The 144179-nt window shown below is 39.2% G+C and overlaps 1 protein-coding gene across 3 annotated transcripts; it reads left to right on the top strand.

The window, feature by feature from the left end:
• Positions 1-36802: 36802 nt before the first annotated feature.
• UACA (uveal autoantigen with coiled-coil domains and ankyrin repeats) lies at positions 36803-141071 on the top strand. 3 transcript variants are annotated; one of them, XM_049905582.1, is made up of 19 exons: positions 36803-37058; positions 97554-97687; positions 101989-102077; positions 105319-105383; positions 106176-106233; positions 109806-109876; positions 109978-110084; positions 112326-112507; positions 114015-114052; positions 116904-116972; positions 118523-118630; positions 120314-120346; positions 121363-121461; positions 124902-124938; positions 126009-126061; positions 127815-130553; positions 133129-133281; positions 135998-136063; positions 139126-141071. In XM_049905582.1, the coding sequence occupies exons 1-19, from the start codon at positions 36978-36980 to the stop codon at positions 139195-139197; spliced, it is 4254 nt and encodes a 1417-aa protein (XP_049761539.1). In that variant the 5' UTR covers positions 36803-36977; the 3' UTR covers positions 139198-141071. The 3 variants fall into 3 exon arrangements, with proteins under 3 accessions (XP_049761539.1, XP_049761538.1, XP_049761540.1); XM_049905581.1 differs by lacking the exon at positions 36803-37058 and adding an exon at positions 94334-95379; XM_049905583.1 differs by lacking the exon at positions 36803-37058 and adding an exon at positions 95376-95466.
• The last annotated feature ends 3108 nt before the right edge of the window (positions 141072-144179 follow it).

The raw sequence follows: 144179 nt of genomic DNA, 5'->3' as shown, positions 1-144179 counted from the left end.
TCTAGGTATGGCTGGTGTCTGTCTCTCTCCCAACCCACAGCACCGTCCTACAGAATCCAAGTCTCTTTTCAAATTCGTAATCCCTGACAGGGGCAGATGACCCAATAAGCAAAGTAAGCAAGGGCTTACTTGTGCTTACTTACTAATCCAGAGTGAACAATTTCACATGTTTTCCAATGCCTCCTGAGTTATATAATAGTGTTTTCCAGCTACATAAATAATGTCTGGTTGAGTCCAATCAAGGAATTCTGCCTTCACCATCACTCTTCCTGGGAAATGTTACCTAACTCACTGGCAAATACATGGTATACATATTGTCACTATTCTTGTCCATGTTCTTTGCACATATCAACAGTAAATTGTAGCTTTTGCCCTCATTAATTTAGCCTTCAAATTCTTCTCAATATAGACACTACCAATTGATTATAGTTGGCAGATGAGATGTAACATATTCACCATTCCTGGCCTAATGGTTCCCTTCATTTTTTTTTTTAAAAAGAAGTGTTACTACATAACATACCAGTCTAAAAATCAGTGGCTTAAGACGACATTTTATTTGCTCATGATTCTATATGTCAGCAATTTGGGCTTGGCTCAGCTGGGCAGTTATTCTGCTGGCTTTGCCTGACTGCAGTCATCTGGTAGGTTGATGTGGATGCGAAAATGATGTCTTTCAAGTGACTGGTTGGAGCTGGCTGTGGACTGGGCTACGTAGCTCAGCAGTGTGTGGTGTGATGCACTGCTTTTATGTAGCCTTTCTTGCCAGGGTCTTATAACTCCCACCAAATGATTGGATGGGACTATGTAACTAAGGTACTTGCAGCCCACCAAAGGGATTGGATAGCTTGCTAATAATGCAAATAAGGTGCATGACACCCTTGTGGGGTGTGACCATGCAAAGAAGGTGTATGGAACCCTAATGAGGGGATTGGTCAGTTTAAAGTCCCGCTAGGCTTAAAATGAGCCATCTCAGAGGTAAAACGAGGGGACCTTACTACCACCAAGAAAGAAGAACCAGGAGCAGAGCACATTCTTTAGGCCCAGGTTCCCCATGCTGAGAAGCTCCTAGACCCAGGAGACAGAGAGCTGTAACAAGAGATGGTAAGAAGCTGCGGCAGAGAAACAGCAGCAGCAGAACCAGGAGACCAGTGCGAGACAGTACAGTGGGCTTCCCGGCCCACATAGCAAGATGGCTACAGTTGACATGCCAACCCACAGAGCAAGAGAGGGCAGCGCCTTCGGGCCAAGGCTTACCGGCAGAGTGGGGTGCCTCAGGCACTTATTGGCAGAGCTAAAGAGCTTTGTAACACTTACCCGAGCAAGGCAGAGGCCAGGCTGCAGGGCTGAGGGGCTGAGAGGCCAAGAACCAGAGAGAGGCCTGCCTGTGGGCACCGCTGAGAAGAGGCTGTCCTAATTGATGAACTGTATCCTGAATCATTCCTGATCCTGAATTGTAACCTGTTACTTCCCTAATAAGCCCCATAACTATGAGTTCTTTGTGACCATTGCAACAAATTATCAAACCTAGCAGGGAAGAAGGGAGAGTGCCCTGGGAGGGATGGCTGGTGTCAGAATTGATAAAAAGGTTGGAGAGAGAAGTTATGTTTGACCTCCACCTCATAGGAATCAGCTTTGGGCTAGTGATCTTAATTCTTCTGCCCCTCGTGAAGTCAGAAGAAGTCAGATACTGCCACACCATTTTTGCAGCAGGCTAGCCCAGGCTTCCTCACATGCTATGCATAATCCAACTCATAAGTACTTTTCAAGGCTCTGCTTGTATTACATCGGCTAAGGTCCCGTTGACCAAAGCAAGCCATGTGACCAAGCCCAGCATCTATGCATACGACACAAGGTATGGATTCAGAGGGGCATGATTCATTGGGAGCCATTATCGAAACAATCTACCATAGGGTCTCTATGAGTTGAAACCGACTGGACGGCACCTAACAGGAGGGTATTTCATTTACTGGAAACTTACTGAGTTTCTATCACGAGCCAAGCACCATGCTTAACACTGACTATAAAATGATGAAAGGATTGGGAAGAACTTTGAAGGCTGGAAAGACTCTGACTTGATGGAAAGTGGGAAGAAGAACAAAACGAGTAATAGAAGCTCTGAATCACAGAAAGCAAAATAATCTATGTCTGTCTGTCCGTGTGTGTGTGCTAGAAGGAAGAGGGGTGTTAGATTATTTAGATAATTTCTTTTCTTCCCCATTTCACATGGATTGGTACAGGCACGTTGAATGAGTATCCCTAATGCTCTCCATTGCGATAAGTGTCCCTTAAAAGCTTTTCTGCAGGCTGTAGAACATTCAAAACAATCACACAAGTGTATTCTTCGTGACCACAAAGAGCTACTTGAGATTTTTTTCCCCTAGAAACCTGGCCAACTCTTCGAGGAGGCCCATGCTTGCTAACTCTGATATTCCCTCCCTCCTTGCATTCCTGCCACCCACAGCTGCTCCAGTCCAGAGTGAAAGTTCAGAGGTCAAATACTTATGATCCAAATAGCCTCTCCAGTGATGATGGCAAAGAGACAGCTCCACTTAGTACAACAAACAATCATCTCTTGATCCTTCTTTTTAAAGCCTGTTCACGACCTTTCTCTAATCTGATCCTCCCCCAAATTTTGACGTGGACAGGGCATGTCAAAGATGGGGAAACTGAGGCCCAGAGGAAGGAAGTGACTTCCTCAGTGAGTTGCAAGGCTGAAAGCAGAACTCTGGTTTTCTGCTTCCAGGTCCTAGGCTTGCCCCATGGACTTCATTGCCGCACGCCCTTCCCAGTTCTAGGAAGCCTGCTTTTAAAACCCTTCTGGGGTTTTTTGCCCCACCTTTCCTTAAAACAAAAGGTGGGGCATGGACTTCATTGCCGCACGCCCTCCCCAGTTCTAGGAAGCCAGCTTTTAAAACCCTTCTGGGGTTTTCTGCCCCACCTTCCCTTATGGTTCCACTAATAGCCACTTGAAGCTTGCTTTACTTTGCATTCACATGGAAAGGTTAAGGAGAAAACATCAAATATTTCCCCGGTGCTGGCTTCTAAATCTTTTCTTTCCCAAAGAAGCTGTGTTCTCTTTGAAGTCCCAACTTCCACCCCATAAATGATCCAGCCAGGGTCCTCCTGTTAGAAAGCAGAGGCCTGAAGGCGATTTTACTGTGGGTACCCACCCTACCTCCTCAAGACAAGATGTGATGCTGGAGAAAAGCTAAAATTAGAGAGGAAAAGCCACCACCTTAGGGTAGAATGCCGTTTGAGGAAGTCCAGTGCACCAGGGATGGGGATGCCTTGCCTCCATGCTGGTGGAGGGATATGGGAGAGATGCAGGCCTGTTTGTAGGGCACTGGTCACCTCCTTCTCCCGAAACCCTCCTTCCCCGAGAGGGTTGATTTTCTGCATCATCCCCCTGGAGCATAGGAACCCATTAGAGAGCTAGAACTGGAGCAAACATCCCGATTCTCACAAACTAGGTAGAGAGAGTTAGCAAAAGTGGTGATGCCATCACCTCCCCACAGCCCTTGCTCTTGGAAGTCATGGCAGCCTTTCTGGTCTCAGAGCCCTTTCCAGTATAAATAATACCTGAGACAGCCACTGCCACCAGTTAGGCTGGCATGCTGGATGAAGTCTAACTATCAACTCTGTAGTCTCTGGGAACCCAAAGGCCTTGCAGAAAGGGAGTAGAAATGAGGAGTTCCCCAGGCCTGCATTGCAGGGGCAGGTTATCCAATAGGGAAGGTAAGCACATTGCTTACCTTGCTTACCAGATCACCTACAGTGAAAATTTCACATTTTTTCACCACATCAAAGACTCTGCTTCTAGGTATGGCTGGCATCTGTCTCTCTCCCAACCCGCAGCACCTTCCTACAGAAACCAAGTCTCTTTTCAAATTTGCAGTCTCTGGCAGGGATGGATGACCCAGGAAGCAAGGTTGTTCACTATAGATTAGTAAGCACAAGTAAGCCCGTGCTTACCTTGCTTAATGCGTCGTTCATCCCGTGTGCATGAGGTACACATTCCTATGTAGACAGGAAGCTCCCCATGTTCTAAACTTTCAAGACAAGGGTCACAGACATCTGTAAACAAGAGCTTGTCCCTGTAGCAAAGGTGCCTGGAGTGCTTTGACAGTAGCATCAGAAGGTCAAAGCTTGCCACGGTACTAACAATGGATCGGTTACTGACAACTCGTCTGTAAGAATCAGAAGACTCAAAAGACTGTCAAAAGTCACAAAGGAATGCTCTTAACTATGTTACTAGGCAAACTTATCAAATGAATGAGGAAAACAGTAGCGCAGCTGGAGCAGGAAGGAACTGTAAGAGTCTGTTTGGTCTGGTGTCCCTGTTTAACTGATGAAGAAACAGGACCAGAGTAGGAAAGCAGCATCCTCAGAGCCACACAGCACATCATCAGCAGAGCTGGAACCCAGTCTCCTCACTTTCAAGCCGATGCTCTTTCTAGTTCAACACACGCCTTCCCCTTTCTTCTGCACTCCCACTTGTATCCTTCCTCAAATCTGTTGGCCTCCCTGAGCACCCCTTCCTCACATAACCATCCTCCCTCTTTGGGGAAGAATTATTAGTTTACAGATTTTGCAGTAAGTGGCTCAATTTTAAACTCCATTGCAAAGAGGAGTGAGTGAAAGTCTAGACTTACTTTCAAATAAACAAGACAATTTGAGTTTCTGTTCTGAGGCATCTGGGTTGTTCTCCAAATACCCCCAGTGCAGAGATATCAAATGAGAAGCAGGCGCTGTGTGATAATGGGCCAGGAAATTCTTAAAGAACATCAAAAAACATTTTATCTCCATTAACCTGTGGCCAGCAGAAAAGAAAGAAGGCATAGATGTGCAAAAAACCTAGTTGCTGTCAAGTCGATTTCAATTCATGGCTACCCCAGGTTTGTCACAGGAGAGCTGTGCTCCATAAGGTTATGATGGCTGATTTTTGGAAGTAGATTGCCAGACCTTTCTTCTGAGGTGCCTCTGGGTGGACTTGAACGTCCAACCTTTAGATAAGCCACTTAGCACGTTAACCATTTGTACCACCGAGATCTTTCTCCCTCTCTCTATGTGCGTGTGTGTGTGTGTGTGTGTGTTTATGTCTGTGTTGTAGTTGATAGTTGCCCTTGAATAGATTCTGACTCATGGAGACCCCACGTGTGTAGGGTAGAACTGCTGCATGGGATTTTCCAGATTACGATCTTTCAGAAGTAGATCGCCAGTCCTGTTTTCTGAACCCCCTCTCTGTGGGTTTGAACTGCCAGCCTTTTGGCTAGTAGTCAAGCCCTTAACCGTTTGTGCCACCCCGGGACTGGCTCTCTCTCTCTCTGTGTATATATGCTTATATATTTAACTAGGAGGATATTCTAATTATCTAACACGCTGTTAATAGTGATTGTTCAAAGTAGATGGAGTTATGACATTTTAACATTTCTTCTTTTTACTTGTCTATTTTCTCTGATTTTTCAGTAATGTGCAGTGCTGCAAAAGCAATAGAACAAAATTTATTCTGAAAAAAGGAGGGTTAACTACAATCACTGAAGTTCAATCATGCTTAAGAATTCTGTAGGGAAAAATCCTCCCTCCAGTGCAGCGGTGGGGTGGGAAGAAAGCAGAAGACCACACGGGGTGAGAGTCAGGAAGGGGCCATCCCCGTTCCACTCCATAAATATCCTCTCCAGCCAGCTTGTGCTCTGTCCTGCACTTACTCATCACTAGCTCTCTGGCCCTATTTTAATTCACTCTTCAGACATCATTTGAAAGGAATTTCTGTTTAACCGCAAGGCCTACGTACGTGAAGAATCCTGCTAAAACTCCATTTGAACTAAGTTCCAGCAGACAGATGACTCGAATTAGCTACACTGGCCTTAGAGGAAGCCCCCAAATCCCCAACTACTGACACAGTTGTTCCTGGTGGGCCTAATCAACTGATGGATCACCTCTGCACCCGGCCCCTTACCCCCCGCCTTCTCCTCCATCCATCAAGCCCAGGCAGCGATCTGCTGCGTCCCCTCCTCTGCCTGAATTCCATGTATGGACTGGTCACTGGGGTTAGGTCCTGACGTGCCCCTGGCATCGTCTACTGAGGTGGCTGAAAGGAAACTACAGCAGAGATTCAGAAGCCTGGAGAGGTTGGCCTGACCCAAATCTGTGGTTGAAGTTTCTATTGTTTTGCTGTAGGGAACTCTAACATTCTCCCCACCCACCCTGGCTGTTTGGGGAGAGCCGCCAAGCTCTCATTCTCCCCTCTCAAGGCTACTCTTCCTTTCTGTTTATCTTTTCCCCCCAGGCCCACCCTCAGGGAGCTCTCCCACTCCACTCCGTCTGAATCTTTCGAGAGTCTTCCAGAACCCGTCCTCATGGGCTTCAACGTTAGTTCGCTTGGCTGCACCCTCCCTCCCATGTCTTAATCTGCTGTTATTTTTCCTTTTATGTTTGAAGTCCCCTGGGGCCCCTTTTACCTTCAGTGGGCTGGTTACACTTGGCTTAAGCCCGGACTTTACTGTGTGCTGCCAGAGGGAATGTAGCTGTTGCCATCACTGAGGCAATTCCGACTCATAGTGACACTGTAGGACAGAGTGGAACTGCCCCATAGGGTTTCCAAGGAGCGGTTGGTGGATTCAGACTGCCGACGTTTGGAGAGCAGCCAAGCTCTTAACCACTGCACCACCAGGGCTCTGTAGCAGGATAGAAGTGGTGGGAATCGAGGCAGGGGGGCTTTTCTACCTTTTTTAAAAGTAATATAATAACATCATGATTAAAACTAAGATGAAAATATGTTAAGGGAGCAAGACTGTGAGACAGATGGACGAAAGGGTCTCCTTCTTGACATGTTGGCTCCCACTACCCCACCAACCAATGGTGGGAGAGCTGCCCTCCCAACCCTGCCACTCAGAGAGCTCCTCTCTTCTTAGCTCCTGACTACCCACCCCTCTGCCTGTGACACCAAAGCTCTCCCTGTACTTACTTTCTTAAGAGCCCTGAGGCTTATTTCTAGGAGATTCGTTCCCTCTGCTCTCAGCACCCGCAGCTTTCTCGCATTCTGTCTGTTTAACCCTACGACAATGCAGAGGCTAGCCTCAGCCCCTTCACTGGCTCCCAGGCATCTCTGCACCATGAGTGGTGTGTCAGGGGCTCAGTATCTCCTAGGCCTAGTCTCCTGGTTGAGTGCTTGAGGATCTCACCCCCACAACACCCCGTTGCTGACTCTCCTTTTCTCTGTCACCCTACTCCCTGCCTCCACATCACTTCCCCCATTCTAAGATGAGGCAAAGCCCCCCCACCCCCCACTTTCTCTCGCACAGCAGGCTTGCCCATCCTCCGAAGCCTTGGTGCCTGCTCCTCCCAGGTCCCCATCAAGCACTTGGCACAGGCCTCTATTTTACGCTTATCACTTTGAGTCCTAAGTGGTTCTCTCTCCTTTGACTCAATAGTGAACTTGGTAAGGTCAAGGGCAGCCTCTTTTATGTCTGTGATGCATGCTCAGCTTATTGCCTAGTTCTTAAACATGGGTTTGAATGGATGTTGAATGAAGTTGTGCTGGGGAGAGTGAGAAGACAGCAGAAGGAGCTGAATGACACTAGAAATAAGATTGAGTAATGCCTGACCGCAGACTGGACAGTGACTTGATTTACCTTTCCTCTTTTGTAGATTTGTGCCTGCCTGCCAAGGGGAAAGCCAGAAAAATTCCTGCATGGGCAGAAGGGCATTCCTTCCTAGATAAGTGGGATTTGGTGTAGTAGGGATACTATGTGTCTTTTCACAAGGGGAGAAGGGTCTCTGTGAGCGAGACCCTCCCCAGGAGCCTGGTTGACGAGGACCACTCTAATCCAGTCCTTGTTCATTCAACACCATTTATCAAGCATCTACTAGATGCCAGGCCCATGCTCTAGCCAAATGCGGAAATGGAAACGCAGATGAAGCAGTTTGTCCAAGGTCCCCAGCTAGTTAGAAAAAGAGCCCCACTCTTAACCTTGACGCCAGATGTTTGAGATGAAGGGAAGAAGAACACTTAAGAGCTCTGGGATTTGCCCAGCTTGCCTGTGACATAGGCCTTTGAGATCTAGCTCCCCAGCAGCTGGGGTCTGCCAGCCTTTGCAGAAGCAGAGGGAAGTGTCAGAGGGTACCCCAAGTCATTTGTGGGGTCACCTGCTGAGTTTGCTTCTGGTACTGACCAACTCCTACTGATGGTGCATGGACTGGCCATTTATGGGAACAAGGGAGTCTTCACCTCCAGGCCTCGGGACAAATAACGTAGCAACGGCTGGCAGAGATGTTTGGAACTGATGTTTCCACTCAACAGCACAATCCAGATTTAGGTTCCTAAGACTTCCTAAGCAGCTGCTACTTGGGTCCTTGTCCTTCCTCCTCTGCCCTTCCTGCCACCTGTAGTCTAAATTTAGTGACAAGCACGGTAGAGCACCTCCCTCTTGGTACATTTTGACAGGCCCGCAAGCCACTGGGGAGCCTGTACATGCACCATTTCATCAGGGTCACCTTGGGGTAGGGAGTTAGGGTCACCTCACTAGATTTCTTCTTAGATTATATAAATAATAGTGCCCATTGCAGGAAAATTTGGGAAATGCAGAAAATAAATGACATTGCATTGTTAATATTTTCACCCAGGCTTCTTTCTTTATATTTGAATATTATTTTTTTAATTATGATAATAATGAAAGCTTATTGATGAAAAATTAAAATCATAGGAGCAAGAAAGAACCCCAGCATCCAGAAATACCGCTGTTAACATTTTGAGGTTTTTCCTTTCAGTATGTTTCTACTTCTTTTTTGTTTACATAGTTGAATTCACACTATACAGTCAACTTTGTATCACACTTTCTCTACTTACCATCTTATAAAATATGCAAATTTCAAATAAGCAAGTATTTCAAACTCTCTGTTAACACCAGTTGTAAAAACAATATCTCACCATTTCAGTATACTAGGACTTACTTAACCATTCCCCTATTCCCTGCATTAAAGTTGCTTCCAATTTTTTGAAATTATAAACATCTTTATGCCTAAATCTTAAACTACATTTTGAATTATTTCCTTAAGGTTGATTTCTAGAAGTGGAATTACATGATGAAAGGTTATGAATATTTTTAAATGTGATCCTTCATGCCAAAGGAGCTCAGTCAGTTTACAGGGTCTCCTCCCAGCAGTGTACGAGAATGAATGGCAGGGTTTTGAAGTGAGTGAAAGAGGTTCAAAGAAAGATGTCAGGTTCACTGATTAATTTTTGTCTAAAGTGAGAGGTCAGAAAGGGAGGGAGTCAAGTTTCACCTTTTGTGGACAGAAAAACTTTTATGAAACGTTATAGGAATGAGAGCCTTTTGGATCTTTTTCTAGATCAAATGGGGCAGCTATCTGCTTCTTTTCCTCTGCTTACCTCCGTGGGCGACGCCTTCTGTTCATTTCTAGGACACAGAGCAAGGAAGCGGCTCCAACCAGCACCCTGCAGCCAGACAGCTCTGCCCACCATAGTCACCATCTGAAAGGCAGAAACACATCAGTAGTAGAGACCTTAAAGAGGCTTCAGTCCGGGTGCTCGCCAGATGAAAGCCTGGAAAAAAAAAGGGACTTGCCCAAGAGGTGATTCGCAGCTAGTTTGTGGCAGATCTGGGACTAGTATGCATACTTCCATTCACATTTGATGACAAATAAGAACTGTTGAACTTTATTCAAAGGCACGATCCGTATATACAGGATCCTTGTCTACGGGTGTCATTGTATACACCTGTTCTTCATTAGATTCTGCAGGTGTGGCTGATGTTGCACAGTTGTCTACAGTCCTTAAAAGGCATTTCAAAAACTGATAAAATAGGTTTTGTGATTGGTTTTGTGATGCATTACTAGGCTGAATTGATTCTTACACCTTTGTTTTATTTTCTGGATGCACTTAAAGAAAGTTCAGTAACCCGAGGTCTCCGTTCACCTGTCCTCCAATCCATCTGTGACCCTGTTGCTCTTGGAGTATCATGACCTGTCAGAGAGGGAATTGTAACATGTAGGTAGGAGTATTGTGGCCTTTCTCTTTCACATACATTGGAGCACCTGAAATGTGGTGAACATCAGATGTGACTAACTATGCTTTTGAAGCAATGGCTGGGTAGTTCTTGAAAGACTTGCTGTTAAAAACCTAATCATCGTTCAAAGTTGAGTTCCACTCCCATATCTTCTAGGAAAGTAATCCATTGACCTGCCTAGGCTAAAGTGTTTGCTTTCTTTCCTAAATGCCTGCTGTCTATGCCAGTGGTCTGAACACCATTCAAGTACCATTTTTAACTTCAAAAAATGTTCACAGAGCTCACGTGTCAATACTAGTTCTTTGAGCACCTATTTTAAAAGTTCATGAAGACCAAAAGACAGCATGAAACCCTAGACTTTTAAGTGGTTTATACATTTTGCGGATCACAACATACATTGAAAAATAAGTATATGTAACTTCTGAACTATTTCAGTCGTCTTACAGATAGAAGGATTTGTGATGCTGAGTACAACCTAAAGATTACAAGACGTCCAGGGGAACCACTGGGCTGTTGCATTTATTTGTAATGAATCACAGGCCTAGGGATGAGCTTACATTGTCACTTAACCCTTCAGGTTGGAACATCTCCCTCAGTTGGATAGGATCCTTCCTAAGGCCGGAAACTTCTACCCGCACGCCTTTATACATTCACAATGCTAATAAACCCTTTGCCTTAGGGTCGATTCTGACTCATAGCAACCCTATAGGACAATGTAGAGCTGCCCCATAGGGTTTCCAAGGAGTGGCTGGTGGATTCGAACTGCCAACATTTTGGTTAGCAGCCTGAGCTCTTAACCGCTGCTCCACCGGAGCTAGACCAATCAGTAAAGGACAATTAATTAAGCACCTACCGTATGCAGGACATTATGGAAGATATAAAGTGTAAGACCCAGTTCCTGCCTCCAAGATATCACAGTTTAGTTACAGGCCTGTGGCAAATGCCCTTGAGTAACAATTTAATGGCCAAAGTCTACAGTGGAAGAGAAGTTACAGGATTAATTGTGAAATATATATAGACACTGAATGCTATGAATACAGAAAAGTAATTAAGAGTGTGCTGCTGAGCTGGAAGGCTTTGTAGAGGAGAGCTTTGAGCATGAATATCAAAGATGGTTAGGACTTGGCAGCTTCCTTCAGCCTTGGGAGGAGCTCAGGTAATAACTGAATGAATGAATGCGTGAGAAAAGCACTTTTGGTCGTTTTGCACATGTTGTTATTGTTAGGTGCCTTCAAGTTGATTTTCAACTCATAGCGACCCAATGTGACAGAATAGAACTGCCTTATAGAGTTTTCCAGGCTGTAATCTTTATGGGAGCAGGCCAGGTCTTTTCTCCCTCGGAGTGGCCGGGGGGTTCACACTACCAACCTTTTGGTTAGCAGCTGAGTGCTTAACCATTGCACAACCAGGGCCGTGGCATCACTGGGGAGGTGAGAGTATGTGGATCGCACCAGGTGACACTGTCAGAGGGGGTGACAGCAAAATGATTGTCTGTAGAACGTTTGTGCAGTATTTCTAGAGAAATTTATTGTATTTTTTATAAAAGTATCCCTGTAGTTGGTTATAACAACAAAAACATTTTTTGTAAGCCCAGCTTACATGTATCAATACACCTATAAGACTAAAACTTCATGCTAACTTATTTTTTGAACCTTCTAATCCCCTGGGGTCAGAGCTGTCATTACCCGATTACAATGATGATTCGAATCACGAGTTTCATCTGACCTTGCTACAAGCACAGGCTGTTGTTTTTGTTGCTGTTTTTACAGTAGCTGATTTTGTTAAATGGTGTTTTAGCTACAATATTGTGGTCATTAGTATTTGTGAGCCTATATCAATAACTTTGAGAATGAAGTAGTAATTAAAGGAAAAGGAGAAAAATCAAAAGTCTTCCTCTCAGTTACTAAGAATGTAATTAATACTGTTGTAATTCAGCGTAGAAAGAATTTACAAAACAATTTTGTTGTTAGTATTCATATAATCATTAAGCAATTTACAACTGTATTTGCTACTTACTATTCTATGATTAGAATTGGTAATAAACATTACTAAGGATTCTGTATGGTCCCATATGGGAAAAGGCCCCTGGGGGAGGGGTTGACACCATGGGTGACACCAGCCCTAGTGACGCCACTGCACCAGAACTCCCCTTTGCTCATACCAATCCAAACCAAACCCAATGTCGATTTCGAAGCATAGCGACCCTATAGGACAGAGTAGGATTGTCCTATAGGGTTTCCAAGGCCATAAATATTTACAGAAGCAGACTGCCACATCTTTCTCCCACAGAGAGGCTGGTGAGTTCAAACCACAGACCATTTGGTTAGCAGCCGAGCGCTTAACCACTGCACCATCAGGGCTCTCGTTTTGCTCATAAAGAGATACAAAGTGAAGCCTTCACTCTTTATAACACTTACTATGAAACACACAGGAGTCAATTTCTTGTGGGGAGCAGTGGATGAAGATGAGAGGTATTTTCTGACTTCCTTTAGGAGCCCCTGGGAGTGGAGGGGGAGAAGTCGTTTAGGTCGAGCTTCCTATTTCATAGATGAGAGTATTGAGGCTTCAAGAGTGAAGTGACTTGTCCAGAATCCTGCAACCAACTGGTCTCAGAGATGGGACTTAACCCCTGGGAGCTGAACTTCAAGGCTGGTGTTCTTTCCGCTCTATCTTGTGACCCCTGGTATGTTCCCCTCCCTTTTCTTATCAAAACAATTTGCTTAAAAATAGTTTGCCTGGGGCAAACCCATCCCACCACCTTCTTATTCTAATCAAAATGATAGACTGGCCTTTCCTTTGTTGCCATCTAAACACAGAGTCCCTGGGCGGAGCAAAAGATGAATGCTTGGTGGGATGCGGGGGTCTCCAGAGTGTGGATGAGAGATGGGGCTGGACTCCACTGCCGTTAGTTTTTAGCCTCTACAGATATCCTCTCAGATACCACAAACCAGTTAGGTTAAGCATGTTTCCAGAGAAGCTCCTTCCACCTCGTGAATATATGGGCAGCCTGGGAAATCTGAAAAGTTAGTGGGTCAGCACTGGGGTGCAGAGATGTGCCTTCTCGCCAAGGAAGCTTGTGGTTCAGGCGCCTGAAAGCCAAATAATCCCATAAAGCCCTGCGCAGTGTGTTCTCCCTTGCTGAAAGGAGTAATAAATCCCAACTTGTCTAACTACCGGTGACTTTGGCTTGAGGTTATTGACAACACTACCTTTGTCACTTCTCTGCAATTCTAAAATGATTCCAAAATAAAAAAGTATATTTTTTAAAAACCTTGAACAAAAAAAGAAAAATCTTAAAGATCTTTCCAAGCTAGAACTAGCCCACTAACCCACTCTCTTTCATAATTTCACTGTGGTCCACGTTATAGCTGGCCCATAATTTATTTAATCACACTTTCATTGACGGCGTACTAGGGCGTTTCCAGATTTTTCTGTTGCTGTTACAGACTTCCCTGAACATACCTTCTGTGCACGTGTGTCAACAGTTCTAGAGGACCGATTCATAGAGTGGAATATCTGGGCTCAGGGGTGTGTGCAGTTTACATTTTGATTATTTGTGTACTGTTTCTCCTCCTCCTTCTCTGTCTTTTTAATGTTTTAAGGGAAAGATCCACATTACATAAAGCTCTTTTAGTATTACTTGTCTATTGAACACTTCAAATGTCACTGACATTTAAAAAGACAGGAATTTAAAACAAGAACAGCTGGTATTTGGTGAGGCTGACCCAACAGGACTGTTTTCTATCAGGCAAGCAGTTTCTACACCAGTATATTAGAGTGCATGAACACAGTGCAGAATTGAATTCAACCTAGATATGATTAGATTCAGCCCAGCTTAAAAAATATCATTGAGCACTCATTATTAATGTATTACTTGTATCTACAGGGTAGCCACAGCGTCCCCGTGCGTGCTCATCCAGACCCGAGAGCTACTCTTCAGTCTTCAGCTGTTAAGTAGACTCTCACGTTTGGAGGGCATTATTAGCGTCTGCTTTACCGACTTTCGAACATCCGCATGGAGAAGTTCATGTTCAGAAGAACGTGGGAAAAAAGAAAATTTATGTAGATAAGGGAGGGGAGCAGGTAAAATTCTAATTTGTGTGTGTAGTTGATCCCTCAACCAGATGGATTGACACAGTGGCTGCAACAATGGGCTCAAGCATAACAACTGTTGTGAGGAAGGCGCAGGACCAGGCAGTGTTTTGTTCTGTTGTACTGTACGTAGGGTTGCTGTGAGTCAGTATCGACTGGACGGCACCTAACAACAGCAACAACAACAGGAATTTTATAGACAGCACTTACACTTTACCAAACAGGTTGCTAAAGATTTTTTTTTTTTTTAATTTACAGTGTTATAATACGTATAAATTCTTTTCCATTTTACCCATTTTTAAGTGTACAACTCAGTGACATTATATTCGCAATGTTGTACATTCATCAGCATTATCTATTTCCAAAACTTTTCATTACTCCAATCAGAAACTGTACTCAGCGAGAAATAACTCTCCATTTCCTCTCCCTCCAGTCCCTGGTAATCTCTGGTCTACTTTGAATTTGCCTATTCTAGATATTTTCTACTTTGAATTCTTCATATAAATGGAACCATACAATACTTGTTCTTTTGTGTCTGACATTTCATTTAGCATAATGTTATCAAGGTTCATCCATGTTGGAACATGTATTAGAACTTCATTCCTTTTTCTGGCTGAAGAATACGTAAGTATTCTTATTTAATTTCATGGTCTGGTGAGCTATGTGCTGTTGTTGTTAGGTGCCATCGAGTCTGTTCTGACTTGTATCGACCCTGAGTACAACAGAGCCAAACATTGCCGGGTTCTGCACCAACCTCACAATCCTTGCTATGTTTGAGCCCATTGTTGCAGTCGCTTTGTCAGTCTATCTCATTGAGGGATTTCCTCTTTTTCACTAACCTTTTTTTTTTTTTCCTACTTTAACAAGCATGATATCCTTCTCCAGGGACTGGCCCCATTTTGAAGATAAGGCAGCTGAGAGTCAGAGAGATTAATTGACTTGCCCAACACCACACAATGTGTGAGTGGCAGACAGGAACTGCAATTCAGATCTTCGAAACTTTGTTCAGAATCTTCCTCCATCCCTATGTCCTTCTAATCCCCTTATCCTTTCTCTACCTTCTCTTTCACCCTCTGTTTTCTGAATTTCTCTGCCTAACAAATGGGATAATCTGGACAGTCTAGATAAGGCTTTCATGGAAATTCCCAAATCTTGCCCATGCCCAAGTAGGTTGGAAAGGCAATGAGAGTGTTATGTGGGTTTGGAGATTAAATAAATTTGTTCCAGGAGACTGAGTCCACGCTGGAAAAACACTGACCGCAACACACCATAATTAACTAAACAACTGTACCTAGGACTGAGGTGGGTCTTAGCTTCCAGGTGGATGCATATAGGATAGCAAGACCTTCAATATCCTTCCTGATAACAGCAAATAACCTGGAGGAGAAATAAGAACTAGAGTGAAGGTAATCTCAAATCATATATTGTTAAGAACTAAATAAATGACAAAGAAAAGATGATAAAAGTTCATAGGATGGAAAAAGATCCATAGTGAACTGACCAAGGAAATATTTGTAATGGCAGCAGGATTTGAGAAGAACATTGAGCAACGAGCAGAAGAAAGTGAGAAGTGGATAGGCCAAGAATATAGGTGGCTGCAGAATGAGAAACAGAGCTAACTGGTCCCTTGACCCCAAATTTGCTAGCCTTAGGCTTAAATGAACCAGTCAGTTGCCAACAGATGTGGAGTAAAGGCAGGACAGATGCCAGGGAAAGCAGCATGCATGATTTCTAAGAGTCATTGGATCTCATAAGGCCTCGTATAAAGGAAACATCACATTAGGATCTTCTCCATCCCTTAGATAAACCCATAGCTCATGTTGGTAGGTAGCGAGCTTGCTAGTCTAGAAGAGTTGCTACTGTAATGTTCAACTTCCGCTTTGGATACTGTTTCATTGAAATATTGAAATACCAAGAGAGAAGATATGTATTTCCCACATAACCAAGTGTGCAAACACAGTCTTGCTGTGTGAGGTGCCTCCGGTTTGTTTGCTTTCTCATGAATGAAGATTGGGCAGAGGTGCGGCTCAGAAGATGGAATGTTTGGTGGAGCTGTGCTCTGTGCGGAAGGAAAGTGGTTGTTGACTTCTGTCAGTATTGCTTCCACTTAATAGTTACTGACATTTGGCCTCTTTGACCCTACAGTTTGCTGATTTTCCTCCTACCTGTCTTTGCTGCCCTGTGCTGCTCCACCCATCCCTAAAAGTTATCATTCCTCAAGGTTTGTCCTAGGCTTGTTTCACTCTGCATACTTTCTGGGCCCTTTTTATCCCTCCCCATGGCTCAGGTTATCATTTATATATGCTGACAACTTCCAAATTCTCATCTTCAGCTTCCAACCTGATTATCATCTTTGTTGCTGGATATTTCCATGTGTATAACTTGCAGGCAATGCTATCTCAGCATACCCAAAACTTAACCTTTCTTATCCCACAAACCTGTTCTTGCTCGTATGTGTCCTCTTAGTAAAAGGGAAGATTACCCATCCAGGCCCAACCTGGAGCTCTTTCTTTACCCCCTACCCTTTCACCCATCACATCCAAATCAGTCATCAAATCCTATTGATTATACTTCCAAAATCTCTTAAATCCATCCCCTGGCTTCCACCCCACTCGAGTCCAAAAGAGGCCCCGGATAAATAAGGCATTACTGAAAAAGAAGAACTAAGTGGGAGGCCTTACTTTACCTGACTTTAGAACCTATTATACCGCCACAGTAGTCAAAACAGCCTGGTACTGATACAACAACAGATACAGGGACCAATGGAACAGAATTGAGAATCCAGACATAAATCCCTGCACATATGAGCAGTTGATATTTGACAAAGGCCCCAAAACAGTTAAATGGGGAAAAGACAGTTGTTTTAACAAATGGTGCTGGCATAACTGGATATCCATCTGCAAAAAAATGAAACAAGACCCACTCGAGTCCACATGCCATGGCCTCTCACCTGGACTACTATGGCCTCTTAACTGGTTTTTAATCATGTAAATATTTCACTTATTTAAAAAGAATTCTGCCAGTCTTAGGTTGAGGGAGTGTTCTCTAGGTTAGTTTCAGTTTCCTTTTGACAGGGGTGTCAGTGGCTTGAGATCAATTTTTAACGTTAATTTCTTGGTTTTGAGGTACTTAGGCCATGCAAGTGGCATAGTTTCACGCCCCAATCCATGTGAGGCCAGGCATGGGGTTAAACATCCTTTCTGGAGACTTCCTTTTCCCCCACCCAAAGCCTGGGCTGACCCTGACACACTTCCTTACGTGTCTCTTTGCTGGTGAATGGATATCTCCGAGTGCATCCCTTCACAGAAGACCCACCTTTATGATGGCTTCGCAGTTCCAGCTCTCTATATTGTATGGTTGCAGGTGTTGAATCCTGTCCCCAGGTTCCTACTGGGGAGCTGTGGCTCCTGCTACATCAGCTCTGGGCTTGATCTCCCTCTTTGTTTTTGACCCCTGGGAATTGTGTTGACTTTCTTAGGAACTTCATTATGCATTGAAAATACTTATTCTTTTCAACATCTCTAGATGTTTCCTTGTGTTTAGCTTCCATTGAGTCGGCCTCTAACTCACGGCAATCTCACATACAACAGAGTGAAACGCTGCACTGTCCTGTGCCATCCCCATGACTGGTTGCGGATCAGACAGTTGTGATCCAGAGGGTTTTCTTTGGTCGATTTTCAGAAGTAGATCACCAAGCCCTTCTTCCTGTTCCAACTTGGTCTGGAAGCGCCGCTGAAACCCGTTCAGCATGATAGCAACATGCAAGCCTCCACTGACAGAGGAGTGGAGGCTGCGCTTGAGGTGCCTTGGCCAGGAATTGAACCCCTGTCTTCCGTGTGGAAGGTGAGAATTCTATCACTGAACCACCATTGGCCCTAGGTGTTTCCTAGAAGGACCTTACTGGGAGAAATAGAAAACTGAGAGAGGGTTTTCAGAAGAGATATGGTTATTTACCTTTTGAAAAAAAAAATTGTTTCCTGTTTTTTGTTAAAATATCACATTTACCTTGTAGGGATATATTCAACTGTTTGTTTGTTTTTTTTTCCTCAAAAATATTTGCTTAGTAGTATACTATGTACTGTCATAGAAAAGGCTAGCAAAATTAGCAAACTTGTAATTTTGCAAAATAAAGTCAATCTCAACTTTTGGTTGGATTTTGAAGCACTTTCATGGTCATGTCTCACCTCAAAGTAGAGTTGTCCCACAGTATCCATGAGGGGTTGGTTTTAGGGCCCCTGCAGATACCAAAATCCAAGAATGCTCAAGTCCCTTATATAAAATGGTATAGTATTTGCATATAGCCTATATACACCCTCCCATATACTTTAAATCATCTCTAGATTACTTATAATACATAATACAATGTAACAAAGAAAGAACAAAACAAACAAAAAAACCCATTGCCATCCAGTGGATTCCGACTCATAGCGACCCTATAGGATAGAGTCGAACTGCCCCATAGGGTTTCCAAGGAGTGGCCAATGGATTTGAACTGCCAGCCTTTTGTTTAGCAGCCCGAGTTTTAACAACCACCAGGGCTCCAATACAATGTAAATAGTTGTTACACTGTATTGTTTAGGAATAATGACGAGAAATAAAAAGTCTGTTCCCTCCCACCCCGAATATTTCAATCCAGAGTTGGTTGAATCCATGGATGAGGAACCTGCAGATACAGAGGGCCGACTGTATTGTCAAGTTTAAACATTTTGCTTTCATAAAATTAGCCACAATGATGATGTCTTGCAGCACAGAAATTGCAATATATGGCAGACCTTGAAATCAAACAAGAAGATGGGGTGCCCTGTCACCTTCTGCACTGTGGAGGGTCTACTCTTCCCTCAGGATTCACCCCTCTTGGTGCATGATATGGAGGTCAGATGAATGGAATGCAAGGGAGGCCACCAGGGTCAGCTCACATATCAGATATTTAAAAAACCCAAACCAAGCCTCTTGCCTTCAAGTTGATGCTGACTCATAGCGACCCTATAGGACAGGGTAGAACTGCCCCATAGTGTTTCCAAGGAGCTCCCGGTAGATTTGAACTGCTGACCTTTTGGTTAGTAGTTGAGGTTCTTAACCACTGTGCCACCAGGGCTCCATATTAGATATTAGTAAAACTTAATATCTTTCTTATTTTTAGAAAAAAAAAAGCAGAAATAGAAATTTAATATTTTTTTTCCATTCCTCTAAAAGGCTCTCATCCCACTTTGTAGACTACTATTCTATGGGAGGTGGATCCAGAGAATGGTCGAAGAACGTTCAGAGAATAGGAGGAGTACCAGTAGGGCAAGGTGACCCAGAAACCTGGCCAGCAGAGAGCTCTGGAAGGAGGGTGTGGTAAGGATTTCAAATGCATGTTGGGAAGCAGGAGGATGTGAGCAAAGGCACAGGAGCATACACGCTGACGGATGGGGCCTGAGAGAGGAAACACCATCTGCCTGAAGGTGCTCCTGGCAGTAAAGGAAGATGCACCTGGATGGGATGGGTTGGGTGGGGATGGGCTTTGAAGAACCTTTCCTTCTGCTCTCTTGGGTTTCCCTCTTTTGACACCCAAATTCCTTCTGCTCCCTTCTGGTTGTTGCAGCCTTCTCTAGCTTAATTTCCTTAAGGTTTTCTCGTGACACACATCTGGGCTTCCAGGACTCCATCTACACTACAGTTCTCTCCATCTCTTTTTCCACACACAGGGCCAGTTAGATTCTCTCTGCCTCAGATGCCTGACATTCTACCACACTCACATCATTGCTTTAAAAACCATACCAAACCCATTACTGTAGTGTCAATTCCGATTAATAGGCCCTAAATATAAAGGTTTATTAAGTTGTTGCGTCTCTATTTAATGGAATACTAAGTAACTGGTGGAAATATTGATATTGTAAAATAAAAAAGCGAGGTGTGTTTAGGATGCTCCTATATAAGAAAGAGTATATACGGTTGTATAGGCACAGAGCGTCCGTTAGCTTAGTCATGCCCCCCCCCCCAAAATCAACTAGTTCAAGATGCTCTGAGTGTATAGAGACCAAAGTATATTAGTGTTTACCAGGGATGGGCTGGAGTGAGAGGGAAGGAAGACACAATGCTTAGGGGACACTGAGTTTCTGTTAAGGGTAATGGCAAAATTTGGAACAGTTAAGGGTGATGGTTGAATGCCACCAGGAAGAATGCATAAGATTTGTGTTTCAAACATTCGTTTATCTATGTGTCAGTTAATGGGTGTGGTAGACTAAATAATGGCCACCAAATGTCCACATTGTAATCCCCAGAACCTGTGAATATGCTACTTTACAGGACAAAAGGGTCACTGCAGATGTGATTAAGTTAAGGGCCTTGAGACAGTGGTGTTATCCTTGATTATCTGGTGAGCCCAATCTAATCACATGGGTTCTTAAAATCAGAGAAACTTGCCCAGTTGAATTTAGAGTTAGAGGGAGATGTGACTATGGAAGAATGATCAGAGATATAATGGCATTGGCTTTGAAGACACAGGAAGGGGCCATGAACCAAGGAACATGGGCAACCTCTTGAAATTCGGAAAGGCAAGGAAACAAACACCCTGCCAGCACCTTGATTTTAGCCTTGTGAGACCTGTGTCAGGCTTCTAACTTACAGATCTGTTAGATAATAGATTTGTGTTGTTTTAAACCACTAAGTTTGTAGTGACTTGTTACAGTAGCAGTAGGAAGTTAATACACTGGGTTAGCCCTTGAGCATATAAAGTTGAAACACGGTCCCTGAGCTCAAGAAGCTCACAATGTATTGGGGGAGAGAGACTGTAAATAGTACAATAAAAGTGCTAAGACTAAGCTGTGCACGTGAACTTATCTATATAAAATTTATTTGGAGACAGACATGCTGTTAATTGCTCCCATCTTAGAAAAACTTCTCTTGATCTTATTTTCTCCACCAGGTACTACTCCATTTCCTCACTCCCCTTTGCAGCAAAACTACTTGAAGGAAATCATGTATTCTTGCAGCCTCCAATTCCTCTCCTTCCATTTTCTCTTAAAGCTTCTATAATCAGCCTTTGTACCTTTTACTCCATCTACACTACTTGCCTGTGGTCCAGGTCAGCAGTGACTTCCACGGTGCTAAATCCAATGGTAATTTTCAGTCTTCACATGCGCAACCATTTAGCAGCATTGTTATAGCTGACCACGCCCTCCTCCTTAATATACTTCTTTCACTTGGCTTCCAGGACTCCACACTCTTTTGGTTCTCCTCCTTCTTTACTATCTGCTACTTCTCCATCTCTTTTGCAGGTGCCTTATCTTCTCATGGTTAAATGCTCAGCTGCTCACCAAAAGGTCATCAGTTCGAACCCACCAGCCCCTCCACAGGAAAAGGATGTGGCAGTCTGCTCCTGTAAAGATTACAGCCTTGGAAACCCTATGGGACAGGTCTAATCTATTCTTTAGGGTGGCAATGAGTTGGAATCAACTCAATGGTAATTGGTTTGGTTTGGTTTTTGATATCTTCTCATAACGTATTAATACTGGAGTGGCCCAGAACTCAGTCCTTGGCCCTCTTTTCTGTATCTATATTTCCTCTTTTGGTGACCTTATGTAATCTCATATCAGCTATATGCTGATGACCCCCAAATTTATCTCTCCATCCCAGACCTCTCTCCTGGACTCCAGATTTATATATCCAACTTCCCACTAGTCATTTGCACTTGAATATGTAATAGACATTTCATGGTAAACATGTCCAGTACTGAACTCCTTATCTTTCCAGCCTGTCCCCCAAACCCTACTCCACCCACAGCCTTTCCCATCACAGTTGATGACAGCTCTGTCCTTCAAAGCACTTGGATTCATCATTGACTCTCTCTTATATTTCACATCCATCCATTCATATTGCCTCAACCATTGGGATATATCTAGAATCTGATCACTTCTCACCACTTCTGCTGCTACTGTCCTAGTCTAGTCTGGTCACCATTACCTTCCACTTAGATTCCTACAAAATCCTGTCATCTTTTCCATGTTCCTAGAGAAAAAGTCTGAGCCCTTACAATGGCATACTAAGCTCTATGTGATCTAGAAATTGCCCGTTCACCTCTTACGTCTCTCAGGTCATCTCCTTCTCTTGCCCTTTCTCATTGTGTTCCAGTCATACTGGCATTTATCACTTTCTGACATGCTATTTAATCTACTTAGTATGTCAGAAGGTGATAAGTGCTACGGGAAAAAAAAAAAAATTGAGGTTGGAGAGCTGTCCAGAAGTGTTAGAGATGAGAGAAGACAGAAGAGGCCAAAGTAGGCCTCACTGAAAAGGTGACATTTGTACAAAGACTTCAAGGAGGCGATGGCATTAATCATCTGGATATTTGGGTGAAGATCAGGGATCTTTGTTCTTTGGGAACAATGATGAGTTCTGAGGACTCAGAACAGTGCCTGTACTTTATAGGTAAAAAAACTTTATAGGTACTCAGTAAATATTTATTAAATGAATGAACAAATGAAGTTTCTCAGTCACAAACTCTCACGTTACTTAATTCTTCTTGTTTTTCATACTGCTATTTGCAAATCTGATTTTTTTTTTGGAGATATTTACCCATAACCTCAATTTTGGACAGCATTGACCAGAAAGAATACAGTCATGATCTAGGTTCCTACAATGCCAGGAACACTGACATAAAAAAAATTCTAGTGGACAGTTCTGAATGAAAACTTGATTCCTCCCTACAGTCTTGTTTCCACCCTACAGTCTAAACCACACCTGTTCTGACATGAGTCAGAAACGAAACCAGAAAGGCGTAATTCTGAAAGTTCACATAACAATCACCCTTAACTTTGTGAATGTACTATTTGGGAAGTATTCCTAGTCTTAAACCTGAAAAGAGGAGGTCAATGAATCCTTTGTTTAAGATGGCATTAAGCTAAATCTCTGTGTGTGAATTGTTTTCATACAGAAAACTCAGTCACTTACTTTATCCAACAAGTTAGTGACAATTTCTCAGGTGCCTGCTTGGGGAAGCGGAATAACTACTGCTTAAGAGCATAGACCTGGAATCACACAGACAAGTTAAAACACAGGAAATGACCACTCTGTGAATCTCTAGATCAAATGCTTATGTTTGCTGTAATATCTGATTATATCTTATCCACTTAATCTTTTCATATTTTGGAAATGAAAGAAAATACAAACAAAATGCAAGGATTAAAACAAGATTGTCTATGACACCTATTCTTAATATCAAAAATACATTACAATCAGTGTAATTCATGCCTGGAATTCCCTTTTCATTTTTGTCGCATGATCCGTAAAAACCCAAGCCCAGTGCCGTAGAGTCGATTCCGACTCATAGCGACCTTATAGGACAGAGCAGAACTGCCCCATAGGAGCACCTGGCAGATTTGAACTGCTGACCCTTTGGTTAGCGGCCATAGCACCTAACCACTACACCACCAGGGTTTCCAATGATCGTAGGAAGGGGGTATAATCTCAGACCAATGAAGTTCTGAGACTCAGAAGTTATCCTTTGCTAGACCTACCTATGGGGGCATGGAGTCAGGTAGTACCGGAAGGATCATGTTAATGTATTTCAATGGCGTGCTGAAGCTTACTCACAAGAGCCAATTGGTGTATTTTTCAAGAATTTTTACGACCTGGTTGATGTCATATCAATAGCTTGAAGTTAGCCATGGCGGAGTGTTTATATCATGATAATTGGTAACTATTACAAATCAGGGCTTTTCCTCTGGAAAAACCAGCTGTTAAAAACAATTACCAGTACACCACTAACTGAGTCTCCAACAAACTTTGTCATATCATGTCAACAGGGTTTTCTAAATTGCTGTTTTTCAACTGGGATTTTCTGTCTGAAGTATTTTAAATTTCTATAGTGAGTTATCTACAGGTGTAAGTCATTTTATTTAAGTTTTGGCTTTATGTTTTTTTTCTCTATGAGCAAACTATTTACAAGCATGAATCTCTTATTAGGTTTTCGTTTTATACATATTTACACAACCCTGCTCTTAGCTACTTGGCCTGATTAGTAATTGCTAACTCTGTCCTTCCTATCTCATGAACCACTGCGTGGTCTCTAATGTTGATAAAGTTTAGCCTTCTTAAGCATCTGCTTCATCATCTGTAAAGCTGGGATATAAATAGTAATAATATTTATTGTGAGCATGCCAAGTAAGTATACTTATTAGAGCATGTAACAATCATGAAGATGACACAGGACTGGGCAACATTTTATTCTGTTGTACGTGGGGTTACTATGAATCAGAACTGAGTTGATGGCACCTAACAATAACAACAACTTTTGAAAAACCATCCTATCTTGGTTGCTGTGTCATCACACTCTGGGGTTCTGCCTACTCTGTAGCCATCTTTCTCAGTTTCCTTTGCTGGCACCTTCTCCTCTGCTTGATTTCTAAATGTTGTGGTACCCAATTTTGGTCCTTGGCCACCTTCTTCTGCAGTAGATCTCATGTGGCCCCATGGCTTTGTTTGCCATGAGTCAGAATAGACTTGGTCGCAACCGATCTATCTGCTCATGACTTTCAAGCCCGTGTCTCTAGCCTCACCCCTCTGCTGAGTTTCACTCTTGATATTTAACCTCCCACTTAATATCCCCTCCACTTGGATGCTCAACGGGTATCTCAAACTAACATGACCAAAACAGTGCTCTGGGCTTTCTATTCAAAACATAGCTCCCTTAGTCTTTATCATTCAGTAAATGGCACTCCCATTGCTGTTGAGTCGATTCCTACTCATAGTGACCCTATAGGACAGAGTAGAACTGCTCCATAGGGTTTCCAGGGTTGTAATCTTTACTGAGGCAGATTACTACATCTATCTCCTATGGATAAGCTGGTGGGTTCAAACTCCCAACCTTTCAATTACCAGCGAAGCTCTTAACCACTGTGCCACCAGACCTCCTTAAATGGCATTACAATCTGCATTTTGGTTTAATCTCTTACTCCCCTAATCAAATTCACCAGCAAGTCAATTCCACCTCCAGAATATAAAACCAAACCAAATCAAACCCATTGCCATCGAGTCAATTCTGACGCATAGTGACCCTATAGGACAGAGTAGAACTGCCCCATAGAGTTTCCAAGGAGTGCCTGGTGGATTTGAACTGCCGACCTTTTGGTTAGCAGACATAGCACTTAACCACTACACCACCAGGGTTTCCCTCCAGAATATATCCCAATTCTATTGATGTCCTCCTTCTTTACCTCTTGGTCATTTCTCTCCACAGCATCAGAAAGATCTTTTTAGGATATAAATAAGATCACATCATTTCCTGCTTAATGACTTTAATTAGGTTCCTATTAGAAAACGCTCCAAAATCCTTACTCTCACCTATAAGGCTCTACTTGTACTGGCCCCAGCCTACCTATCCATTCTTATCTTGCTCATATTCTTCTCCCACTACACCCAGCCACACTGGTCTTCAATATGCTCCTCCAACATTCCAAGCTGGTCTCTGCCTTTGCCTTTGCTCTTTCTTCTTTCTGAAGTGTTCGGCCTCCACAGCTATGCTTGGCTGTCTCCTTCCTGCCATTCAGGTCTTGAATCAAATGTTACTTCTCCAGAAAGACCTTCCTTGACCACCCAATCTATAGTAGCCGCCCCTCATCCCCATTCTCTAACATTTTATTCTTTTCAGTTTTCTTTTATAGCACCACCTTAAATTACCTGGCTCACTTATTCGTCTATTTGTTTACTTTGTCCCCTCCCTGCCCCCCCCTTTTGCTAGAATTAAGCTCCTTGAGAGCAGACCCTCTGTCTATCTGGTTCCCTTTGGTTTCCCCAGCATTGTCTCACATATCATCTGTGATTAATCAACCACTGTTGTGTGAATGAATGAACACTTTGGACACCCAACAAAGATATTTCTAAATAGGACAAGAGTAAATCTAGTCAAGAAGGATGTCTACTGTATTGCTCACTGTCGTATATATAAAGCCACACCCACATGAAAAATTTAGTTTAGAATGCAGTGTCAACATAACTTTACCTCCAGGGAGAATTTACTGTGCCTGTACCTTCTCTAGTATTAAAACTGTCTCTGATGTGTTTCCATTTTTTTTTTGCCTTGTCTGTTAGGAAGTAAGGGACCCTGGCAGTAGTGGTTAAGAGCTTTGCTGCTAACCAAAAGGTTGACAGTTCCAATCCCTCAGCCACTCCTCAGAAACCCTGTGGGGCAGTTCTACTCTGTCCTATAGGGTTGCTATGATGGCCAACAAGTTTGGCTGGTTTTGGATTAGGAAGCTGAAAGCCAAATGCAAGGACTCAAGGACAGCAGTGACAGTTGACTTTAATAATGAACATAGATTATTGTCCCTTCCCCAGGTTTATTTCCTATATCTGTTATCAGAAGTATGGTGGTGACATTTGTTAAAAGTGACTCAATTTCTTTTTTGGAGAAAAGTGTAATTTAAATAAAAGTATTTAAAGTGTTAGTGCCTGATCTAAGCTGGATAACTACTTGCCAAGAATATTGACATGGAGTGATTGTGGAGCTCTCTGACTACGGGTTTACGCGGCAGTGTGAGCAACCTTTATTGTCAGGATTCCTTGTGATTCATATTTGGGAATTCCTCAAGGTTACTCTAATTAGAATTTGACTTTTTTTTAGTAGGACCCCAACCCTCTGGGTGTTAGGGTTTTTAGGCTGATTTGCATTTGTTGACTTGATGAGCGTCACTTGGTTACGAGCCAAAAAGTTGATGGGTCTTGAGAGTTTACTATGTCTGAGCGGTGGAACAAATACACCTTAGTTTAGCTTTGAAATGCTATGCCTTGATCTTAGGCAAATTCATGGGCCACACCCTTCTAAGGTTCAAAGGAACTGTTCTTAATTGCTGTTTAAGGAGCCCTAGTGGTGCAGTGGTTGTTGTTTGAGTCAAGGGATGGTTTTGAAGTTTCTGAAGCATAATATATATGTACTTCTCCCTAATCAAAAAAACACTGTTGCCATTGAGTTGATTCTGACTCATAGTAAGAAAAAATTAAAATGTAACTTGTTGGAAGTCCAGAATGTGTTGGTGTTTTATCGGTTAATTTATATATTTGCTTGTGGCAACTGCATTCATCAAACAATACAGGAAAAGTGTATACTGATCCATTATTATAAAACAGCTTTTGAAATTTGTACTAAATAGAAATGATGCAAAGAATATATACATGGTTAATACATGAGGACGTAAAAGTGGACAAATTTCTTTGAGTAATTAAGGTATGCTTTTATGGATGAATCTTGAAGGCATTACGCTCGGTAAAATTAGTCAGTTGCAAAATATTGTATGAGGCCACTATTATAAGAACTCAAGAAAAAGTTTAAAAGCAGAAGAGAACATTCTTTGATGGTTATGAGGGTGCGGAGGGAGGGAGAGGGGTATTCACTAACCAGATAGTAGACAAGGAGTATCTTAGGTGAAGGGAACAACACACAACACAGGAGAAGTCAGATAACTGGACTAAGCCAAAAGCTAAGAAGTTTCCTGAATACAACCAAACACTTCGAGGGACAGAGTAGCAGGGGTGGGGGTCTGGGGACCATGGTTTCAGGGAACATCTAGGTCAAATGGCATAACAAAGTTTATCAAGAAAATGTTCTGCATCCCACTTTGGTGAGTGGGGTCTGGGGTCTTAAAATCTAGTGAGCGGCCATTGAAGATGCATCAGTTGACCTCAACCCACCTGGAGCAAAGGGGAATGAAGAACACTAAACACACAAGGAAAATATGAGCCCAGGAGATAGAAACAGCCACATAAACCAGAGATTCCATCAGCCTGAGACTAGAAGAACTAGATGGTGCCTGACTACCACCAATGACTGCCCTGACAGGGAACAGAACAGAGAGCGCATCACGCAGCAGGAGAAAAGTGGGCTACGGAACTCAAATTATAGTAAAAAGACAGGAATAATGGTCTGACTGAGACTGGAGGGACCCCAGAAGTCATGGCCTTCGGACTCTCTTTTAGGCCAAAACTAAAACCATTCCCAAAGCCAACTCTTCAGACAAAGATTAGACTGGACTATAAGACATGGTACTGGTGAGGAGTGTGCTTCTCAGCCCAAGTAGACACATGAGACTAAGAGAGCAGCTCCTGTCCGGAGGTGAGATGAGAAGGCAGAGCGGGGACAGGAGCTAGTTGAATGGACATGGGAAATATAGGGTGGAGAGGAGGAGTGTGCTGTCACATTATAGGGAGAGCAACTAGGGTCACACAGCAATGTGTGTATAAGTTTTTGTATGAGAAACTGACCTGAATTTAAACTTTCACTTAAAGCAAAATAAAAAATAAGTAAATAAATAAAGTTTGTTTTTTAAAAAGCTCTGATGGTCTATGTGTGATGTGAAATAGTGCCATTCCATATAAGAATTTTACCTTATTTAAAATTTTTCTCTTAGATAAGCATTGTAGATAAATATTACTTAGCAACTGGACACATTACATTTTAATTTTTAATGATAATTTAAGCAGCGGTGCAAGCAGTTTTGAAGAAAGCATAGCATATGCAGAAACATTTTCACAAAACTATTTTCTTGCAGGAAGTAAAAATTTGAGATTTTTGGTAACTAACGTCAATAAAAAGAAAATAAATCCTGTATGGTATCATGCCAGTAACTGATTTTTGTTTAAAATTTATGTGATTACCTTCTAAAGCACACATATGTATCCACATTTATGTGGGCCCAATTTTTTATATAAAAATCAGGATTTACATAAAAATGCATTATTTTTAAAAGATGTTTTATAAAGAACTCTCAGGAGTTCTTTTAAACTCTTTGCAGTCAATTCGTAGTGCCCAATAGGACAGAGCAGAACTACCCCATCGGATTTCCAATGAGTGGCTGGTGGATTCGAACTGCTGACCTTTTGGTTAACGGTCATATCTCTTAACCGCTGAGCCACCGGGGTTCCGGAACTCTCTTAGCACATTTAAAAATGATACATACTAAAACTTGACTCCCCTAACAAGGTAATTGAAAACATCATCATAAAACTTTGGCCATTTTCCAAGTGCATTTGAACGTGAGATTTACCTTGATTTACTGTTAAAAATAATCGAAGCCAATGAAATTTGAAGATAAGGTTTATTCTGAGCAGTTATTCTATGTGCATATAGGGAGACCGTATTGATTCCAGAAAAAGCAAATGGCTGGAAGCAGCTAGGTACAAACCATCAAAAACCAAGCCCATTTCTGTGCCGTCCAACTCATAGCTACCGTCTAGGACAGAGTAGAACTGGTCCGTAGGGTTTCCAAAGACAGCCTGGTGGATTCGAGCTGCTGACCTTTTGGTTGGCAGCCAAACTCTTAACCACTGCACCACCAGGGTTTCCAGCTAGGTACAATGAGGCTAGAAGAGAAAGGAGAAATATAGACCACCAACAATTGACTAGTCTTTACTTGATTCATTGGGCACTGCTCTCCCCTTTTTACTGAGATCAACTGGCATCAGGTCACAAGATGGTCTCTGGTCCTCCACCCAGACATATCTTTTGAAATTCCAATTAGCAAGCCGCACTTCTAATAGGAAAGAAAAGATTTGCAACTTTGGGTGACAGAAAAATTGATGACAGGATTAATTTTGGTCAGAAATTTCTTTAGAAGGTCAGGTATTTCTTCAGAGCGAATATTTGGCTTCATGAGTAAGAAAACCTCAAAATCAAAGTAAGATATCTGCTATTAATCTCTCTTTGGCACTCAGTTTGCAGTGTTTTTTTCTTGTCAGGATGAGTAGCAAAGGCTGGCATGACTAACTGATGGCGTTGAACTAGCCACATAACTTATAATTTAATCATCCAATCAAGAGTGTTTACTGAACGCCTAGCCAGAATTTTAAAAGGTCCTTTCTTATGGATTGAATTGTGTCCCCCCAAATATATGTTGTAAATCCTAAGCCCTGGTGTCACAATGGTTAAGCACACAGCTGTTAACCAGAAGATCCGTGGTTCTAACCCACTAGCCGCTCCACTGGAGAAAAGACCTGGCAATCTGCTCCAGTAAAGATTACAGCCTAGGAAGCCCTATGGGACAATTCTACTCTGTCATACAGAGTCACTATGAGTCAGAATCAACATGATGGTACACAACAATATTCCTGTAGTTATAATCCCATTTAGGAATGAGTCTTCTTTGTTATGTTAATGAGACAGTATTTGTATAGGGTATATTTAAAATCGATCTCTTTTGAGACACAAGAGGGATTAAACAAGCAATTAAGAAGCACAGATGGGGAAAGATAGATGCCACACCACATAAAAATCACAAAGAAACAAAAAAACAAGGACCTTCCACCAGAGCCAACAGAGCGAGAAAGCCCTCCCCTAGAGCCTGCTCCCTGAATTTGAACTTCAAACCTCCTAAAATGTGAGAGAATAAATTATTGTGTGTTAAAGCCACCCATTAGTGGTATTTTTGCTATAGCAGCAATTGATAGTAGACAAAATACGACTGAGGAAGAGCTGCCTCCTCAAAGTAGAGTCAGTCTTAATGACGTGGAAGTCAAGCTTTCAAGATCTTCATTTTCTGATGTGGAACCACTCAAAATGAGAAGAAACAGCTGCAAATATCCATTAATCATCTGTCTTGGAAGTAGTACAGCCAGAATGCTCCTTAGAAGCAAGGACGGTAGGACTTCATCTCATGTACTTTGGACATATTATTAGGAGGGACCAGTCTCTGGAGAAGGAAATCATCCTTGGTAAAATAGAGGCTCAGCAAAAGAGAAGAAGACTCCCAAGGAGATGGATTGACAAAGTGGCTGCAACAATGGGCTCAAGCGTAGCAATGATTGTGAGGATGGTGCAGGACCAGGCAGTGTTTTGCTCTGTTGTATATAGGGTCACTATGCGTCAGAACCGTCTTGATGGCATCTAACAGCAACAAGCAGTACATAACTAAGACATCCTTGTACATCAGGAAGGGGAAAAGTATAAGCAGAAGATGTAAAACTATCATTTAAAATCAATGGAAATATAATTTATTTGCCATATTTTCAATTGAAAGAGCAAAAAACTTTTCTATGCAACTTATTGCACAGTGCTGAAGTCTTGGAAGTCTTTTTGCTCGTTGTTTGTGCATATCTTGGTGCCCCAGCTAAGATAAGAAAACTCCAAGGTTCAGAAAGTTTATGATGGAGTGAGGTACTTGCTGATCTCTGAACCCAATGCCTGGCATTTATCTGGGCTCCAGTCTGAGTAGACTGTTTTAAAAGAGACAATCAAGAGGTTCTGCCTTTGAACTATACACACTAGGGCCATTAGTCTCCTCATTAAAGTGAAACCAACAGTATTTCTGGAGCTTGCGTGCAGTCAAGACATGATAACAAAAGTTACTTTTTTTCAAATGAAACATGGTGGTTTTTTTTTTAACTTTAAACTTGAATTCAAGAAGTAACCGTGGGTATCTTGGCTGCTTTTAGGCTTAACATCAGTTATGCTGGCGAAGTCTAGTTTGTTCCTGGTCAAGATTCTCCCTGGTTTTTTCCTCCCTCTTTCAATATGGAAACTAATGGTACACGTGGTATGTCATAAGTGAATGGCAGTCTGGGAATGCCAAGGAAGAGAAAGAGAGGTAGAAATCCAGCCCTCTTTGCTAGATAACTGGTAAACTAAAGATTGCTATTGAAACAAAAAGCAAAGCAAAACAAACAAACAAAAAAAGTTGTTGTAGTGCCAATTCTAACTCGTGGCAACCCAGAGTAAAAGTGCTCCATAGGTTTTTCTTGGCTATAATCATTTTGAAAGGAGCCCTGGTGATTCAGTGGTTAAGTGCTCAGCTGCTAACTAAAAGGTCAGCAGTTTGAACCCACCAGCTGCTTGGCGGGAGAAAAGACCTGGTGATCTGCTCCCACAAAGATCATAGCCTTGGAAATCCTATAGGCCAGTTCTACTCTGTCCTGTAGGGTCACTAAGAGTTGAAGTTGTCTTGATGGCAGCAAGTTTCTGGTTTAATCTTTATGGAAGCAGATTGCCAGGCCTTTCTTCCAGTGTTGGTCAGTGGGTTCGAACCACCAAACTTTAGGTTAGTAGTTGATTGCAAACTGTTTGTGCTACCCAGGAACCTCAATATTGTTTTTGGGTGCTGTGGAGTCAATTCTGAATCATGACGACCCCATGTGACAGGGTGGAACTGCTGTAGGGTTTTCTAGGCTGTAATCTTTATTGGGGAGCGCTGATGGTACAGTGGTTAAAGAGCTTGGCTGGTAACCAAAAGATCAGCAGTTGGAATGCATCAGCCACTCCTTGGAAACCATAGGGGTTAGTTCTACTCTGTCCCCGACTGTGAGTTGGAATCGACTCCGTGGTAACAGGCTTGGTTTTGTAATCTTTACTAGAGCAAATCACCAGGTCTTTCACCAACCTTTTAATTAGCAGCCGAGTGCTTGACTGTTTCGCTACAGCAGAACACGAAGCAACTCTCAGCAGAAGAGATTAAAGAAGTGGTTTCTGTAAAAGAAGGGAATTGACATCTCTAGACGTTTTACTGCTGAATAACTAAGAAAACTCACAAGTGCCTGTGAATACGTGGAGCAGAGAATCTCACCTCTTCCCACTCCACTTTTCCAGGATGGAGTCACTGGAGAGCTTACTGAAAATGCAGATGGTTTTAAAATTAGTACCAAGGATGACCTATTTATTTCTTTTAAAGCTTTATTATGCAATATGTTTTAGTTTTGAATGTGGCAACAGAAGAGGGTGTGAGAACTGCCCCAGGCCTTTCATTCTTGGGGCTGCCGAATGATTTCTAGGGGGGGTGCCCCTCCTCAGGACCCTATGGCCACAGATGGCTGTGCCAGCTATCTACTTTGGCGTCTGTGATGGAGGGAATGGCTGATGTCCTGCCTTCTCTGTGAAATTATTGACCGGGGCTTGTGGGCTGGAAACACTGGTAGTGTAGTGGTTAAGAGCTACGGCTGCTAACCAAAAAATGGTCAGATGTTCAAACCCACCAGGCACTTCTTGGAAACGCTATGGGGGCAGTTCTATTCTGTCCTACAGGGTTGCTATGAGTCAGAATTGACTCGATGGCAATGGGTTTGGTTTGGTTTGTTGGCTCGGTTCCCTGGGACTACCATGAGCTGTAGGAAGCTCTGAAAATGGAGATAGAAGTCATTGGACATGGAATTTCTCTTTGGAAAGTAATCATTTTATCTGTCCATTTTTAATTTTTTGGTGTTAATTCTCATCCTCCGCCTTCTGAGGAGTCATCTATCATCGTTGTGGTCATTATCGTTACATGGTTATTGGTGAGCATTTGCTGCCTGCTCTCCGTCTCTCCCCACCCTGCAGGTCTCCTGGGTGTCATCTGCCTCCACTGGGTTCCTTCTCACCTCTGTGCATTAACTGATGCTCTGCCCAACCTTGGGTGCCTCCCTTCATGCCACCCTATCTCCTAATCTTTTCCTTCTGTGAATATCACCCACACCTGCAATTCTACTACACAATTTATTAAGTAGTCGTGCTCCAACTGAGCTATATAAGGTTGGCTTTATTTCCTAATCTAGATAACAAGTTCCTTGACAGCAGGGGTCAGGGGACAGTGGTAGTAAGGAGACTAAATTTTCTCTTTTGTATCATTTGAGATTTCTTTACCATGTGCATATAAAACCTATTAACACAATTTAAAAAATGCACAATCCTTCCTGGTTTCATATATTGCAAAAAAATAAGAAACACAACAAAAAATCTTTCATATAGGTTCAGTGTGATAACAAAAGTTCATCTAGGTTTGACAAGTGCCTCTTGCTCCTGAAGGAAAGATAAAAATAAATAGTGATAATAGTTAACAAAACAAGACCTGTCTGGCTGAATGCTAGTAACAGAGACTTGGCTTCATGTGGAAACCCTGGTGGCGTAGTGGTTAAGAGCTATGGCTGCTAACCAAAAAGTTAGCAGTTCGAGTCCACCAGGCACTCCTTGGAAACTGTGTGGAGTAGTTCTACCCTGTCTTATAGGGTTGCTATGAGTCAGGATCAGCTGGACGGTAATGGGTATACAACAGGTATTATTTCATGTAGGAATCTTCCAGATCAATATAAAAAAATCTACTGCTTATTTGAATCAATGCTATGTATTTAGCTGCTTTCAAGTGGGAATACACAGACATCAGCTATCCAGTTTCTATCCAGGAAAAACCCACAAAGGCCACTGGACACAGACACCATGGAGACATCATGCAGATAGTTCATAAAAATAACTTGCTCAACATTTTTGGAACCTGATGCAAGCCTTTGCTGCTTCCAGTTAACAAGTGAAAAGAGGCCAGTCACCAGGGCTTTGGTAACTTGGATGCTACAAAAAAAAAGGCTGCAATTAATCTCTCAGTAAGTAATTAACCAGGGGACACACTGCTACTGTAAGGCAGTTAATATTTAGGACTCAGCCAGGGGATTAGACGGTGAATGGGTGTTCACTTGAAATCCAGAACGAACAATTGATTTAGGTACCAGTGTTTGACAGCACCTCAGCCCTAGATCATTCCATGTTGGCTCAAAACAGAGGTGAAAGTCCTAATCCTGACAGGAAACCAACAACCATAGTTCACTGTGACAACCTAAAAGAATGCATTAGTTCATTCCGAAGTATTTATTGAGCACCTATTACATGGTGAGTATTTTAGGGAATTCAAATAGGGCTTGTTCAGAACATATGTGTTAGTATCATGAGAGAAGCACAATTTCCATAGGTATTTGGAGGGTGGGGAGATCAATTCTAGCTGAGTGATCAGGGAAGGCTCTATTGGAAAGGAGGGCACTTAGAACAGATGTAGGATTAAAAATACATAAATAAAATAAAAAAAACTTTTTATTAACTTATAACACACATATAACAGAGTATACATATAAGTACAAGTTCATTGGATTTTCACAAACTGAATGCACTAGTTACGTAACCATGTTCTAGGTTGACCAGGATGGTACTCCAGAACTTCCCTTGTGCCCTCTTTCAATTATTCTTAGGCAGAACAGAATTTTGTTAGCTGAATGTAGGTGGGGGAAAGTTATCGGAGGAGGGATTAGCGCACATAAAGATGTGGAAGTTGTGCCATATTTTTAAGGAATGGGGTAAAGAGCAGTTTGCTTGTAGTACCAGCTTGAGGGAAACCCTGGTAGCATAGTGGTTAAGTGCTACAGCTGCTAATGAAAAGGTCAGCAGTTCCAATCCACCAGGGGCTCCTTGGAAACTCTACGGGGTGGTTCTATCTACTCTGTCCTGTAGGGTTGCTATGAGTCAGAATCGACTCTACAGCAACAGGTTTATCAGCTTGAGAAACTATTTTAGTTCACGTGGTAGAGCCTTAAGTGCGAGTTAGATTTCATTCATTAGCTGCTGAAAGTTTGTGAACAAGGAAGGAATATTTTGTAAGATTTTTTTGATGATAGTTGGTAACTCATTGATGATTTGAGAGATGAGAGACTGGAGTTTGGGAGACTGGCTGGAAAGCTTCTATAATAGTCCAGGTGTGAGAATTTTATCTCTGCAATGGCAGAGCTAAAGAGCAAAAAAAAAAAAAAAGACTGGCTGTGGATGCTAAGGAAGAGGGAGGAGTAAAAGAAAACTTCTTCCATAGACCTAGCCAAGAGAAAATTTAGTGATTTTCTCAGGCAGTTAGTTATTGTTTACTTTTTGTTAAGAGTTAACACAGTCTTTAAATACTATCTCTCCAAGAAAGTTCTGGAAACTTTCTTACAGTATGAAACAGTAAGTTACTCTAAGGAAATGCTAAAGAAAGCAACTGACCTTTCAGACAAAAAGAGCACTTTGTTAGAGACTTGGACTGTTTGCTTTTTCAAATGGGCGCATGCTAGAACAAACATTTTGCTGGAAAAAATTGACTGCAAGGAAGACTTTTGACAGTGAGTGTCACATGAACAGAAAATTATTGGGTGTTGCTCATCTGCCTATTTCTTCATCCTTCCCTTATATAATTTTTATTAGTCCAGATTTCTGGGTAGGATAAATTAATTTCATTGTATACTTGTAACGTGTTTCTATAGGAATTTCTTTTTTTAAAGAAAAATCTGTTTTCTTTGACAAGTTCTTATTTCGCTTTGGCTATATGGGCCATTTTTCATCGATGGCATCACTTTTTTCCCCATGCCATTTATTTCTTTTCAAAGCAGCGGGTTCTTCACTCAACAAATAATTATTGGGCATCTAACAGGTGCTTTGATTTATTAAAATGTCTTTCAAAGTCTGTTCTTAACTGCATGTCCTTCTGTACTATTCCTGTTGTTTGTTTCAGGGGGTTTTGGTGCGTGGAGTTACTTCCAGTTACTGGGATTTGTGTAGTACAACAGCAGGAGAAGGAAGGGAAATTGTTCTTTCTAGCAGGTTCGTGTGCAGGTAAAAAGTAACCAGACGGAAGAGAACTTTATTTGGGAAAGCGCACGTGGGTGAAAAGATGAGAGTCCAGGGAGATTAGAGTTGGTGTAGGCTGGACGCCAGTGCTCTCTCTAGACCCTAAGCTCCACCATCCAAGTAGGTGGCCGCCCATAGTCGGGAGTCCAGCCCTCAGCGCCACTCCACGCCCCAGCCTGCCCACCAACCCCAGCAGCAGCCCCGAAACTTTTCCGCCAGCAGGGAGAGGAAGGGTGTTATTAAATTTTAAAGGGAAGTCCCTCCCCCTTCCCGGTTTCCGATTGGTCGGAGCCGGCCCCACCCCCGCCAGGGCCGCGGGCGTATTGGCTGCAGGAGAGGAGCCGCGCCGCAGGCCCCGAGCCCACGGCCGCCCGGGCCCCTAGGTGGCAGGTGGGGCCGGTACGTCTGTGCCGCCGCCACCTCCTCCTCGCGGCGCGCTTGCTGCCTGCAGACTTCAAGGTTCGCGCGTGGGGCAGGCGCGCCGGGCCCGCCGGAAGCGGGACTGCCACGAGTTGGCCATGAAGAGCCTCAAGTCGCGCCTGAGGAGGCAGGACGCGCCCGGCCCCGCGTCGTCCGGCTCCGCCGCCGCAGCCAGCGCGGTGAGTCCCGCGGTCCCTGCGCGCCCGGGCTTCTCGGCGCTCACTCCGGCAAGCCCCGGAGCTCTCCGTCCCGAAGCTCGCGCGTCGCCGTCGCCGTCTTTCCCTCAGGCGGTCGCGCTCTGTCGGCCCTGGGGTCTCCTGCGCTCCCGGCTCCTCCCTCAGGCCGGGGCTTCGCGTCACCCCGCAGATCATGGGGACCCTCCCCGCCTGTCTGTCGCCTCACCCGGGCCTCTACGGGTCCTTTCCCCGCCCCTCCCGAGTTTCCGAACTTATGGACGAAGCCCCTGTGCTTCAGGATTCAGTCTCCCCGTCCTCCTAAACTCGGGGCTGCTGGTTATCCCCCAGCCCCTCGCCTCTCCCGGACTTTGCCCCTGCGCCCCACATCTGTCCTGGCCGGGCCCCGTCGGTCCCCGGCCAGGGGTGCAGCCTCTGCTGGGGACGCCGGACCTCTGGGGCCCCTTGGTGGCGCTTCCTTGCCTCAGAGACGCCAGCCCTACCAGGCTGGCGGGACGTGGTGCGCTGGCCGCCGTCGGTGTGTCACCCAGTTAGGATTTTGATTTCCGAGTGAGGCAGTGATGGAATCAGGAGTCCTTGTAAAGACAAAACCCTAAATGGGTGGTGAGCCTGGGGATCGTGAAACTGGGGAGGTGGCTGTCCTGTTGCGCCGTGTAAATATCCCCGGTGGGGCAGATCCACGCGGGACCCGTCCCTTGGGTATACTGGTCTGCTGCTCGACCTCGGAGTGCAGGCTAAGAATAGCCAGGGCCTCTCGTAAAGTCGCGGGGGAACAGAGATCTTGATAAACAGCCTGCCTCCAGATGTTGGGACTGAGATAATTCGGAAAATTAGAAGAATGGCAATGCCTTCTAAATTCGTCATTATTCAAATAAAATGCTATGTAAAGTCATGAAAAGACAGAACCGTAAAAGATGTAATACTCAAACTGCACGGCGGCTCACTTGTAGTAATTAAAATAGACCTTTGTCATTTCCCACAGATTTTCTCAAAGATTATGTGCTTTTTCACGAGAATACTCATTCATCTGTCTTTGCTTTTCAGTTAATCCAGATTTGTACCTTTCTCTCCACCTGACTGTTTCTAGGATGATTGTGCTTAGACAAAGGAAATCGTGGGGGTAGGAGGCTTTTTTATTCCCAATCCAAGAAAAGAGAATAGATTCAGAAGCATGATATTTGAGTTGTTTAATAAAATGTAAGTGTTACAAGCTCCTAGAAAAAGATCACTTTGTTTCACATTATTTCTAACAATTTTAATAGAATAATTTTTAACAATAATTGCCAAAAATGACAATGGTATTTTCAGTTACATAGTAACTGTAGTACAGGCTGTGTTTTTGGCTTTATAATATATGTTTTGCATGTTTATTAGCTGTATTTTCCCGTTGGGTTTGGTTTGTGCCAAGGATTCACAGCGCCACTTGGACGTTTATAAGCCTTAAATGTGTTATGCTGTTTTCCCTTCTGGAACGGTATAGTATTTTGTGGTTATTGGTGTCATTGGCATGTCAGTTTGCATTGTATACACTTGGAACATGACATGCATCTCTCTGAGCTTAAATCTGTAGCGCTCAGGAAACCGAACATCATCTTATTTTTCTTAAAATGAAGGCATAAAAACAGATAATGCATGCTGTTAAAAGAACCTGTCTGCTTAGAAAAAGTGAACGTCTCATTTAAGTTAAATACTGGAATAAATTTTGCAAAATTTTTTTAAAAACTTGTGCTTTAGGTGAAGGTTTACAGAATAAATTAGTTTCCCACTCAATAGTTGATGAACAAATCGCTCCATGACATGGGTGGCAATCCCCACAATGTGTCTACACTCCCACCGTTAGCATCCTGAGTTCCTCATTTCCATTTGGCAGGCTTTCCTGCCCTCCCCTGCTTTCTCATCATTGCTTTTGGGCAGATGTTGCCCCTTTGGTCTCATATAGATGATTGTTCTAAGGAGCACTTTCTTCATGGGTGTTATTGTTTATTTTATAGGCCTGTTGATAATTTGGCTGAAAAGTGATCGCCAGGAATGAATTCAATTCCAAGTTAGAAGCGTGTCTAAGTAAATGCTTTACAATCTATAAAATCTCTGATGTCAAATTTGATCACATGTATAAGTATTTGATTGTTTCTTAAAAAAGTTTTTTTTGCCTTAAAAGTATTTAAAATTTTATTTATTTTTGAGTAGATAATGTAAAAATATATATATATATATTTTTTTACATGGTTTAAAATTTGAAAGAGACAAAAATAAGGCGAAAAGTCCCTCTCCCACCCTGTCCTTCAGCCACCCTGTGCCCCTGCTCAGAGGCCGTTGGTGTTATTGGTTGCTTTTGTGTCCCTCCAGAGAAAACTTAGCATGTACCGGCAAATATGAATGTAAACACCCACCCTCCTTTACAAGTGGTAGCATACTATACTCACTGTTCCATATGTTGGCCCTTTTTTAAGTGAGTATCTAGGTACATCAGAGCTTTTTGCTATCATATAAAATGCTGTGATGAATAACCTTGTATATATTTTAAGTGTGTGTGTGTGTGTGTACCTATAGGATCAGTTCCTAAACGTGGAATAGTTGAGTGAAAGAATATGCTCATTTGTGATTTTGGAGAATGTTGTCGATTTCCTTCCATATGTTATGTACCCAGTATATGAGAAATTATTTTTCCCATGCTTTTATTAATACTCTGCTCATATATTTTTTTAATCTTTGCTAGTCTGATTGGTATCCCAGGATAGTTTAAATTTTATCTCCTTTATTATGAATGAAGTTGAGCATCTTTTCATATTTTTAAGAGCCTTTTGAACTTTTTCCCCTTATTTTTCTATTGGACTGTTTTTTTTTTCCCTATTAATTTGGATGTACTTTACATAGGGAAATTGGCTTTTTTAATGTGAATAATATTTTTTTCTCAATTATTTGTCTTACAACTGCCATATAGGAAGTGGTTATTTTTATATAATTGAATTTGTCAACCTTTTATGACTTTTAGGTTTATGTTATACCCTGGCCTTTTCCACTGTGCAATATTAAACAACAAAAAATTCCCCTAATTTCTTCTTTTTTTTTTTAATTGACTTTTTTCACATAAGACCCTGCTCCATTTGGAATTTATTTTTATATAAGGTAATAGATCTTGCTTTCTTTATTCTCCTTTTTTCCATGTCTGCCTAATTTGAATCTTGAAGCAGTCATTTAATTATCATGGAAATGATCACAATTTGCTCTGCACAATTTTAATTTGAGAAAAAATTAAAAATTTATATTTCATAACTATTTTTCTTGTGTCTTTAAGCTTTCTAATCTGAAGGAGACGCATGAACAATGTACTGAAGTTAAATATTTTATGTATGGGGTTTTGTATGTGAAATATACACGATTAATGATAATTCAGATTACATGCACAAAAAGGTAATTTTTAAATATTCTGAATAGTACCATGGTTATAAATATGCTAATGATTTAGGGCTCAATAATCTCTTTTTTTTTTTTTAAAGAGAGATTATGTTTATAGACATATAAGTAGGTGTAGTTCACGATGAGGCAGTTGGTTAAGTGCTTTACCAATAGCCAAAAGGTTGGAGGTTCCAGTCCACCCAGAAGCACCTTAGAACACAGGCCTGGTGATCTGCTTCCGAAAGGTCACAGCCTTGAAAACCCTATGGACGTGTTCTGCTCTGTACACGTGGGGTCGCCATGAGTGGGAATCGACTTGACAGCAACTGGCAATAACAACAGTTCACAATTATAAATTGTAGTTAAAACACATCCGAGTTAGCTGTTTACTTGCCGGACCTGGAAAGAGATGCATCCTAGTAAAATCATAAACTCAGACTATTTTTGCTGTTCTATCTTTTCTTTTAACTTTAATTTTATTGTGGTAAAAGATATGTATAACAAGTTTGCTATTGGAACTGTTTTTAAGGGTACAATTCAGTGACATTAATTCCATTCAACAAGTTGTACTACCATCATTTGCTTTTATTTTTAATACCTCACTAAATTGGAGCTTCAGATTTGTGCTGAAAGGGATAATTAAATGACTGCAAATGCTTTTTCAGACCTAGTCAATGATATGTATAGTCAGTTATATTACAGTTATATGTACAGTGAGAATAGGCTTGTTTCAGCTAGCTTAGAGTTGGAAGTTTGAGCTCTTAAAGGAAGTTAAGGACCTGTAATTGCAGAACTGGTAAAAATAAATACAGTGTTGTCCAAAGATGCACTAGGTACACATTAGAGATAGTGCCAACAAAACATTATCTGCAGGTATTTAGGAGACGGATTCCACTGTAGCCTTAGCTCAGCATTTGTTGCTGAGTAAATTCTTTTTTTTTTCTTCTGCTGGTGGCTGAGTAAATTCGTGATTGTAACAATAATCTCTTAGAGAGTCTGCAAAATTTATTTTTGCTGCCCTTTTTCTAGGCTACTGTTAAAATGGGCAATGAATTTTATAAACCAGCAATTAACTGTGTCATAAAGCATCTTGCTAATGCCTCAGCACCTGGAAAAAAATACTGGTATTTCTAAAAGAATTTTAAGTTACAATTAATAGCAACTGATAAAAAGCTTCTTTTGGTTCCCACTAAGAAAGGAAGTTTGAGATGTTTAGAAAGCATAAATGAGGATGAAGTATGATTTTGTTTCAGCTGTGGTTTTGAAACAGAGGGCTTTGGATTTTCCACTCAGGAATATGGGTGTGTTTGAAAAGATGTCAATGTTATTATAATAATAGTGACTTTTGGGTAATGTGAATGATTAAGATCACGAGTTGTTATATATAGTTTAAACTCATGATACTTAATTGAGCACTGCTTACTCATTTTCATTAAAGAAGCCAACCTTTAATTAAAAATACTTACCTTAATTAAAGCTTTTTTCAACCAATTTCCTAAATTATCCCTGCATTGTATTCTCCGGATTCTTGAAGAACAACATAAAGAAGTCCTCTTTTTATGCTTTTACTTCAGCCTAACAGCAGTTTTGCCTAGTTCATCATGCTGATTTGAATTGCTGAATTTTATTCTAAGACCAAAGCAGAATGTGAAGTTGCTTTGGTTAAGTCTTTTGGTACATAATGAATCTAAGAACCTAAGTGATGAGTAGTTAAGGATTTTAATTATTTATCATGTATTATGCACATTTTTAAAATTCAAAATCATTAGTTTAGGAATTAGATCTTGCTCAGTAGTTGCCTTATTTAGTTTAGAAAACATTTATGGACCACTAAGTCTAGGCTTAAGAGTGAATTAATAATTAGGTTCTCTTTTGAAAAAATGGATAACTCCAAGTTGGGAGCTAGGACATGTACAAAATGAGCCTGGAATACCTTGTCATACCAGAAAGGCAGGAGGCTATCAAAGATTAGGATTCTGGAGCCAACTTGACAGAGGCTCCCACTTAGCCAAAGGTGGGACAGTTTGAATATCAGTAAGCGTAAAACTGCAGTGGACTGAAATCTTGGAATCCATGATGTCATCATAGTGATGATTAAAAAAAAAAAACCTAAAACTAAAAAACCTTGCTTTTAGGGGATGCTTGGGAACTGATGCATTCTTTTAAGATCTGGAAAATAAAGGGAAAGAATTGAACATTAATCATGCTTTTCCTGTGTGAAACCTCAGGGCAACCAAATAGTTGGTCATGGGAAATTTCTGTTTATATAGGTGTTTTATCTCAGCTAATAGAAGGGCATTAGTATATCACAATTTTACAGCTTCTAATAAATTAATGGATCTAGAGTGTACACATTGATCATCAATAGTTACTAAAGTCTCAAAAAGAAGGACAATTAGACATCTTTCATCTCTTGGTAGAAATATTCATTACTACGTATTAACAGTCTTGCCAAAAGAGTTAACCTGAATATAATCATGCCTCCAGATCTGACCACCAGTTTACAGAAAATATGGGGATATGGGGATGCAAATCAGCAAAATTCTGATCTTAGGAAACTGTATAGAACAAATGGCTTGGTTTCTTCAAAAATAAATTATAAGAAAAAGAAAAAGATGGAGTGGAGATCTAGAGATTAAGAGACATGAGAGAGATATTAATCAATCCCAGTGGTGGACTTCATTTAGCCCTTAATTGTAAAAAATAAAAGTTTGTAATACAAATGAGGAAATATAAGCACCAACTGGATACTTGATGATATTATGGAATTATTATTTTAAAAATATAAACGGTGATAGTAATGTTGTTATGTTTATAAAGAGTCTTTATCTTACAGAGATTCACTCAGAAGTATAGTATTACTGGGATAGATGGGAGAAGTGTGTTAGGATTAAAAAAATGAATTAATAGTTGTAACTGAGTGGTTCCTGATACTATTGTATTTACTTTTGTGTATATGTTAAAATTTCTGTAATAGTGATAGTCATGGTCTCTCTATTTTAAGAGAACTAGATAAAAACAAGAAACTGTAATATAAGAGTATAATACAATGTTAAAGAGCCGTAATTGCTATGGAAGCGCAGATGTGTGGGGCTGGAGCCAGGAAAAGGTAGAAAGGTGATGCAGGAACCTGGGCCAGAAAGACAATTTGAACCGCTTTCTAAGCAAAAGAACAGCAAGTGCAATGGTATGGAGCTGTGAAATTATATAGCCCACGGAGGGAGCATCGGGTTTGGAAACTAGCTTTGGTTTTATGGTAAGCAGTGGTGTAGATAATTTATAGACTAATCATCAAATAAGAATTTCAGTGAAAGTAAGGGGCTAAAGGGTGGCAACTAGGGGATATAGCTAAAGGAAGGTTTTTCTTTCTTTATTGTTTTTCCACCCTTTTTCTGTCAGTTTATCATACTGTGGTGGCTTGTGTGTTGCTGTGATGCTGGGAGCTATGCCAGTAGTATTTCAAATACCAGCAGGGTCACTGTCTTAGTCATCTAGTGCTGTTATAACAGAAATACCACAAGTGGATGGCTTTAACAGAGAGAAATTTATTTCCTCAAGTAGTCTAGTAGGCTAGAAGTCCACATTCAGGATGTCAGGTCCAGGGGGAAGGCTTTCTCTGTCTATTGGCTCTGGAGGAAGGTCTTTCTCATTAATCTTCCCTGGACTAGGAGCTTCTCCTGCAGGAACCCCAGTTCCAAAGAACACGATCTGCTCCCAGCGCTGTTTTCTTGGTGGTATGAAGTCTCCCACTTTCTGCTTGTTTCCCTTTCCTTTTATCTCTTGTAAGATAAAAGGTGGTGCAGGTCACACCCCAGGGAAACTTCCTTTGCACTGAATCAGGGATGTGACCTGAGTTACATCCCACCCCAGTCCTCTTCGACATAATCCAATCTTGTAGCATTAACCACAGGCAGAGATTTGAATTGCAATGTATAGGAAAATTACATCAATCTCAGAATGGAGGACAGCCACACAATACTGGGAATCATGGCCTAACCAAGTTGACACATATTTTTGCGGGACACAGTTCAATCCATGACAGTCACCCTTGGTGGACAGGTTTCAGTGGAGCTTCCAGATTAAGAAAGACTAGGAAGAAGGACCTGGCGATCTACTTCTAAAAAAAAAAATTGGTCAGTGAAAACCTTATGAATGGCAGCAGAGCATTGTCTGATATAGTGCTGGAAGATGAGCACCTAAGGCTGGAAGGCACTCAAAATATGACTAGGAAGAGCTGCTTCTTCAGAGTAGAGTTGACCTTAATGATGTGAATGGAATCGAGCTTTTGGGACCTTTATTTGCTGATATGACTCAAAATGAGAAAAAACAGCTGCAGACATCTATTAATAATTGGGATATGGAATTACAGAGTATGTATCTAGGAAAATTGAAAGTTGTCAAAAATGAAATGGAATGCATAGAGATAGAAATCCTAGGCATTAGTGAGTTGAAATGGACTGCTGTTGGCCATTTTGAATTGGATAGTCATATGGTCTACAATGCTGAGAATGGCAAATTGAAGAGGAATGGCGTCGTATTCATTGTCAAAAAGAGCATTTTAAAATCTATCCTGAAATACAGTGCTGTCAGTGATAGGATAATATCCATTTGCCTTCAAGGAAGACCAGTTAATCTATTATTCAAATTTACCTATCAACCACTAAGGCCAAAGATGAAGAAATTAAAGATTTTTACCAACTTCGGCAGTCTGAAATTGATCAAACATGCCATCAGGATGCATTGATAATTACTGGTGATTGGAATGCAAAAGTTGGAAACTAAGAAGGAGGATTGGTAGTTGGAAAGTATGGCGTTGGTGATAGAAATGACACCAGAGATAGCATGATAGAATTTTGCAAGACCAATGACTTCTTCGTTGCAAATACCTTTTTTTTCAACAACATAAACAGCAACTATACACATCAGCCTCGCTGGATGGAATACACAGGAATCAATTGACTACATCTGTGGAAAGATATGATGGAGAAGCTCAATATCATCACTCAGAACAAGGCCAGGAGCTAGCTGCGGAACAGACCATTAGTTGCTCCTATGCAAGTTCAAGTTGAAGCTAAGGAAAATTAAAACAAGTCCACCAGAGCCAAAGTATGACCTTGAATATATTCCACCTACATAAATCATCTCAAGAATAGATTCGATATACTGAACACTAATGACTGAAGACCAGATGAGTTGTGGGATGACATCAAGAACATCATACATGAAGAAAGCAAAAGGCCATTAAAAAGAGAGGAAAGAAAAAGAAGACCAAAATGAATGGCAGAAGAAACTCTGAAGGTTGCTCTTGAATGTAGAGCAGCTGAAGCAAAAGGAAGAAATGATGAAGTAGAAGAGCTGAACTGAAGCTTTGAAAGGGTGGTTCGAGAAGACAAAGTATTATAATGAAATATGCAAAGACCTGGAGTTAGAAGAGCAAAAGGAAAAAGACACTTGGCATTGAAGAAAAAATTTAAGACTCGAGCTGCAATTTTAAAGGATTCCATGGTGAAAGTATTAAATGACACAGAAAGCATCAAAAGAAGATGGAAGGAACGTACAGAGTCACTGTACCAAAAAGAATTGGTTGATGTTCAACCATCTCAAGAGGTAGCATATGATTAAGAGCCAAGAGTACTGAAGGAAGAAGTCCAAGCTACACTGGAGGCATTGACAAAAAACAAGTCTCCAGGAATTGACGGAATACCAGTTGAGATGTTTCAACAAATGGGTGCAACACTGGAAGTGCCCACTCCTCTTTGCCAAGAGATTTGTAAGACAGCTATCTGGCCAACTGACTGGAAGAGACCCAGATTTATGCCCATTCCAAAGAAAGGTGATCCAACAAAATGAAGAAATTATCGAACAATATCATTAATTTCACACACAAGTAAAGTTTTGCTGAAGATAATTAAAAAATGGTTGCAGCAGTACATCGACAGGGAACTGCCAGAAATTCAAACTGGCTTCAGAAAAGGACATGGAACAAGGGATATCATTGCTGATGTCAGATAAATCTTGACTGAAAGCAGAGAATACCAGAAAGATGTTTACCTGTGTTTTATTGACTATGCAAAGGCATTCGACTGTGTGAATCATAACAAATTATGGATAACATTGTGAAGAATGAGAGTGCCAAAACTCTTAATTATGCTCATATGGAACCTGTACGTAGACCAAGAAGCAGTTGTTTGAGTAGAACAAGAGGATACTGCATGGTTTAAAATCAGGAAAGGTGTGCATCAGGGTTGTATCTTTTCACCATACTTATTCAATTTATATGCTGAGCAAATAATCTGAGAAACTGGACTATATGAAGAAGAGTGTGGCATCAGGATCTGAGGAAGACTCAATAACAACCTGCTGTATGCAGATGACAGAACTTTGCTTGCTGAAAGCAAAGATGACTTGAAGCACTTACTGATGAAGATCAAAGACTACAGCCTTCAATATGGATTATACCTCAACGTAAAGAAACAAAAGTCCTCACAAGTGTACCAATAAGCAACATCGTGATAAAAGGAGAGAATATTGAAATTGTCAAGAATTTCATTTTACTTGGATCCACAGCCAGCGCCTATGAAAGAAACAGTCAAGAAATCAAAGGACATATTGCATTGGGCAAATCATCTGCAAAAGACCTCTTTCAAGTGTTAAAAAGCAAAAATGTCCCATAGCACTAAGGTGTGCCTGACCCAAGCTATGGTATTTTCAACTGCCTCATCTGCATGTGAAAGCTGAAAAATGAATGAGGAAGACCAAAGAAGAATAGATGTCTTTGAATTATGGCATTGGCAAAGAATATTGAATATACATACCATGGACTGCCAGAAGAAGGAACACATTTGTCTTGGAAAACAGCTAGAATGCTCCTTAGAAGCGAGGATGGTGAGACGTCATTTTTCTTATTTTGGACATGTTATCAGGAGGGCCCAGTTCTTGGAGAAGGACATTGTCTTAGTCTGGGTTCTCTGGAGAAGCAAAACTAGTAAAACGCATAAATATGTGTATAACCAAAAACAAAACCCAGTGCTGTCGAGTCGATTCCGACTCATAGCGACCCTATAGGACAGAGTAGAACTGCCATATAGAGTTTCCAAGGAGTGCCTGGCGGATTTGAACTGCTGACCCTTTGGTTAGCAGCCGTAGCAGTTAACCACTACGCCATCAGGGTTTCCAAATATGTGTATAGAGAGATTTATATCAAGGAAAATGGCTCATAGGTTTGTAGAGACTGAAATGTCCCAAGTCCATGGGTTAGGCTGGAGGCTTCTCCTGATGCATGAATCCGCAGGGGCAGGCAAACCCAAGATTGGCAGGTCAGAGAGCAGGACTGTTGCTCACAGGCTTCGAAGATTGATGAATCCCTAGATCGGCAGGCAAGACTGCAGGTAAACTGCTAGCTCAAGTTTCAAGAAGCGGAGGTCAGATGAACAGGAGCCAGCTGCAGGATCCAGAGTGAGCAAAAGCCCACGAGACTTGCTAGAATGTCCACTTATATTGGCTACTCACAGCAGATCTCATCATGGGGGGTGATCGCATTATATCAAATCTCAACCTGGAAGTGATCACAACATCATACAACTGCCAGAACACTGGGAATCATGGCCTAGACAAGTTTACACACAGTCTTAACCATCACAGACATCATGCTTAGTAAAATAGAGGGTCAATGAGAAAGAGGAAGACCCTCAACAGGATGGATTGACACAGTGGCTGCAACAATGGGCTCAAACATAACAATTTTAAGGATGGCACAGGACTGAGCAGTGTTTCTTTCTCCCCTACTAGGGGGTTGCTGTGAGTCGGAGCTGACTCAACAGCACCTAATCACAACTACAACGTTGTTTTTTAATTTGAATTAAAAAGTTGAATTCCTTGACGAGTTTAAACCGTTGAGAGGTCTCTGAGTGGAGTCAGTAAAGTTTCATCTTCAGAAATTCTCCTCTTAGTGAGTTAACAAGTTCACCTTTCTCTCTTCCCTTTCCCTCTAGAATTAACTCATTGCCAGGAAAATTTTGTTTGTAACATTCCCGTTTAGCTTACAGTTGTATCCTTTGTGTACAAATCTTGATCCAAATGTAATAGATTTAAACATTATAACTCGTGCACACTGTTTCTGCTTCATCTCTGTCATGTGGAAACCTTTACCATCCTGCTATAGGTTATGTGAACGCTTGCCTCTTAAACATGAGAACAAATTGTTGAAAATCTTCACTTGCTTGATGTTATTCATGTGAGAGAAGTCAGATTGATTTCTATAGGAAATTTGCCTAAAAACATGATTGAAGTGCATTTCCTGAAATTATAAACAGAATGATGGGATAGTACAAAAATATTGCATTACTTTCCTGTAAATTGTAGAACAGTTAAAGCTTTCTATCTTTTATATAGTTAGAAAAAGTACAGCAAAACCTGTGAAAGCCAGAACCTGTATAAGGCAGAAACCTATCGTAGAAAAAAAAACTCAAATATTTTCCACTAAAACGAGCAAGAGAAAAGTGGTAAGATTGCACCTGCCAAAGGTGGAAAACTTTCGAGATCCAGATAAACAAGGCAGTCCCGTCGAGTTCCGGCTCTCACAGGCTTCACTCTAATATCTTTTCCAGGTTTAAAAATATAGCACAAAAACCCAAGAGTGAATTGGCTTCGTTTGTATTCACAAAATATTTTTGTCTGGCCTTATATTCTCAGGAATCCTGAATATTGTTGACACTGACTAATTGATTTCCAAGTAGTATAATCTCCAAAGTGATGTGCAGAAGATGAACTGATACACTTGAGTCACCAGACCTCTGACAGAGGAAGGAGTATGATCAGTTGTAATTATATGATCAGATCAGATCTGGCTAGTGCCCTCAAGAGAAAAGTAGTTGCATAACTGAACCGTTTAGGACACATGGCTGTCTTGTTTTAAAAACCTTTTTTTTCCCCCCACAAAAGTAATATATGTTCATTGTAGAAAACAGAATGTGGTTGAAGATGAAGAATGAAGCAAGTTATGCATAATGCAGGTGTTCATGCCGTAGACCAGTGGTCATGCTCTTTTAAAGACTCCATATGCCTCTGTTAAATATGTTGACTCATATTTGATTCTAGTAAAATTTGTATTTAAACCTTATAAGTAATTTGAAATGATTGGAGGAGATGCAAATGTCTGATTAGTAGTAGTCAGTGAAAGCTAGTACATCAACTTAAAAACAGAACAAAACAAACCCTACTTATAAGAGATTCAGTGCCAGTGGCCAACATTTATGGAGCATGTATTTCTGAGGTGCTGTTTTAAATTCTTTACCTGGATTATCTCACTTAATCCTTGCAGCAACCCTAAGAAGTGGGTACTATCACCACCATTTTACAGGTGGAAGTTAAATAATTTACGTGGCCAAGGTTCTGTGGCTAGTAAGTAGAGAGAGCTAGGTAGCCTAGCTCAGGAACGCATGTCCTTAACCATTATGAGCAGATATTTCAAATGTAAAAGTAAGGGATTTGTATCTTAAGCCATATACTGCAAAATTTTCGTGGAGGGGTTTTTTGAGGCAAGGAAAGCCTTTTTTTTTTTTTTTTTTGTATGCAAAACCAATTTGTACCTCCTCCAACAGTGTATGAAATTATTGCATTCTCTACACCCTTGCAATGATGGGTACTTTTATTTAAACGTATTCGTCAACCTGATAGAAAAAAAATCGTTATTGCTTTAACTTATGTTTTTTGACTTCTAGGGTATATGAACACATTTCCATGCTTATTGGCCACTCTGATTTCCTGTTTTAGGATTTGTCTGTTACTTGATCATATTTTCTATTGATGCCTTTTTAATATTGATTTTAAGAGATTTATGTCTTTACTTTTGCTACTTGGGCTGTTGTAGCAATGGGAATAGTGTGTGTCTCACTATAGTTGTATTTCTGTCCCCTTTCCTTATATTTTAAACAGGTTTTGTTTTATATAGGGAGTCCGGTAACTCAGTAGTGAAGTGCTTGCCAGCTAAGCAAAAGGCCTACAGTTCGAAACCACCAGCTGCTTCGTGGGAGAAAGATGTTGCGGTCAGCCTTGGCAATCCTATGGGGCAGTCACTATAGGGTCACTATGAGTTGGAACTGACTCATGGCACCTGAGTTTTTTTGTTGTTTTATTATTTAATTTTGTAATAATTGATACTTGAAGGCTCTTGGCTACTTTGCACTCATTGTAAAGAATAAGTAGCGAAATAAAAGTCTATTTTATTGTAACGCTTGTCTTGAATTCTACATTGTTTGATAGTAATACTGACATAGTGTCCCTTCTGCCTTTTTGCTTTTGTGTGTATATGTTCACCCATTTCATACACCACTGGAGGGAGTACAGACTGGGTTTATGTACCAAAATAGGCTTTCCTTCCTGCCAAAAACCGCTCCACCAAAATTTGCAGTATGTGGCTTAAGATACAAATCCCATACTTTTACATTTGAAATGGTATCTGCTCATAATGATTAAGGACATGGGTTTCAGAGTCAGACTGCTTCGCTCTCTACTTGCCATAGAACCTTGGCCAGGTAACTTATTTAACTTTCTCCTGTAAAATGGTGGTGATAGTACTGCTTCTTAGGGTTGCTGTAAGGAGTCAGTGAGATAATCCAGGAAAAGAACAGTCCCTGGAAAATACATGCTCAGTAAATGTTAGCTATTGGCACTGGGAGGAGCCCTGGTGGCACAGTGGTTAAGCGCTCAGCTGATAACTGAAAGGCTGGAGGTTCGAACCTGCAGCTGCTCCATTGGAGAAAGATGTAGCAGCAGTCTGCTTCTGTAAAGATTACAGCCTTGAAAACCCAGTGGGACAGCTCTACTCTGTCTCATAGGGTCACTATGAGTCAGAATTGACTTGACGGCAGTGGATTTGGTTTGGGTTATTGGCACTGGATCTCTTATAGTTTTGTTTTTTTTTTTTAAAGCACTAGCTTTCATTGCATACTGCTAATTAGTTAATCGTACCTTCTCAAATCATTTCAAATTACTTGTAAGTTTTAAGTACAAAACTTACTAGAATCAAATATGAATAAAAAAATTACCTAGTATATATATGTTGTCCTATCATCCTTGGTTTTAGTTTTAGATATTTAAGAGGATGTATGGCTGAAGTAAGTTCTGAGAAGCCCGTATAAGTAAATATCGTTTGGCTTACTCTCTGGAGGAATGTGTGTGTGTGTGTGTGTGTGTGTCTGAAAGACTATCCACTTTTTGGAGGGATGACACATTTTTAATATTGACCTTATTATTTGTATGCCATCAAGGTTTGACATTACCTCTGTAGGTAAGGTTTTTGCTTTCAGATGCACAAATAATTTTTTTTTTTTTTATCTCAGTGACTTTTGGTTCATTTTTTTTTTTTTGGGGTGTGTACAGTAAAAATTTATTATTTTTATAAAAATATCCCTGTAGTTATCATAACAAAAACAATTTTCATGAGCACAGTTTACATGTATCAATATACCTACAAGCCTAAAACTCTGTGCTAATTTGCTTTTTGAATCTTTTAATGCGCTTCGGTCAGAGCTGCCACTGTTACCCAATTAGAGGGATGCTTCGAATCCCGTGGTTTCATCTGCAAGTGCTACGGTCATGTGCTGTTTTCTTTTGTTGCTGTTGGTGTTTTTATAGTAGCTGATTTTGTCAAGTTTTCTGGTGTTTTAGGTACAATATTGTGTTAATATTTGTGAACCTGTATCAGTAACTTTTTTGAGAATGAAATAGTAATTAAAGGAAAAAGAGGAGTGATATATAAGAATTACAATTTATGAATAACATTGGTACAAAAAAACATTACTGAGGATTCTGTATGGTCTGGTACAGGAGGAGGTCCATGGGAGGTTGACATACTGAGTTATAACACTGGATGATGCCAACCCTAGTTATGCCACTAAATCTGCTCACATCACTCCCTCCTTCTGTCTGGAATCTTACTGCTTTCTGAGGCTCTTCCTTTAAGAAATAAAATCCTTGGCAAAGCTCGCAAGTCCTACCCTCCAGCCTCATCTCGCCCTGCTATCTCCCAGGCTCTCAACACCTTCTTTCAGTACCTTCCTCATAGCTGTTTCCTCTCTGGAAGGCTCCTTCCTCCTCCATTGCCTCCTCCCCTGCTCTTCCTTCAGCTGTACATGTATGTCTCTGGAAGTCTTCCTTGACCTCCCCATCACAGGGCCTCAAAACACCAACTATCTGCCCTATATGGCGCATACCACAGTTGTAATTAAACGTTATTTATGTGATGTTTTTGATTTGTGTCTGCCTCCTTATTGGGCTATGATCTCCAAGAGCCCACCAACCATGTTTGTCCTTCTCTTCTGTATCTCCCAGTGCCTGGTAAAATGCCTGGCACATAACAGTTTCCTGTAAATACCTGAATAAATAAAAGAAAGCATTTACTCAGTTTTCTGCTGTAAAAACTGAAGGTAGTTAGATCCACCTCACAGGGTTTGTATGAGGATTTTTTTATGTGTATATGTGATTTAGGTGAAAGTTTACATAGCAAATTAGTTTCTCATGAAACAGTGATACACAAATTGTTTTGTGACATTGGTCTACAGCCCTGCAATGTGTCAACACTCTCCCCTTCTCCATCCCAGATTCCCTGTTTCCAATTTTACAGTTTTCCTATCCCTTCCTGTCTTGTCTTTGCTTTTGGGCTGGTGTGTCCATTAGCCTTGTATACACGATTGAACTATGAAGCACATCTCTCATGTGTGTTGTCGTTGGCCCTATAGAGCTGTCTAATCTTTGGCTGAAGGGTGAACCCCATGAGTGACTTTAGTACTGAGCTAAAAGGGTGTCTGGGGCCTAGAGTTTCTTCAGCCTTTGTCAGACCAGCAAGCCTAGTCTTTGTGTATGTGTGTGTGTGTGAATTTGAATTTTGTTCTACATTTTTCTCCTGCTCTGTCTGGGACCCTGTATTTGTGATTCCTGCCAGAGCAGTCAGTGGTGGTAACTGGGCACCATCTAGTTGTTCTGGGCTCAGTCTGGTAGATGTTGTGGTAGTTGTGGTCCATTAGTCCTTTGGACTAATCTTTCCCTTATGTCTTTGGTCTCCTTCATTCTTCTTTGCTCTACCTGGGATGGGACCAATGGCTGTATCTTAGATAGCCTCTCCCATGCTTTTAAGTCCCGAGTCTTACTACAGTCGGATGTAGAATATTTTCTTTATAAACTTTGTTATGCCAATTGAGCTAGATGTTCCCTGAGACCGTGGTCCCCAGGCCTCAGTCCAGCAGCTCCGTCTCTCTGAGCGTTTGCATGTGTCTGTGAAGCTTCTGTGACTTTGCCCTGGTCAAGTTGTGCTGACTTCCCCAGTATGGTGTACTGTCTTACCCTTCATCCAAGTTACTACTTATCTACTCTCTAGTTAGTAGATCTGTCTCCCCTTCCTTATAACCATCAAAGATTGTTTCTTTTTGTGTGTAAACCTTTTCATGTGTTTGTATAATAGTGGTTTCATACAGTATTTGTCCTTTTGTGATTGACTTATTTCACTCAACATAATTCCCTCCATATTCATCCCACGTTGTTACATGTTTTGCAGATTCATCATTGTTCTTTATCCTTCCATAGTATTCCATTGTATGCATGTACATAGTTTGTTTATGCATTCATCTGTTGATGGGCACCTAGGTTGCTTCCATCTTTTTACTATCGTGAATAAAGCTGCAGTGAACATAGATGTGCATATGTCTATTCATGTGATGGCTCTTATTTCTCTGGAATACATTCCTAGGAGTGGGATTGCTAGATTGTGTGGTATTTTCTAACTTTTTAAGGAAACACCATGTTGTTTTCCAAAATGATAATACCATTTTGCATTTCCACCAGCAGTGCACAAGAGTTGCAATCTCTCTGCAACCTCTCCAACATTTGTTATTTTCTGTTTTTTGATTTGTGCCACTAATGTTTTGATTTGCATTTCTCTAATGACTGGTGATCATGAGCGTTTCCTCATGTGTATGTTAGCTGCCTGAATGTCTTCTTTGGTGAAGTGTCTGTTTGTATCCTTTGCCCATTTTTTAAATAGATTATTTGTCTTTTTATTGTAGAGGTGTTGGATTTTCCTGTAAATTTTAGACATTAGAACTTTGTTGGATATGTCATAGCCTCCCAATTTTTCCCAGTCTGTAGGTTCTCTTTTTACTCTTTTGGTGAAGACTTGATGAACATAAGTGTTTAATTTTTAGGAGATCCCATTTATCTAGCTTATCTTCTGGTGTTTGTGTATTGTTAATTATGGTTTGTATTCTATTTTATGCTGTGTGTTAGGGCCCCTAGTGTTGACCGTATTTTTTCTTCCATAATATTTAGTTTTTGGTTTTATATTTAGGTCTTTCATCCATTTTGAATTAATTTTTGTGTATGGTGTGAGGTATGGGTCCTGTTTCATTTTTTTACAGATGGACATCCAGTTTTGCTAGCACTGTTTGTTTAAAAGACTGTCTTTTCCCCTTTTAATGGACTATGGGCATTTGTCAAAGATCAGGTGGCATTACTCTTGTTGTTGTTAGGTGCCGTCAAGTTGATTCTGACTCATAGTGACCCTAAGGAGAATATAATGAAACACTGCCTACTCCTGCAGCACCCTCACAGTTGTTGTTATGCTTGAGCCCATTGTTGTGGCCAGTGTATCAATCTATCTCCTTGAAGATCTTGTTCTTTTTCACTTACGCTCTAATTTACCAAGCATGATGTCTTTCTCCAGGCACTGATTCCTCCCAATACCTGGCAGTATACTTCTGAAAAAAATTAGCCGTTGAAAACCTTATGAATAGCTGCGGAACACTGTCAGATACAGTGTCGGAAGATGAGCCCCTCAGGTTGGAAGGCACTCAGAAGATGACTGGGAAAGAGCTGCCTTCTCAAAGTAGAGTCGACGTGGATGGAGTCAGGCTTTTGAGACTTTCATTTGCGGATGTGGCATGACTCAAAATGAGAAGAAACAGCTGCAAACATCCATTAATAATTGGATTGTGGAATGTATAAAGTACAAATCTAGGGAAATTGGAAATTGCCAATGAAATGGATATATAAACATATAAACATTGATACCCTAGGCATTAATGAGTTGAAATGAACTGCTATTGGCCATTTTGAATCAGACAATCGTATGGTTTACTGTGCAAGGAGTGACAAATTGAAGAGGAATGGCATTGCATTCATCGTCAAAAAGAACATTTCAAGATCTATCCTGAAGTACAACGCTGTCAGTGATAGGCTAATATCCATACACCTATGAGGAAGACCAGTTAAATACAATTTTATTCAGATTTATGGACCAATCAGTTGGCATTAGATAGATGGATTTACATCTGGGCTCTCGATTCTGTTCTGTTGATCAACGTGTCTGTCATTGTACCAGTACCAGGCTGATCTGACTACTATACCTGTGTGTAGTAGGTTCTGAGGTCAGGTAGTGCGAGGACTCCTACTTTGTTGTTTTTCTCCAGTAATGCTTTACTTATCCAGGGCCTCTTTCCTTTCCATATAAAGTCAATGATTAGTTTTTCCATCTTGTTAAAGGATGTTATTGGTATTTGGATAAGGATTGCATTGTATTTGTAGATTGCTTAAAATTTTTTTTTTTTTAGGTAGAGTTGACATTTTCACAATGTTGAGTCTACCTATCCATGAGCATGGTATGTTTTTCCATTTATATGGGTCTCTTTTGGTTTCTTCTTTGTTTTTTAGTTTTCTTTGTATAGATCTTTTACATCCCTGGTTAGATATATTCCTGAATATTTTACTTTTTTAGGTGCTATTATAAGTGGTATTGCTTTCCTGATTTCCTTTTTGTAGTTCTCTTGATTGGTGTGTAGGATTTTATATGTCTTTCTTATATCCTGCTGCTCTACTGAATCTTGCTGTTAGTTCCAGTAGTTTTCCATGGAGTCTTTAGGGTTCCCTGTGTATAGTGTCATATCACCCATGAATAAGGATAGTTTTACTTCTTCCTTACCAATTTGGATGCCTGTTATTTCTTTTTCTTGCCTAACTAGCACTTGCTCTAGCTAGGACTTCTAGCACAATGTTAAATAGGAGTAGTGATAAAGAACATCTTTGTCTTGTTCTCACTCTCAAGGGGAATGTTTTCAGCCTCTCTCTGTTGAGAATGATGTTGGCTGTTGGTTTTGTATTAAAAAAAAAAATACCCTTTATTATGCTGAGGAATTTCCCTTATGTCCCCTTTATCAGATGCCTTTTCTGTGTTGATTTAAATGATCATGTGATTCTTTTCCTTAGTTTTATTTAAGTGGTGGATTATGTTGATTGATTTTCTAATGTTAACCATCCTTGCGTACCTGGTATGAATCCCACTTGGTTGTGGTGTAGTGTTTTTTTTAATATGATGCTTAAGTCTATCGGTTAGAATTTTGTTGAGAATTTTTGCATCTATATTCATGAGAGATATTGGTCTGTAATTTTCTTTTTTGTGGTGTCTTTGCCTAGTTTTGATATCTAGGTTATGCTAGCTTCATAGAATGAATTCAGAAGTATCCCTTCCTTTTCTACGTTCTGAAATAGTTTGAGCAATCCTGGTGCAAGCTCTTCTCTGAATGTTTGCTAGAATTCTCCAGTGAAGCCATTTGGGCGAGGCATTTTTTGTTGGAATTTTTTAAAATTATTTTTTGATCTCTGCTTGTTATGGGTCTGTTCAGATATTCAGCCTCAATTTGTGTTTAAAATTTTTTTTTTTTAGGTAGGTAGTCTGTTTCTAGAAATTTGTCCATTTCTTCTAGGTTTTCAAATTTGTTGGAGTACAGTTTTTCATGGTAATCTGTTTTGATCCTTTTTATGTCAGTTGGGTCTGTTGTACTGCCTCCCATTTCATTTCTTATTTGGGTTATTTGCTGCTTCTTCTGTTTTTTTTTTTTTTTTTTGTCAGTTTGGCCAGTGGTTTGTTGATCCTTTCAAAGAACCAACTCTTGGTTTTGTTGATTCTATTGTCTTTCTCTTCTCTATGCCATTTATTTCTTCTCTGATCTTTATTATTTCCTTTCTTCTGGTGGTTGTGGGCTTCTTTTACTGTTCTCTTTCTATTTGTTCAAGTTGTAGGGCTAACATTTGTATTTTGTCCCTTCTTTTTCGGGGTGTGCATCTATAGCTATAAATTTATCTCTGAACACTGCCTTAGCTGTGTGCCATAGGTTTTGGTATCATGTGTTTTCATTCACATTTGATTCTAGAAATTTTTTGATTCCATCTTTGATTTCTTCTGTTACTCAGTGGTTTTTAAGTGAGGTGTTATTCAGTTTCCATGTATTTGATTTTTTTCTTTGCTTTTCCTGTTATTCACTTCTGCTTTTATGGTATTGTGATTAGAGAAAATGCTTTGTATTACCTTAATGTTTTTGATTTTGTTGAGGGTTGCTTTGTGGCCTAAGATGTGTTCTCTTCTGAAGAATGTTCCATGTGCGTTGGTAAAGAATTTATAATTTGCTGCTGTTGGGTGGAGTGTTCTATATATGTCTATGAGGTCAGGATGGTTGATTGTGGCTTTAAGATCTTGTGTATCTTCGCTGAGCTTCTCTCTAGGTGTTCTGTGCTTTACCAAGAGTGGTGTGTTGAAGTCTCCTACTATTATTGTGGAACTGTCGATTTCTCTTTTCAGTGCTGTTAGAGCTTGTTTTATGTATTTTGGAGTCCTGTCGTTGGGTGCATAGGTATTTATTATGGTTATATCTTCATGGCAGACTGTCCATTTAATCATTATATAATGTCCTTCCTTATCTTTTATGATGGATTTTGCCTTAAAGTCTGTGTTATCTTAGATTAGTATTACCACTCCTGTTCTTTCTTGGTTGCTGTTTGCTTGATATATTTTTTCCATCCTTTGATTTTTAATATATTTTTGTCCTTGTGTCTAAGGTGTGTCTCTTGTAGACAGTATATTGATGGTTCTTTTTTTTTTTTCAATCCATTCTGTCACTCTATGGGTACATTTAGGCCGTTTACATTCAGTGTGCTTATTGATAGGTGTGAGCTTATTGCTGTCATTTTGTAGTGCTTTTTTTGTAATGTTGATGTTTTCTTTCTTCCTCTTACTCTTCTGTGATGAGTTCCTTTTGTTTGTGCAATTTCTTTTCATTTCCTCCATTATTGTAGATAGTGTATTTACCGAGACTTTATGTTTTTCTTCTTTATTTTAATGAGTAGGTTTGTTAATTTTCTTTGTGGTTACCTTGAAATTTACCCTTATCTTCCTAAGATTGTGCCAGTCTTTTATTACTTGATATTGCCTTGACTTCACCTCCATTCGAAAGTTCTATATCTACATTGTGTACTCCCCCTTTTATTATTCTAACACTGTTGTCATTTACAGATTGACATCTCTAGTTCCCTGTTTTGAATCTTTTTAGTTTTGTTTTATCCTTGAGAGTTCATTACCTAGGTTGGTATTTGGTCATACTGACCTATGTCCTAGATTCAGGTTGTTATCTTCTCAGTGACTTCCAATCTAATAATTTATCCCTTCATTTAAGGGCCAGGGTTCTAGGATTGACATCTGTATCAGTTGTACTTGGGTTTTCAGGTCTTTGTTGCAGTGGGATGACTTAGTGCATCTGACTAGTCCGCCATCTTTGGTGAGGATTGGTTCATTTTTGTTATACCGGACTGTGACATTTTCCCATCATTCAAAAAAAGAAAGACTGCACATATACATCATGCTTTTTAAAGTAAAAAGGTGGACAATGAGTAAAGAAGACTGAAGAATTGACGACTTTGAACTATCGTGTTGGTGAAGATTGTTGAATATACCATGGACTGCCAGCAGAATGGACAAATCTGTCTTGGTAGAGATACAGCCGGAATGCTCCTTGGAAGCAAGAATGGCAAGACTTGGTCTATGTACTTTGGCCATGTTAGCAGAGGGATGAGTCCCTGGAGAAGGACATCATGGGGGAGCTTTATAAACAGATAATACAAAGTGGTAACTGCTGTGCTAGAGGAATTTACAAAGTACTGATCCAGTCTGGGGCTGTGGCATGAGAGTCCGTGAAGATTTTTGTAGGATGAGCTTCTTACTATGAGGCTTAAAAAAAGTGAATGGGAGTAAACCAGGAAGGATGAAATTCCTATCAAGGTAACAGCAAGGGCAAAGGCAGGGGGCTGTGGGGAATATCATGGAATTTGGGGAGGAGCAGTTGGATGTCAGCTCAGTGATGTGGAATCCTAAAATAATAGGTAAAGGAATTGCGTAGGAGATGGTCAGGAGAGGAGGTTTTGGAATGGCTTCACATATGCCACATTTAAGAGTATTGGACTTTGCCCTGTGGATCCGGAAGCAGGGAATCACATGGCCTGATTTGTTGAAGATGGATTACTGCGGCAGCTCTGTTCAGGATGCGTCTGAGGGAGTCGGGACTGAAGGCAGGTGCATCAGTTATGAGGCTGGTGCGATAATACAGGCAAGAATTAGTGAGGGCCTGAATCATTACAGTGCTGGCATGGATGGAGAAGAGGGCACAAGGTAGAGATACATGAAGCACTGAGACCCAGAGAGGTTGTGACTTGCCAAAGTCACACAGTCAGACCCCTGCCTGCTAGCCCCTCTGTGCTGAAAGTTAAGCTTTATTAATGAGAGCTTTTCCTGTATAAACACTGAAGAAACAACAGCAAGTTTCCTAATTGCTTAGATCTAATTGCATTCCTGCTGTTAAACTGTTTTAGTAGCATGGGAAAGGGTGGGTCACAAAAGAGGAAGGAACTACACTTAGGACTCATTATAAACACTTTTGGGCGTGGTGGTGTGTTTGTGTGTACTCTTGAGACAAATTAAGCTTCTCATTTAATTCAATGAGACGACCATATACTTTTTAATTTTTTTGTGGTTCCGACCTTTAAGAAACTTTCCTGTGGTTGCTCTTGGCTGTTTAGCATTGAAGACATTCCTTGAAGAGTGCCATAGAGGAGGAGGAACACTGTGGCATGATGCAGATGAAACCCTATTCAGTAGTCATTTTTGCATGAAACTTACTTATTAAAACTAACATTCCTAACCATATTGTAACCAAAAACCAAACCAAACCCAGTGCCGTCGAGTCGATTCCGACTCATAGCGACCCTGTGGGACAGAGTAGAACTGCCCGTTAGCATCTCCAGGGAGCACCTGGCGGATTTGAACTGCTGCCCCTTTGGTTAGCAGCCATAGCTCTTAACCACCATGCCACCAGAGTTTCCAAACCGTATAGTATACAGTTGTTTTTCAGTGTTCCTGGGGGACAACATTTACTCAGTTAAGTAATAATATTTGGGAAAAAAGATTGAAATAATAACATTTCCATTTAAAGTGTGAATACCCTTGCTTAAAAATTATAAACCACTTTAAACACAAGGCCAATTTTACAAAAGGACCGAGTTTTATAAACTTCCTGGAGTGCGCCTGTTCTCTACCTTCATAATTCAAAGCTTTAACTATCCTAATTGTGTGCTTGTAGGTGACCCTTTCTTTCTGCTGGGCTTAGTGGTTTTCAGTTCAGTACCATCACTCTAGCACATGTAGGTCTTGTGTTTCTTTGAAAGGGCACAGAGATATGATGGTGTTGAGTGCCAAGGCTTACTACAGGACAGACCTTGTGGGTGGGGAAACTGGGGTGCTCTGTTGCTTGCCTGCTGTTAAGTGTAATTCCTATTGGCTTGGAGCTGAGATTAGAACCGTAGGCTCTTGCCTCACATTTTGGCACATTGCGTGACCCTGAGATTGAGTCTCTCCTTAAATTTTGTGCTCTAAACACCTCACCCTGGACCCAGTCCTGCTCACTGGTACATCATTGGGTTAGTAAATTATTCCGTTTTCTTTTCTCTGAAGGAAAAACTGTTGTTTTTCGCCCAGAGACTTGAGAACGAGGATCTTTACATTGGTCTTTGTGTGTATGTCTTCACTTGGCCAATACCATAGAAGATTTGTGCATGAAAGTAAGTTAGAGAATATTTGGTTTACAAAGATGAACAACAGAATTTCTTATGCATTTAAAGTTGTTTGATTTATATACAGCGTTTTAGGGATATAAATATTGTGAAAATAGTTTAGATCAATAAATATTTCATGACTGGATTACTTATTACAGTCTCAGTTTTCCAGTGTTTTTTTTTTTTTTTAATTTCTGAGGAATATTCAGGTTTCTTGTGCTTACTCCTCCTCCTTCTCCTTCTGTTCCTTTTCCTCCTCCTCTTTTTTATTAATGTTTTACTCCTGTAATTCGTTACAGAGGCTTTCTGTGGTGTTTCACAGTTGTGAATGGTGTTAGAGCAAGAGGTGGAATTTGGAAATAGGTAACAGTATCATGAACTGGGAAAAGAGGAGGATTAGACATGAAATACAGTTTTGAGACAAGATTTTATATTCATAGGTTGGAGAGAAACAACTTTATTTATTTTGGTGTTTTTTTAGTAGACAGGTGTAGGGTTTATTTATATACCTCAGACCAAACTTTAGAGCCAATGTTAAACCTGGTGCTGTCGAGTCGATTCTGACTCATAGCGACCCTATAGGACAGAGTAGAACTGCCCCACAGAGTTTCCAAGGAGCGCCTGTCAGATTCGAACTGCCGACCCTTTGGTTAGCAGCTGTAGTACTTAACCACTACACCACCAGGGTTTCCAGTGTTAAGATAGTTTAACTTCTGACACCATTATTTTCTTTCATATTGACTTAAAAAATATGGTAGTATTTTTGGCTTAATTATATGAATTACTAGTGATCTAAGAATTATCAATAAAATTTTGAATTTTAGTATGTAGACTGTTGAGAATTTGGTATACATCTTACATAGTTATAAATACATTTTATATTTTAGAATCATTTGGATGGTCTTTCAGAACAAAATTAGTTTATATTGGTAGGAATAAGACCAAGTTGTCTTTATCTTAATTTGTCCCTTTACAGCAGCGGTTCTCAACCAGGGGTGGTTTTGCTCCCTATGAGACATTTGGAGATACTTTTGTTGTCACAACTGAGGGGGTACTAACTGGCATCTAGTGGGTAGAGGCCCAGTGATGCTGTTAGGCATCCAACAATGCACAGGACAGACCCCACAACAAAGAATTCTCTGACCCAAAATATCAATAGTGCCACAGTTGAGAAACCATGCCTTACAGGATTCATAAAAAACTATAGTTTCCATTATCCTTTGTATTTTTTTCACATCTTAAATGAATAGCATTTTAAAATAGTGCCCTAGTCATGGTATGTGGTAGATTGATTACAAAAGTGGCCCCAATCCTTCACCCTTGCCCAAATCCATACCCTCTGCAATGTGTCTTTATCTTTTTCCTTGTCTCTTGAATCTGAGCTGGACTTGTGACTTACGTTTGATAATAGACTGGGTCAAGAGTTGTGTTGAGCCTAAACTTCAGAAGATCTTACAGGTTTCTGTTCTCTCTTGTGAATAAACCCATGCTAGCCTTTTTTAGCCTGGCTAGCCTGTTGGTTACCAGTTGCCCCAGCTGAGAGCTAGCCGATCAGCAGATGTGGGAAAGAGATCATCCTGGACCAGCTAGCCCCCACCCAATTTGCCAGTGACTGTAGAAGCATACATAAAAGCTGAGTGTACTGAGTGTGGCCCAGCCTAGCGGAACTGCCCATTTGAACCGTAGACTGAAGAAGAGCATTCTAAAACTATTGTTATTGACATGACTGAGACTTCTGACCAAAGTCTAGACAAACCCCATTTTGCCTTAAAAAACTCCATTTTGGATTTTTAAATGCAGTTTCTGTCATACAATGCAGCTTGTCACTCTGTAAAATTTCCACTGTAACTTTAATCTAGAAACAAACAATTCTACAGAAAAATGTGGTTTTGTCTTCCCTATTTTTCTTGTCCAGAAAGTTCTAAGAAGATGAGCTTGTGATTAGAAATGACCAATGTAAAGAGAAGATTATTCAGTTAGTACAGGTGTTAAGCATGTGACTTTAGTGATTGGCCAGTTCTCAGAAAATGCTCCTTGACTCCCCCTTAAAAAAAAGTTTTTCTAACCTGTGTCTGGGTCCTTGCAGAGCCCTATACTTTTCCATAGCCTTGTTCTAATCCCCCGTCTAAGCTCTGTCAGCGTCAACCAATCACAAATGTTTTAGCTGTACGCTTCTGCTTGCCTTCATAAGTGTTTGTAAATGAACAGCTCCCTGGAGCACTTTGTCAAGAGCATCTTGACTCTGTGTTTCCCCATTTTGCAAAGTGCCCGTTTGGCGTAATAAGCTCTTTGTTTTTAATTTTAAACAGACTTGTAGTTTTTCACTGTGACAAGACTCATGAGCTATAATAAATGGTAGCTAGTTGGGCTTTCTATCCCAATTAATTAGTCCCAAGTATATAGCCATTTAACTTAGTTTCTATGCTATTATTCTGTACCGTCGAGTCTATTCTGGCTCATAGCAGCTCTGTAGGATAGAGTTTCCTAGGCTGTAATCTTTACAGGAGTAGATTGCCAGGTCTTTTCTCCCACAGCTCGGCTGGTGGGTTTGAATTGCTGACCTTTCGGTTAGCAGCTGAGCTCTTAACCATTGCGCCACCAAGGCTCAATTCCAGATAGGTGGAATGACATGTTAAAAGGTCTTGAATAGGATTGTATTTGTAGTTTCATATTTTTAAAAACAGGGAGAAGGCCACTAAGATTGGAATTAAGTGATCAAGGTGGAAGTGAGAGTGAAAGGAGATCAAATCAGTGAGTTCTTGGGTCTAGACCATGTAGGGCATTATGTATAGGGATTTTGGATTGTATTCAAATCCTAATCTAAAGAGTTCATGGCATTTTTGCAGGGTTTTTGTTGTTGTTTTTAGAACATCGTACAATGTGAGATTTAAGTTAAATATTTACTGCAAGAATACTAGCCTCTAGAGGGTTTTAGCAGGAGAAAGATGTGGCAGTCTGCTTCTGTAAAGATTGCAGCCTTCGAAACACTATGGGGCTGTTCTGCTCTGTCCTGTAGGGTTGCTATGAGTAGGAATCTACTCAACGGTACACAACAACAATAGAAGGTTTTAGGCAAAGAAGTGACATGCTCTAACTTGTGTTTTAAAAAATATTCTGGTTGTTATGTGGAGAATAAACTGTAGCAGGGGGCAAGGGTAGACACACGGAAACTGGTTAGTAAATTATTATAATAGTTCAGGATGCAGAAACCAGAAAAAAGAAAAACTACAATTATTTTTATTGATCAATTTAAATTAATTTTATTCTAAGCTATTTAAAAACACTTTCTTTTGTGTTTTCGATAGACTCTCATGTGAGAAATAATGAAATTAAAAAATTGGCCTTTTAAAGTAATATACTCATAGGTCTGTTTAAAAACTTATCTTTCTCCTGAAACTTTAATGAAAAGTTCAGCAGAGGTGTGGGAAGGTAATAAAAAAAATCACAAAGTATGTAAGGCTGCTTATCTCTATATTATTGGAAAAGTCTAATATGCAAATTAGTTATTTATAAGGAATGTGCTTCAAAATGTGTTTTGGTTTCTGTTTAAGTACTGTGGCTGACATTCCACTTGTTGTATGCTCTCCTTTTTTGGAAAAAATCCTTTCATTTTAGCTCTAAGGCTGTGATTGAGGTATAAAAGATATTCCTTTAGGGGGAGATAATCCAAACCTCTTCAACAAAATAATTATATTGCATAAGTACACAAAAACAAAGACCAACAAGTCTTTTTAAATATAAAAAAATACTATGTAAATTAAAAACCGAATAAAACTTACTACAAAGACCATCACATAAAATCTTACACCATAATTATTCAATCTGTATGCTGAGCAAATAATCCAAAAAGCTGGACTATATGAAGAATGTAGCATCAGGATTGGAGGAAGACTCATTAACAACCTGCTGTATGCAGATGACACAGTCTTGCTTGCTGAAAGCAAAGAGGATTTGAAGCACTTACTGATGAAGATCAAACATACAGCCTTCAGCCTGGATTACACCACAACATAAAGAAAACAAAAGTCCTCACAACTGGACCAATCAGCAACATCATGATAAACAGAAAAGATTGAAGTAGTTAAGGATTTCATTTTACTTGAATCCACAAGCAACTCCCATGGAAGCAGCAGTCAAGAAATCAAATGATGTTTTGCATTGGGCAAATCTGCTGCAAAAGACCTTATTAATGTATTGAAAAGCAAAGATGTCACTTTGAGGACTAAGAAGTGCCCAACGCAAGCCATGGTATTTTCAATTGCCTCATGTGCATGCGAAAGCTGGACAATGAATAAGAAAGACCAAAGAAAAATTGATGCCTTTGAATTATGGTGTTGGTGAAGAATATTGAATATACCATGGACTGCCAGAAGAATGAACAAATCTGTTTTGAAAGAAGTACAGCCAGAATGCACCTTAGAAGCAAGGATGGCGAGACTTTGTCTCATGTACTTTGGGCATATTATTGGGAGGGACCAGTCCCTGGAGAAGGACATTATATTTGGTAAAGTAGAGGGTCTGCAAAAAAGCGGAAGACCCTCAATGAGATGGATTGACACAGTGACTGCAACAGTGGACTCAAACATAGCAACAATTGTGAAGATGGCGCAGGACTGGGTAGCGTTTCATTCTGTTGTACAAGGGTTGCTAAGAGCTGGAACCGATTCGATGGCACCCAACAGCAACAACAACAACGTAAAATCTAAGATTTTGACCTCAAGAAAAACAGCGTAGGTTTTTCTTTTTATTATTTCGTTTTACATGTTTATACTACTCTGGATGAAATATCCCACTCTTCTTATTCTGTCCAGATATATTAGTGGTTCCCAAACAGGGTACTGCTACAGTCAAAGGAACAAATCTACCCAAAACTCTCTGAACCCCTAACAGCCTCTTATTCAAATGAGTCTACCAGCTGGGAACAGTACCAGAGGTGTGCATCACAGGCTGACTCACTAGTAAGCAATTTTCAACATCATTGGCATTCTAAATAATAAGATGATGTATATGAGACACTTGCACACCTCTCATGATAAACCTAGGAGGATTACTAGTATCTCAGACACTTGAGAACCAGTGAGCTGAACTCTTGTTACACACAGCGCCCAGCCCTGCCATTAACAAAGGTCAGGAGCTGAAGGTCCTGTCACCGTCAGCCAAGAGATTGTAAGCATAAGCATTTATTTATTATGATTAAGATAATCACCTCAATATAAATAACTGTAATCTTACTCTTCAGACGATCATAAAGATGTCAAACTTCAGCCAAGCTTTATCATTTCTCAAGTGCAGAAAATCCTGTTTGAAAACATGTTGAATACTGCAGCAGCATTTAAAATCAAACAAAATATTTTACTCCAATTGTATAGTAAAATACATTTTTTAGAATAAACCCAGAAAACCAAACCCATTGCCATTGAGTCAATTCCGACTCACAACCCAAAAAGCCTAATAAACAGTCTCACTATGAAGACAAAATACTTAAAGCATACTGGTTAATATGGAAACTACTTAACTACTTTATATCAGATTTATGTCAGATTTAAATTATTCACATATAGACGATGTGAAATATGCAACATTCAAAATTGCTTTCATATATTATCAAACATTTCTAATACACTAAAACTAATTCAAGCTGCCCTGGCGGCACAGTGGTTAAGTGCTCGGCTGCTAACCAAAAGATTGGCAGTTTGAGCCTACGCAGTCTCTCCGAGGGAGAAAGACCGGACGATCTGCTCCTGTAAAGACTGCAGCCTAGAAAACCCTGTAGGGTTGACTTAGTGGTACCTAACAACAACAAAACTAGCCAATTTGGAAATCTGGCAATTAACATCTAAGCCCCAGACCAGCAGTTGTTTGCCGTGGTGTCGATTTTCATTCGTAGCGACCCTATAGGATAGAGTAGAACTGTCCCATAGAGTTCCTAGGTTGTAATCTTTACAGGAGCAGATCGTCTGGTCTTTGCTGCTGCTCAAAGGCTGGTGGGTTCGAAAGATGTTTCCCGTAAAGATACTGACCTGTACAATATTCTCACTCCCAACAGAAAAAGAAAACACAATTTCGTGTAATCCCATAGCTAACCAGTGGTGGTCAACCAGTGGTGGTTAACACTTTAGTTATTTCCTTTGATTATTTTTCTGTGTGTTTATTTTTCAAAACTGTTATCGTACAACCGTGATTAATATTTGCACACCTTTTGAATATGCTGAGGCTAGTGATCTTATTTCTAGTTAAGGAGAAATTAAAACCAAGTGAAATGAGGGTAATTGGAGAAACTAATGAATATATATTTTTAAAACCTGAATTTTGGAGAGATTTAGTTTCATTATGAAAAGAACAACAACGAATATGCTTCTAAGCTAGTGAGAAAATCAGTGCCATTTATAGTTTTTACAGTTTCCTCTGTGCTGCTCAGATAGTATGTAGTATCTGTAAAAGTCTGAATTGAAACTTTTGTTAGAGAGACCCAATTTCCTGTTGTCAGGGGAAGGCCTTTTGGCACCTTGATAAACTCATCTTATGCTTGTAGAAGCAGAAATTCAATCTTGATTGGATTTGTGGATGCTAAGTTACCCTGAAAGTTCACTGTTGTATTAAATGTCTCATTCATGTATAATGAGAACTAAATAGCAGGCTAGCGGGCTGAATACTTACATCTTGTCTCTCCCTATAGGGAAGCAAGTTTATTAGAAGCTTGCTTAGTAAAAGTAGAATCAAAACTATAGGAATGAATGATAAGGTTCAAATGTTTAATGACGTGGTGTCTCCGTCATCTTTCTGGGACTGTTCATGCATTGCCAGCGCCAGAATTTTCTTCTGCGCTCCGTTCCGTTCCTGAAAAACCTTCCTTTTAAATGTTTATGTCTCCACTCTGGGTTCCTATTCTTGGTTAAATGATAACGTAGGAGATATATTATTGAGCCAGACCACAGCCCATCCACCTCTGTGTCTTGAGGTCTATGACAGGAGAATTAAGAGATCTGCCGCAGGAGGCTAAAAGACATTGTGAAAGTTGTAAGATTTCATTTTCTAACAGAAGGAGGGAGAGGGGTTTACTTGAAGCTCTTGACTACCTCTTTTCACAACCATTAGCAAACGTTCCCCATGACAATTAAAATGACTATGGTTTTCCTGGAAACCCTGGTGGTATAGTGGTTAAGTGCTATGGCTACTAACCAAAGGGTCGGCAGTTCAAATCCACCAGGCGCTCCTTGGAAACTCTATGGGGCATTTCTACTCTGTCCTATAGGATCGCTATGAGTCGGAATCGACTCGATGGCACTGGGTTATGGTTTTCCTGCATTGTTGACTACATCCTTATCCTCAGGGACCAGGGAGGTCTGTGGACCTTTTTGGTCAAAAGGAAAGAATGCTGATTGATTTATCCATGTTCACTGTGGAAGTGGCGACATATAATTACAAGTGTTTACCATTCCCAGACTAGGTGATCCCCGATGGATTGATTTTATTATAAATATGAGCTATTTAAAAAAATTAAGAAAAAATTTTTATTGTGCTTTAAGTGAAGGTTTACAAATCAGGTCAGTCTCTCGTATAAAAATTTATGTATACCTTGCTATAAACTCCTAGTTGCTCTCCCCCTAATGAGACAGCATACTCCTTCTCTCCACGCTGTATTCCCATGTCCATTCAGCCAGCTTCTGACCCCCTCTGTCCTTTCATTTCCCCACCAGACAGGAGCTGCCCACATAGTCTCATGTGTCTACTTGATCCAAGAAGCTCACTCCTCACCAGTATCATTTTCTGTCTTACCATCCAGTCCAGTCCCTGTCTGAAGAGTTGGCTTTGGGAATGGTTCCTGTCTTGGACTATCAGAAGGTCTGGGGAGCATGACCTTGGGGGCCTTTTAGTCTCAGTCAGACCATTTAGTCTGGTCTTTTCATGAGAATTTGGGGTCTGCATCCCCCTGCTCTCCTGCTCCCTCAGGAGTTCTGTTTTGTTCCCTGTCAGGGCAGTCACTGGTTGTAGCTGGGCACCATCTAGTTCTTCTGGTCTCAGGCTAATATAGTCTCTGGTTTATGTGGCCCTTTCCATGTCTTGGGCTCATAATTACCTTGTGTCTTTAGTGTTCTTTATTCTCCTTTGGTCCAGGTGGGTTGAGACCAGTTGATGCATCTTAGATGCCCACTTGCTAGTGTTTAAGACCCCAGATGCCACTCTCTAAAGTGGGATGCAGAATATTTTCTTAATAGATTTTATTATGCCAATTGACTTAGATGTCCCCTGAAACCATGGTCCCCAAACCCCTGCCCCTGCTATGCTGGCCTTCAAGGTGTTCAGTTTATTCAGGAAACTTCTTAGCTTTTGGTTTTGTCTAGTTGTGCTGACCTCTCCTGTATTGTGTGTTGTCTTCCCTTCACCTAAAGTAGTTCTTGTCTACTGTCTGTCTAATTAGTGAATACCTCCCCACTCTCCAAACCATCGAAGAATATTTCCTTCTCTGTTTAAACTATTTCTTGACTTCTTATAATAGTGGTCTCATACAATATTTTTCCTTTTGCACCTAACTAATTTCACTCAGCATAATGCCTTCCAGATTCCTCCATGTTATGAAATGTTTCACAGATTCGTCATTGTTCTTTATGGATGCATAATATTCCACTGTGTGAATATACCATAATTTATTTATCCATTCCTCTGTTGACAGGCATAAAAAATTGTTTTTCCTTAACAGGACAAGAGAAGAAATTAATTTTTAGATTTTCTATATGTCATAGCAGAGTCCTGGTGGAGCAGTGGTTAAGAGCTTGGTTACTAACCAGAAAGTCGGCAGTTTAAATCCACCAGCTGCTCCTTAAAAACGCTGTGGGACAGTTCTACTCTGTCCTGTAGAGTCAGTATGAGTTGGAATTGACTCGTCAACAGCAGGTTACAGGTATATATCATAGTGCACTGGTTAAAGTGCTCCACTGCTGACCAAAAGGTAGGCAGTTCAGACCACCAGCGGCCCCACAGGAGAAAGCTATGGCAGTCTGCTTCTGTAGAGATTATAGCCTTAAGAAGCCCTGTGGGGAGGTTCTGCTCTGCCCTGTAGGGTTGCTATGAGTGGGAATTGACTTGACGGCAGTGGGTTTGGTTTTTAGTGCTGTTTTGGGGGGAGTAAACAATGATTGCTAATTTGGAGTCATACAGCTTGCTAAAAATGTGTCTTAACAAATAAAGATTTTGATTTAATAGATGTGTTACAAACTTTGTAACTTTTTGGTTGGGACTTTCTAGAGCTCCTTTTTTTTCTGGCTTGGTGTAAATGAATAGAGGAGAAAGCCGTTTGAGACCAAAATTTACTGTATGCTTGGGAATCCATACTATGTATAAAATCAAAACCAAACCCGCTGCCATCCAGTCAGTTCTGACTTACAGTTACCACATAGGGTTTCCAAGGCTGTAAATCTCTACCGAAGCGGACTGCCACATCTTTTTCCCACACAGCTGCTGGTGGTTCTGAACTGTTGACCTTTTGGTTGGCAGTCTATTGCTTTAACCACTGCACCACCAGAAAGTTTAATCTACAAAAAGATCACATACTCTTTTAGACAATTATAGGTATGCCTTGGTTTAATACAGCGCAGTATACATACCTCTCCAAAAAACCACAAAGCGCACCTTTCAGCTGGTGCTGAATTCATTTACCACAGATTTCCTTGCAAAGTAAAACTAGTACCGTTATAAAACACCCAGTTTTTAGAGAAATTTTCGATTTATTACAGAAAGCAAACCGCACACACACAATTTAAAAAGAAATATAAATCTGAGATGTTATACACCGTCGTTATATATTTAAGTTTGTGCTCTTAAAGATTCTTCTCTTTGAAGAGCACAACTTTTTCTATGAATGATGTGTTGAATATATTTCTCTGTGAGTACTATTTCCTATTAAGCTTTTATGAATATTAGTCTGAGAAGCAATACAAAGCAAAATATTTGGAAAGTTATTTTACATTTGTTTGACCACCTTTCATCTGAAGCAGTCAGATTTAGAAAGAATTCTTTAATTTCTGTATTCGTTAAATTTCAATTTATTCAGTCACTCAGATATTTAAACACCTATTATATGCAGACAAGGAACCTCGGTGGCACAATGGTTAAGAGCTTCGCTGCTAACCAAAAAGGTCAACAGTTTGAATCCACCAGCCGCTCCTTGGAAACCCTGTTGGACAATTCTACTCTGTCCTATAGTGTTGCTATGAGTCAGAATCGACTCTGTGGTGATGGGTTGATAATGGAGACAAGTGGTTTGGTTCTGGGGATATGGTGGGAAGCAAAAAAAACATGTACACCCAGCTTTCAAAGAACTTGTAGACAGACAAGTGAGGGAGACAGTATTACATGCTTGCAAATTTAAATATATAGTTGCAGTTCTGTGTAATAAGCTCTATGAAGGAGAAAGATACGAGAATGTATAATAGGGAAGGTTGGACTTAGTCTGGAAAGTCTGAGAAAGTTTCTGAAAAAGTACCCATTGAGCTGAGATCTAAAAAATGAGTTGAGGTTAAATAGCATAGAGGAGGGAACGCTGTCCCCAGGTTCCCAGTGAGGGAACTTGGTGCTTTTGAAGAACTTCACTGTGAATGGAGATTGGAGGGCCAGAGGGAGAGAATCACACTTCAAGATTACACTTACAAGGTTAGTAGGGGCCAGACTATGCAGAATCTTGTAAGTTATGTTAAGGAATTTGGTCTTGAAAGCATAGGAAACTTAAAAGAGAATAAGTCAAGCAAATTTTCGTTTTAAAATGATAATCTATTTGAATTTGATAGCTGTATATTAATTCTCTTCAGTAGTTACATTATTTAACCAAAACTCCACATCTTCCTGGCGGTGGTGGTGATGGTAACAGTCCTACTTACCTGCCATTTATGTAGCATTTATTCTGTGTCACTACTTTGGCATATTCCCAAAGTACAAATACATTAACTCCAATTCTTAAGACTAACGAGGTGATTGGTATTAGCTTCATTTTACAGATGAGAAAACTGAAGCTCAGAGGGATAAAGTAATTTGGCCAAAGTGGCCGGCGCAAACAATTTGTGCTTAACCGCTAACCTAAAGGAAACCCTGGTGGCTTAGTGGTTAAGTGTTCAGCTGCTAGCTAAAAAGGCTGGGAGTTTGAATCCACCAGCCGCTCCTTGGAAACCCTATGGGGCAATTCTACTCTGCCCTGTAGGGTTGCTATGAGTCCAGAATTGACTTGACAGCAGTGGGTTTGGTTTTTTTTGATAACCTAAAGGTTGGTGGTTCAAACCTACCCAGTGGCATTGTGGAAGAAAAGCCCTGATGATCTGTTTCTATTAAGATTACAGCCGAAAAAAACCCTGTGAAGCAGTTCTACTCTGTAACACATCGGGTTACCATGACTCAGAATCGACTTGACAACTAACAACAATCCAAAAAAAAAAAACCCAAACCTGTTGCTGTTGAGTTGATTCCGACTCATAGCAACCCTATAGGACTGAGTAGAACTACCCCATAGGGTTTCCAAGGGGCGGCTGGTAGATTTGAACGGCCAACCTTTTGTTGGTAGCCGGGCTCTTAACCACTGTGCCACCAGGGCTCCAAGTGGTCAAACTGGGAGCTCAGTCCAGGTCTTTCAATGCTGAATCCCATGCCGTTTGTATTGTACTGTGTTGGCTAATAGAAATTCATTAAAAAATTGCCCATTGTATACTTTATAGTCCAACTATGTATTTAGACAGGTTCTTTAAGATTTTTTTAATGATGATAAATTCGTGCTTCTCTGTGAGTTGAGCCAACTTAGATTTTTCAAACCAAATTAAAGAAAAATAAAAATAGCTCCTCTTGGTTGCCACCAGAGGGAGCCAGAAAGATTGATAATGCATTTTGGAACAGTCTTGGAAACCCTTTGGGGTTGCTGTGAGTTGGAATACACTCCGTGACAGTGGGTTTTGGAACTTTTCGAGTCAGGAATACACATTTATAAGCAATTCTATTAGTGAACTTGTATTACGAATAATACTTTAAGTGAAATATGTGTATAATATGTTCATTTTGATTTAAAAGTTAAATTTATGTCCAGGTAGTGAACAGACCCGGAAAGACATATAACAGATTGTAAAGTTATTGTTATCCCTTGATGGTGACTTTGCTAGGTTGTCTTTCCTGTTTTCACTCCTGCCTCCCGTTCCTTGTTTTTTGGCTTTTTTTTTGAATACCTGTTAGTATTTTCTATCATGAATATGTATTACATAATAAAAATAACACTTACTTGTAGTTTATCTGAAGAATATGAGGGTCATTCAGTGGTTTGTAGAGTATTTGAAATGTTTTTCATTTTAGTCTAAACTGCTTCAGCCTTCCTTTGTAATGCGTTGTTAATTTGCTGGGAAATCTTTTGTGTTGAGAAGGCCACTTAGGCTCTCACTTGTCTGAATCTTCACGGTTCTGAATTACTGTTGTCTGAATTTAAGGAGATTTATTCAGTACAAATACATTATTTTAGATTTTCTTGGTTGTTAGATTAGTAAGAATATTTTAGGCTATAAAAGAAAAAATTCATTATGAATAATATATTAAATAGGGTTCAGACTGAGAACTGAGATCATGGCATCAGCTTTCTCTTGCATGCATTCTATAGAACTAGGAAGCGGTATAAAATCAAATGACCACTGTTATGGGAATGATTACTAAATAATGGAAATTTTTTGATTTTTTTGATAGCATGGTATGAAAAAAAAATTGAACTTTAGAATGAGATCGTCTTCGGGTTGGATTTTAACTCTGTCATTTGGTAGCTGTGTAATGTTGGCAAGTTCCTGAACCTCTCTAAGTGTCTTTCTCTTTATGTGTGAAGTAACATATTTAATTGTCTGTCTGAAATGGGGGCTCAATGAATGTTCATTTGCCAGAGTTACAGTCTTAGTTTTATTTTTGCTGTGACTTCACGACCAACAACCAAATTAAACTGCTTTATTCTATATAGAAACTATATTTACCCATATCTGTAGTGTTCTGGGTACCCATTGTAAGGACTCCTGGTAGCGCAGTGGTTAAGCACTTAGTGGCTAACTGAAAAGTCAGCGGTTGGAACCCATCAGCGACTTTGTGGGAGAAAAGAACTGGCTATCTGTTCCTTTAAAGGTTGCAGCCTAGAAAACCCTATCAGGCAGTTCCACTCATAGTACGACATAGCCACAGTAGAAATGTAGATCCTTAACTAATTGTACTCATAACCATAGACATCTCAGAGTACATTCACCTACCAGAATAATACCTATTCACATAATTCCTCCTCTACCTACCTTTTGTTTCCTTTGATGTCTGTATTAGCTTTGCTGCAGAAATAACCCCCAACTCCTTTTTTTCCTAGGATTATGGATTTTTTAAAAATAATTTTAATTTTTATTGTGCTTTAAGTCAAAGTATACAAATCAAGTCTGTCTCATACAAAAATTTATATGCACCTTGCTATATACTCCTAGTTGCTCTCCCCCTAATGAGACAGCACACTCCTTCTCTCCACCCTGTATTCCTGTGTCCATTCAGCCAGCTTCTGTCCCCCTCTGCCTTCTCATCTCCCCTCCAGACAGTAGCTGCCCACATAGTCTCATGTGTCTACTTGAGCCAAGAAGCTCACTCCTCACCAGTATCATTATCTATCTTATAGTCCAGTCCAATCCCTGTCTGAAGAGTTGGCTCTGGGACTGGTTCCAGTCTTAGGCTAACAGAAGGTCTGGGAACTGTGATGTCCGGGGTCCTTCTAGTCTCAGTCAGACCATTAAGTCTGGTCTTTTTACAAGAATTTGAGGTCTACATCCCATTGCTCTCCTGCTCCCTCAGGGGTTCTCCGTTGTGTTCCCTGTCAGGGCAGTCATCAGTTGTAGCTGGGCACCATCTAGTTCCTCTGGTCTCAGGCTGTTGTAGCTTCTGAATTATGTGGCCCTTTTTGTCTCTTGGGCTCACAAATGCCTGTGTCTTTTGTGTTCTTCATTCTCCTTTGCTCCTGATAGGTTGAGACCAATTGATGCATCTTAGGTGGTTGAGACCAATTGATGCATCTTAGATGGTTGCTTAGTGTTTAAGACCCCAGACGCTGCTCTCCAAAGTGGGATGCAGAATGTTTTCTTAATAGATTTTATTACGCCGGTCAACTTAGATGTCCCCTGAAACCATGGTCCCCAAAGCCCTGTCCCTGCTACCCGGGCCTTTGAAGCATTCAGTTTATTCAGGAAACTTCTTTGCTTTTGATTTAGTCCAGTTGTGCTGACCTCTCCTGTATTGTGTGTTTTCTTTCCCTTCACCTAAAATAGTTCTTGTCTACTATCTAATTAGTGACTAACCGTCTCCCTCCCTCCCTCCCTCCCTCCCTCCCTCCCTCTCTTGTAACCATCAAAGAATATTTTTTTCTCTGTTCAAACTATTTCCTGACTTCTCATAGTAGTAGTCTCATACAATATTTGTCCTTTTACAGCTGACTGATTTCACTTAGCATAATGCCTTCCAGATGGCTATCCAGTTATGAAATATTTCACGGATTCATCATTGTTCTTTATTGATGCGTAGCATTCCATTGTGTGAATATACCATAATTTATCCATTCATCCGTTGATGGGCACCTTGGTTGCTTCCATCTTTTTGCTGTTGTAAACAGTGCTGCAGTGAACATGGGTGTCCATATATCTGTTTGTGTAAAGGTTTTTATTTCTCTAGGATGTATTCCAAGGAATGGGATTGCTGGATCGTGTGGTAGTTCTATTTCTAGCTTTTTAAGGAAGCATCAAATCTATTTCCAAAGTGGTTGTACCGCTTTAAATTCCCACCAGCAGTGTATAAGTGTTCCAGTCTCTCCACAACCTCTCCAACATTATTATTTTGTGTTTTTTGGATTAATGCTAGCCGTGTTGGAGTGAGATGGAATCTCATTGTAGTTTTGATTTGCATTTCTCTAATAGCTAATGATCGTGAGCATTTCCTCATGTATCTGTTAGCTGCCTGAGTGTCTTCTGTAGTGAAGTGCCTGTTCATATTCTTTGCCCATTTTTTAATTGCATTATTTGTCTTTTTGTTGTTAAGTTTTTGCAGTATCATGTAGATTTTGGAGATCAGATGCTGATCAGAAATGTCATAGCTAAAAACGTTTTCCCACTCTGTAGGCAATCTTTTTACTCTTTTGGTGAAGTCTTTGGATGAGCAGAGGTGTTTGATTTTTAGGAGCTCCCAGGTATATAGTTTCTCTTCTAGTGTTTGTGCATCATTAGTAATGTTTTGTATACTGTTTATGTCATGTATTAGGGCTCCTAACATTGTCCCTATTTTTCCTTCCGTGATCTTTATCGTTTTAGATTTTATATTTAGGTCTTTGATCCATTTGGTTAGTTTTTATGCATGATGTGAGATACGGGTCTCGTTTCATTTTTTTGCAGATGGCTATCCAGTTATACCAGCACCAGTTTGAACCCATTCGTCACTCCACGGAGAAAAGACTTGTTGATCTGCTTCTGCAAAAATTCCAAACCAAACCATACCCATTGCTGTCGAGTAAATTCTGCTCATAGTGATCCTATAGAACAGGGTAGAACTGCCCCATAGGGTTACCAAGGAATGACTGGTGGAGTCAAACCACTGACTTTTCTGTTAGCAGCTGAGCACTTAACCATTGTGCCACCAGGGCTCCTCTGTAAAGATTAAAGCCTAGGAAACCCTATGGGGGCAGTTCTACTCCCTCCTATAGGGTTGCTGTGAGTCGGAATCGACTCAACAGCACGCAGTAACAGCAACAAGAATCAGAATTCAGAGGCTAGCTGAAACTTGTGATGGCTGCTTAAAGCTTCTCTCCAGGTGTGGCTTGCCTCAGGTCTGTTCACATTCCATGCCAGATGGCTAGGCTTAATGTCAGAAGGCATAGACAAGTTACAAATCAATGGGCACGGGTATATAAACCTCTTCTAAAGATGGAGTGGGAAGTAATTTGTAAACAATAATATAATCTACCACAATCTGTCTTCTTGGTCACAAATATTTACTTTCTAACCTTCTGCATTATTTATGTATTTGGATTTTATTGATCCAGAGATCAGTGAACTTAAAGGCCTGCTGTCTTCTGCCCTCCTCCTTCCCAAAATACAGTTGTGGAACAGGGATAGGATACTCCAGTAAATACTCCCATTAAGAAAGGATAAGAATGAGGCACACAACAATCACTAGTCCCTATTGTTGTTGTCATTAGGTGCTGTTGAGTTGGTTCTCACTCAAAGTGACCCTGTGTACAACAGAACAAAACACTGCCCAGTCCCTCACCATCCTCACAGTTGTTATGCTTGAGCCCTAGCAATGCTGTAAATCTCATTGGATAAATGTAATGAGGGCTTCTTTTTTTGTGGCAGTAGGGAGTATTCCTTGATTAGGCCTTGGTTTTGGTCCAGGCAGTAGCTCCTCAGTCCACCATTATCCATGGCCCTTGGCTGTGCCCATGTGAGGCCTTTTCTTTAATGTATCACCCACACCCGCATTTGAACAGGGTATTGGAGGGTATGTTCTCCTTGGCTGAGGAGCAGGGTAAGGGTTGAGCAGTTTTCTCGGACTGCTTTTTGCCTACAGAAATATGGGAACCCACAGGTGACCTAGAAGAGTCACAGCCTCTTAACTCAGGCTAGTGTCGTTTTGGTGGTTATCTTTTTATCTGTTTGATTTCTGTTTGATTCACGTACTAATAGCCATATCCTCAGTTCTTTGAAATGTGCATCTCTCTCTAAAGTACAGGTATCCTGAGCTTATTGGGTGTCTGTGGGCTATATCCTTGGTTGTTTCCTGTGATGGTGGTGGTGTGACAGCTTCCACTGAAAGGGTTTACTGGAGGCAACATTCATTCAGAGTTTTTAACAAGCGGTGTGATGGCCACACCTTTGTTTTGGTCCTTTTCCTGAGTTTGTCTGAATTGGCTTTTGAAAACATGTCTACTGTTGGAGATGAGAAATTGTTGCAACTTTTTACCTTACAAACCGAGAAATTTTGGGATTCTGTCTTTTCCTTTATATCCTTGCTTGCAAATAGACTCTTTTTTCTGAGCTCTTATGGCACCTTATTAAATACAGTAGCACGACAGCCAAGGCACAGCTTTTATTTTGCAATCTTTTCACCAGGTTATCCAAATTTTTACATGTGACAGTTTTACTAAATATTTTACTGCTGCATTATGTAATTTGCCATTTTTTCAATCTCCAATAACAGTTTCCTTGTTGTCTGACACCCAGGTCCAAAGCGTACATCATATACTTTTGTTATTTTTGGTAGTAGCAGGTATCACCCTGCTTCTGGTACCAATTTCTACAGTGTTCAGCTTGGTTTTAGTAATAACTTCCAAATTTCAGTAGCTTCTTTCAGTAACAAACGCATTTCTTACTAATGTTGCATTGTAGACTGTAGTTCCCCATAGTTCTGTTCCACCCTGAGGCCCCATTCCCAGTGTTTTCTTATTCTGGAACCAAGGCTGAAGGAAGAGTTCTTATATGAGATACAGCAATCTCTTAGCAAAATGCAGAAACAAGGAGCTTGACCCAAACTTGGGCTGTTGCTTAAAGCTTTTGCTTAGATGTGTTTTATATCACATCTGCTCATATTCCGTTGGCCAAAGCATGTCACAAGGATGATTCTCAAATCAGTGAGTTAGGGACGTATATTCCTTCCATATGTAACATGAGACATGCATAAATCACAGTCTACATACAGAGACGTGTAATCATCTCCGAAGGAAGCAGGGGAGTGAGTAATTTCAAATAATACAGTCTACCATAATTTTCTCATTATTTTGGATGATGTACAAAAATCAGTGTCTATCTTTTTTTTGTTTAAGGACATTTTACCTTAATATACAATGCACTATTCTTCAGATTTTAGTAGACGATAAACACAGAGAGTGTTAATAGATCTTGTGCTAAGGCAGCAAACAGATTAGCTTAATCAGAGCTAATAAACTAGGTGTATTTTGGCTAAAGATCATTAAGCACTTAAAACAGGGGTTGACAGAGTATGGCCAACTGCCTGTTTTTGAAAATAAAGTTTTATTGAAACACAGCCACACTTGTTATATATTGTCTGTGGCTGCTTCTGTGCCACAAAGGCATAGTTGAGTAGTTGCAACAGAGACCATATGGCCCACAAAGCATAAAATATTTACTATGGCCTTTTACAGAAGAAGTTTGCCAACCCCTAAGGGATATATAGAAAATGAGCTAGTATTTCTTGCCTAGTTCGATGCTTTCATTCAAGTATGAAGACATACTCATTAGACATAACAGTAGCAATGTTTCATTGTATGAAACTATAAGTTTTATTAGATTAATAAAATGATTACTTTTATAATTTCTTAATTTTTTTCCATACAGCCACACGTTTCTTCTAGATCACATGCTAAGCTCAGCTTTCATGAATAAATTACAGATTAACATTGTTGGGTTTTAAATGAATACCTGGGTATCTTTGGGTAAGGGAAAGTGCTTTTTCTATAAAATTTTGTCAGCTGAGTAGTATTACAATTACAAGTAGTCTGCAACTTATGATGTATTCAAGTTCTGATGAACCACACTTAAACGACCATCGGTGGGTTTTTTTGTGTGTGTATCTTATCGTTAGTCATATGTACTACATACAGTGTTGTAGCATATAATTTGCAACCCTCAAAGACAAATAAAGACAGGATTTATAAAGATACTGGTAATAAAAGGCAATAATAATGAAAACTAAAAAAAAAAAGAGGTATTTGACTTATGTCACCACCAACTTACGACGGAGTAATTGGAACGGAACCCCATTGTAAGTCAGTGACAACCTATACTGATTTCTGTGTATGAATCTATTTTCCTTTTTAAAAAGGTATATATCTGTGCCCAATTAATCTCTTCTTAGATAGTAGATAAATAAAAAATGTGAAGTTATTTCTCTTTATTTGGTCACTGTTAAATAATACTTACAAAGTTAAATTAGACTACTGGATGTTTTTGTTTCCAAACCAAAGACTGCGTTATAGTTTTAGTCAGTGAAGACAGTCTAGGCTCTGGATCCAGATAATCCTGGGTTTATATTTAGTGGCTTAAAACAACCATTTTATTTGCTTGTGATTCTGTGTCTCAGCAGTTTGGACAGAGCTCTGCTGCATGGTTGTTATGCTGGTCTTGTCTGGGGTCACTCATGCTGATGCAGTCATCCGGCAGCTTGACTAGGGCTGGGTGGTCTAAGATGGCCTCACTGATATGTCTGGTAGTTGGTATTATCTGGCATGGCAGGGTGACTGAGCTCTTTCTTTCTCATGAGCTCTCATCTCTAGATTGTTCACATTGTGGTAGTAGCATTCCAAGAGGGTGAGAAGCTGCAAGGTCTTTTGAGGGTTAGATTCAGAAGTTACTCAAGGTTACTTCTGCCACATTCTTTTTGTCAAAATAGGTCATAAGCCTGGCCAGATCAAAGGGTGAGGAATTAAACTCCATCTCTTGAAGGGAAGACTGGCAAAATGATGGCCTTCCAAGAGCAAAAGGAGTTACAGTGGCTGCATCATCCACCATCAGTAGATTACTTAGCTTCTTTATGCCCCATTTGGAAAGTAGAAATAATTTGGAAGATTACTGTTAAGTTTTAACAATAATGTACATAAAGCACTTAGAAGTATTAAACAGTTTCAAAGCTGAATTCTTACTTTAAATGCTGTGTTTTATTATAGACATAAATATTCGAAGCGTTCTTTCTCATTTAATTAGACTGTGTTTTTAATCATAAAAATTTTAATAATAATGAGCCCTGGTTCTGCAGTGGTTAAGCACTCAACTGTTAACCAAAAGTTTGGTGGTTCAAACCTACCCTTGACTCTGTGGGAGAATAAAAGATTTGGCAATCTGCTCCCTAAAGGAACTCTATGGGGCAATTCCACTCTGTCACATGGGATCACTGTGAGATGAAATCAACTCAACAGCACACAACAACAATATTTTTAACATAGGAGACAGTGGAAGGAAATCCTGTGTAAAATAGTTGTGTGGGAAAAGTTATGCATTTGTGTAGAAGTGTTACTCATTGAATGAAAAGAAAAGCAATTCATTTATAATATGTTTACAAAAATGTACACTTTCCTATTCTTTGTTTTTATATACATCTCTTTATGTTTCTCATTTTAAAAATTGGCTAGTAGTGTAAATTTGGTTATACCTTTTATTTCCTGAGTGGTCTCTGAGTTCTACTAAGCATGTTTTTGTTTAGTTAATGTTTCTTTGCAGAGCCAAGAAAAAATAGCCAAAGGAACAAAAATATCTTTTGTTGTTATTCATTGTGGTCAAACTTCATCATAGGCTCTTTTTGTAAGCATGCACCGTTTTGCTTTTTACTTTGCTGGAGAATAAACATAGAATGCTTCCTAAAGCTCCCTGTTTTGAGAAATGTCTCAGGGACTGGCAAAAATAGTTGTTAAAATTCGCCAAAGGTATTACTCTGTTCATTGGTGTGTGCACAGAAAAGTGGCGGGGGGGGGGTGTTAAACTCTCTTCTCTCCCTTATATTTTAGTTTCACTCTTAACATTTAGGCTTTTGGAGAACTCTGATTTGAATTCATTTTTTTGTGAAATTTCCCAGAACACAAATTTGTGTTTTTTTTTTTTTTTACAAATAACCCATTGTTTCATGTTTTGAAAGCAATATTAAACAAAATCATACTTACTAAGCCTGAGAGTTCTACTCTTGTATGATATGCATTATACCTTGTTGTGTGCAGTATCTGTGTGTTTTTTTACCTTCGAACTTAGTGCCTCTTCTTTTGAGAAAGGGTGAAAGTATAATATTACAAAACAAATGACCCTTATTAAAGGTGGAAAGGCAATTTTTTGTCTATATTTTAAATAAATTCTTTTGCGTGCCCATTGTTGTTAGGTGCTGTTGAGTTGGTTCCAACTCATAGCGACCCTATGTACAACATTACAAAACATAGCCAAGTCTTGCACCATCCTCACAGTCTTTGCTATGTTTGAGCTCATTGTTACTATTTAGAAATGTCTAGACCCTCCATCTTGTTGAGGGTCTAGACATTTCTAAATAGCAACAAATACCTCCATTAGGGAGGAGTAGACAGACTGGTAGTTACCCAACAGACTAGAATAGAATCAAACTAGGTGGTTAGGAAATCTTGGCAAAGCAGTGATTTCTGAGTTTTTTTTTGACTCGTTATTTGAGTTTTTTTTCATAGTCATCTCAAGTCCTGAGGAGGTTAGATTTATGTTTTAAATCATTATCCTCTTCCTCATCATCATTGCCAATATTCCGATCATTACTGTCTTTTTGTACTTGACTTTTTTTTTTTAAATAATTTCTATTGTGCTTTAAGTGAAAGTTTACAAATCAAGTCAGTCTGTTGCATATAAACTTATATACACCTTACTACATACTCACATTTACTCTCCCCCTAATGAGTCAGCCCGCTCCCTCCTTCCAGTCTCTCCTTTCATGACTGTTTTGCCAGTTTCTAACCCTCTCTACCCTCCCATCTCCCCTCCAGATAGGAGATGCCAACACAGTCTCAAGTGTCCACCTGATACAAGTAGCTCACACTTCGTCAGCATCTCTCTCCAACCCATTGTCCAGTCCCTTCCATGTCTGATGAGTTGTCTTCAGGAATGGTTCCTGTGTATTTGACTTTTTTATGTAGGGAAATCCAGTAAAGCAGGATTAAGCCTGTTATTGCCTTGGTCAGAAAAATAATTGATATAATTTTCCCTTTCCTCTTTTGTTCCATTGAGACCTAACTACATACATCCGTATCATACAGTGGAAGGCCTGACAGGATGAGAGAAGTAGATGGGGCATAATTAAATAAGGATAAGGAAAAATTATAAAGGGAAGAGAGTAAGAGGTCAGAGAGAAAGAAGCTGGATGTACAGCTTTTGTTTTCATGCTTTATTTTTTTAATTCTTTTTATTTTCTATGATATAAGCTCTAATTTACTGTTATATAAGAGGGAGAAATAACCTTTGGATGTAAATGGAGTGGGGGAAATGTTTTTATCATCGATCCAGTGAACTGTGGAGCAGTTCTTTATTTTGCAGACTAATCTTCAAGGAATGTTTCTGCTTTGTGAGCTTTGCTTTCAACTGTTGGCTAAATTTTGAATTGTGGTGGAGCTTGTCTGGGATTTAGTAATGGGGAATGTTGGTAATTGTAGGGTACGATAGAAGCTTGCTGTACTGTGTTTCAATTAAATATTTTGGGGAATTTTCCTGAACCTACGTGTTGCTTAGTCTTTATTTTGGAAAATTTTTTCCCCTTGGGGAAAACTTTATATAGTTGCCTCGATGTTCTTTTCTTGAAGAACATTATCTTGAGGATGTGATTGTTTTCAAAATTCTGTTTTTGTGATGCCATTTTTCTTTTATGGTGGATTTTCAGTATAGTTCATTGCAAAACTGTTTAGGTTTCTAGGTCTGAGGTTGATGAGGTATATTGTGGTCTTATGTTAAGGGATTCAATTAATCTTCCAAACGTTTCAAGACAAGTTAAGATTCAGCTGGTTATTGCTTGATACAAATTCTTGGAAGGGGGAAAAAAAAATTGTGTCAGAATGAATTACTTTTTAGACTCAATTCTAAAATGGCCCAAAGAACCTAATGAAAAGGCAGTTGTCTTAGTCTCTGAAGAAGTTCATTTTGAAGAATGTTTATGATAAAACTGGGGAATTCCACATTTTAGATCTGGTGGTGCCTGCTTTCCCCTCTACCCTCGTTTCATTCTGCACTAGCACTTATTCAGTACGCCTCTACTACACTGGCCTTGTTTCAGACATGCCAAGCTCTTTTCACTAGTTGTTCCCTCTGCCTGGATGTAAATTCTCACGGTGCTGGCTCTTCCTTGTCATTCAGATAGTGTCATCAATATCACTTTCTCGGAATGACCTTTGCTGATTACCCCCAGCATTCCTGTCACATTCTGTCTTAATATTTTTGTGTTTTACTTAGTTGTTTATGTTCTGTCTTTCCCCATTAGAACATTAGGTTCCATTAGAAGAGAGACTTTGGCTGTATTACTCACTGCCATGCCTTACATATATAGTAGGTGATTCATGAAAGTTTGCATATGCCAGTGTGGAAGTGTTTATCTTTTTTTTTTGTTTTTTGCTATAAAGGATATTTGAGTTTACGATGTTCCAGTAATTTTTAAAATATATTTTCATTTTTATATCTGAGATCATTTTTTCAAATGACTAGAGAAATAGAAATAGCTTAATTAGAAGAAAGAACACTGGGCCTTAAATCAGAACAACAGGATTCCCCAATTGTTCAGCAGCTAACTGCATTTGACTTATTCTGGACAAAATCCCTTAATCTATTAGAGATTCAATTTATTCACATATAAAATGAAGAGTGAATTAACATTTCATGTGATGAGGTTGGGGAAGTCAGTAAAGGCAACACATTGCAGGGCTTTGTAGGCTCTGTAAGGGAATTTTGACTTTATCATAAAAGCAATGGAAAACTACTGAAGAATTTTGTCTGATATTAGTGTTACGTATCCAACTCTCTTTTGGACTGTGTGCATGAAATATGTTTTTCTATTTTTTTACTTTCAACCTGTTTGTGTCTTTGAATCTAAACAGAGTCTTTTGTAGGCAGCATATAGTTTGATTATATGTGAGTTTATTCATTCTGCCAATCTCTGTCTTCTAATTGGACAATTTAATCCATTTACATTTAATGTAGTTACTGATAAGGACTTACTTGTAACATTTGCTATTTGTTTTCTATATGTCTTTTTTGTTATCAGTTTCTCCATTACCACCTTCGTTTGTGCAAAACAGATATTTTCTAGAGTACCAATTTAATTTCCTTGTCATTTCTCTTGCAGTGTGTGTGTGTGTGTGTATATATATATATTTTAGTTGTTTTCTGAGTGGTTGCTTTGGGGATTACAATTTAACATCTTAATTTATAACAATCTAAGTTCAGAACAATACCACCTTAATTTCAATAGTATATAAACACCTTGCTCATATGTAGCTCTGTTCCCTACCACTACATTTATGCTGTTCTTGTCACAAATTATATCTTTATACATTGTGTGTCTATCTACCTAGGTTTATAATTATTACTTTATGCAATTGTCTTTTAAATCAGGTAGAAAAAATGTTACAAAAAATACATTTATACTGTTTTTTGTATTTACCTGTGTAGTTACTTTCCTGATACTCTTCATTTCTTCATGTGCAGTTGAGTTACTGTCTAGTGTCCTTGTATTTCAGCCTGAAAGCCTGAAGGACTCCCTTTACCATATGTTGTATGGCAAGTCAGCTAACGACAAACTCTCTGTTTTTGTTTGTCTGGAATGAGTAATTCCTTCATCATATTTGAAGACTGTTTTTGCTAGATATGGAATTTGTGGTTGACAGTTTTTTCCTTTCAGCACTTTGAGTGTGTAATCACAATGCCTTGTGGATCTGTGGTTTCTGATGATAAATCAGCTTCTAATCTTACTGAGGAGCCCTGGAAGGTCTCTAGTACGTGATATGTTGCTTTTCTTTTGCTGCTTTTAGGGTTCTCTCTTTGTCTTTTGCTTTCGACAGCTTGATTATAATGGCTTGGTGTGGCTCTCTTTCATGTCTCTAATCAAACTTGGGAAAATTTCAGCCATTATTTCTTCAACTATTCTTAATTTTCCAAAGATTAGCTAATCTGCATTGATTTTGTGGTCAAGTTCACTGACTCCTTACTCTGCTTGCAGAAATCTGCTGTTGGGCTCCTCTAGTGAAATTTTCAGCTCAGCTACTGTACTTTTGAGTTACAAAATTTCTATTTAGTTCCTTTTTACTATGAGTCAGAATCAACTCGACGGCAGTGGGTTTTTTGGTTTATTCCTTTATTGATATTCTGTATTTGGCGAAACATTGTTTTCACATTTTCGTTCAGTTCTTCAAACATGGTTTCCTTTAGTTTGTTAAGCATATTTAACATAGCTGATTTAAAGTCTTTGTCTAGAAAGTCCCACACATGGGCTTCCTCAGGCACAGTTTTATTTATTTTCTTGTGTGGATGGGCTATACTTTCTTGTTTCTTTGCCAGGCTTGTAATTATGCCATAGAAAACCAGACATTTTGAACACTACAATGTGGCAATTCTAGAGATATGATCTTCCCTTCTGATGATTTGTTCGAGAGCTGAGGGCTCATTTTGAACATACAGTCGCTAAAGTGAAGAGAAGAAATGATGACATAAAAAAACCTGAACAGAAGATTTCAAAGATCAGCTCGAGAAGACAAAGGTAAGATATTGAACAACGCAGGAAGCATCAAGGGATGATGGAAGGAATGCACAGAGTTACTGTACCAGAAAGAATTGGTCAACGTTCAGCCATTTCAGGAGGTAGCATATGATCAAGAACCAGTGGTATTCAAGGAAGAAGTCCAAGCTACACTGAAGGCATCGGTGAAAAACAAGGCTCCAGGGATTGATAGCACACCAGCTGAGATGTTTCAACAAATGGATGCAACTCTGGAAGTACTCACTCATTTATGGCAAGAGATTTAAAAGATAGCTACCTGGCCAACTGACTGGAAGAGATCCATATTTGTGCCCATTCCAAAGAAAGGTGATACAACAGAATGTGGAAATTATTGAACAATATCATTAATATCATATGCAAGTAAAGTTTTGCTGAAGATATTCAAAAGCAGTTGCAGCAGTACATCGACAAGGAACTGCCAGAAATTCAAGCCAGATTCAGAAGAGGATGTGGAATGAGGGATGTCATTGCTGATGTCAGATAGATCTTGGCTGAAAGCAGAGAATATCAGAAGGATGTTTACTTGTGTTTTATTGACTATGCAAACACATTCGACTGTGTGAATCATAACAAATTATGAATAGCATTGCAAAGAATGGGAATTCTAAAACAATTTTGCTCATGTGGAACCTATACATAGATCAAGAGGCAGTTGTTCAAACACAGCAAGGGAATATTGTGTGGTTTAAAGTCAGGAAAGATGTGTGTCAGGGATGTATTCTTTCACCATATTTATTCAGTCTGTATGCTGAGCAGATAAGCTGAGAAACTGGACTATGTGAAGAAGAATGAGGAACCTGCGATACGCAGATGACACAAATTTGCTTGCTGAAAGCAAAGAGAACTTGAAGCACTTACTGATGAAGATCAGGGACTACAGCCTTCAGTATGGATTATGTCTCGGCATAAACAAAACTAAAATCCTCACAACTGGACGAATGAGCAACGTCATGATAAATGGAGAAAAGATTGAAGTTGTCAAAGATTTCATTTTACTTGATCTACAGTGTCCGTGGAACCAGCAGTCAAGAAATCAAGCGATGTATTGCATGGGCAAATCTGCTCTTTAAAGTGTTAAAAAACAAAGATGTCACTTTGAGGACTAAGGAGCACCTGACCCAAGTCATGGTATTTTCAGTCACCTCATATGCATGCAAAAGGTGGACAATGAATAAGGAAGACCAACAGGAGCTGACGCCTTTGAATTATGGTGCTGGTGAGGAATATTGAATGTACCATGAACTGCCATAGGAATGAACAAATCTGTCTTGGGAGAAAGAAGTACAGCCAGAATGCTCCTTAGAAGTGAGGATGGTGAGACTTTGTCTCACGTACTTCGGACATGTTATCAGGAGGGACCGTCCCTGGAGAAGGACATCATGCTTGGCAAAGTAGAGGGTCAGCGAAAAAGTGGAAGACTCTCGATAAGATGGATTATCAAAGTGGCTACAACAGTGGGCTCAAACATAGCAAAGATTATGAGGATGTCATAGGACTGAGCAGTGTTTGGTTCTGCTGTATATAGGGCCGCTCTGAGTCGGAAGCCACTCAGTTGCACCTAACATAACAACGAAGATTTGTTGTTGCTGCTTATTGTAGTTGTTTAGTGACTTTTCTGAACTATTTCTGTAGAATCTGTAATAATACAGACTTCTGTTAGTTTACTGGTTAGCTAGTGATTAGACAGAGATTTCCTAGCCTAGAACCAAAAAAAACTTCCAGTTTTTGTCAAGGGGTTCTGTGTATGTGTTGGGGGCATGCTTTCAGCACTCAGTCAGACAGTTTACAACTTCGCCTTATCCTTCACTTCTTTTTAGTCCAGAGCATGAAGGCCAGCCAGAGGCAAGAGTTTAGGGCCTTCCCAAGGCTTTCCTGAGGATGAGGACAGTCCTGAGCATATGTGTGACCTTGTAGTTTCCTCCGAATTTGACGAAGTTTAAGGGCATGAGTTGGAATTGACTTTTTTTTTTTTAAGGGCATGTCATTCCCCAGCCTTTTCTTCCAAGGTTTTTGGTTAGTTTATTGCTTGCTTGTTATCTATTGCCTCAGGTCATAGCAACTAAGACTTTAGCTTGTGAATGTTTTAAAAAATACCCCCTCCCCCGCCGAAGTGACTTTAGTACTGGGGCAATTCAGAGTTTGGTGAAATAAAGACAAGAGGGTTTTTGAGCTGATCTTCCAGAGAGCCACCAGCTAGGTCAGAACAAATAATTACAATTCTTTGCAGGTGAGGTCTCTTCTGCTCCCTCTGGTATGGTACGGGGAATGTGAGCTGTTGTTTTCACAGCTATCTTTCATAGCTATCTCTGAGCACGGGAGTGGGGAATGGGACCAGGGTAAATTAAAACATTACAAAGTCACTATTCTTACTGAAAATCAGCTGTTTTTCTTGAATAGGTATTCCCTGAGTTGTTGCCTTTGGTTAATTTTCAGAGTTCCAAAAAAATTGATTGTGATATTTTCTTTGTCCATTTCTTCATTGCTTTCACGAAAGGGTGGAATTTGAAGTACCTTAATCTGTTATTTTTGCTGATGTCATTTGAGGACTAGAGTATTCTAAGTGAGATGGGACAGGGTATGTGAAAGGAGTGGTGGAGGTGGTATGACTAGGCTTACATTTTGGAAATACCACTCTCGCTAGCTACAGTGTGAAGAACACAAGGGAAGAGGCTGGAGTGAAGGTGGACAGACCACTTAGGAGATTAATGTGGTCGTCCTGGTGAGGGATGGTGGTTTATGGTGAAGGAACCTAACGGTGATGGATGTAGACATGAGTGGTTGCAGTTGAGCAATATTGAGGAGGTGAAATCAACAGGATTTGGTAATGAGGGACCAAGGAGACGAAGGTGTCAAGACTGACTTCTAGGATTCTGTCTTGCCAACTATCATGTGCTGTGTTGGTGAAACTTAAAATACAATCATGTTTTAGGAGGAAAAGGATGTTTTTCATTTGAGACATTGAGGTAAGACACTCATGAAGAATTACTGAGAAGGTTTTTTGGATACATGGGCCTGGAGCTTAGAGAAGTTTGCAGATGTGTTTGTGAGCCATCCATGTATAGATTTTAATTGCTATTTCAAGGATAGAAGTGCTTTGTAATCCAGAAATGCTACAAGTTTTTGTGTTTGTAGTTTCCTATTTTGTGATATTGTTTCAAACCTGATTATTTTCTACTCATCTTCTAGTGGATGACTTAGGTATCTTCTCTCTGAAACTTTTCCCACTTGTTCCCCCTTTTTTGAACTACCTCTACCTTACAGGTAGAACTGTGGCATTATTACAATGTGTTTTGATTATGTACATGTTTCTATATGTATCTGTCTCCCTTATTATAGTGTGAGATAAGTTGAAGAAAATGACTGGGTTTTATCCCTTTGAACTGCCCAAGGCCAGGAATCATGTCTGTTTGTTCCCCACGTGGGGCCTGATGCATACTGTATGGCCATACAGATGTGGATGCTGAGTGAGTAAATGTTTATATCCCTTGCACATAGATGCTCAATAAGTTTTTTATTAAATAAATAAGTTAATGTCCAATTTTCTGGCAGTTCTTCAGGACTTATTCTAGAAACATTATGTAAAAGACAAAACTGTTTTGCTGTCTATTTACAAAACCCCAAAATAAATGAATAAATAATGTTTCTTTCTAACCACCAAATATAAAAGCATGTAATGTAGTTTAAAAATTAATACATCACCCAGATTTATGGGACCATGTATCAACAGAGCATGACATATACAGAAGTTAAGAGAATTGTTTAGCATAATGAACGCTGATGTGCTATAACTCAGCTTTAATAATTATCAACTTATGGCCTTTCCTGTTCCATCTGAACTTGTGCAAATACCAGACATTATATCACTTCCTCTAAAATATTCCAGTGCACATCTGTAAAGACAGGGATCATTTCAAAAATATAAAGTGTCATTCCAAAAAAAAAAAAATGCCCGTTGCTGTCAAGTTGTTTCTGACTCATAGCAACTGTATAGGATGGGATAGAACTGCCCTATAGGGTTTTCAAGGAGAAACTGGTAGATTCGAACTGCTGATCTTTGAAAAGTAAGTTCTTAATATCATCAAATATCCAGTCAATATTCACATTTCCCCCAACTGTTTTATTAAAAATTTTTTTTTGTTTAATCAGGGTCTTAAAAGTTTCCATACAGTGTGATTGGTTAATATATTTCTGAAATCACTTTTAATCTATGATCACTGTCCATCTTATTTTGTTGCCATTTTTTTGTTGAAGAAACCCATAGAGTTTCCTCTATGCTGGATTTTGCTACTTGCATACTTGTGAAATGCCCTGCATTTCTCATAAAGAGGCTTGGTTAGATTTTTAGTTTTACATTTTCGCCGAGGCTACTTGATAGGTGGTAGTGTCTATGACCATCAGGAGGTGCATAACATTTGACTGTCTTTTGTGATGTTAGTGGTCACTGATGATCATCACTTAGGTCCATTACTTGTTGTTGGATGCCGATGAGTTGATTTAGACTCATAGGGACCCCATGTGACAATGTAGAACTGCTCCATAGGGTTTCCTAGGCTATAATCTTTAAAGAAGGTGCCCTGGTAGCACAGTAGGTAGGCACTCGGCTGCTAGCTGAAGGTCAGCAGTTTGAATCCACTCCATGACTCCGTGGGAGAAAAGACCTGGAGATTTGCTCCTGTGAATATTACAATCTCGAAAACCATATGGGGCAGTTCTGCTATGTCCTATAAGGTTGCCATGAGTCAAGGAGACTCGACGACACATGACAACAACAACAATTTTTACAGAAGCAGATCTCCAGGTCTTTCTCCCATGGAGCTGTTGGGTGGATTCGAACTGCTAGCCTTTTGGTTAGCAGCCAAGCTCTTAACCATTTGTGCCACCAGTCCTCCTGTTAAACAAAACCCATTGCCACTGAGTCGATTCCGACTCTTAGCAACCCTATAGGACAGGGTAGAACTGCCCCATAGAGTTTCCAAGAAGAGCCTGGTGGATTCAAACTGCTGACCTTGTGATTAGCAGCCGTAGCTCTTAACCACTACACCAGCAGAGTTCCCGGCCTCCTGTTAATCCAAAAGCAAACACACTGCCATTGAGTCGATTTCAACTCATGGCGAGCCTATAGGACAGAGTAGAACTGCCCGGTAGAGTTTCCAAGGAGCGCCTAGTGGATTCGAACTGCTGACCTTTTGGTTAGCAGCCGTAGCATTTAACCACTACGCCGCCAGAGTTTCCAGCCTCCTGTTAGGAAATTTTGCAAGATGGCAAAATTCTACCACTCTTTCTTTATTAGCTAGACTATAAAGAGCTACTTTCTCTCATTACCTAATTGGTTACCCTAACCCAAACCCGTTGGCGTCGAGTGGATTTTGACTCATAGGGTTAATACAGGAAAGGCAGGATAAATGCTTGTTTTTTTTCCCTTCTTTATTTTTCCGAAAATTTCCTTCTGATTAGTATCTCTGACCAGGAGCACTTGTGACTGCCACCATGCCTACCATTTTGGACACTTAATGCCTGTCAGGCACAGTACTGAAACCTTCATGTGCATTAGCTATTTGATTCTGCATAAGCAGGTTCTCTGTTATTATCCTTGCTTTATGGATGAGGGTACCGAGGCTTAGAAAGTATTAGTAAATTCTCCCACTAGTACACAGTGGGCAGGTGGCAAAGGTGGAATTAGAACCCAGGTTTGCCTGATTGCAAAACCCATTTTCTTTCACAGCTATTTACAATACTTTCTGAGACTCCCAGGGGATTTGTCGAGCGGCGAAGGAAGACTTTGGGGTGTGCATGTACAGGAGTTAAATGTCAAGAAGGATTTTTTATTATGGTTGCATAACATGATTAAAGTAATTAGTGTTACTGAATTGTACATATAAAAAAATGTTGAAATGGCAAATTTTTGTTAAATATAAAAAAACATCCAGTGCCTTCAAGTCGATTCCAACTCATAGCGACACTATCGGACAGAGTAGAACTGCCCCCATAGAGTTTCCAAGGAGCTTCTGGTGGATTTGAACTGCCAACCCTTTGGCTAGCAGCTGTTAAAATATAAGCACCACTAAAAAAAAATCTATATGTTTTAAAAAGATATTCTTTTTATTCACTGTAAGGAGTGAGTTCTGTTTATCAGTTGCACTCAAATGCCTCCCTCCCTTCCTGCCACTCATGGGCTCCCTAAGCACCTGGGATCAATAGATACTTGTTGTCGAATGGGGGTAGCTAACAGGGAAGCAGTGTTGCCTGTAAATGTATGTTCCAGATATGAGCTAGTTAACAATCTCATCTAAGAGAACAGTATTCTAAAAGCTGATTTGGATTATAGCCCTTAACATTTATAAAAATCCACTCATTACCAAATTGTGTATTTAAAAATCAGTTTTACAGTTTCATAGAAGAGACCTTAGATATCTGGTCAAACTCAAAAAAATGAGTGCTGAGGAGACAGACAGTAAGCTAATAAACAGGCAAACATATGCTATCATGGCAGATACTGATAAGCGCTGTGAAGAAAAATAAACAGGATATGGGCATTAAGACTGAGGGGAATAGAGTGGAGTCGGGGCTGTTCAGATACAGTGGTCTGAGGAGCCCTCTCTGAGGAAGTGACATTTGAGGTGAGGGAAGAACATGGGAGGCACAGGAAATGACAAAGGTGGGAATTTGGGGCTTTTGGGAGACAGGCCTGAGACTAGAAGCAAGAGATTAAGTCACCCAGGGCATCCATAGTGTGCTAAGACAAGCAAACCCCACACCTGAGCCTTCCCGTGGACAGCTGCTTCCGTGGCTTTTTATTACTTGTTCCCCCGCCTTTTCATTTATTCTACTTTGCTGTCCTGTTTCTAGAAAGAATGTGTTTGCATTGTTAACGAAAGGATAGAGCCTGAGTTCTATCCCAGATGTCGTCTGAAGAATGGTGAAACAGACTGGGCGGACTCACTGGGTCCTGCCAAATCAATCCATTGTGATACCCAGTGTGGTTTGGGGGAAAAATCATTGTTTCAGAAACAATACATTGTAGCATATGCCTTTATATATATATATATATTATATGGACCTGATATTTTAAATTTGAATAGTAGGAAATGGATTTCATGTTGAGGTTTATAACAATTTTTAACTGGTAGCATGATCTGTAGTATAGCAGCCACCTTCTTCCTATTAAACCTTCGTGTTGTAATGGTTCGCATTCCTATGAGACAGTTTTCCCAAACCTGTCTTTTTGGAGGAAGTGTAAGTTGCTTTCAGAGCAGGACTGCCCCATAGGGTTTCCAAAGCTGTAATCTTTATGCAAGCAGACTGCCACTGCTGGTGGTTTTCAGCTGCCAACCTTTGGGTTAGCAGGAGAGCGCTTAACCACTGTGCTACTAGCTCTCCTGGGTAACCAGAACACGACAAAAAAGATACCCTGGAGCTTGTGGATGTTTGTTACCATCCTTGATAATGATGTAAGGAATGTTGGTACAAGTATGTTGTCTATCAGTGTGGAGAAGTTGTCTTGCTTTGTCCCTAAACAGAGTTTTATTTACTGTATAGCTCAGTGTTTAATACCTATTTTCCTCCTTTAGTATTTAGTCAGCTTATTTGTTTTTTTATCCACTGAATTCAGATAATTTGACTTTCCACTGATAAAATATTTACTTGTCATATCAGGCAGGACGATAAACTTAGAAATTAAGAGTACTGAGTTAAATTTAAAATTTGTTGAAATGTATTCATCATGATGTAGTCTATTTAATGTCTTGGCAGTGCCTCTGGCTCTTCTCATTTAACATTTTAGGAGACAGACTGGCAGCAGTTGTAAGCTGAAACCTGGTTGTATGCAGGACCAGACTGATAAGAGGATGAGAGAAAGTGGAGAAAATTCGAAAGTGTAACTATGTATGTGTGTTTCCTTAAATGAAAGTGTGACACATTTGCTTAAAATAGAATTTTATGTTGTTTGTCAAGGTTATTATAACTTCATGGTAGCTGATACTAAGACTGAAACTGGCTTTAAATATGTTTCATGGAATAACCAAATTTTTTTCTTAAAATATTGTTGTTATACAGGTGAAGTGTTTTGATATAATAAGCATGTTTTACAACACGATCGAGTCGTTTGTCCCCAGTAGACCTGAAATTGATTACTCAGAGGGAAAGCACGCATTTACAATATATTCTTAGCTTCGCCTTTCTATCACTCAGCTGTCAAGCCCTATGGAATCTAAACTAGACCTGACCAATGGGAGGCCGGCTGCACACCGTTTACAGGATGAGCAGGACAGAGGCAGCTTTGTCACGCACAGCAGCGTCTGTGCTGCAGTGTTGAGGCTGTGGGATGCAGAGTGCCGTGGAGTCCCTGAAAGGGACAGCCTTGAAGGACAGCTTCTGAAGAATAAGACATAGGAGTTACCATATCTGACTCGGGGCTGCTTTTAATCAAGTGCTGTGCAGCAAGGAAGAGAATTTCCGAGCGTTATGAAGGTGGAGAAGGATCCCGAAGATGAAGACGGTGTCGTTAGAGATCCAAGCTAAGTGTAGCACAGCACGAGGGCTGTAGAACAGGGGAAGTTGTAGTGAGAGGGACCCAGTCACTTGTTCGGAGTTTGTCTGAGGGCCAGCTTTGTAAACGGCAGAGATTTGTAACTTAATGCCAAGCGGTTTGCTGTTAGCAACCAGAAACTCAGTCCTGTCTATGATGAAGTGTTGGTTTTCTTGTGCTTCTAAAAACAGAGTAGGTATCCCTTGTAGTCTAGAGTAACAAGCGATTCTCAGCTAGGCTTTTTCAACTGTGTTCTTTTAAAATGGACTACTTTTTTTGGTAAATTTTGGTTTCTTTGTTTTATTATTTTCTTTCTGATTTACGTGATCAGTAGACTGTGGTGATAGAAAAAAAATTTCATGTTTCTTTTTCTGGGCTTAAAAAGCGCATAACAGAATCTTAATAATTGGACAGTATTGTTGTTAACTGACGTCGCATCAGAACGGAAACCAGCGCTTGGTGGAGTAGAACTGAAAGTCCTGTGATAATGTGACACTTTTTTTTTTTAATCATGTTTAATTATCTTTTAAAAAGCCTTAATTTTGGATTTTACAGCTTTTTAGTGCATTAAATTATACCTTTCTCTACCAGCAAGTTTGCTTGGTAATAAGGTTAAAAAAAAAAAAAAAAAGGTTAAGACTGTTTTAATTGCAGGGATAAACAAATCAGTTTAGGGCAAGTATTTGTGTGCTACACATTACTTAATCCCTTAGGCATCTGCAAACACAATGCCTCTTCAGCCTGCATCCACTCCCCCTCCCCAGAATAGAGCCACTAAACTGTTTGTTTTGTTTTAAAGCTGAAGGATATAAAAAAAAAAGAAAAAAAAAATTTATATAGTCATGTCTAAAATGTAATTTGAACTTTGAGCCAGTAAGTAGGTCTACTCTCTACTCACAGTTGCAGTTTAAGTTTTTAAGTTAAGAGGAAGTGGGTTCGTCCCCAAATTTGACAACTTTAGAGACAACAAGTCTGAAGTCTATGTACTTGAAATAAAAAAAAAATATTTTTTTTTCGACTCCATTAAAATAGTAAATTTCAGGAGTGAGTTAAATTTTTAACATATTATCTTTTTCATAGTCATTTTTCACTTCAAGTATTTAATGAATGCATTGCTTATTTGCCAAGAAAATTGGTGGTGATAACTTCTTTTGTTTGGAGAGGATAGTAAATAGAAAATAATCACGTATCAAGCAGTTACAGGATATGCTAATTTTCTTTTTTTCCCAGAGATTTGTTATGGTATCTGTGGACATAGGATTTGCTTTGTAAGCTAAGTGAAAAATAATGTAGATATTTTTTTGTTCTAGAAATAATACTAGATTTAGCCCAGAATTTAATGAGTTGGTATAATATTTTAAAACTTTACCTGTTAAAATAGCATGTATTTTAGTTCTCTGTTCTGCCATTTCTGCTTAATAAGACAAGATCAGAATTATTGTCTTGTGAACGTCTTGAATATATTTTCTCCAATCAAAGCTAAAGAGCGTTTGGTATATTCTCCTATTTAAAAAAAAACAAAAAACCAGCTTTTGATCTTCCTTTTAAATACATGTGCACTGAGTGTTAAAAATTAAAATTTTTTTTTTTACAAAAGCAATACATGTCAAATGTAGAAAAATGGAAGAAAATAAGGCACCGGTAACCTTATTATCTTAGTTAAGTCTTTTTAGATTTTCCTATGTAGCTGTCTTCTTTTTATCCTACTATATAAGCATAATATATGTAAGTATAATGAATTGCTTTCTCTATCGAGCTTATATGTAGAGACAAAAATAAAATTAATTTGCCTCCATAAGTATATTTCCATCAATACCTTTCAAATAAAAAAGGGAGACATTCTTAAAATGTATACAGAGTTCCATTGCATATAAGCATCTGGGGAGATGTAGTCAGAGCCACGTCCAAGAACGTGGGTTAGGGAAGATGCAAAACACAGTGATTTGGAAATTGGAGAAGTGATGGTTGGGCTTGGCCACTTAAGACATTTAATGTCCATAGACCCTTGATTTTTGTCATCTGTTAAATGGGGATGATAATTTTCATTTTCTAGGGTGGTTTGAATAAGTCATGCTTTCCCCGAGGTAGATGTTCAACAATTATTAGTTTCCTTTCTTTGCCCTGAAATCTATTGAATGTGTGTAAATGAATTATTTGTAATTCTCAGTCTGTGTAGGCAGAGAACATGAGAAAAATGATTTTTCTCAAAAGTAGGATTAAAAATGTTTCTTGTAATATACGTGTTTTAGAAAGGTTTTATGGCTCTGCCCTTCTAGTAAAGTTGGCACAACCGGGAGAAGGAAATTCCTGCTTTTCAAGTCTTACTAATGTAGTATGCCATGTTTCCTTTTTTTTCCTTTTTGCAGCATGTTGCAGATTGGAATAAATATGATGACCGACTGATGAAAGCAGCAGAAAGAGGGGATGTGGAAAAAGTGTCCTCAATCCTTGCTAAGAAGGGAGTCAATCCAGGCAAACTGGATGTGGAAGGTAGATCTGTGTAAGTATGACTGTTGATAAAGCGTATCTGAAGGGACTTTGGGTAAACCCTTGGGATATATGTGAAATTTGTCAATTGTGGTGATCGACTCTTTTATTAAAAAAGTCTTTCCAAAGCCAGTATTATAAAAATCTTTCAGTAATCTGCTTTAGCCATCACAGACTAATAATTGTTGTCAGTTTGAAAGATTTCCAATCTAGAGAAAGAATACTAGAGCACTACCCAGGCTAGTTGTTAAAGACTTTGGCAAACAACAGCCTTTGGTGCATTTATAAAGCTTTTTCGTATTCCTTATGATGTTTGATTCTCGCAGCAGCCCATAAAAGAAGTAGGAAAAAGGTTAGAGAGGTTAAATAATTTGATCTAATCTCATAAAAAGTCACGGAGCTGGGATGCGAAGCCAAGCTTCCTGTCTTTGAGGTGTATAAATTACACTCTCTTTGCTTTGCCACCCACTCCATTTTTATACTTGGGTAAAAATGGAGTTTAAATGAGAACAGAAGGGGAGCCAGAGTACCTAGCGTGGCTTTGGGAGATTCCATCATTTGTTTTTCAGTTACTTAGGAAGGCTCCTGACTTGTATATATACCTGTGAACCATGTGTCTTCTCTCCCACCCCTCTCATTTCTTCATCACTTCCATTCCTGTTGAGGATGGAGAACGGGTTAAAGGGTAGGCCCTTTATAACTATACCCATTAAAAATCTGATCTGGGAAACTTTCCAAAGCTAGGTAGAGGTGGAAAGTCTCATTTCCTAAAATTCCTCTCAGTTTTACACTTACATGAGTTTATAGAAAATATTATAACTGGAAACCAGATTACTAAATATAGAAAGGAGCATTAGGAAATGAACATGTTCGATGTGGGTCACTACTTTGGAATGCTGGAAAGATAGCAAAGCATGACCATAAATTAAGTAGCTTTGGGGGAGCAATAAAGTTGGAAATGTTTCAAGTTTCTAGTGTTACAATTTTATCAAGTAGGCAATTTAATAGCTACCAAAACAGTGGTTGTTTTGATTCCTGTCTCCTCTTTTTACTAAATTTTAAACTCTTTGTAGGGCTCAGAGTGTAAATAGTGAAAATTGAATATCTATCAGTGACTTCTCTTTAATTTTTTTTCCCCCCAAATTGCCAGGATGTTAAAAGGTGAGGAATGCTCTTCATTCCTCATCTTCTAACATCTTCAGTGAAACCTTATTTTTTCAGTTTTGCTGATCCCTAGCTTTGGGAGTTTGGATGTTTTGAATGAATGGGTGTGCAGATTTTTTGACCTAACATTCAATTTTGAGTGAGATTATTTATATTAATGTTCAGAGTTTATAAAATTTCATGTAATTTTATGAACTTTGAACTTTAGTTTGGGAAAAATATTTCAGTAGTGTTAGTTTTTGAGATTTTCTTTTGTAGGAAGTAAAATTATTTCCTAGGATTCATTTCCTCCCCCCCCTTTTTTTTACCCCCCCAAACACAAACTATATCCTTTGTTAGTTAAAGCATTTTGTACAAAGGGCATGCCACAATATAATTTCTATACTATGTGTAATTACAAAAATAATTTTATTCAGAATTTTTTGGAAGGGGAGTTAATTTTGAAACTTTAGGCAGAGATAGCTTATACCTCTTGACCTCAGTGCAGTTTCAAGAGTTGAAATATCTGAAGCCTTTGCTGTAGTGACTACAAGAGCCTGTTTTCTTCCTGTTCACCTCTCTCCTAGGGTGCAGCCCTTTAGGGTCCCAACCCAAAATGGGGTAAGTTCACCAAGGTTCCCCACTGCCACTTGGAGAGCCCTGGACCCTGATTCCTGTCTCTCCACCCCTCAAGGCTGTCAGAAGTGCTGTTCAGCCTCCCAGCTGCTCTTGTAGGAAGTCAATCAATGCTGAGTCCCAGAGCAAAATGGCCTCCAATACCAGGCTTCCCTCCCTGGGCCTCTGAGCTTCACTGCATCCTGGCCTAGGAATTCTGTACTATTTGGTTAGCTCGTTGGGACTTCAAGCAGATGTTGAGATTTTGTGCAGCTTGTCTAGTTGTCCTCAGAAGTGAGGTTTGTCCAAATCACCTGGACCTCCCACTATGGAAGCAGAGCTGCAGGTCTTGCTTTAACAGGGGGTAGGGTGAGGGGTGGGGAGAAGCACAGTATTTTTGAACTCTTAAAATTGGCTATATTAAGCTGATTTTTTAATTGCAAAAGTTTCCTACAAAGCACTTTTCAAGTATCCTTTACCATTCTCCTCATAAATTTTAATGGTTGATATATCTTCTTTCTGAAGCAGAGGTACTATTTATTTATAGCACACCAGCATTAATAATGCATCGTAGATTTGTCGTGATTTCTGCCCTTAATACATCATCACTGTAATGTGGATTTATGTTTTGAAGAAAGAGATCTTCCAAATTTCGTGAACTAAGAAATAAAAACAGAAACAAGCAAATAAACAAACAAAAAAGGCATCTCCTGAATTGAGAAGACTGAGTGACTTTGCCTGAAGGAAATTAGCATTCCTTGAAAGATTCTAATGGTGTTTTGCACAGTGTAATTCCCTACTTCACTGTTGCAGAGAGATTAAATGATACCCCAGCCATGTAACAATTTAATTATTCTGCTACAGTGAGAATTGCCTGACACTTAAGAACACTATACTCCTTTTACTAGAAACATTTCTGTTTCTCTAAATCAAACCGAACACAAACCTCCGCTATGTAATAGTACGTGGTCTCTAGTTTGCGTTCTGTCTGTTGTAATACTAACAGAGTGTTAACAGACCTGCATGACAGGATGTTGTGCCATCTAGAAATGAATTTGCAAGCCATCTTCAGATTCTGTCTCCAAGCATTCATTTGTTCAAATATTTGGGGCCCCATCACCTATCTGGCACTGTAATTGGTACTGGGGATTGGATAAGAAACAAAACAGACAAAAATTCCTGCTTTCGCTGAGTTTGTAGTATAGTGGAAAGAGATTGATAGACTGTAAAGAAAATAAAGAATAAAACTATATATTATATTTGAAAATGCTAAGTTTCAGATAGAATAGTAAAGGCAGGGATGGGGAGCTGGGGGGTACTAAAATTTCAGGGAGTAGGGATGATATATAATTTTTAAATGGCGTGGCTAGGGAAGCCCCCCACTGAGAGTGTATGATGCAGAGTGTTTCTAAATCCAGGCACCTTGTGGGGCACTTTCATATCCTTTAGCTCCTGGCACCTTCAGAGTGGTTAGTGTACTTTTTTAGGGGCATGGTTCAGTCCGAACTCCAGCTTAACATCCTTTGCCAAGAAATCCTCCTGAATTTACCAGCCTGGATTTGGTGGAGTACTAGCCAGTGTCAGTTCTTACTGCACACAATATATGTCTGTAAATGTTGATTAATAAAGCGATGGATGATCAAAGAAATAGTGGAATGTTTTGTCTTGCATCTCAAACGCTTGATGGCTTACAGTTAGTTTCTTAGGTAGGCTTGACCTGCCTAATTAGGAAACTTGTTCAGTTTTGCCCATTTACATGAAATTTCAGTTATACAGGTCTGTAAGCAAAAGGAAGAATACCAGGCAATTGGTACTGTCTGGGAAAAAGAAGATGCCAATTCTTTTATGGCTTTCAAGTATAGCTTAGCTTGCTTGTTTTGAAGACTTTTCCTTGTCAGTTTTAGCTTGATAGTTCTAAAGAGAAGGGAAAAGTGTTTTGATCCTTCATTGGCTTCAGCATTCTGCTGTAACTTCATTTGTTTTGGCAATTTGAGTATATTTGAAATTAAGCAAAATAGTCTGATAGACATTCTTCAGAGCATTTTTAAAGGCCCAAACAACCAGTGTTTTTGTTACTCAAATAGTTAACAATATTATAGTATAAACTTTCTATTATTTTTAAAGCTATTGAATATTAGCATATTTCCTTGGTTCTAAGGAGGTATTTCTAGAAAGTACTGTCCCTTTTATAAATTTGGATTAAAATGAGTTTTAAGTAATATGGAGTAGGTTTATTTTTGCCGGTATTAAGTATAGATGTTCTAATGTAGCTTTTAGGGAACCCTGGTGGCATAGTGGTTAAGTGCTACAGCTGCTAACCAAAAGATCAGCAGTTCGAATCCACCAGGTGCTCCTTGGAAACTCTGTGGGGCAGTTCCACTCTGTCCTACAGGGTCACTATGAGTCGGAAGCGACTTAACGGCAACGGGTAATATAGCTTTTAAAACATGTGCACGTGCATGTGTGTGTATGTTGTTTAAAGGTTAACATTAATATAGCATTTAAGTTGATCTTTGATAGTTTCCATGACATCACACACATTTTCTTTTTATTTAGCTTCCATGTTGTGGCCTCAAAGGGGAATCTTGAGTGTTTGAATGCCATCCTTCTACATGGAGTTGATATTACAACCAGTGACACAGCAGGTATGTTTTCTTTCATAGTCAATTACAGAATGCAGAGATACAGATTTTGTTTGGTATTAATGTTCTTCATCAGACCTAAATGTGATTTAAAAAGATAAATACTTAACTTTCTGTTTTTAAATAGTTGAAAACAGGTTTGTTTCTGGGGTATCATTGTGAGGAGAGGTCAAGTTGTAGGGAATTGAGGAGAAGGGGTTACTAGATTGACCAGCAGATGGAGCCCTGAAGTCTAATGCTGGTCTTGGTACTGTTCCAGAATCCTAAAAGTTCCGATTTTGAAGAAACATTAGGAGCCATTTAGTTTAAATTTACATACTGCTCAGTGTATGAATTCTTACTGTCATGAAGGCATTGGTTGTATGTTTTTTATGATGGCGAACTAACTGCCTCATAACAACAGCAGCAATGACGATAATAACAAAAGTAGCTGACAGTTATCTAACACATTTATATAAGTACTTTGTCAGCTTTTTACACGTATTAACCCATTTTGTTCTCACATAAACCCAACGAGGCTTTGAGGTACTGAAAGTCACTAAGTAACTTTGCCCAAGGCCCTTTATTAAATAAGTGGCAGTCGGAGCCTGTTCGTAACCATTATGCCTCACAAGGAACCAAATCTATATTTGTTTAAATTTATTAAAAAAAATTATTCTTGGAAACAACTGAAATCTGTATTTTAGCTGGTCTCTGCCTACACTTAGTCCTGCCCTGTCTGTCTCTTAAAACCTTACTGTATGAGCTTGTTTGCATATCACAAGGTAGATCTTTACGTATTTAAATACCTCTGTTGCTTCCCTTCAATGTATGTGTTAAATTTTCTGTTCATCAGAAATGGGCATTCTCAGGTCTCTGGCACTTTTGACAACTTATTTTTCTACCATTCTATTTTGTTGTTTAATGAAATATAGGATTGACCTATAAAACAGAATTTCCCTTTCCTGTTTTATCCTGTGACTCCATGTTTCAACAAATAAATAATACATACGTTAACCAGCATTGTGTTTAGAAATGAGAAAAAATAGAGATTGATTGAGGTCATAGTTGAGTTAGTGAGGAAAATCTTTACCTAAAGATACATCAGATTCTAAATCAAAGACTAAACTCAATCTTTCTGCCTCCTTTGAAGGAAGAGAGAAATGTGTTTGTGCTTTCTATTGGTATAGGGGAATATTTATTTTTAGAAATTTTGGACTGATCATACCTCTTCAGAACTGTTCATTGCACACAGTATATTTCTGTAAATGTTTATTGCTTAGTAAAGTATTGGCTGATCAGAGAAATAATGGGATATTTTGTCTTGCATCTCAAATGCTTGATGGTTTAAAGTTTGTTTCTTAAGTAGACTTGACTTGCCTTCTTAGGAAGCTTGTTCAATTATGCCTGTTTGCATGAAATTTTAATCAGTTATACGGGTCTAGAAGCAAAAGGAAGAATCAGGTGGCAGTTGTTGGTACTGTTTGGTGGTGTAATCAGCACGATAAATAAATAAGGCCTTATTTATTTATCGTGCTGATTCAGATTTAAACAAGTATCTTTCTGCTCTGGACCTTTGTGCCTAGTGGCTAATCTAGTGGCTTTTGCCATCCCTTCTTCAGGTCAGATCAAGCTCAAACACATCAAAATGTCAGGTCAGAACTAAGGAAATACTAAACCAGCCATCTGATATCAGCAGATATCATTTGGGCACAAGATATCACAAGGGCAAGGACCATGTCTCATTTGCTGTAATGTCTGTTACAATCCAGATGTGGATATTTGATCAAACAACTCTTTATTTTATCCCACCTCCTTTACTTACAAGTATATATATATATTTTTATATTTAAAGTACCAGATTTCAAGTTGGGGCAGTTTTGGAGTATTTTGTGACCAAGGCCTTACCGGGTATCCATCCACCTTTGGTGTCATTCATATTAGGATGCTTTAGATCTGATGTTTCGTTGATTTCTTGCTGCCATATGTCAGATGGCTGGTTTAGCATTTCCTTAGTCCTCGCCTGACATTTTGATGTGACCAAGTTGCTGGGGGCATTTTGTTGAACAGGGACAGTTGCCACTGTGTCTAACCTCATTATCCCCATTCCATGCTTTTTCTTCCCATGTAAATGCCAGTTATTCTAGTCACCTTTCACAGCATGAAATGTTTCTAGGAAACCTGTTCATGAACAGATTGAAACTGGAATTTGAAATGATCACTTCTGACTTGTTTGTAATTTTTGGGTGTGGTTGAATATGTTGTTATCTGTACCGGTTCAAAAATCTGGGCTTCCTGCTTTTTGTTCCAGAACCTATTTAGTTAGCTACACAGAAACAATCAGACCCAGGAAGACTGATCTAGCCACTAAACTAAACTCATGTAAGACATAGTGAGAGTTGAAAGTCAATTTATTTATCTACCCAGGGTGAATAGGACATAAATTGCTTCTTTTCTAGCAGAATTATGTTTACGAAGTTTGTGAGATTAGACGGAAATTAAGAACATTAAATGACTGGAAGCTGGAATAGTCTGGTGACTCCCTTTCATCCCTCACGATCCAAGAGTGCTGTATGTGCAAAGGAATACAATTAGGAGAAATAATGTTTGGAAGTGGAATGTTCTCTGCAGGTTGACCTTTTCTAGTACCCAAGTTAGCCCTTCAGATTATCTGGTAGCCTCTTATTTAAAATCGCACGTTTGTAATGCACGTTGTATTCGAATAGGTCATCCGGTTTTCAGAGGCACAAATCTAATGAACTGTGAATTTTAGATGAAGCATAAATAAACATTTTTTAGAAAATACCCTTTCTTTGAACTATAACTGTTAACTTTCACCGTTTTCAGTGTCCACACTGCCAATTTGGAAATTGTTATTGTTAAATGAAATTTAGGTATTTTTTCCTCTCCCTTCTTTTTTCCCTCCTTCCCACCTTCTTTTTTTCTTTTACTCTCCCTCTCTCTTGCCTTTCTATGCCAATATTTAATTACCTGCTTTGTCTGTGTACTGGAGAGATAGTAGTGAATAAGGTAAAACTCCTGTTCTTTATGGATTTGTATGTTTAATTTTTCTCCCCGCTTTGTTTTGGTGTGTACATAATCTATTATTAAAAAATCAAACTAGGTAAAGCATCTTAGAAACTGAAACCATGCTTACAAATAAGTATCATGTCAACCTAATTTTGGGAAAAGAATCACATTTCTATGGAAAATTCATGAGGAAAATAATACTTCACGTGTTTTAAATGATTTATTACTTTTTAAGGAAGAAATGCTCTTCATCTGGCTGCAAAATATGGACATGCATTGTGCCTACAAAAACTTCTACAGGTAGTAAAGGGGTTAATACTGTGGATTTATTATTTTGATTGCAAGTAATAGATGTATTTTTAATGTGTTTTCAGAATTTGATATCAAAGAATATGGTAGACTAACTTTGACCATTAGCTTACATAATATTTTTTCCATTATTTATGAAGGAATGTGAACAGTAAAGAGCAAAAATTCCAGGGGAAGTGAATTGCATAACTTAGAGTATTAAAAATAAATAACAAAGACTTGACCTTCCTGTTGACATTAGCTGGAGACTAGAATTTTCTGTTGCCTGATATATGATACAAGACAAAGTGTTACAACATAAGATTTATATTTTCTATGTAAATATAGATAACAGACTGCATGGTATTAAAATCATTACTTAAATTTTTAATGAGATAACCACAAAATTCTGTGAACTAGTTGGCTGAATGAATTTTCCAGTCAAAGACTCCAGTCAGACATGTCCATAAACATTTTTACCATTAAGTTTCACAGCAGAATTCATGTTTTTCTGATTCAGTAGTGCAAGTTTTAAGTCTTGAAAACGAACAATAACATATTTTCTATATCCTATGCTATTGTAATGTAGCATATGGTTTCCTGTTTGGTAGAACACTATCAAATTTACAGTATAATGTTATTATATCTGTTTCATGTCAAAATATTTAGTGGATTGTCTTGTAGTCTTTTGTTTCTTTGATAAATGGAATATTTTAAGATTAAAGAGCAGCTGTTTGTTTGAGTGTAGATAATTAATTGTAAAATAAGGCTCTTCTACATTACTAAGTTTCTGTGTTTTCGTAGTACAATTGTCCCACTGAACACGTTGACCTGCAGGGAAGAACTGCGCTTCATGATGCAGGTAAGCAGAAGTTTCATTTGTATACACACACGCATTTGTTAAAATGGCTAGGAATTTAACTTAATTTCAAAGTTTTAACATATGTGTATATTTTTGTAATTCATGAAGAAACAGTAGTAAGCAATTTTTATCTATCGTATTTTTACACAAATAATGTGCAGCCTGTATGTTTGCCAACTCTGCCTTTCCCCGCAAGGTATTTTCATAAGTTCCATTATGCCAATTTTTTTTACATATTTTAAAGTGTAAAAAAAAAATTTACATTTTTTTCACCTGAAGGTATGAACTTACTGCTGTCATTTTGTTATGCTTTGTTTGGTGATATTGATGATTTCTGTGTCTGTTTAAATTTCTGTGCTGAGTTCTTTTTGTTTGTGGATTTTCTTTTTATTTCCTTCATTGTCACTGATCTTGTGTTTACTGAGTCTTTATGATTTCTTTTTTATCTTGATGAGTGGGTTTATTAGTTTTCTTTGTGGTTACTCTGAAATTTACCTTAATCTTTCTAAGTTTAAAGCAGTCCACGTTGATATCACCTTAACTTCTTCTCCATATGAAAGTTCTGTAACTACACCATTTAGTTTCCTTTTTTTGTTTTGAAGTTGTCGTTTACAAATTGACATCTTTGGTTCCCTGTTTTCAGTTTTGTAGCTTTATTTTACTTTTGAGATTTCTTTTTCTGATTGGTATCTGGGTGATGCTGTCGTGTGGCTTAATCTCCAGCTGTTGTTTGATGCTGTTGGTTCTCTGTCCAAAGGACTCCCTTTAATATGTCTTTTAAGGTTGGCCTGCTTTTTACAAATTTCCTTAATTTCTGTTTATCTGAGAATGTCCTAGTTTTGCCATTGTATTTGAGAGACAGTTTTGCTAGTTATATGATTATTGGTTGGCAGTTCTTTTCTTTCAGGGTTTTATATATATCATCCCATTGCCTTCTTGCCTGTGTGGCTTCTGCCAAGAAATCAGAGCTTAGTCTTATTGGTGCCTCTTTGTAGGTGATATTTCATTTTTCCCAAGCTGCTCTCAGAATTCATTCTTTGTTTTTGCTTTTGGAAGGTTTATTATGAAATGTCTCGGTGACCTTCTTTTTGGGGTCTATTTTGTATGAGGTTTGTTGAGCTTCTTAGATGGCAACTTTATCTTTCATGATATCAGGGAAGTTTTCTGCCAGCAAATCTTCAGAAATTCTCTCTGTGCTTGTTTTTTTGTGTGTGTGTCTTCTCCGGTTCTGCAATTTCGATCATCCATAAATTATTCATCTTGATAGTGTCCCACATAAGTCTTAGGCTTACTTCATTTTTCTTCATTCTTTTTTCTGATTGGTCCTCAAACAAATTATTATCAATGGATTTATCCTCTATTTCACTGATTCTATCTTCCATTGATTCAATTTGACTTCTTTGTCCATCCATTGAGCTATCGATTTCTGCTATTTTATTGTTAATCTTCTGGATTTCTAGTTGCTGTTTTTGTATGGTTTTAATTATTTATTTTATCATTTTGTTCTTCCTGCTTTATTTCTTAGCTGTATTTCTACTTTCATGATTCTCTACCTCATTTTAATCCCTGCTGCTTCCTGGCTGTCAGAAATAGTAATCTTGGATGGGAATGGAACATCCTCAAGCTGATCTTCACTCCAGGACTGGACCTCCCCCTGCCCCTTTCTTTTTCCTTATTGGGTGGTCTTTGACAAAGGTGTGAGCAACAAGAGTTTTATCTCCTGCTGTTTGGTTTAGAGAAACAATTGGCTTTCCTATACCTGTGAGACCCCAAGTTTCTAGGCAGTGTTCTGTTCACTCCCGTCTCTGTTCACAAGCTGGCTGATTCTTGCTTGAGTTCATCTCTGTCTTGTAATACCTTGCCAAAAGCAATAAGCAGCTCCCAGTATGTACCGACAAGCTGGCTCTGTACTGTTGCTTCCCCTCAAAGGGCTCCATAGTTACATGATACACCATCTAAGTTATCACAGATGATAGCTTTACCAAATGTTTGCCACAGCATGAGATCAATCACCAGATTTCCAGCCTGAGCTATGTTTACTCACCACCTACCACCCAACCACTAAACCAGTGCCATATATTTTAGGTATTTGTTACAGTGACACCCTGCTTCTGATAGCAATTTTTGTCTTTGTTAGTTAGGATTAAAGCTAGGCTCCTGTAACAAAAAGACCATTAAAATAACATTGGCTTAAAGAATATAGAATTTATTTCTTTCACGTAACAGCCCTGATGTTCAGATTGGTTAGTTCCTATACTCCAGATGGTCCTTCAGAGACCCAGATTTCTTCTGTTTTGCTTCTCTGACATTATCTCGGGCATTGTGTTCATCTTTAAGGCTGAAACTGGTAGCAGGCACCTCTGTTTACCTGCTCACAGGAAGGGAAAAGAACATGGAAGAATGCATAACCAAATGGCTATTTTAAGGCCGAGACTCCAAAGTAGCACATGTCACTGCTGTCATATTCCGTTGGGAAGATGTGACTCATATGGCCAAATCTAGCTTCAAGAGAGACTGAGAAATATGGTCTGTAGGTGAGCCACATGTGCCAAACCCCGTGTTTATTACCATGGAAGAAAACTACTAGAGCTTGGTGAACAGCCGGCGCCCTTCACCGTAGTATGCTGAGGACTGACTTTCTGTGTTCAGTATATTATAACTCTGGAATTTTTCATGGTTTACATATTTCCATTCTCATTTATAATTGGAAGCAAAAGGTTGTTAGTTTTATAATTCCTGAACTAATGAACTCAGGTTCAGTTTATCTTTTTATTAATTATGTGTTTTACATAAAAGACTTCTGCTTGATTAAAAATACTATAAAGAATTTATTTGATTTTTCTCATGTATGTTTGATTTAATCTTTATTTGAAAAGAAAAAGAATGCTGACTTTCAGTACTTTTTGTACTAATAATCTGTATCAACTCATAAGGCTTAAAACTCATGGAGAGGGGAAACACAACCCTATTTTACGAATTTAAGAATAGTATTTTCCTAATACCAATATACGTTCTACTGTTGTTCACAGAAAAAGTGCAGTGTGATTTTGTCAGATAATTTTTTAACAAATAATCCCCCTGGGCATCACTAAGGGCAGACATTGCAATCTGTTTTTAAAAGAGATAAAAGGTGTTTGTCATACTCCGTGCATTGTGGCTGTTTTATTTAAAAAAAAAAAAAATGAGTATGATTCTTTAGGAAAAAAAACTTAGCTAACACACTATAAGGAGAAAGTCAGTGATTAGCTGTGCTTAAAATTATATGGTAAATAGAAAATTCAAGTTTGATTTCTATTAGCAATGCTTATCCTTAGGATAGTAGTACATTCTTGGCTTCTACATAGATGACAACATTCCTTGGCCCTAATAAATTATACAAAAATTATAAAATGATCTTGTCTAACCCACTTTCAGATAGAAAATTGATGCTTATAATGTTAAACTGAGAGTGAAGAATATGAATTTTGGTAGTTTAGAAACTCAAGAACTTATGCCTTACATGGATCTAGCAAAACGCCATGTGTCTTACCAACAGATGTTCACTATTTATCATTTTTCTTTGTTCTCCAAAGCTATGGCAGACTGTACTTCTAGCATTCAGCTGCTTTGTGACCATGGGGCCTCTGTGAATGCCAGAGATGTAGTAAGTCAGTTTTTGTTTACTCTCATTTCAACTCATGTATTTTAGCTTTCACGTTGTGGGAGACTTGTGTTTAATGTTGTCTTATTTTTCTTTTTGCTTAGGATGGGCGGACCCCACTTGTTCTGGCTACTCAGATGTGTCGGCCAACATTATGTCAAATGCTGATAGATAGAGGAGCAGATATTAATTCCAGAGACAAACAAAACAGGTAACTCTTTTTTCATGGCTCCCCAAGACCAGTTGGATGCACAGTGGTTGTGAAACTCTGCTGCCGTGACTTGGCCTTTCCAGCCGCCTTGGTTCTCCCCTTCCTTGGCTTGCTCTTCCTTGGAACTAGCTCCCACTTCTCACTTTTCTTCAGAGACTGCTAAAGAAGAATAGAAAGGGAAATAGTGGAAGATGACAGGGCAAATGCTAAGTAAACACAGTAGTTCAGGTCTGTGTTCAGGTCAAAGAACTAAAAGAAAGAGGAATTATGTCCCAGTTATTTGCAACTTGAAAAAAGCTTTTTTCCCACCATGAAATTAAAACAAATAAGATATAAAGGAGAATACAAAAATTTGTATCTACAGTCTGCCTATCTACTAGTGAATCTTTTGAGAGTAAAGTAGTTCTAGGGTGTCTTGGAGCTCGATGTATTTCAGGACAGATTTTTTCAAGGTGACTTTGCCTGGGCACAGTGTAGCCTCCTTCTCCTAAACTGATCCCATTTCTGTACTCTAAGAGTCCCTTAGTTTATTTTTGCTTCTGTGTTTGATGCTGTTTTAGTTGGTGTGTACTAAGAATTTCTATTGGTGACTCCCCCTTTTTCTTTCTTCTGTGTCTTGGGGCTTGCTATATTATAATTCTGCTGTTTATGGCCACAAAGTTTCTGACAGTGAAGTGTCTGAAATATAGTCCCTCTATTAACTGAAGTATTACAAAAATGTATAACTACCTACAGTTTCTCAGATTTTATAGATTATTAGTAAAGAGATTGTTCTTTTCTTTTGACCTAATTTTATTCTTTAGGTATATATCCTGTTGTTTGTAGTTTATCAAGAGTAAATAAATATGAAAAAAGAGTCTTTGGATGTCAATTTTCATAGCTTTTTTTTTTTTTTAATAGTTTTTATTGTTCAGAATGTCAAAGGAGGAAATTCTTCAGCCATTAAATGGTTAATGTGATTATTAAGAGAGTGGCTTTTTTTGTATTACTTTGTTTTTGCAGATACCAGAATCTGGCTCCGAGCCTGACTAGGGAAATTGATTTTAAAACTAACTTTTAGAATCGTAGAGGGGTGATGTGGTTGATCTGTGTATAATGCCTTATGTTTTTATAGATCTTATGTTTTTCAAAGCACTTTTACCTATGTTTTTTCATTGGAATGTCACAAAAAACCAATGAGGTAGGGCAACATGTATTATATAGACTAGATAACAGATGGTTTTAAAAATGAATTATAATCTTAGTTTTCAACACTCTATATTTGTTTCTTTTCTTTTCCTGTTTTGTCTATGGCATTTTTAAAATCTAATAACAAAAACTTAGTTGATACCTCTTGTGTATAGACTATTATACTAGTAACTACTGGGGGCAGAATATAAGAGAAATAGAATGTACATAGGCATAGTAAAGGCAAGAATCAATTTCCTTGTGAAAACCGGTATTTACAATTGAAGACAGATACAGGGTCAGTAACTTCATTTCAGTAGGTGTTGGTTTTCTCAGCAGTAAAAGTAGGGGATTGGACCAAAAGTAATTTCTTGGATCCTTCTGAATTTCCCTAGCTACTTAAATCTCTTGTGTTGCGTTGCTACTATCTGCTGATATACTGTTACATGTTTACGTGCTGATGATGCCATTACTGTAAGATAAAGCAAAGGTCCATGTTAACATGGGGTAAATTGAGGAAGGCTTATTTGAGGAGGCAAATTTTATGTTAAGTCTGAAGATGTTAAGGTCTCCAGTTAGAAGAAACAAAACTCTGGGAAACCGGGACCAGGAATCTGATTCTTGTTTTGCGGTAGGAGGGATTTGTTGGGTACGTTTGCATGATGTAGTTCATGAAGGGCCTTAAATAGTTTGGGTTTTTTGTTGTAGGTTTTGAGTCGAGCACTAATGGGGTGAAATGATCAATTGTGAAAGATTTTTGTAGTAATTATTTAAAGGTCATTGAAGGACTAGAATAAATGAGGTTAGTTTGGCAGAAGAAGTAATAAAAGGTATATAAGGTGATAAAAAATTTTAGCTCTGCACACTAAGACACAAAGCAAATGTTCTCATAAATACAGTGATGTTAAAATATAAGATAAAAACGTAAAATAAACTCTGTATTTGTAACAAGTATATATATATATTTTTTAAAGTGGTATCTGTTTTTTAAGAAAGGGGCCTCTGGCAGAACTTTTCTGAAATACCCTCTTGGATCTTTCTCAAGGTCTTTTATTCTTCCGTTTTCCTTTTTAGGACTGCTCTTATGCTAGGTTGCGAGTATGGTTGCAAAGATGCTGTAGAAGTCTTAATTAAAAATGGTGCCGATGTGAGCTTGCTGGACGCCCTGGGCCATGATAGTTCTTACTATGCAAGAATTGGTGACAATCTGGACATTCTAACCTTGTTGAAGACTGCGTCAGAAAATACCAACAAAGGTACCAGCAATTTTCTTTAACTAGAGAAGTCCAGATTAATAAAAAGCAACTTTTAAAGACTTACATAAGAGAACTACATTAAGAAGCAAAACATTCCTACTGGTAAACAGTTGGTTCATCTCCTTCTCCCACAGATTTGCCTGTTTACATTGTAACCATTGTTTTGAGGCAATGTGTGTGGCATACATAACCTAGTTGATCTAGCAAACCCTGATAAAGAACTGAGGAAGAAGAGTCATATAAAGGGTTTTGTTAATAAATTTTTTGGGGGCGGGGGTGAGGAGGAGTGAGGCTCTTAACTGTTATACTGACAAAGGTTTAAAGGAAGAATCATTGTTTAAGCATGACTATAAAACATTCAACAATAAATATTTGTTGAATACCTGTGCATTAAAAAGAAATAGGAAAATACAGAAAAACAACAAATAAAATGCCCCCCCATCTTACTGTTGAGAAGCGTTTTGAGGAATCCTTCTAGTTCTTTATACATAAAATTGAGATCATCCGTAATACTGTTTTGTACCTTACTTTTTTCACTTAATATATTTTGAAGTCCTTTCCCTCATAAATATTTTTTTCTACTGTATGATTTTTTTTGATGCATAAAAGTCTGTTTATTTGAAATCGAATAAGGACATTGACTGCATTGTTAAGGAGCCTTGGTAGCATAATGGTTAAACGCTTGTCTACTAACTGAAAGGCCAGCAGTTCAAACCCACCAGCCCTTCTGTGTGAGAAGAGACCTGGCGGTCTGCTCCTGTAAAGATTTCAGCCTAGGAAACCTTGTGGGGCAATTTTACTGTGCCTTTAGGATGGCTATGAGCCCGAGTAGACTTGCTGGCACATAACAGCAGCTACGTTATTATTTTTTACACTGAAAAACAATTTTCTATAGGTCTTTAGGTAGCATTTAATTTGTTTACAGTTTTTCATTGTTAAAAATAACAGTGTAGTAAATGTCCTTATATGTATTATCCCTTTGGATCAATTCCTAGAAATTGAATCACTGGGTTACAGTGTATGTACATTTTTAAGAGCTTTGGATATGTTGCCAAATTACCTTCCAATTTTGGAGTGTTTTAAATTTCCCACTTTTTACCTGCCTTCTGTCCTAGCATTGGAAACCCTGGTGGCATAGTGGGTAAGTGCTGCAGCTGCTAATCAAAAGATTGGCAGTTCAGATCCACCAGGTGCTCCATTGAAACTCTATAGAGCAGCTCTACTGTGTTCTCTACAGTCACTATGAGTTGGAATTGACTCGACAGCAACAGGTTTGGTTTGGCTTGGGATCTGCATATTGCCAATTTGATAGGCAGTAATGCTATTTCACTATTGTTTTAAGCATAATTTTTGGAAATAAGACTGTGAAGTAGTAAGCATTAGGGGAAACTTTAAAATTTATTTCTCTAATGTTGACTCTAAATTGTATAGTTAGGGGGTGCATATCTACCCAAGTTAACCTACTGTTTCAGTGTTCTTTCTTCTCTCTTTCTCTCTACATCTTTAGGGAGAGAACCTTGGAAGAAAGGACCATCTTTGCAACAGGTAGCTCTTAATTTTAATTTTTTTAAATTATATATATTATGCAGCATAAGTGAAATGCTTAGTAAAATTGGTTAATGGTTATGCATAACTGTTTGGAGTTTAAATGCATGCCCTTATCTTCCTTCAGTTAGTCATGCTCATGCAGTATCTAGCTATGAAGACCATGATGCCCTATCAAGATACTGTCACTCAGCTTGAGACAATGGATCTCAGTTACAATGCACGTATCCAATGGGGCCTCCTGATTGTTGGCCTTGAACATCCAGCCCTTTCAAGTATTGAGATATTGCACCTTGTTGAGATTCTTAAATGATGAGTTTTAATGCGTCAGATCATAGACAGGTTTCCCCTATTCCACAGTAATAACAGAGTCAAATATTTGCCATTATTGGAAGATACTTCCAGTACAATGCTAAGTGAAGAAAACAATTCAAAACTGATAACACATTGTGATTTCAATACCACTGTTAATGTTTTTTATTTCTTTTTAGTCTTTTTTTTATATATATATGTTATTGGATGTGTTTAACTGAGGACCTGACTTGAAAGTAATAATACAATACAATACATGAACTAATTCATACCTTGCTTTTGGGTACTTTTCACACTGATTTTATGAAATCATTGTTTAACCCTGGTTTTCTGTCCCAGTTTGAGTAAATGTTTCATTGTTTTCCTCTAATCTCTTCGAGTTAAAGTAAGTGGAGTTACAGCACTCCCACGTCTTGCTCAGAAACGAGTGTAGGCAGCTTTCCTCTTCTGCTGGCTGTTCCCTTCCAGGCTTTCAGCTTTTCTCTAGTGAGAGGAAGCCAAGCATTTCCTGGAGAGAAAGTAATCAGGTACATTCTGAGCAATTCCGATCATCAGTTCCACGTCATTTCTCTACTTCACATGAACTTGAAAGCCATGTTAAAGCATGCTTTCCTTTTTAATCCATCAGAGTTAAGCAATACATTCATGCATGTATTGTGTCTGTAGACACTTTTCCATCCAGAGCAACTATGCCAACGTTCTCCCTCATTCTTCAGATAGTCTGGGTGGGGATAGAGTAAAATGAAACTTACATTGTATGATTGTACCAGCCATCTCATAGAATCATAGAAAAATGTTTTCTGAACTATACAGACAATTGAAATAAATTATTATTTAATATTAATATGGGAAAAGCACTCTGCTCAATGCTCTAGGAATTATCTGAATGAATAGCCAAACCAAACCCATTGCCATCAAGTTGATTCTGACTCATGGCGATCCTATAGGACAGAGTAGAACTACCCCATAGAGTTTCCAAAGAGCACCTGCTGGATTTTGAACTGCTGACCTTTTGGTTAGCAACCATAGCTCTTAACCGCTATGCCACCAGGGTTTCCATTTAAATGAATACAAGGAGTTAGTATTCTACCAGGAACAGCAGGACTCATGGCTTCTAATTACTTTGTCTCCATTACATATTGAATATATTTATTGAGAATCTGTTTAGGGTTTGTTCTTGTACTAAGGGCTCTGTAGCCCCGTTATCAAGAAGCCCAGTGTTGTCATGAAAATAAGAGTTATTCAATTGTTTGTTTAACAAATATCTATTGAGCACCTACAGTACACCAACCACTGTTCTAAGTGTTGGGGATACTATAGTGTATAAAACAAAGTCCCTGCCCTCATGGAGCTCCCAGCCTGGTGACAGAGATGAACAATAAGCAAATGAATATTTAGATTAATAGCAGATGCTGTGGACAAAAGCAAAACTAGATCAGGGGATGAAGGGGAGTGGGTGCCTACTTTAGGTTGGGTGGTCAGCAAAGGCCTTTCTGAGGAAGTGACCTTTGGGCAGAGTTCTGAAGAAGTGAGGAAGGGAGCCATAGGGCTTTGGGCACAGGCAGAGGGAAGAGCCAGTACCAAGCCCCTGATGAAGGAGTATGTTTAGCATGTCTATGGGGCAGTAGAAGGCCAGAGTGACAGAAGTGGATATGCATAGTGCGTGGTGGCAGGAGAAGAGAGTGGTGAGGTAAGCAGTGCCAGATGTGTAGGGCATTGTGTGGTAAAGTCTCTGGATACACATCCACCGATAACTGAATGTAAGGTAGCAGATGAATACCATGTCCGTGGCGCAGACCATGGCTGCTACGTGGATTCAGGGTGGCAGCAGAGACTGTTAAATGTGGTGAGGCTTCGGTCAGAAGGTGGAGCTTTAAGGGATTGGTTCATTTAGGAAGTCTCAATTGGAGTGGGTTAGAGAGTGGAGGGTGGGGATTAAAAAAAAAAGTTATTTTGTTCTCTTGTTTAATAATTGTTTTATGTTTTTATTAAAGCAAATCTCTAAGCCAGAATAAAGTTCAAAGCAGTAAGTGTACAAAAACAGAACAACTACCCTAACCAGGTTGTTTAAAAAAAAAAAGATCTTTTATTTAGCTCAGGTCAGAGGATTAGGTCTGTTTCTTCCTTATCGCACCCCTTGATATTTTATTTCAGCAGTGCTCAGACAGGTAAATAATTCCCGTATTCCTTCCAAATTAATGTACTTCCCTACCTTCCTGACAGCTTTTTTTTCCTTTGGGAATAGTCGTGATGCTTTATAGTGCAACTTTGTGTCTACCATAAATTCTCCTTTTTAAAATTTAGTGACTTTAGTTATAAAACAAATTCTCAACAATTAGTATTTTCAATTTTGTCATTATTTAGTGTTTTTACACTTGATTTCTTTAAATGCCACATACTTAAAGGTGCTTTCCATTTTGAGGTTTTAAATGGAAATACTGCCACCTTGTGTTGTGTAGAGCAAAATTTCATGTTGGATGAACTGAAAACCACCACTTAGGCTTGTTGTTGCTAACCTGTTTTCTTATGTTTTACCAAGCGACATTTGGCGCATATGCAAGAAGAAGTAAATAGAAAGCCAAATCAGAGGGAGCATCAGAACTTTCAGGTACAAAGAAAAAAACATTTGGTATCTTCCTTTACAGAGAATTCCAGTGGCAATTGGGTGGAGGAGGGCAAAAGGTGGGAGCAAAAAAGTAGGGAAGAATCAAAAAAGTAGGGAAGAATCCAGGAAAGGTAGGCAGGTTGTTACAGTTTGAGATTTTGTTTTCCTAACCAATCCCTTCAATAAAGAATTGACTTTTGATACAAATATTTCAGTCAGTATTTGATATATATATATGTAACATTAGAACTGTGGTATAGAAAGTATTGCGTTAGTATATATTGGAAGCAAATAATGTTAACAACTTTTTTGTAAGCCAATGTTAATTTAAATTTGTCTGTTTTGTGATGTAAACCATAAGTTTATATTCATTTTGGAAAATTATTATGGTAATAAAAGTGATGGTTTGTTGTGTGCTATCTAGTCAATTCCAACTCATAATGACCCTATAGGACAGAGTAGAACTGCCCCATAGGGTATCCTAGGCTGTAATATTTACGTGGGAGCAGATGGCCAGGTCTTTTCTCCCGCGGAGTAGCTGGTGGGTTTCAACCGCTGACCTTTTGGTTAACAGCCGAGCCCTTAACCATTGTGCCACCAGGACACTGTAAAAGTGATGACAATTAATATAAATAAAATAAAATCTAAATTTTTTTTAAAGTATTTTTTTGCTTCGGTTAGGAAAAATAATTTTAAATTAACCACACACCACTTTTTACCTGTTATGTTGGCCAAAGTTTTCAAAAAACCATTATTATGTGAATTATATTGAGGCAAAAATACAAGATTGAATAGTTTATTATGTGACTGAAATATCATTAAAATATAAATTGAATAGCTGTTTTTCCGTATGATAAAACAAAAGCGTTTTATTTGGGTTTTCATGCTTTGATCATAGCTTAATGTTAGTGTTAAGAGAATGAGCTACAGTACTACTCTTTGTAGCCTTAAATGTTTTATCAGAGCATTGAAATGCTTGTTAGTTTAACAAAACCATTACAATAGTATTATAAACTTGGAATGTTTATTAAGCAAAGTTTAAAATGACATATTCTGCTATTTTCTATTTCCAGATAATGCTTTTATTTCTTAATTTGTTGGAATCATAATGATTTGCTTTCTTATTCATAATTATATTTATTAGTTATCATAGAAGGAGCCTTGGTGACACAGTGGTTAAGTGCTCAGCTGCTAACTGAAAGGTCAGTGGTTCGAACCCACCAGCTGCTCAGTGAGAGAAAAAACCTGGCGATCTCCTCCTGTAAGCATTGTAGCCTAGGAAACCCAATAGGGCAGTTCTACTCTGTCCTATAGGGTCGCTATGAGTCACAGTCGACTTGCTGACACACAACAACAAAAACAGATATCACTGGACAGGGATATTCGATATTGTCTCTGTAGATTTTAAGGTATTTGAATGTCATTGAAACTATTGTCTCTTTTTTACTTAAAGTTGTTTTATATCTGTGTGTATTGGCATGTGATAGAGCACTGTCTTTTAAAATTTCTTCTATAAGAGATCTTTTATTATTGTGTTATCTTTATTTTTTAAGGATCTGGAGATTGAAAACGAAGATTTGAAGGAGAGGTTGAGAAAAATTCAACAAGAGCAAATAATATTGTTAGATAAAGTCAATGGTTTACAACTACAACTGAATGAGGTAAATAATCTGCGTAATACAAAAAAATCCAAAAACTATTTTACTACCAGCAACTGTCATCAATCATATTGACCCCATGAGTTGGAATTGACTTGATGCCAATAGCAGCTAACAACAATCATCGTCAATAAGAGTTTTTTAAAATTTTTTATTTAATTGTACTTTAGATGAAGGTTTACAGAGCAAACCAGCTTCTCATTAAACGGTTAGTACACATATTGTTTTATGACATTGGTTAACAACCCCACGACATGTCAACACTCCCTTCTTGACCTCGGGTTCCCTATTACAAGCTTTCCTGTCCCCTCCTGCCTTCTAGTCCTTGCCCCTGGGCTGGCGTGCCCCTTTAGTCTCGTTTTGTTTTATGGGCCTGTCTAATCTTTGGCTGAAGGGTGAACCTCAGGAGTGACTTGATTACTGAGCTAAAAGAGTGTCTGGGGGCCCTACTCCTGGGGTTTCTCCAGTCTCTGTCAGGCCAGTAAGTCTGGTCTTTTTTTGTGAGTTAGAATTTTGTTCTACATTTTTCTCCAGCTCTGTCCAGGACCCTCTGTTCTGATACCTGTCAGAGTAGTCGATGGTGGTAGCCGGGCACTGTTAGTTGTCCTGTACTCAGTCTGGTGGAGGCTGTGGTAGTTGTGTTCCATTAGTCTTTTGGACTAATCTTTCTCTTGTGTCTTTGGTTTTCTTCATTTTTCCTTGCTCCTGACGGGTGGGACCAGTGGAGTTTTAGATGACTGCCTGCAGGCTTTTGAGACCCTGAACTCTGCTCACCAAAGTAGAATGTAGAACATATTCTTTTATAAACTAACGTTATGCCACTTGAGCTAGATGTTCTCCGAGACCATGATCCTCACAGCCCTCAGCCCAGTGATTTGGCCTCTCAGGGAGTTTGGATGTATCTATGGAACTTCCATGACCTTGCTTTGAACAAGTTGTGCTGGCTTTCCCAGTATTGTGTACTGTCTTACCCTTCACTACAATAAGAGATTTTTAAATGATCTATCAGATCCAAGTCATGGTATTGGGTGCTAAAGTAGGTAAACTAGATAAACTCGGGTCATTGCTCTTGAGTTGTATCTTACTAGCGACCAGGACGTTTACATGAGGGCTACTTCATAGGACAGCGCATGACATAGCAGCTTTGAACTACAAATTAACAATTTTGGTCTAATGTATATTTAACCCTGGACTTAAGAAGTAGAGAATATGTTTTCCTTTCAAGTATACGAGGATAGTGGTATTGATGTTCCTTTTATTATACGTTAAATCTTTAAAGTATTGGAATGGTACATTATATATATTCTTGTATATGTGATATATTCCACAATAAAAAAGTTCATAACAAAAAAGAAGGTGATTGTCAATAATTGAGGTATGTGGTAATAACAAAGGACTGAACTGTATTTGGGGCTATGGGGTTGGAGAGGAAGGAGCTGATGGTAGTTGTGAAGAGGAAGAGTGAGTAGAACTTGATGACTGATGTGTTCTCAGAAGAATCAAAAGTACTTCTGAGCCTGGTGGTGAGAAGAATGAACAGTGGTAACTTATACAACAGAGTTGGTAGTGCACAGACATTTTCTTCTCACATCCTTGTTCCCAGTCTTAAAGATATGTGCCTTTTAAAATAAACTTTCAAGAATTAAAATAAATGTCTTCTTTTTTTTGTTTGTTTTTTTGATTTAGGAAGTAATGGTTGCTGATGATCTGGAAAGTGAGGTGGGCTGGTGATTTTATTTTAAACCCGTGATAATGGTTTGTTTATTGAAGATGATATTGTAGTAAAGGTTTTAATTCTTGAGTTGAGATGGAGCACAGTATTTTGTTTTTGGTTATTGCTTACAGGAAAAAACAAAACCTACTGATGACTGTAAATGCATGCCCCAGGTATAGTGGGTTTATCGTAGGCCTTTCAATGGCTCTTTTTTTTTTTGGTGAATATTTTCATGAGAAAATATAAAATGTTAAACATTAAAAGAAAATGTCTGAAAATACTATGCTTTAAAACAACAGAAATGTGAGTTTTTCATAATATTAGTTGTATGTGTTGTATGTTTTATTGATATAGTGTAGAAATTATTAACCCTACTAATAAATAAAGGAGGAAACACCAGTGGCCTAATGGTTAAGTGCTACAGCTGCTAAACAAGAGTCTGGCAGTTCGAATCCACCAGGCACTCCTTGGAAACTCTATGTGGCAGTTCTACTCTGTCCAATAGGGTCACTTGACTCCACGGCAATGGGTTTAGTTTCCGGTTTTGGAAACCCTGGTAGCATAGTGGTTAAGAGCTACAGCTGCTAACCTAAAGGTCTGCAGTTCGAATCCACCAGGTGCTCTTTGGAAACCACATGGGGCAGTTCTACTCTATCCAATAGGGTCGCTATGAGTTGGAATCGACTTCACGGCAACAGATTTTTTTAATAAATAAAGGAGCCCTGGTGGTGAAGTGGTTAAGAGCTACGGCAGCTAACCAAAAGGTTGGCAGTTCAAATCTATGTGCCACTCTTTGGAAACCTTATGGGGCAGTTCTGTTCTGTTCTGTTCCATAGGGCCACTATGACTTAGAATCGACTGGACGGCAACAGATTTTTTTTGATAATTAAAAGGCATTAGGTTGGAGAATTCATTGTTAATTCCAATCCTAAAATAGTTCTAATTCACATTTTCTAGAACACATTGTAACCCAATTTTAAATATAGACTGATTTAGCTGTTTTTATTTCTTTCCACTTCAGAAAGAAAAGTTGAAGTCCCTTTTGGCAGCTAAAGAAAAGCAACACGAAGAAAGCTTAAGAACTGTTGAGGCTCTGAGAAATAGATTAAAGTGTTTGGAGGTATAGACAACTTAATTGAATTATTTCATATAACTCATAGTGGATAGTGGGAAGTTGGCTTGGAGTCAGACTTGAATTTGAATGATCATTCTTTACAGTGTGACCTCAGGTAATTTATTTAAAGTCTCTGAGCTTGTTGCCTCTTCAGCAAAATTGGGATGATTATCCCTTTCTCCACAGAGTTGTAAAGGTTAAATGAGATAATGGAAATTTACGGGCATGTAACTGACATTGAGTTCCATTCTAGTTTCATTCTCCAACCTCCTTCTTTGTCCATCTTTACCTTTCCAAAACTTTATAACCTATAAATTTGTGATGATTATGATGAAAATAATAATAACAAAGCATTGTAATAATGTATAGTGGTATTTCAGGATCATCTCAGAAAGGATTTTGTGTTTATATGGTTCAGTTAGAACACACTTTGGCCAGAGTGGTGTGTGTTAATAAGGCTCAGATGATATATTCACCTTTGGTTGCATCAATTAGTTTTTCCGTATTTTTTAAACAAAATAGTACATATAAGTGTATAAGTCAAAGAATTTTCACAAATTGAATCCACCCAGATCAAGAAGCAGAACATTACCAGTACCCAGAGGCTTTCTGTCGCCACCCACCCTCCCACACCAAGGCTAATGACTCTCATTACATTTAAATGCATAGATTCATTTTGCAAGGCATATATATTTTATAAATGTCGTTCATCACTACAAGGTTGCTGAAGAGGGCGGCTGATTCAGCATGAATCTTTTATCCTTATTGGGGAATATAATTCCTAAGTACATAACAAAAGTAATTTTTTTTCTTTGTAAATAAAAAAAAATATGTGTGCAACTATGGAAAAGAATGTCAAAACATGAATGAATCTCACAGACATAATGTTTGTGTCAAGAAATCAGGCACACAGAATACATACTGTATGGTTCCATTTTCATGTAGCTCCAAAGCAGGCAAAACCAATCTGTGGTGATGGAGGTAAAAACAGAGGCCACCCTTTGATGAGGGGCTACTGGCTAGGATGGGACATGAAGAAGCTTTTGAGGATGCTGGAAATGTTCTGTATCTCAGTCTGGGTTGTGATTACACAAGGTATACACATGCAGAAATTGTGTACCCTAGTGCCCGGTGAGTTATGCCTTGATAAAAAATTTTTTAACCAGAGCCAAAAAAAAAGGCGTGTTTATATGTGTGTACACATAGGGTCAAGATGATTCAAAATCACAGTTTTATAAGCTAAAGAATGATCTGGTGTAGTGGCTTCCATTATTTTTCATGTTTGAAGACTGTTTTAAGGGTAATATTGAAACTAATAGTAGCTAATCTCCTAGCACTGATAACCAAGTGCCGGGCAGTGCTCGGTGCACTTCACACGCATTTAATAAACACATCAAGGTTTGATTATTATCTGCACTTTATACATGAGGAAACCGAGACATGGAGAGGTTTTTTAAAAACGTACACAGGGAGGGGTTTCACAAATAGTGGTAGAGACAGGGTTTGAACCCAAGCAGCCTGGCCCTTTTGTGCTCTTAACCACAGTACTACTTTTACTCTTAGAAGAGGTCAGATGAAATAATAAGGTGTGTATATGGGTCCTTTGAATATTCATCAAGAACTGACACCTGTAATTTGATAAAATTCTTTGTCATCATGTCTTAAAGAATCAAATGTTTTCCTATAACTTCTTTAGACAAACTGAGAGTCAAGTCTGTAACTATAATAAGGTCTAATTATAGAAAAATAACTTGTTTTTCTTATCACAAAACAATGGATTATTAGAAAAATCAGAAAGTATAGTGAAGCTAAAAGCAGAAAATAAAACACTCATGACCCCACCACTCAGTGATCACGCTCAGCACCTGGAGGACGTCCTCTGAGACCTTTTCTTTGTACACCTTTTGGTTACGTAGGCATTCAACAAGTGGGACCTTATTGTGCATCCTGACTTGTAACTTGTCTTACTCAGTATATGGGGGACATTTTCCCCAGCTGTGACGTATTCATTGTGATACATTTTTGTACTAGAAATGATATATGACTTCCAAAAACTAAATTACAGGGCACATTTTATATGTGTCCCTGTATTTATGAAAGCAGCCATTAACAAGTAAGAATTCATCATTTATAAAAACTGAATATCCAGTTACTGTGTCATTTTATTTGTTTCAAAAGGTTCATATCCCACCAATAAGATTGCTGTATTATGTGTAATACTTCATAGGTAGTTATTTCCCTTATGCTTATATTTTAGAACGAGGTTAATTTTTATAACTCATGCATTTGTTTTCATTTGGATAGTAAGGGAAAGGTAATGAACCCAAACTAAGTTTTTTGGACATTTTCTGTGCCTAGGGCCTGACGCCCATATACATGTTTGAGCCCATTTAGATATTACAAAGAACAAAGAGATTAACAGAATTTACAGATACTTTTCCATACCCTTGAGACACTAAGGATCATTGGAAGTGGCATTAATTTAGTTATAAAACTGTGCACCATTTTTATAGTGGTCACATAAATTAGAGCTTGATACATAGCTTGCTAGTACTGATGTACCCAAACACTAACAGATACGAGTGTGTGTCCTTACTCTTGAAGTATAATATTTGAACTTATATTTTAGATACTTTGTATTTGGATTACTTGGGAAAAGGAGCAATCCAAGTATATTGTGGTTGAGAGATCTGAAGTTTCTATTATTCTCCCTTTCTGAACTGATACATTGATGGATGTATTACTAACTGTTGGAGCCCTGGTGACGCAGTGGTTAAGCTCTCGGCTGCTAAACAAAAGATCAGGAGTTCAAATCCACCAGCCACTCCTTGGAAACCATATGGGACAGTTCAACTCTGTCCTGTAGGGTCACTGTGAGTTAGAATTTACTTGACGGCAATGGTTTTGTTTTTTTTGTTTTTGGGTAGGTAAGTCCCTGCCTCAGTTTTATGTCCTGCTGTTGGTCTCCTTTTGGCTTTGAAAGTAATCAGCAATCTAGAAATCCTGAGAGAAGGAGGTTACACTAATATTTCATAGTTAATGAGGTAGGGTTCCCACTCTCAGCAGTGGTAAAGTAAAAATAAGTCCTTGATGTCAATGTGGCGTTTCTTCTTAGAGGTAAAGGAGCAGTGAACACTCTGTACTGAAAATTGTTGAAGTTCATTTGGCGATCATTTTTTTCTTTTGAGCGGTAAAGAGTTTTCTTTGAAACACTTGGCTGCTTTTATTAAAATGCTTAGTGAAGTAGTTTATTCCCAAACTGATCTCTTAAATAGTCTCTAGTGTGATGTCTTTCCCTGGGTCCAAGTAGAATAATACTTAGGAGAAGTAAGCAGTGTCAAAGATATGCTTATAATGATTGGATCATTGAGAGCTAAAATAGATACAGAATTTGAAAATGAAGCAGCATTCACCTGAAGTGTTTTACTTTATCCTTCTGATTTCAGAGTGATCATTTAGCGTCAGGAAGTCACTTTAGTAACCGTAAGTATGAAAATATAGATCATTGCAGCTCATCCAATTCAAGCAAAGAAGAATTTTTGCCGTTTTCGTTTGTCTAACTGTATATAACAACTCCTTGTGTGCTGTACCTGGGCAGATGGAGCTAGGTGCAGGCTAGGATGAGTGCTGTAGCCTCTGCCGTAAAATCTGCTAACCACTGAGGCCAACTTTTTCCTTAGCCATTTATATTTTTAAAATTGCTTATTGTATGAATTACCAAAGTTGCCTTGCGTATTAGTAGACATTTATCTTTTGATATTTGGGGCTTTTTTTTCATGGAAAGAAGCACAAATATCATTTTCTGATTTGGAGAAATCTTTGGATATAGTCTCAATGCAGGTAATCGTTTTAAATTTAGAAATGCCATAAATAATTATTTATGAATTAATTAAAAACTATACATAATTAATTTTCACTTTTGTTGTTTTACAGTTTTAAACAGTTTATCCAGAAAATCTGTTTTTTGTTTCCTAATGGTTATTAAATAATCCTCTAAGTACAGTGGTAGTATTTGCCCTATGAATTGCAAAGAATACCATTTTTTATTTTGACTGTAAGATACTTATTTTCTAATAGTCATGTAGCTTATTCAGCCTAACAATCTTATATTTCTAAAAACAACTCAATATCTACCTTCCGGTAGAATATAGGTCTTTTCCTTACATTTATAGAAACAACAAGGAAAACTATGGATATCTTAGAACAAGCATAAGGAGCCCTGGTGGACAGTGGTTAAGTGCTTGGCTGTTAATCTAAGGGCTGGTGGTTAATCCTACCCATTGGTCGGAGAAAAACTTGGCCATCTGCTCCTATAAAGATGACAGCCTAGAAAACCCTGTGGGGCAGTTCTGCTGTGTCACATGGGGTCACTATGGGTCGGAGTCAACGGGCCGGGACGGCACCGAGCAACAACAGAGCAGAATAATTTACATTGTAAATCAGACTTCTTCTTTGTTTGAATAATAAAGGACAGTTAATAAACCAAATTAATATTTAGCCTACTTCGGTAGGGATGTTTTTAATTAAAATGTCATTTATTTGTACTTATTTAGGAAAAGAAGATATGCTTCTTAAACAAGGTCAAATGTACGTGACAGACTCACAGGTAATAATTATTTTTAAATTTAAATAAATTTTAAAAAATGTGTGCCTTAATATAAAGAGGAAAACAGCATCATGTCTTTATCAAGTGTATATATATTTAGTAAGGTTTTCATATCAAAGAAAAACTAGCTTGGTTTTACTGAGTGTGATAAAAGTAGATAAAACTGTTTCTGGTGCCCTTGAGAGTATTTCTGATGACAGTGGCCTAAATAAAAGATTTGATTTGCAGTTTCGTTGTCTTTGATAGGAAGCCTCTATTCATTAACAGCACCTAGTTAGCTCTTGATATTTGCCCGTGCAGGGGGAGGCACAGGCATGAAAAATACTAAAGGAATTTATTTTGGCTCTGAAATGTATTTTTCCTTGCATTCAAATATATTACATATTCTGTGTTTTGGGCATTTACCTCAAAATAAAGAAGGCTTCTAAGAGGTGGAGTACTGGCTGATTTTCTTACCTCTTTATCTGCTCCTGGCCTTTACTTTCCTGCGGATACAAGGTTTGTATTTTTAGCACCCCCCCACCTCCCCCACCGTGGGTTGGAGAACTGATAAATATTTGACTTGCTAAGGGCTTTTTTTTTTCTTTTTTTACATACCCTTATCTGTAGGCAGGTTGAGTTAGCCTAGACGGATGTCTGAGATCTCTTCAAGATGGAAAATTCTGAGATTCCAAATTGAGAGAATGGATGTCAACTGAATAGTATTTAAGATATGCTAAATATTTGATTGTAATAAAACAAGCATGGACGTTGTGAAGCAATGTAATAATCTGTTGGTTAATTATAGTAGCCTTAATCTAAAGATAATTGGTAAGGTAAAAGATAATTTCGAAGCAGACTGAGGCTTAGAAATGATTCCATGTCAGTTTTCTTCCTCTTGATTAAGTGAAAGGCGCTCAGATTTAACTGAACAACAGTAAACATGCCTGTTAAATAATGCAGTGCACTCGTAGCCCATGGCCTTTATCAGTGACCTAGTACTAGTAAAGAACCTTTACTTTAATAGGCTGAATTGGGGGAAGATAAAAATAGTCTTTTATGATCGTATGTTCTGATATTTGTGAACCATCTCACTGAGAAGTTTAACCATACTTCCTGTTTTGTTAGAATTTAACAGAGAATAAGATGTTAGTCAGATTGTGCCTTCGTACATGTGCTAAGTTCTAATTCATCTTCCTACTTGGGAGAAAAATCTTATTTCTTCATGAGTTGTCTGCCTACCATTACATTGGAGTTAACAATGAGGGTACTCGTAAGTCATGTATTTTACTAGAAATTAAAGGATGTATCATTCTGTGAAATTGTGGATTTAAAATTACAGTACTTTTTATTCAAGATTCTGATGATTTTCTTCAAAATTCAAAGCTCTAAGCATGTTATATACCATAAAACATAGAAATAGTAAATACGTTTTGATAAAATTGATACTCATGTGTGGGTAGGAATTATGAATGGGGAAAAAAGAAAATAGGGAGCAGAGGTGACAAGTATTTTCCTTCTTTGTTCTGTCAAAAATAGTCTTAAATGAATAGAACTCTCCAAATATCACCACTTAAGAGCATATGAAGGAAATCATACCCAGAACTGTGTTTTTCTTACCTCAAAAATCAGTACTATATTTTTTGAACAAACTAATCAGAAAACTCTGACTACAAACAATGTGAAAACTTTCTATAAGTTTGGCAAATAAGTATGTTATTAAGTGTCTTGTTTATGCTTTTGTGATTCATGTCTTTTTTTCTTTCCTTTTCAGTGTACTTCCACAGGTATGCCAGCCCATATGCAAAGCAGATCTATGTTAAGACCACTGGAGTTATCTTTACCCAGCCAAACCTTATATTCTGAAAATGAAATTTTAAAGAAAGAGTTGGAAGCAATGAGAACTTTCTGTGATTCAGCAAAACAAGACCGACTCAAGCTCCAAAATGAACTGGCTCACAAAGTGGCAGAGTGCAAAGCTTTAGCACTAGAATGTGAAAGAGTCAAGGAGGATTCCGATGAGCAGATAAAACAATTGGAAGATGCATTAAAAGATGTGCAGAAGAGAATGTATGAGTCAGAAGGCAAAGTCAAACAGATGCAGACACATTTTCTCGCCCTTAAAGAGCACCTAACCAGTGAAGCAGCTACAGGGAACAGCAGATTAACAGAGGAGCTGAAGGATCAGCTGAAAGACATGAAAGCAAAATACGAAGGCGCTTCAGCAGAAGTGGGAAAATTAAGAAACCAAATCAGACAAAATGAAATGTTAGTAGAAGAATTTAAGAGGGAAGAAGGCAAGTTGATAGAAGAAAATAAGCGATTGCAGAAGGAATTTAGTATGTGTGAAATGGAGCAAGAGAAGAAAGAAAGAGAGGTCACAGAGATGGAAGGCCAGTTAAAAGAATTGGTAGCAAAATTAGCCCTTTCTGTTCCGACAGAAAAATTTGAAAACATGAAGAGCTTATTATCGAATGAAGTGAATGAGAAAGCAAAAAAATTAGTAGAGATGGAAAGAGAGTATGAAAAATCTCTTAGTGAAATTAGACCGTTAAAGAGAGAACTTGAGAACTTGAAAGCCAAGCTTGCTCAGCACGTCAAACCAGAGGAACACGAACAGCTCAAGAGCAGATTAGAGCAGAAATCAGGAGAACTTGGGAAGAAGATCACTGAATTAACATCGAAAAATCAGATGCTACAAAAGGAAATTGAGAAGGTTTATCTGGATAATAAACTCCTCAACCAGCAAGTACATAACTTAACAGCTGAAATGCAAAATCATTATGTTCCTTTAAAAGTAAGCGAAGAAATGAAAAAGTCACATGATGTGATTGTTGAAGGTTTGAATAAAAAGCTTTTAGATATCACACAAAAATATTCTGACAAGAAGTTAGAAATGGAGAAGTTGCTGATGGAAAATGACAGTTTAAGTAAGAATGTTAACCACCTGGAATCTGTGTTCATACCTCCTGAGAAACATGAAAAAGAGACAATGGCTCTGAAATCCAATATTACTGAACTTAAAAAACAACTCTCTGAACTTAACAAAAAATGTGGTGAAGACCAAGAAAAGGTACATGCACTCGTGTCTGAAAACACTAACTTGAAAAAGACTCTCAGTACTCAGTATGTGCCAGTTAAAACCCACGAAGAGGTAAAAACCACACTGAGCAGCACGTTAGATAAAACTAACAGAGAATTATTAGAGATGAAGAAAAAAACTGAAGATAAAAATCAGGACTTTCTAAAAATAAAACACGAGAATGATATATTAAAAAGAAACCTGGAAAACACTCAGAACCAAATGAAAGCTGAGTACATCAGCCTAAAAGAGCACGAGGAGAAGATGAGTACTGTAAGTAAGAGCTTGAAAAAGGCACAGGGTAATAGTGCCGAGCTATTGGCCAACTACAACAAAGGCCAAGAAGAGATTGCGAGGCTGCATGCTGAAATCGAAGCCCAAAAGAAGGAACTTGACACAATACAAGAATGCATTAAGCTAAAATACACTCCAATTATCAGCTTCGAAGAGTGTGAGAGAAAATTTAAAGCAGCAGAGAAAGAACTAAAAGAACAGTTAGCAGAGCAGACCCGAAAGTATAGTGCCAGGGAAGAGGAGGCCAAGAAATGCAAACAAGAGATTGACAAGTTAAAGAAGGAGATTCTCTCCCTTCAGAAAGATTTAAAGGAGAAGAGTGTTCTCATTGAGAATTCTCATGAAATGGAAAGAGCTTTAAGCAGAAAAGCAGAAGACCTAAACAAACAGTTGAAAGACCTGTTACAGAAATACACAGAGGTAAAGAATGAGAAAGAGAAGCTAGCAGAAGAAAATGCCAAACGGACCCCTGAGATACTTGCAGCACAAACTCTTTTGCAAAAACAGCCTGTTCCGTTGGAGCAGGTTGAGGCCCTGAAAAAATCTCTGAATGGTACAATTGAGAATCTAAGGGAAGAGCTGAAGAATAAGCAAAGGTGTTATGAGAAAGAGCAGCAGACAGTGACCAAACTGCACCAGATGCTGGAGAATCAAAAGAACTCTTCTGTGTCCCTGGTGGAGCATTTGCAAATTAAGGAAGCATTTGAGAAAGAAGTTGGAATCATAAAAGCTAGCTTGAAAGAAAAGGAAGAAGAAAGCCAAAACAAAACTGAAGAAGTCTCCAAACTCCAGTCTGAGGTTCATAAGACTAAACAAGCATTAAAAAAATTAGAGACTAGAGAGGTAGTTGATTTGTCTAAATTTAAAGCAATGAAAAGTGATCTGGAGGCACAAATTTCCAACTTAAATGAAAAATTGGCCAACCTGAATAGAAAGTATGAGGACGCTTGTGAGGAGGTTTTGCATGTGAAAAAGAAGGAACTCTCTGCAAAGGATGAGAAGGAATTACTACATTCTAGCATTGAGCAAGAAATCAAGGACCAGAAAGAACGATGTGATAAGTCCTTGACAACAATCACGGAGTTACAGAGAAGAATACAGGACTCTGCTAAACAAATCGAAGCAAAAGATAATAAGGTAGGCACAAGGTAGTCTGCTTGGCTGTGATAGAAAAACCCAGAGCAGAACTGGCAGAGTAGAAGGAGGATAGGACTCTTTGCCATAGTATTAAGGAGCCCTGGTGGTGCAGTGTTTAAACGCCCGACTGCTAACAGAAAGGCCAACGGTTCAAATCCACCAGCCGCTCAGCAGGAGAAGGGTGTGGCAGCTTGCTTCCGTAGCAATTACAGCCTTGGAAGCCCTGTGGGACAGTTCTACCCTGTCCTGTATGGTTGCTAGGAGGTGGGATCAACTCGACAGCAACTTTTTTTTTTCTTGCCATAGTATTACAGAAAAGTGTTAATAAAGTGACCATTAAGTGCTACCTTTCCAGTTTAACTACTGGTGTGCAAAAAAAAAAAAGAAAAATCTGAATTAAAAGAGAAAGTAAAGTCGCATACACAAAAATCAAAACCATTTTTCTGTCTGTTTCCTTAGCTGGTACAGTCACGGACTGAGGAAAGGTGGGCAGAGTCAGGGTTCCCTGGCTTCCTATGTGGATGGTTTTAGGGCATTTTTTTGAAGTGTTCCCTTAGCTGGTACAGTCACGGACTGAGGAAAGGTAGGCAGAGTCAGGGTTCCCTGGCTTCCTGTGTGGATGGTTTTAGGGTATCTGAAGTGTTCCCTTAGCTGGTACAGTCACGGACTGAGGAAAGGTGGGCAGAGTCAGGGTTCCCTGGCTTCCTGTATGGATGGTTTTAGGGCATCTGAAGAATGGGAATGGAGAGGAGCAACAAAGCTGTTTCTGGGCTGCAGGAAGCCAAGGACACTGGGGAGCATCCGAAGCTTGGTCTTAGCGCTCACCCATGCTAGTAAACCCAGCCTCCAAGTCATTGCACCTTTGTCCCCATATCTTTCTACAGACTGGTTCCCTTGCTCAGAATGCCCTGTCCCTCCTTCCTATTGAGCTCAATCCTGTACGTTCTTTAAGACACGTTTTAGCACCAACCCTCCTTCCTAAAGCCTTCACTGTCCAATCTAACCTACAGGAAATTGCTCCTCTTCCAAAATGTGTGGTTTATTTTGGGCTTTGCCGTCTGTTTAAAGCACTTAGATCACTGTGTTAGATTTCTGTGATTGGCCTTCCCAACCAGTTTTTAATTGTTTTATTGTGGTGAAAAATAATATATAACAAAACATTTGCCGGTTCAACATTTTTTACACGTACCATTGATTACGGTCGTCATGGTACACAACCGTCACCACTGTCTGTCCCCGAATTACTCCACCACCATTAACAGAAACTCGGTGCCCAGCCAGATGGGTCTTATAACCTGTCTTTCCTTCTCACAGTACTATTTACTGAATAGGTGCTCAACAGGATTTTTGTAGTTACAAAAATAAGCAATAGTTATATATAGTTACATGAAGTGTGAACTATGAAGACAAGAAATCAGGGAAATAGAGCACAGGTGATTTTCCTACAATGATTATTTAGTGTCTTCTACATGCCAGGTACTACTACGTTCAGTGCTGGGGATACAGCGATGAATAAAAGCAGACACAGCCCCAGCCCTTCTTTGTGGAGAGGTTCAGGCACTAATCTTCAGGCCCATCTGCCAATGTAACTCAGCATGTAAATGCCCTTAGCTTGTTTGGAAGGGGGTTATGAATATAATAATGTATAATTACAATAGCTGGTTACTAATATCTGCTTAGAGTCCCTGGGTGGCACAGATGGTTAAGAGCTGGACTGCTAGCTGAAAGGTTGGCAACTCACACCCATCCAGAGGCACCTCGGAAGAAAGGCCTGGGAATCTGCTTCCGAAAGGTCACAGCTTTGAAAACCATAATGGAGCAGTTCTACTCTGCACACATAGGGTCACAGTGTATCAGAATTGACTCGGTGACAGCTAACAACAACAACATCTACTCATAGCCATTGGCACTTCTTGGGCGTATACTATGTGACAGGCATATACTTATGATTGCGTGTGATTTTCTTAACTCGGAAAGGCTTCACCCCTTTCACTAATAAACGAAAGTTCAGAAAAATAAAGGAATTAGCCAAGTCACATAGCTAATGTCGGATTGGTTTGACTTTAAACCCTGTGTGCTTTACACTACTCTAAAGAGCCTCCCTCACTTTTTCTTAAGACAAGGTAGTCTAAAAAATGCATATTTTTGAAGGAACAGAGCACGTAAGTTAATTCTAGACTTAACACAAGCCATGCTTTTTTACGTTTCAGACTTTGTTGGAGGGGATGCACCCTGCTTTCCTGTGCTCCAGCTCTGACCTGGAGGAGTTCATTACCTTCATAGGCAATTAGAGATTATCTAAAAATCAGGAAGACTCATGTCATGGTTAAATCTTATGAATAAATAATATTTATTCTTAATTTGGTAATGCCTCTATAAGGAATTTAATTAGAGAAATCAAGGTATATACTGTGTTTATTATCCATAACAATCTTGACAGTATTCGTACCGCAGTTTTCTGGCATGTAAAGATCAGTTTTATGTCTCAAATAATGAATGATTTCTGTGCAGAGATGTCAGTGTAAATGCATAAGTAAATAATGTGTTTCTTCTACTATTTTTTTTTTTTTATAAGATAACTGAACTGCTTAATGATGTTGAAAGACTAAAGCAGGCCCTCAGCGGCATTTCACAGCTCACCCACACGAGTGCGAGTCCCAGCAAGAGACAGAGTCAGCTGGTTGAAACCCTGCAGCACCAAGTGAAATCCCTGCAGCAGCAGCTGGCTGTAAGTCACGGACCAGCGGGGCTTAGCACTGACGCATGCCATTTTACGTTTCTGTTTTGGTCCATTTGTGAAAGCTTGTTTAGAAATGAAATTGATTTGTGAAAGTGTTCAGGATGTGCTAAAAAGTATCCATACTAACAATATAATAATATCATTTATTTGGTGCCTACTAGGTGGGTATATGCCAAAACTCCATGGGGGCAGTTCTACTCTGCTGTATAGGGTGGCTAGGAGTCAGAATTGACTTGATGGACAAATGGGGCCCTGGTGGCATAGTGGTTAAGAGCTGCGGCTGCTAACCAGAAGGTTGGCAGTTTGAATCCACCAGCCGCTCCTTGGAAACCCTATGGAGCAGTTCTCTTCTGCCTGTAGGGTCACTGTGAGTTGGAATTGACTCTGGCAACAGGTTTGGCTTGGTGTTTTGGTATATGCCAAAAGAGCTCTGATGATGCAGTGGTTAAGCACTCGGCTGCTAATGGAAACGTCAGTGGTTCGAACCCACCAGCTGCTCTGTGGGAGAAAGATGTGGCAGTCTGCTTCTGTAACAATTACAGCTTAGAAAATTCTATGGAGCAGTTCTACTCTGTCCTGTAGGGTTGCTATGAGTCGAAATTGACTTGATGGCATTGAGTTTTTTTAATATGCTCAGCACTACACTAAACGTTTCACATACTTCATCTCTAAACTTTATCTTCATCCCAGTTCTAGGAGGCAGGTTTACTCTCCCCATTTAGTTCTTGAAGAAACAAAGATCGAAATACTTGATGCCTGGAGTCTTAGAGCTACTGTCTAAACCTGGGTCTAGCTGACTCCAAATCCAATATCTTTCCCATTGCAGCACTTTCTCTAAAATATTGATCCACTAAACAAAGGGAGTTTTCTTAGAGTTCTTTTATCCTTATGAATAAAAATAGGCATTCCTATGGTTTTATGGAGCCCAGGTGGCACAGTGATTTAAGCGTTCAGCTGCTGACCAAAAGGTCGGCAGTTCAAATCCCCCAGCCATTCCTTGGGAACCTTAGAGGGGTGGCTCTACCCTGTCTTATAGGGTCTTTATGAGTTTGGTTTTATACCTTATGTACTTGGATGTGGTATTAAAAGGAAAGCATGTGGATCCAGAGCTCAGTTCTAAGCCCTGCCTCTTAAAAGCTGGTGACACATGGAATGTTCTCCTTAACTCTGAGCCCTTGGCTTCCTCATCCGCCAAATAGCATAGGAAGAACTGATTACTTGTTTGTTTATTTGGTTTTGTAATTAAACGAGCTAATGTAAACCCTGGTAGCGTAGTGGTTAAGTGCCATGGCTGCTAACCAAAGGGTCGGCAGTTCCAATCCACCAGGCGCTCCTTGGAAACTCTGTGGGGCAGTTCTGCTCTGTCCTATAGGGTCGTAATGAGTCAGAGTTGACTCAACAGCACTGGGTTACTGGGTAGAGCGCACCAAAATGCTGAGTAAAACTTAGCACCAATGAGATGTTAAATGTTGCTAGTATTTTTCTGTTCTGTAGGAATTGACTGGGAATTGCTTTTGAGTAGAAGAAAGTGATTTTGAAAAGTGTTCAGTTTTTAACACTGCTGGACTACAGATTAATGATGACAGATTGCTGATTTAGATTTTATCCAAAGGATATGATATTACCTTTAATATTCTGAAATATTTATAAATATTTATGTTCATGACACAGTGCTAAGCACGGTTAGGGATAAAGAGAGTATACGGTACTTTACCCCTAAGGAGTTGTGAGTAATTAGGCAAAATACAGATATATGAAAAGTAAAGACAAGAAATGTCAAATATGGAATTGAGAACGCAGTTCCAGATTCTAGGTGATATGAGTTCCAGGAAGAACAGATCACTCGTGTTGGGAGCTAGTTTCAAAGAGGAAGGGAGTACCTAGCCTAAACTTGCAAGACAGACGGTGTTTTGATAGGTGAAAAGAAAATAGAGGATCTTCCAGGCAAAGAAGAGCATGTGAAGAAGAAAGGCACGGGGGTGGAATACACGTGGCATGCCCTGGGGGCCATAAAAGGCTGACCAGGCTGGCTAGTAATGGGAGCTGTATTTGAGACCCAATTGTGGAAGATATTAAGAACCAAGGTGATGAATTTGGAGTTTCTTATGTCTAAAGATGTGTCACTAAAGAGTTTTGAGCCAAAGTGATGTCGGGAAAGAGATACTGCAGTCTTGGGAGCATGGTAGGGAGTATGTCTAGAGATAATAGGGAGTCAAAATAGGACATTTCAGTAATCTGAACTATAAATTGATAGGTGTCTGGGCTAGGTTTGTGGCATTAGATGTGAACCAAAGGCAATAATTTCATGTTACATAGGATAAGTGGTATTGGTTTCACACAGGGCTTCAGACCCCCTGCTGAGAATTTCCATTTATAACAAGCTTCCAGGAAGTTACACATAAGAATCACCTGGGGATCTTGTTAAAATGTAGATTCTAATTCAGTATATGGAACTAGTTTGAAGCCCAGGTTTCACTCTGAATGTTCACATGCAGCCTTTAGAAAAATGGATTCTATTGTTATGTCATGGAATTCTCCAGCTGGTGGGTTCAAGATGGCTGGATACGAGGAGTAGCAGGAGCACTGCTTTAATCCTACTACTCCATTGAAGCATTAGGCCTGAGGAGAGCACTGTCCTAAGCCACCATGCATCTGATAATGAGAATGCTAATTTCCTTATCTTTCCATCTCTTCCCATTTCCAGGATGCTGACAGGCAACACCAAGAAGTAATTGCAATTTATCGGACACACCTTCTTAGTGCTGCACAGGTAAAGAACCGTTTTCTCTTCCAGAAAGGAAATAGTTTCAGAGCATTTTCTTTTCTTTTTTATTGTTTTTTGAAAAAAGTTTTTTTTTCTTATTTTCAAGTAAATTTATGTGAAAGCAATTGATATTTAAAGTAGCTGTACCCCATATGCTTATTTAAAAATAATTTCATTTCTTATAATTGTGATTGTATATCTTCCAGAGACATTTACAAAGCTATATGGCAACACAGCATCTTAAATTTAGTGTTGTCTCCATCTGCTTGTCACTCAGTTTGTAGACAGTTTGGCAACATATGTTGGCATCACACAGCAATGGTGTTGCTAGCGGGCACGATACCGCGACATCCGCACGTGGCTGTCAGCTAAGAGAGGAGAGTGGAAAGGACTTCATATGTTTCTTGATAGCTCAGGAGTATTTCTTTGAAATGTAGAGAGTGCTATAAAAGTGCAAAAATGACAAGTAGGATCTGCATAGAATTGTAATAATTAAGGGAAAAGAGTGTTCTGTTAGATGGAGCCCTGGTGGTGCAGTGTTTAAGAGCTCATCTGCTAACCAAAAGGTAGGCAGTTTGAATCCAGCAACCGACGGCAATGAGTTTTTTTTTTTTTGGCCGGGGGGGCAGTTAGAAGCTCATCAATAGTATATATTGAGCCTTAAGCTCAGTGCGGCATAAGATGAAGAAATCCCATCTTTGGGGTGTGCTTAGAAAGCTATTTGAAAAAAAAAAAGTACTAAAAAAGTGATTAAAATACAAAGGATACTATACTTAAGGCTCTATAGAAACCCATCTCCAGAATTCTCAGAATAGGTTTTTCAGGAGGATGTACTAAAGGGCCAAAATGCTGGAACAGTAGGTAAGATATAATAGAAATTGTTTCAGAATTTTCAGTGTATCAGGCCACACTGTAAAAAAATAAATAAATGGAAGGTAGTTGTTGAGAGAAAGCTTCCAAGAAAGGTCATTAAAAAAAAAAAAAAAAAAAACTAGGCAAAAATAATAAAAAGGAAGAATCTTTATGACATCAAATTCTTAAAATCAAAAAGCCTACCCTTTTCATAGGAGCTGGAGAGGGAATCAGTGAAAAGGATGACTGGTATGATAGAGGAAGGTAGCTTTGGCTGCCTCCCTTTTGAAGAGATGGAAGATAAGCTAGGATTTGAAAGTATATTGCAATTATTAGAGAAGACTGTCAGTGGACACCAACATAGGGAGTATGTTTGTTGTTGTTGCTAGCTGCAGCTCATGGCAACCCCATGTGTGTAGAACAGAACTGCTCCATAGGGTTTTCATAGCGACTCTATAAGACAGAGTAGAACTGCCCCATAGGATTTCCAAGGAGCAGCTGGTGGATTTGTACTGCCAACCTTTTGGTTAGCAGCACTCAACCACTGTGCCATGACGGTGGTGGGTTTGATTTGGTGTTATAGGGTTTTCAAGACTGTGACCTTTTGGAAGTAGATTGCTAGGCCTAGCTTCCAAAGCGTCTCTGGGTGAGTTCGAACCACCAACCTTTCAGCTAGTAGTCAAGCGTTTACCCATCTGTGCCCCATCTAGGAACTGCTATAAGGGGCTTAGGAGAGGAAAATAGTATAAACGCATGGGAGATCTTCATTAGAGAGGGTGAGGAACTCGCCCAGATCTGGTATCGGGCAGCGGAGGAAGAGCACACTTGCCTGAAAGATACTTGCTACTGACTACTAATGAAACATACAGAAACAAAGGGCATCTTAAATACTCCTGCCTTCTGGCATCGTAAAGTTAACTAAGAAATTCAGTTTAGTCAACTATGGCTAATGTTCAAAATTGAAACAGCCTGCTGTTATAGAAACAGATTTTGGAAGCAAAACTTTTTATATTAATAGAAAATATTTCAAGTGCTCAAGTGAAAAAAAAGAAGGGGGAGGGCTTACAAGCCCACCATATTGACTTTTTGCGTTTAATCAACCCCTGGCCATCTTTTTAAGTTTGAAATGTTTCTAAATATAAATGGCTAATGTGCATGTGAGGAGCCCTGGTGGCGCAGTGGTTAAGTGCTTGGATGCTAACCAAAAGGTCGGTGATTCCAACCCACCATCTGTTCTGCGGGAGAAAGATGTGGCAGTTTGCTTCCCTAAAGATTTACAGCCTTGGAAACCTATGGGGCAGTTCTCCTCTGTGCATATGCAAAGATATTCAACCCCACCAGTAATGGGAGGAATGCAAATAAAAAAGCAGGTACCACTTTTCACCTGTGGGACTGGCAAATATTAAACAGAGTGGTAGTCTGTAATGTTGGCCAGAGTGTTGGGGAAATGGGCATATATACCCTATGGGTGGGAGTGTAAATTGTTATAATCTCTTTAGGAGGCAGGACCCGGCAGCATTTCGTTCCGTTGTGCTTAGGGTCGCTATGAGTTGAAGCAGGCTTGATGGCACCCAGCACAACCACAAAGTGAAAAACTGAGCGTTCTTTTTGACCCAGCAATTTCTTCTGTAGGAATCGATCCATGAAGATCAGAGACACCTTAAAATGTCCATCATTGAGGGAACGGGTAAAGAAATTATGATACATCCATACCACGGAATATTAGACAGTAAATGAAAATAATTAGGTCACTTTAGACAAAAATTTCCGTGACACTTAAATGAAATAGCAAGTTGCAAAATATTATATGATTCTGTTTATATAAAAATATACATATGGGGATTTTTTCATAAATTACTTGTCTAATTTAAAAAAAAAAAATTTTTTTTTTCCTTGTAGTCTGCTTTGCTTATTTATAACTTATACCGCCCCTGTCATCCAGGGCCTTTATTAAGAGAGAGAGAGGTTTGTCCATCTGTTTCCTGATGGAAGATGTTAAGAGCAACTGGTGTGCACCACTTCTAAACTAGCTTTCTTTGTTTCCACTGTAGAGCATTACTCCCTTTTCCAGTAATTCCTTTAGAGTATCACCACAATGGTGAGGATTTAGCATTTGCCGAATCACAACCGCTTATGTTGTTATAAAGCCTTGTCTTTAACATTCTTATGTAAATGAAGATGACGTAAAATATTTCTCCCCTTCTTCTTTCTCCAAGGGTCACATGGATGAAGACGTCCAGGCAGCCTTACTGCAGATCATCCAGATGCGGCAGGGGCTTGTGTGCTAGCGATGAGCACTCACCGCCACTGTCCGCTTTGTCTTGCTGGTGCTGAGCATTCTGTGTGCAACTCCACACCTTGCTGGGCCTTACTGTGCTAAGCATCATTAAAATAAAATATATTTTGTTCCATCAGTAGATTTTTTTTTTTTAATTAGATGCGTATGCTACTGAGTTTTTTAATATCAGTTCCAATCTTATATTCTATATATGTAAATTTTACAGTTTGGCAAACAGCATTAGCACTTTGTTTGGATTGACTATGTATTTTTAAACTTTTGAATCCCTAATAATACATGAGTGGGTCCACATGAAGAAGGTTTGGGCCGAAATACTTGTTCAAAGATTTCTTTCAGAGAAATTAATTTGGTCGGTAGCCCATTTTTAAGTGGATCAAAAGACCTTTCAGACCTTCATCTGAGCATGAGTCTTATTGTGGGTTCAAGGAATGCACTGTGACTTGGCTGGCCAAGTGACATCTTTATGGAAGTAATCAATGAGTGCCTTTGATTTGTTTGGAGGTACAGGTATTTTTTTCTTCTGATATTAGTAACTTTTAGGCTTTTTTTTTTTTTTGTATGATCTTTCTTTTCATAAAGGGTTTGCAGTCATAAATTACATTTAGATTAAGCACAGCAGGGGTGGAATATATCAGGAATTTATAATAAAGTTGCCTTATAATCTTCACAACAGTATCTTAATTTTTACTCGTAATGAGTTTTCTTGCCACCGGCTTTAAAGAACTACGATAAATATATGCTGGATTTCTCAGTGTCAAAAATTGTAGACATTTTTTAGCAATTACTTCGACATTTGCTACTATAGTAACCGCAACCAAGCACTCATTATACATGTATCCTCCCAATGTTTCCTACTTATTTATAGGAAGATTGCACTAATGAGATTAATAATGTGAAATGCAGTTTTCTTGCAAGATTCGCATGAGAGTATTGATTTTAGAAAATCAATCTTTAAGGCTTTAGAACAAAAGTGTAGTAACACAGTCAACTCTAAGAGTATAGATAGCAAGAAAATAATAAAATTAGACATGTTTATAGTAAATACACTAATGTAACCTACCATTTTTATTAACTACATCTCATTCGAGAAAGTTGTATGTTATTTTTATTAATATGTTGTTTACCATGCAGATTGAAAATTACTGATTTGTTAGCAGATAAACTGAATAAATGAGTCAGTTCAGCCAAATTTTCTGAAATTACAAAATGTGCCTTAACGGTAATCCCTGAGCATACTGAACCAGGTTTCAGTCCCATTTTTGTATAATAACAGGGACAAAGGACCTTCAAAATAGCTTTTCCCACAAAAGAATAAGCCATTGGATTTCTTCAGCGTAGAAACAACAGTGGAAAGTCAGAATTGGATTTATTTTTAGTCCTTTAGGTGGATGTACACAGTTGGCGTAAGTAACATTTAGTTTCTTTAATTATTATATTCAGTGTCCTTCAGAGGAGGCCTGGTGGCGCAGTGGTTAAATGCTCAGCTGCTAACTGAAAGGTCGGCAGTTTGAACCCACTAGCTGCTCCGCGGGAGAAAGATGTGGTAGTCTGGTTGCATAAAGATCACAGCCTTGGAAACTCTGTTGGGCAGATCTGCTCTGTCCTCTAGGGTCACTATGAGTAGCAGTAGACTCAATGGCAGTGAATTTGGTTTTTTTTTGTTTAATGTCCTTCAGCATGAGTTCTGCTTCACAAGTTTAGGTTATATGTTGAAGCTCTTGAGCAGAGCAAAGTTTGTGCTGAATACTGACATTTCAGTGTTGTATTTTCCTTATTAAGGGTGGGAAGGGAACCTCATGTATTATTTTCTTTTGTCTTCAATCATCAATAAATTGTTATCTGTGGAATGTTGTTTTGAATATCCTTGTAAAGGATTTGCAAGTTAAACCAATCCATTTGGAGAATCTGGAGTAGGGAACAGTGGGGTCCAAAGTACAGATGGTGATACGTATTTTTTTTTTTTTTTTGACCCAAATAGAGTGAAATATCAAGGAACCTCCTGGAATTAATTCCATTGGTTCATTCACTCATCTTCTGATTTCAAAGGCAGAGATTGCACTTACAAGACTGAAGACTGTACAGCTTTTTGGTTAGTGAGCAAGTGGAACCTAGGTAGTGGGCAATGCTGGCCTATCTGCTGGCCTGTGTGCAGATAGATTATAAGATCTGCATTTATGGACAAGAGGAAAGATGATGTTTGGCTAAGATGTGAGGGCTCTCTGAATCATAAAATCCCTATTTCAGTCCTTTGTTGAAAGCTTTATTACTGTTCCATTGTTTTGTTTTTTCTGTCACTCCTGCTTCAATTAGAAAAGCTCATTCCTTTTGACAGGTCAGTGTCAAATAATTGTTAATACAAGATCCCATATTCACGCAGTGAAGACCTTCAATTTTAGCGTTACACTGACTCTAATCACTAGCTATGCTTGTGCTCTTTTGAAATTCCAGATGAGTTTGGCTTAGTTTTTGTCACGGCTTGCTTTTTAAAAACTGTTTCTCTTGACCTGAACCCAGTTTTATGCAGTGGAAATGTTTTCTCTTATTCTAAATGTGTTGAGTCATCACTGCTTTAAAAATTTTGGAGCCTTAGAACAGGAATACTTTTTTTTTTCCCCAGTGTTACCAGCTGTCTTCTAACAAGGACCTAAAACCGTCCTCACACACATGCTTCCTGCCTGTTTGAATGGTTCATGTTCTCTGGCTCCCTTGTATCCAAGTAGGAAAGGGAAGAGTCTCAATATAATTTTTGGTAACCCTGATGACCACACGTACCAACAGTGCCTGCAGTGCTATTGCCAAACATTAGATAGCAGTAGTTACAAGCTTTTCTTCATGTCTCCTCCCTTGTGGTGGAAAAAAAAGTACTTCTTACTGCCTCCTTAATTTTCCTCAACACTGGATTCTGCAACCTTGTGGTGACCTTTTTTCTTCTTGCAGGTTCTGTACTCTAAGGTAATAGTAGTACCCCTAGCTTCAAAATACAGGTGACGTGCAAAACATCGTTCACACATTTGGCAGAGAAAAAAATAACCTAGACCTTGCTCCTGGCCACTAAATGTTGTGAATGATTTTCAGAGAGAAAAAAAAAAGCCAGAGGCAAACAATGCCAGAGTTTACACCCATAGAATATTCGTACACCAGATACAAAACGGAAAACAGTAAAGGCATTTCAGCGCTCAGTTCATTCAATGACATCCTCAACTTAACTGGAGCTGAGATTCTACTGTTGGGAGTTCGGTTATTTCCCATGTTTTTGCCGTGGCTTTTTGAGTCAGGAGTCCCTGGATGGCACAAACTTTTAAGTGCTCGGTTGCTAACCAAAAAGTTGGTGGTTCAAGTCCACCCAGGGGTGCCTTGGAAGAAGGGCCTGTGGAACACAGTTCTACTCTGACATACACAGGGTCACCATGAATTGGGATTCGACTCGATGGCAACTGGCTTGTTTTTTTGGTTATTTGAATCAGGACTGTCCAGATCAGCCTCTCCAGCCAAATTTTAACTTGCTTCTTAATAGGGAGTCTGATTCTTATTGCGTGTGTGGACTGTTGGCTCAAGTGAGTCATGAATGTAGAGATTAAATCAAACAAACGAAAACAAATAGGCTGCAACAGGATGGTATTCCAGCAAGACTCCGGGCAGAGAGTGCTTGTGTTTAGCAGAACCAGGCATGGGGCCCCATTTCTCCATCAGAGGCCATTTTCATTATTTATGCCTGCATGAACAAACATTGATGATGAATGAATTCCACTAAAAAGGGAAGGTTACAAAATGTCCTATGTCAGTGGAAAAGCCAAGAATCGCGAGGGTTGCCTATGTATGTATGTGTGTGTGCGTGTGTATATGTAAATAATCCCATTAAAGTGAAACACCAGAAGAGACGACGATAAAATCAATGCCCCTTATAATGGATATTTGGAACCAAATTGTTGTACTTAATGGGCCCAATTTTTATATATATATTTTTTTCTTCCAAGATAGCAGTCTTGGGGATATTCTGAATTCTGGAAAGAGTTTGGAGAGGTTATTGCCTTCTTAATAATTTAGAGCTTCTATTGCTCTGCCAAGTCAGAAGATTAACATTTAATAGAAAAAAATTATATATCTATAATTCAGTCACAGCTATTAGATTAGATGATTTTACATTAAGTGAAAAAGATGTCGAGCATTTAAGGACCATTAAACTATAGGACTCTTTTATTGGGTTTTAAGGCCTCCAAGCCAGGTCCTGCTGCGAAGAGTATTTATTTTACATATACAGAACGCATTAAAGATGGGAAAAGGGCACACATTTTAAAAGAAAATAGGCCATGGAAAAGCGTGATTTTCCACATTGTGAATAGCTACCGCAAGGATTCAGTCTTATTTTATAGTAATTAGTTTCATGCATCATTAAGTAGCTTTCTTACGGGCCGGAAGAATATGGCGAAGGCCACTTTAAACGTGGTACCTGTAGGAAATCTAAGTAGCTGGGTAGTCTATTGCTATTTCACTTCTAGAAACCACATTTCTCATAGTTTCCAGGATCCTTGAGGTCTGTATATTGTAAAGAATTTAAGTGTGGAAATACCTTCTTCAGTGGGCTTTAAGAAGTCCTGGAGAGAAGTCATTTCTAAAAAGAGTCTGCTTTTCCTAGTGCTGCCCAAATTAGCAAAGAAGGACTAGAATCCAACCCTTGAAAAGAATCGCTTGCCCCTGGAGAGGAAGTCTCCGTGGCCCTATTAGATGCTTGTGACACATTTTATATTGTTGGGATTAAAGCATGACAAAATATCTTAATTCGTATAAACTTTTCCTGCTGTTCACGATACCTCCTGCCCCTTCCCCACCTCCAAAAACTGGGAAAGAGTTTTATGTAGGCATATAAAAGCAAATGGGGGAATGGAGTGAATATAATCTGTAATTTTTTTTCCTACGATGTCCAAACAAATTTCATGATTTTCTTTCTTGCTATTCTAGGCTTCTTTTAATTGC

The sequence above is a fragment of the Elephas maximus genome, chromosome 13, assembly GCF_024166365.1.
Source record: "Elephas maximus indicus isolate mEleMax1 chromosome 13, mEleMax1 primary haplotype, whole genome shotgun sequence".
In the NCBI taxonomy this organism is placed as follows: Eukaryota; Metazoa; Chordata; class Mammalia; order Proboscidea; family Elephantidae; genus Elephas; species Elephas maximus.
Note: the sequence above shows the minus strand (reverse complement) of the source record. Positions and strands in the feature narration are given on the sequence as shown.

Excerpts from the sequence above, each read along its gene's own strand:
- UACA (XM_049905581.1), top strand. The coding sequence starts at position 95,296 with ATGCCAAGCGGTTTGCTGTTAGCAACCAGAAACTCAGTCCTGTCTATG. Across the intron at positions 126,062-127,814 it reads TGTACGTGACAGACTCACAG|TGTACTTCCACAGGTATGCC; the intron begins GTAATAATTATT and ends TTTCCTTTTCAG. Across the intron at positions 133,282-135,997 it reads CCCTGCAGCAGCAGCTGGCT|GATGCTGACAGGCAACACCA; the intron begins GTAAGTCACGGA and ends TCCCATTTCCAG.